This window comes from Protomyctophum bolini (genome assembly GCF_963924005.1).
Source record: "Protomyctophum bolini genome assembly, chromosome: 22".
In the NCBI taxonomy this organism is placed as follows: Eukaryota; Metazoa; Chordata; class Actinopteri; order Myctophiformes; family Myctophidae; genus Protomyctophum; species Protomyctophum bolini.
The window spans coordinates 28,591,652-28,735,830 of NC_137883.1; the positions used below are offsets into that span (position 1 = coordinate 28,591,652).

Here is a 144,179-nt window from a genome sequence, read left to right on the forward strand (position 1 = left end):
ATATTAATATTATCCTCCTCAAGTTCACAAAAAAGTATGCTTAATATGTCCTCACACGAGAATGTGTATACAGATAATTACTTCTGCAGAAAAACATACAGTAACAGTAATGTTTAAGAACCAGCAGGTGGCGATCTCTGCTGTGCAATATTCTGGACATGGTGGGGAGTGATGCAATTACACCAAAACCTGACTACCATACTCTGTTAGACTAATGAATTCTTATAATCCTATTATAACGTCATATCCTTTGAGCAATACAGAGAGAATATGGTGCAGCATTAAATGGTAACTTTGATTTATTTTATTTGCTCCCATTTATTTTAGTTTTATACTTAAATAAGCAATAAGCAATGTCCATTTTGAGAGATGCTCATTGAGATCAATATACTGTAAAAGGGCTGAAAGATATACAAACTTCCCTGATGCTTCCAAACATTGGGTTAAATTAGGGATGTGGCGAATTACTGTACTGCCACATGTATATTGCACATGCCTTACCAGGAATATTCGCACATTTTCCCATTCAGGCACACTTGAAGACTGTAAACAAACATGGATAGGAATCTCTCTAGGGTACTCCAGTGGAGGTGACCATCTGTCCTCAACGTGCCCATAACGTGTCGGCATGCAACGCGTTGTGAGCTTGAAGATCTGCCTGCTGAGCTTGTAGATCTGTCATTTCGGCAATGTTTTTAAAACATTTAGGCTACAAATAAATAAATAAATATCCCAATTCAAAAATAGAGACGCCAGATTGAAAGTGGTTCAAGCATGGGCAACAAATGTAATGGTAAATGTTATGTTAATGACAACATCATTGTATAGATTCAAGGCATTAATGCCTTTGATGCTTGGCTAAATTGAGCTATGAGGGTTTCTCCAGCCTGGCAAATGCGTGCGTACATCACATTCTGTCTGCACTGTCTGCATGGACAAGAGCGCAATGTCAATAATTTAGATAAACCAAGAAAGCAGGGGAATACCAGGGGTATAGTCAGTCACAGACTCTCTCCAGATGGCCCTGCACTTCTCAGTATGTGATACATGAACATGCTAAAAGGATTTCAATAACAACCCATAACGGAAAAGCTATTTTGTGTAAACCAGTGTTTTCACAAGTAAAGAAAGTAAAATATCCAGAAGTCAGAAGTCTAACGCTGGAGGAGCATTACATAATACCATCATTAATTGTCTCCTGAAGTCTCAGGAATTACATGTGGGGCAGCAGGGGGGGGGCAAGAGAAATAAAGGGAGTTACAGTGACAGAGAGATGGTGACAGCGCAATTCTGAAAAGACCACAATGAACAGTGGAATAAATAACTGAAGCCGACTTCAGAGAGGTGAGAAAGATAGCAGCCTATGGGTTTACGCTGATAGAATGATTAGTTGTTACGCTGAAAAGTGACAAGACGCCGTGAACAGCCCACGGGGAGAGGGGGAAAGAAATAAGATGGGAGCTTTAAATATAGTTGTAGACAGGGTAGGATGCATTAGAATTCATGTATTCAGTAACACAGGGGATTGAAAGCCCTTCTTCTCTACTGTGGCTCTACCCGCCCCTCCGTCTTCAATTCCCATTTTCCGTTTGCTAGCACACAGTGTTGTTTTCGTTGACTAAAACTAAGATGAAAAATGTTCGTCGACTACCATTTTCCACTGACAAAAACTAAATGGAAAGTACATGAAAACTAAGCTATGATGACTAAAACTAAGACTAAATATATTGACAATTCCGTCAACAAATAAAAACTAGACTAAAATGTTAGGAAGGGACTAGTGGACAAGAGATCCAGTATAAGTCCTTTTACAATTAGTTGCATGCTGCGACGCCTTGCTTGTGAGCTTGTAGATCAGCTATTTTCAGCAAGTGAAAAAAACTGTCATTACGACGGCATCAAGGCCTGCCAATATACATTTTGTTTGACTAAATCAACTGTAGATTTAGTCGACTAAAATGTTATGATATTTAGTCGACTAAAACTAGACTAACACTAAAACATTCCAGGTGACTAAAATGTAACTAAAACTAAATGAAAACAATTCAAGAGACTATGACTAAAACTAAAAATCCAAATTTGCTGCCAAAAACAACACTGCTAGCACACCAAGACACAGAAAGCTCACTTGCAGTCATACAGATTCTGTGAATAATACCACACAGTAGTGAGTCAATGTGCTCTGGTTAATGTACAGTACGGTATGTCCCTAGTTACTCCTTAGTACCTTCCCCCTGTGGAGTGGTGCTGCTGATGATCCACTTGACAAGGCAACAGTTCATCAGAGATTTGCGGGTAATCCGTGGCCTTTGCCACTTGGTCTCTTCTTCTTCTTCTTCACTCTTACCCCCCGGGTTTGGATCCTTGCCGTTGGCATCGGGCATCAGGCCACCATCAACCGCTTTCCCACCAGCCTGGGGAACAGATGAAGAATCATATAGGGTTGGTAATAAGGTCACCACAGATAAGAGGGTAGCACTTCTTTTTTTTAAAGCGACCTGCAAAAAGAGTATGTCCCAGGCTCTCAAAAACGTATTCTTGAAGCTTGTGCTATGGCTTTAACATTCACAACATCTCAGCCCATTTGAACACCTATGGGAGAATGTAGAACGATGTGTTTGAGAGGCCTCCGAGTCCGCCCCACCATCATCAAAACACCCAATGATCGAATAGAAGAGGTGAAGAGTTCTTGCACCAGATTTTTACAACTATGCCAAGGTGCACTGAATGTTGCTCCTTCCTAATACCTTACAAGACACGCTTATTTTTGTTTTGTCTTTTTATTTGTCAGCTGTATGTACACAAATAAATTACCTAAATTCTGAAAATATCACAACGACCTTGGAAAATATATTTACAGTACATGGATTTTTGTGAGTGGGATACGAAGTAGAATATATAACTTCCTTCTCATACTGCTACCTATTAAGCCCTCACAAGGTCAAAGATATGTATGGCGAGTGGCGACACATGAGGGTCGTGTGTGTGTGTGTGTGTGTGTGTGTGTGTGTGTGTGTGTGTGTGTGTGTGTGTGTGGGGGGGGGGGGGGGGTGTATGTGTATGCGTGTCTGCGTGTTTCTGTCTGCTGATGTGTATAGGGGAGTCCCCAGCTTCCTCATTGCAAATATGAAAGGATGCTACGGCTTACAGAGCATTGAGAAACTCAATCAATAATTCACACTCCTTAAAACACCATCAATAAAATATCAGAGGCCGCCACTATGGTGAAGATGACTTTTGGCCAACGTAAAAAAAATAACCCGTGTGAACCGAGTGGTGCAACTCCCCTCTCCCCCTGCCCCCCCCCCCCCCCCCCCTCTCTCTCTCTCATTAGCAGGCAACAGTGCAGCACTATCTCTCTCTCTCCGTTTCTGGCACAACAGCGCCACTTTTGCCCCTACTGGTACTCATAGTAACAGTCACATACATGGTCACATACGTAGGTTAACACGGACATTGCTGTTCCTTGGAGTGGTTGCACCACTCAAAAAGTGTAGCCCCTTGCATTTAGGCACACACGCACGCACACACACACACACACACACACACACACACACACACACACACACACACACACACACACACACACACACACACACACACACACACACACACACACACACACACACACACACACACACACAAGAGATGCTTACTGAGCATCTCAAGAGCAGATGATCTGCATGACCTGACATCCACAGTGTTGCATTATTAAAAAGCAAGGCAGTCATGTGTACAATGTGGTTCGTACCACCCTATAATATATGTCCTCAGAAGCGCAGTCAGCGACCTCCATCCACTGATCGGCGCATGTGTCACACTTAAATGCACATCACGTGCGTGTGCGACTGTGCACACATGCATGCACGCAAACACATACTAGTGTACACAGTACACGCACGCGCACACACACACGCGCCAAGATGACCAGTTGTACCAGCTCAGTTACATAAATAGGGTTACATTAGAGATACTGTAAACACCTGCTGTGGTGCACAGGGGACGTAAAGTACCTGCTCACCACTGCAGAGTCTAGGGGTTTGAATATATACCCGCTTGGCCGAGCGTCCACATATGAACACAATATTGGCCTGTGTTCAGGGGGGGGGAAGCCAAATACGGGGAGGGTGATATGTATGTGTCACTCCAGGTAATCCTGTACCTGAGTGTGGGAGGCCTGTCAAGCCCACCACACACCGGCTGCGTGCGCCGCGCGGCGCGGCGGACACAGCCGCCTCCATTATTTTCAATGAACCTATCGCACACGGCACACCGGCTCCGTCCGTCGCGTCGCCTGGCGCGCCGATAGAACACAGTTCTATTTTCCAGGCGGCGCAACGCGTCGCGCCGCAGACGGTCGCAGACGGTGTGTGATGGGCTTTAGTGGGAATGTTGAGCTGGTCTGGTGGAGTAGGACAGAGACGCTATACGTCCTCCCGGTTATGGGTCCTCACTCGCAGGTGAGCCCATTACGGACGGTTCAACAACAGTGGCAACTGGCAAGCAGTGGGAGGAATTAATTGGCATAATTAATGACTAAATTGGGATAAAAAGGGCAAACAAATACTTGGGTACTCATTGGGAAAAAGAAGCACCTGCTGCACCTTTGTCTGTTCTGTTTTAACAAACTACTAGCCTGGTAACCAGACAAATCTTCTATTAAGCTGTCATTCATTACTCTAATGACAATATAGTGTGCTATACATCACATCATCATTTTTCGACCGCGGTCGAGATCATGGATTTCACAATGCCACGCCAGACTTCCCGGTCCTTCATTGCCATCCCCAGTTCCTGCTTACTGATGCACGTGTCCCTAGCAATGACATCAGAGAACAGTACAGAGGTCCAATGATGCTTGTGGGATGATTTGGGTAAAAACTAAATAGCAACTAACCCCTAACCCTACCCTAAGAAGGGAGGGGGAAATTAATATAATGCATACTGAAGTGGGCAAACGATAAGCACATATAAAGACAGAATGGAAACTCAGTTCCAACAATGTGAGACAACGTTGTCTTTAGGCTACTGTTTAATGACTTCAGATCAACTTTTAAGACACCCTTTTAAGTGCCAGGTGGCGCCGCAGTCCCACCCACCAAACCTCACCCTCAATGCCGGAGCCTCTCAGGGTTGCGTGCTGAGCCTTCTATTGTACACACACTCCAGTGACCATCATAAACTTTTCAAAAGAAAAGACGGTGGTGGAGAAATGTGCTCCACAGAGAGCCCCTTGTTAGTGGATGCACTGAAAGCTTAGCGCAGTTAGTGTGAGTCATACAGAGTTCTATCATGCCGTCATGGCTCTGAGGGCTGTCTTTCATATCCAGTCCCAGTGTCGGGAACTCTACACTGCACAACTTAATAATGAAAAGAAAGAAACTGCGGACCAGGCCGCCAGCGTGGTGGTCCGGGTACCCTAGCTGGTTACAATGCCAGCCTGTCAGCATGTTGCGGGTTCGAATCCCGATCCCGACGACCTTTGCAGCGTATCACTCCCCATCTCACTCTCTCCCCGATCCCCCCCCCCTCAAAAAACTATCTAATATTATATAATTATACAGTCATCATACTATAATTCACTCAATGTCTGAATGAATGTCTGTCTGAATGTCTGTAACACTGTCGTAGCTCCTCACTGCCTGCACCAATCGCTCCGACTTTTCACACAGGCATTGACCATAATAGAAGCCCTTTTTTTTCAATTTAACAAATTGATTAATAATTAATTTATTAGTGCATTAAAATTACCCATCCACTTACATGGGAAAATGCGAAAACTCACATCAAGTATTTCTCTTTCAGAAACCATCGGAGCTACAGTTACAACACTTGGAGGGGAGGTTCATAATAATTATTAAAATTTATGTAATAAATAATTACATCAGTCGGCCTCATGGTGGCGCTATAACAGCCCACTTTACATTTCGCCTTATAACTCTTGAACGGTAGCAATTCCATTTTCATCCATGGGGGCACCGCAAACGAGGAATTTTAATTGCAAAAACATGCTTTTTGGGGGATAAATCCTATGTTTGCGATAGCGGAGCCTACGTGCGCTATAGTGAGACAGGTAGTGATAGTGATTCCTTCCCAATCAGTAATATGAACTATTACATCGTACAATTATGTACACACTGTACATCATTTGGTGTTCATATATTCAGAACGGGTAAGGTCTAGTTATAGTAATGTACGGCCGAAATGAGTACCAATGTCAAATGCATTTATGTAACCTTGGTTTGGCGCTGTTGTTTATATAAGCGTCAAGTTATTGATCCAAATGGCAAATGGTTTTTGTCAGTGAAATATCCATTGTCTGTGTCTATTCTGATAATGGTTTATTTCTGAAATCACACAGATACTGATGCTGTACTCACTGCATGGTGAAATAAATCTGTCAAACGCATGCCTGTGTGTGTGTGTTTTATCATTGGGGCTGCCTGACACACAGCGAACAGTACAGCATTAGATTAACAGCGCGTCAGCCAGGTCCAGCTACGGGATCAATTCCTCGAGAGATCCGTATAAGACGGAGGCTCTAATAAGTATGGTTCGGGCATCTGGTTAGGATGCCTCTCAAGCATCTCCCTAGGGAGGTCCTCGATGCATGTGACGCTGGAAGAAGACCCTGTCGCAGACCAAGGCTGAGTTGGAGGGTTTATTATATCTCCAATATCTGCCGGGACCGCCTAGAGAATTAAGTTATCAATGTTGCTCTGGAGAAAGAAGTCTGCTCTCTGGTGGAGCTGTTGCCCCCCGTGACCCGACTACGGATAAGTGGTTGAAGATGGATGGATAGAAGACAATGGTTGACTAGACAGAACACAGCTCTGTGATTAATCTGTGATGTGAAGTGCTACAGTATTGCCTGTCAACAAAACTTCTTTGATTGATAGATTCCTATATTGTAGTGGTTCCCAAACTTTTGTCAAGGACCCCCAAATTGATACCATCAGCCCGCAGACCCCCATTTGAAAACGTATGCCAAGGACCGACCATAAGAAAAGATTTTTACAGCTCTAGCAGTGATTTACAAGCATTTTCATTTAAAGGGGCCCCGTTTGACCTGAATTAGGCTACTGTCCCCTATTTAATGGCATTTCTATCTCTGGGACCCCAATGTATATTGTAAAATCAAAGTTAATTTAACTCTGGTCCATTTGGTTCCAAACTATCATTTAGCTGGGGACCGCCTGGAGATGGGAACCACTGCTATATTGAGAGCCAAAGGAACATTCATGCACAATGATTTGATAATTAGTGAAATAAAACGACTAATTTCTTGCCTCCAATGACTTTCTGAAAGACACATGTAAATCATCAAAAGCTTTCCAGTAGGCTAATAGATGTGGCGTCACGAATGTCACCAAAACAGACATCAATTAGGATAATATGATGCAGCCACGGAGGAAATTTGTGGGCAAAATATGACATGTCCTGCGTCTTAAATTGGACCAGTAGGCTACAGCTGGCAGCAAACACACCACAACAAAGTGGCTATTGGGTGGATAACGATACTGAATAAACTGAAGGACGATTTATAATGATGTTTTACTATTACTGCATGGTCGCGCACCCTCACAGTCGCACTTGCTCAACTGTTTAATAGGAAGTTTTTTCTTGTCGTCAGCGCAAGGTTATTATTGTGAATTAAATTACGCTGAAAAACATAAACAGAACTCGTTAATTGATTAATTTTATTTACCTGCATGATGTCAAACCTGTCTTGCTGTCTTGCAGGAAATTGCTGCAGAGTGACTCCAGACGGCAGACGGTCTTCTCCCGCACGCGCTGTTCAAAGATTATTTTCAGCTAGGATACATCATGCGAGAGAGAGAGAGAGAGGGGGGGGGGGGGGGGGGGGGGGGCACATAATAAATTAATTAGCCTAAAGTATCATCAAATAATGTGACAGACAGAAAGAATAAACCGTAGAGTGTAGCCTATATTTAAAATATATCAGCCTACTACCTAGCTACTAGAAAAAAGGTAGCAATGGAATATATACACAATTCTTGTTCAAATTAACATATAAAATGTGTTTACTGCATGTCCAGCTTGCTAAATTAAGTATTACAATTAATTCCTTTATGGATCAATTGAATGAATCCCAATAAAATTCCCTTAATTTAATTTGAATGATTTGATACATGCATCTATATAGCCTAACCATTAAAAAAATTGAAAGACATGAAAACGGATATGTGCTGCAGGCTAGCTGTGAAATTTTCTTTTTTCTTTTAGTCACTCACATATTTCATGCATTGATCATAATTATTTAAACTAACATTGATTTCCTTATTATCACTGATTCCAGGTCCATTCTGTACGACTTTAGTCTATATTAGAAGAAACTCTATATTTTCATGGAGTCAGTTCTTGTGCCTCTGGGAGCATGTCTTCCTGTAGGTATACTGCACTCCCGCAGACACAAGAGTTATTTTTAACCTAACAACTTCCAGAGAGCTCTTAAAGTGTAGCTGCCCTGGTGCCTTCCAATGTAGGGTATAATTGAGGATGTGTGTTGTGTGTCCTCTGGCTGTGTGTGTGTGTGTGTGTGTGTGTGTGTGTGTGTGCAGTGTTTCTCCATTTTACAGAATACAAACATTTATGCGATGCACGTCGCCCACACACACATTCTATCTTTATAGTTTGTCATATGCTGGTGTCACACAAAATAGCAGATCTATCTGTATGTCTGTATGTTTCTCCTCTCTACGTAAAATGTACCTGACCTATGAAATACAAGGGATTTATACTGTCAAGGCATTTAACCTTTTTTAATTAATTCAACTATCCTAATCTGTCTTGTGTGTTAATTATACAGTGCAGGCACCTTTTTTAATTAGGTACTGCCCAATCTCTAATAAGCTTAATTAGTCTAAGCACAAACTCTATGCCTGCATGTGGCCCTCTGTCACCTTTACCACTATATATTGTCAGTGCCAATATAGAGGAAAACAGAGGAAGATAGTATTGAATAAAATGTCATACTTTGCTTGTTCATGTTTGCCACCTAGAGTATAGTCATGTTGCCATGTAGTACTGTATCTGTTCAGTACACATTTGTATGACAGATACTGTACAGTATGTGCAAACGTTTCTCTGGGTGTGTGTCACAGTGCATTTAATGCAATATTAACACCAGTAAGAGGGGTCTGAAACAACAGGTCTGGGAATGTCTGTAATATGGACCTTATTTTATTTGTGTACGTTTTCGGGCCGGGTATGGCATAAAATGTGTGCTAATTAGTAAGGCCAGGCGGGGCTTTGGGCCAGCCCAGTTAAGGCCCAGGTAGGGCCAGGCCTTAATTGTCGGGCCTGTTGAGAACTCTAGTTTTCGCCGGCTGCCGGGCGCGGCTGCACTAATAACTTTGGGGCAGGCCCGTCTTGAGTTTGAAGTCAAAAGGGAGACATCGAAGAGGAATGACGGGTGGAGAAGGTCAGAAGGATCAACATATGGAATGTCAGAACAGGTCAGCTCCATACAGTATATGGAGATCTAAGGGTTTGAGGTCAGATGTAGAGTTGCTGGCTGGCTCCATACTGTATATGCAGATCTAGGTGATGATCCAGTCTTCTCCATGTATTGCTATCCAGGGTTTGATGAGGTCAGTGTCGTGATCTTCATATATGGAGACAGCCATATGTGGAGCGTGTCACGTGGCGTGACGGACTGACGGCCATATATGGTGGCATGACGGATGGACGAACAGGTTTTCATAGTAATCTGCGACCTATGGTTGCAATAACTATAGGTTCGGGCTGCTACGTGACCCTCACACCTGCCTATTTACTGTATGGGCATATCAGGCTGGTTTATGATTATGTCTGAGTCAGAGTGACGTGGCTGCGGTCTCTCTCTTTCCTCTCGTTAACAACACGTTTTCTATTGAGTATACATTTTGATTAGCCTTGTTACAAGAAATATGTGTCGGGCCCAGCCTTATTCACATACTGTAACACTACAGTATAAAGTATTTTATAATCTAAATCTTTATGTGATGTATTCACCCTTTAACCACAATGATTAGTTAGTGGGTAGAGGGTGACCTAAAAAAGAAACGAGACATCTGTTATTATAGTTTTCAGCTTTCACACAGCTCTCTCTTCTCTCATTCTCCCTCCTCCCAAATATGCACGCAAACACGCACACACACACACACACACACAAAATGGATTTACATATTTCTGAAGCTTAACAGCCCACATGCTCTTACTGAGAAGCAGGGGCCGCCTTGCAGTAACTGTGCAGACTTCTCTAAACAAACAATCCAAGGATAGAATATCCATGGCCCGCCTTTCCTGACCAGATGTGATGTGACGTCAAGCAGGAGGTAAGAGGGGGGCCTGCTGTAAGAGATCCCCACATTATAGCAGAGAGCAAGAGGCAGAGGCCGCCTCCTCCACCACCCCCTTCCTTTCCCACAGTCAACAGGAAGACCAGGCAAAGATTAAGATAGACTGCAGCCCACAGAGAGAAGCTAAACACGCATACTGCAGAGAGGAGGACAAAGAGGTCCCAACAGCTGCACACACCAGACAAAGGGAAGAATAATCACAGAGAAGGAATGAACAACAATCAGAAAGAAGTGAAGAAAATCCAGTCGGTTTATCTGCAAAAGATAGAAAAGTTAAACCAGGGATTAAAACCAGACAAGAACATTTGGAAACCAAAAGAGGGAGACTTTTTAAAGCAAGCTGGCATGGAGAAGCTGCGGCAGCCTGCCATGGCTGGGCAAGTATCTAAAACGTCGTCACAGAGACTTAGTAGAGACCTGACTTGCTCCATCTGCTTGGATCTATTCAAGCAACCGGTCTCACTGCCCTGTGACCACACTTTCTGCCAGGGATGCATCGCTGGCTACTGGGCTGGCCCCCGGGGAGGAACCGGCTCCTGCCCCCAGTGCCGGAAGGTGTACCCTGGACAAAGTTACAGGCCCAACCGCATTGTCGCCAACATTGTGGAGAGCTACTGCCAGGGCCTGGAGGAGAGCGATGCTGCAGGCCGACTAGGAGATCCAGCTGTTGTGGAGAGAGAGCCTGCCCCAGTCCCACACTGTAACAGGCACAGGGAGGAGCTGAAGTTGTATTGTGAAGAAGATCAGGAGCTTGTATGTCTGGTGTGCGGTCTCTCCCAGGAGCACAGGAACCACACCATGGTGTGTGTCCAAGAGGCTGAGCAGAGATACAGAGTAAGCATATCTGTCAGTGGACTTAAAATGTCCTCTATAGACAGAATAAAAATATATGACAACTCTTTTAATAATTGTGGTTCAGCATCTTACTTTGTGATGTAACAGATAATAATACTCAAAAATAAAAGTCCTGAACAAATTAATCTTCCATCTCTGAATATTAATTGGGGTAAAATACAATTAAATTATAATTGGACTATATTTTGTTTGGTCTATAGGCATCTCTCAACAGCTCCATAGACTCACTAAAGGCTGAGCTCAACACAGCATCGCAATGTGAGAGGGAGACTGAAGAAGAGGTCCGAAAACTCAAGGTGAGTGGAAAGTGCCTCACATGCCAGTACATTCACACTTTTTAAAATGCAAATTTATTTTCAGTCAATCACTATTAACCATTGGAATTGACTCTTGTGTCACGCAAAATATAGAATAGCAAATGGCAGTCTACTTCGTCATACGATAGGCTATACAGCAAAATAGCCCATCTATAAGCTGAGAATCTTTCTTTTTATTTCCCCCAAATAGAGACACCGGGTTAATGTGGTTAAAGCAATATAAAAACAACATATTTGCAAGTGATTGATTGCACCATTATGTCAGAAAGCTGCAAGCTGGTAATGGTTTACAAAGTGGAATCAACATGACTCAACTCTTAAACTATGTGCAATCTCTGCAATCCTGGGTAAACAGCAATGATCAGCCCTGCTAAAACTGACCACTCCTTACTACACCCACTCAGGAGCACACAGCGGATCTAAAGCAGCGCATTGAGGCCCAGTTCAGCGACCTGCACCAGTTCCTGTACCAAGAAGAAAAACTACTACAGGTGAAGCTGAAAACTGAGGAGAGAAGAGAACTGATACGCCTGGATGAGCACAAGGCCTTACTGTGTGTGGAAATATCCCGTCTGCAGAGAGCTCAGCATGAGATAGAGGACAAGCTGAAGGAACTGGACCCGTTCTCTTTGCTCCGGGTGAGAGATCAAAATGTCACGCTCTTCATCTCAAACATTTTATATTACGAGGTATACATTTAATCTGGCAGTGAAGAGAAGGAGGCCGGTGCCAAATATAGCACTAAGATAGTTGGTTTCATATTAGGCATGCTCCATGGAGTCACCAAAATTATGTAACAAAGAAATAAGCAGGCATTAAGGACGTTTCCCATCCATAATTTGTCTGTCTTCACGACATGAGATTAATAATTTTATCTTTTATCTGGCATTTATTAACAACTCAAGTTATATAGAAGAAACAAAAATCTTTTGATTTGAAACATACGTTTTTGATTGTCTACTTGCTCTCATTCAAGATGTTTTCATTTCAAGGACCACCATTCACTGTGGAACCACAAGGCTCCATTTGGTTCCATGAGAAAAACAGACAATGTGACGTAATGAGGCACAATGTGACGTAATGAGGCACAATGTGACGTAATGAGGCACAATATGACGTAAATTGTCCCTTCATCGTCAATGCCATGGCGTTTACAAAACAAACATTGAACTGAAGACAAACATTAAACCTGTATATAGACACACACTTTTGTGAAGTGAGCGGCGCTCTTATCATCATACATCACATTCGATCTGTGCTCAGCCAATCAGCTGTGCACATTCCGTGCTCATACAGAAACAGTGAAACACATGTATACACACAAAGCTGTGCATACTAAGCAACTTGGCACCCAACAAGTTTCAAAGGGTCATATCCTTTTCAAATATTTTCCAATTTCAATGAACAATACATCATATGAAAGCTTACATTCTGTAGTTTCACAATGTGTAGAAAGCAGAAAAATGACCATGGCCCCATTGCCCCCCCCCCTAACTGCCGCCCTAACTGCAGTAAGATTTTTAGATTAGATTCAATTTATTGTCACTGTACAGTACAGAGTATACAAATACTTAGACAATGAAATGAAGGGTGTACATTACAAAGAAAGAGTGCACTGAGCCGCTGCAACTAAGGATATGCAATCTGCCGCCCTAGGCCATGGCCTAGGGCGGCCATGGCCTATATATACGAGCCAGCCCTGTGTGCATACATTTGTTTAAAGGTATATACCTAGTCTGTAGCATTTGTTGCTAATGTAATTAATGCCCCCTGCCCCCCTTTCCCAAAAGTAAGGAAAAATACAGAGATATTTTGTTTTTGTCTGTTTTGTATTGTTGCTCCCCATCCTCTTTCCCCAAGAGGACCACAACGGAAACAAGCCAAGGCTTTCTTGTGACTATCCTTTTGAATGCATTTTCATTAAGTAATCAATCAATCGATACTATAATAAGTACTAAGTATAATAATTACTTGAGGTTTGGGTTCCTACTTCATAGGAACAGAACTAGCTGTTGATAACAATGGACTTTGGAGGAAGCAAGAGGCCGAGGCCAAGGGTGGAGCGCAGGCAGGAATTTTGCCAGTGATTTCACTCCTCGATCCAAAGGATAAGAAACTTAGTGCAGATGTAGGCTCCGGCTGGGATGTGGGACTTTCCCCTGGCCAAGAGGAGATCCCACAGGGAGGGAGAGCATGAGCCCAGACACTGATGTAATGTGGAAATTCCCTCCTTTTAGACACTAACTAATAGACAGTCTTTCTCCTCTGTTTGTTCTGTATCTTTGTCCAGAGTATAAAAACCCTGCTCCAGAGGTAAGGCATGGTTTTGATTTCACCACACACAGCAGAGCACATTATCCCCGTTACCTTCCTGATCCGTTTTTGATTGAAAACCATGTTGTTTTTCGCAGGCCATCACTTAAGTTTGAGAAACCTACACTTACACCTCCTAGTCTGTGTGAAGGTCGCTTTGCAGGGCCTCTGCAGTACAGAGTATGGAAATCCCTGAAAGGAAGTATCTACCCAGGTACAGTATACAAGAAACTACACACACAGAAGTAACCACTTTAACCTCTTGCGTTCCTTTTCTGTCAACATTGGGCAAAAATAGCTAATTTACAAGTTCACACTGCACTGCAATGTGACATATTGTGAACTTGTAGACAATTGTTGATTTGGTGTAGACTAGGGGAAAAGGAGGATGGAAAATATAGAGCCCCAGAGGACAATAGCCAACTAAGGTTTAAGAGGTTAAACATACAAGTTGACAGATTCTTAGCATTGAGTATTTATATATGTAGAATCTGACAGTGAAACAATCAGCCTAAACAATTGCTTCTTTTTTTTGTGCCCTCAGTACCAGCAGCCATCACATTTAATTCCAGCACAGCCAACCCTTGGCTCAGTTTGACCTCCTCCCTCACTTGCGTTCGCTACCAGACCTTCAACCATGCGGTGCAGGACAACCCCCACAGGTTCAACGCTGCCCTATCTCTTCTAGGCAGCCAGGGATTCACCCACGGGCGACATTATTGGGAGATTGAGGTTTACAGCAGCACAGTGTGGACTGTGGGGGTAGCTCGGGAGTCAGTGTCCAGGAAGGGAGTGATCAAAGCCTTGCCTGCAAATGGCTTTTGGACTCTCTCCCTCTCCTACGGAGTACAGTACATGGCTGGCACCTCTCCCCCTACTGTTCTCTCCCTGGAGCAACCTTTGGCTAGGATTGGGGTGTATCTGGACTACAAGAGAGGGCTGGTGTCGTTTTATGATGCAGGCAGCATGACTCACCTCTACACCTTTCGGGAAACCTTTTCAGAGACACTGTATCCATACTTCAATCTGGGCTTCCTGGACAAAGTGCATGAAAATGAGCCTCTCAAAGTGTTTCTGCCAAAAATCTGAAATTTGTGCCTCAAATTGGCTTCAGGCAAGCAACAAGTTGCAAAATGGAAGTAATTATGCAATGTAAAATATAAAGATTTGTATCCGACAAATAGCAAACTATTCATCTCATCAATAGATTTGAACCAAAGTTTTATCAAATGGATCTACTGGCACTTAACTTTGTGGTTTTAATTAAACAATTAAATGTAATTAAACAGAAAACCTGTTTAGTTGAATATTTGATATTTTGAGGCAGATATGAAGTGCTATGCTCATTTTTATAGCCTTAATTAACCTCCATATATGTAGAATATGATGTATTCCATATAATAAATATTTTTCATTAAACACTGTGACTGTTGTATTTTTTAGTATAAATACATGTTTTATTCCTTTATGTATTCACTCGCCTAAAGATCAGAAATAGTTATAATAGTGAAGCCTCATCTGTAATTAACATAAAAATTTATGTGTGTGATAGCATCCAAAATACTTTGAAAATGTGTTTAGAGGCCTGTTTATGGGATTAATTACCCATTATTTGAGGGCTAATAAGGCTGACAAAACAGGAATTGTTTCTTTTCCAGATTGACATGATGAAAAGCAAGCAAGAGAGATTCTGTTGAAAATTCAGTGAGATTTGATTTATGTGCATACACATTAAGGCTCTATTCATATATGGACATAAATTAAATGCATACACAATTACAATTGGTCAATCAGTTCTAAAGCTTAACTTATACTTGCCAAAACATCATCAATGTCACTGCATGCTTTATTCCTTACAGTAGTGATTGCAGAATATGTAGGCTGGAGTTTGGAACGTTCACTCATCGGGATGTAGATGTGTCCAACCATTAAGAGTGAAGTCTCATTGTACTACAAGTAGTACAGTCACTTGCTTGCATGTAATGTGTCCTGGAACTTTGTGCTCGTGTAGCGCACATGAAAGCCCTTTTTATTGATAGAGTCATCGGAATGAAATTTTATAACGATTGCATCCCCTGCTGAGTAGATCTCCTCAGGGGGCTGAAATAAAGAGAGAGGGGAGGGAGAGAGAGAGAGAGAGAGAGAGAGAAGAGTTATCACATTAAATTATTGTCATACCATAACAAGCAAATCGATCTGGAGCATGCAAACGTCGACCTTACCCCAGACCCACAATATCGTCCCAGCCTCGGAGCCTTAACGTCAGCCCCGTCATACAGCTCCACGTAGTCATAACCACAGTCTGCCTCTTCCTCGATCTCAAACACTTGAAAGATGATCTCCACTCCGTAGCCTTTTTCTGCAAAGACCACCCACTGGCAGGCAGAGCCACCAGGGTAGTTGTTATCTCCAAACTGGGCATGGGAGTACAGGTCCTTAGACTTGACCTCAGCTTTAAGGCTTCCACCACACTCTGGGAATGTACAACCACGAAATTAGAGACGTATTCCAAAAGAGGAGCTGGTAAAAGACTGAGGAATGCAGCATTTTAAAAAGAAAACTCCCATTTCACTTCTACACTGTTCATGTCCTCTGAGAAATGTACATTTTTACACAGTCTGGCCTTTTTTTTGTAATGCTGAGAGTTGCTTTCTGCTACTATGCCCACCTGCACTATGTGAAGCCTCAAACCCTCTCTTCTGTACTGAATTATCAGAGACAAAGCGCAGGAACAAATTGTTGAAACTAGACATGACTGGAGAGGGCTTCTTGGTTCCACAGAAGCGTCCCAGGCTGGGAGCTAGTTCATCACGCCCATCAAAGATCTGTAGGTGGTCGTAGGCACACTCTAGGTGAGCCTCCATGTCAATTTCATTGAAAGTCTGAGAATCAAGAATGGTGAGATTCACATACAGTATGGTGAGATGCAAATACAGTATGAGAATACAAGATTTAAGGAGAATAATGTGCAGTAGCAGATTTCGAGACACCTCTTTAAAATGTACACAACATTGCACCCCTACTCAACATATCTTCAAATTATTAGTCATCACTAATGCTCATGATAATATGATACTACCATTTTTGTTTACTCTGCCTGTGTCTCAGAGGAGGTCTGTGGACAGTTCAAAAACCTGCCTACCAGTGACATCATCATGGGGAATCTCTTCTTGGAATAGCCTGCTATAATGGAAGCCAATCTTGTAAAAAAACAACTTCGTAACGATGATGTCACTGGTTTCTGAACTGTCCACAGCCCTCCTATGACTATGAGACACAGACTGAGTAGACAAAAATGGTACCATATTATCATGAGCATTCGTGAGGACCAATTATATGAAGATAGGTTGAAAATGGTACAAACAAAATAAAAAATATATCTTGGTATATATATAACCCATGCACTGTAATTAAACATACTATTTTGATTCGATGTCCTGGGGTTGTGGACAGAGACCAGGTACATGTTTTCTTGGTGGGGTATGTACCAGGCCAGTTTGGACTGCTGATTGTGCCGATTACACTGTTCACCGCAAGGTCGCAGCCCGCTGGGAATTTGGGATTAGAGCAAACATAAAACAACACACATGAAAGAAAAGAAGAAAAAAAAACACCACCAGTCAAAACATTTTATGCTATTTAAGAGACCTGAAATTGAAATATTCAGGGCATATTACAGGCAACGGAAATATTTACATGCACGCAATCTTTACTTTTGAAGAAGAATACTCTGGAGGCATAGTGGCACGTTTCTCCCGTCTCCCCATGTTTCTTTCTGTGTGTGTGTGTGTGTGTGTGTGTGTGTGTGTGTGTTTTGGGGACTCACTGTGTGGAATGAGAGGTTGAGTAGTGGGTGTGTCATTTGCAAATCAGAAGTACTCTGCAATTTTGGCATCATCCAGGACCACAAACACGATTTGTGCCTAAGTGGACCAGGTCTACTGGTGTATAGAAAGCTGCGTTACTGTTGAACTGTCGCCCATTGCTATTTTTGGCAGCATTTATTTGGTCGGAGGCACAGCCAGATAGACGTCTCCAAAGCCATACAATCTTTCCTTATGATTCTGCCTGGCTGTTTCACTTTGGTATGAATCCCTCAAGATGGAAAAATATTTTTTATACTTTTTATGAAAAAATAAGTACAACAAAAGTATGAAAAGAAAAAAAAATCTGCCTGTCTGTTTCACTTTGGTGTGAATCTCTGGAGGAAAAATATATAAAAGACTCTTTTTATGCTTTCTAATGCCGTCATGATGATAATATTGGAGTTTGGAGGCAGACTGTGGCTGCAGGAACTCGCCGTGCCGAGGAGAGGCACATCTCCTTGCTGCAGGCGAAGAGACAGAAGAGGAGACTGCGTGAAGCAGCCCCCACTCCTGTGCCAGTCCCCTCTCGTTTTGTCTGCGCCAACTGCAATAAAGACTGCCACTCCGGAGCGGGGCTGTCCGGCCACAGCCGCCGCTGCAAGAAAACCTGACCACTTGGGTGTAATCCATCGTCATCACTGACGGACGGATGCCTACGATCTCTCTCACTAGATAAATCACATTACACATCCTACCAGTCGAAGGTTATACCAGACCCATTCGAATACAGACAACATTTCTTACAGCACCTGTGCATGGACAATAAATGAAAGCTGCGCAGACCACCTAGGTGGATGTACAGTATATCTGCACGGAGTGGACCCTGAGCAGAGTTAGTCGTTTATTTGAGTGTGGCTTATGAATGGGGCTTTACACTGAGAAACTATTTTCTTTGAACCAGGGCCAGATGTTTTAGCTGCATTTGTTCATTCCTCCCAAGATCATTTGACATCATCTTCTATTTGCACTCTATTTGAGGTACCATTTATCTGTAGCTCCCACGGGAATTTTATTTAGAAGGATGACGTAGGCCCGGCTTAATGCACAGGCTTGAGGGGCTGCAAACCAGGCCACCACGGGAACCAAACGCCTGGTAAGAAAAGAGAGAAAGACCGGACTGTTGCAGTAAAACTACTGTCCAGGAGCTGCCAAAATTGCAGTACATTGGTGCCAACAAATCACCGAACGTGGTTATAGCCAGAGTACCACAAAGGGTTAATCCGGCCCTGAAGTGCCTCTATTGAACTGACAGTGACAGTGACTCGGGAGGTAAAGCAGACGCCTATGAATCGTAAGATAGATACTAATTGTTTGGATGCAGAGCTCCCTCCCACTAGTAGGGTGGGCGAAGAAGAACTGTATAGGGGTTTCATTACCCTATAGCCTATACGGTACGTAAAGAAAGAGTAAAAACAACACTGGTTCAATGGAGTCCTGGTTCAATTTAGTTGACTCTAGGGTTGGGTGATAACATTTATTTACCAATAGGATAGACTGAACATGTTTAACACGTTTTAATCTCAAAACCAAGATAACTAAAACAATCGTAATTTCATTTTTCACCAAAGTCATGCCAATGCTATCACTCCCACTTTAACTTGTGGTTCACTGAATCTTGATTTCAATAAATGAATGGACATGGAAAACATTGTTGAATTGTGTAAATATGGCTTTGAAAACCAAAAGGAGTCTTATCGAGGCATGCTTGCTCCATAAATACCAGAGATAACGTGTCATTCGGCTCTACTCTGTTTTCAGTGTGAGGTGAAGTTAACCTTGGATGGCACAGCCAACGGACTTGCATTTGAAACAACAGGAGACGAAATGAGTGTGTAGAGGAGAATGGACATGTGATAATGATGTGACCGGGGGTAAGAAAATAGGTTTTGAGGAGTAATATGTAAATCAATCAAAAATTTAGTTAAAAAACGACTATTCTCAAACATGAACATGAATGGATCGCAATGGAAACAATCTGTAAGCTTTTTTGCGTTATCCTATCCCGATTATGGTGGGTCAGATGTTTGTTACATTGTGTATGTATGTACCTGTATGTGACATATGATTTCATTTCAATAAAGACGTCAATCGATCAATCAAAAAAAAAAAAAAAATAGAAGGATGACGTTTCGCCCCCCCTATGGGTCTATGTAGGTATATTTTTGTTCAGTACTTACGGTAGTTTAGACTTGACTATTCTAAACTAAGTATGCACCCCCTGGAAAATGCCAAACATATGTCGCTATGCCCCAGCCACCACACCTTTGTCTTCATGATGGTTCACCGTTTTCCTAAAATAGGGCCCTTTAAATGTCTAAAATTTAAATTTAAATCCTTTGATCCATTAGTCAATAATATATGAAATATGAAAACACATGAAGGCAAATATGGCCATGCTAGAGAAAAGATAAATACTGTACCTTCTTTGCAGTCATGCTTATTATCGTGCAATATGAAACCGCTACGGCACTGACAAGTGTAGCTCCCAAATGTATTCACACATTCATGCTGGCAGCCACCATTCTCTTTGGAGCACTCATCTTTATCTGGTGGGGGAGGGGTATGAATGAAGTTTACAAAATAAGTGAATTGTTATTTACAGTGTATAACAGAACACAGCCTCAATAATTTAAATGTCATGGCTCACCAGAGAAGAACTGTGCTTTGAACCCCTTCTTGGAGACAGTGTTGTCTGACTTGAACTCAATCCGCATATTGTTGTGCTGGGAGGTGATGATCTCAGGTTTCTCTGCTCCGCAGAACTTACCATGAAGCTTTGAGTCTGAACTCAACCCGCTACGGACCTCCACATAATCATATTTACACACCTGAAGCAAACACCAGAAAGGCTTACTTAGTACCCAGGGTAGCCTTGCGTAGACAGACGAGCATAGACAGAACAGCGGAGAAAACTAGAGCTAACAAACCTATGCCCACTACTTTGAAAACCATCTACTGTAGGTAGATACGTACCATCCTGTTATGAAGGACAGCCGTAAATTAGTTATTTTTAAAATTTCTGAATTGTTTCCGCACAGTTTCTAGACGATTCACTGAATTTTGATTTGCCCAGACAAACACACTTTGTATAGCCTCGGAGACCACATGCATTTTCCTTTCAAATGAACCTACCAAATAAAATCAAGAACTTATGACTAGCACAACTGTTGCTGAATAGAAAGGTATAAAGGTTTAATGTTGCATGCAAAATTGGTCTTTTGATATATAAATATTTTCTAAGCAAAATGTTGTAAAGGGGTTACTTGGATTCATAAAACGGGGAAAGACGGTTTGAGAAACAATGATCTAAAGGAGGAACCACTAGCTAAGAGAGAGATGAAGCAGGGACATATTGTAATATTGTGTTGCAGATTAAACATTTTCATAGATAGAATGGATAGCTCCATAGACTTGTTTGACAGCACGGTCATGTTGGATTCATGTTAATGTGTATTTTCAGACATTTAACCACTTAAACCCTCAATACCTTTCACTCTGTACTTCGTCTACTCTCGCAAGCTTGTAGATCTGCTATTTTTGGCTAACATTCTCCTCAGAATAGGGATGCTATGGTTCAAGTGGTTAATGGCCCCCTTAGTTACTCTGAGGACCTCCTAGGGGTCCTGGACCCCTTGTTGAAGACCCCTGATCGAATGAATACAGACAGAGCACAGAAGTCTGACGTCAATATCGGTAGAGGGGGTTCATGTCCGGGTTCGTGTATTTGCATTGTAATCCCCATAGGAGGATTTTAGATCGCCTCATAATAAGAACTGTGCTTGAAAAATAAAAATGCCATTCTGTCCACTCATATGGATATGAAGAATCAACTACCTGAGAGAAAACGCTAATGTTACTGCTGCTGAATTTGTTAAATTTTCGCTAGAAACAGATGGTATCAAATATGAGTGACTGATGGTCGTAAACGACACAGAGGCACCTCCCCGACAATTTCGCCGAGACACTTTGTTTATTTTTTAACCACAATGCTTATATGAGATGATTTTAAGATGACCCCATGTTATTCTCCATAGAGAAAATACTTCTGTGAACCAGGGGATGAGCGAGTGACATCAGGACTTCGGCGCTCTATAAAGACAGCAAAAACAAACCGATATGATGATGGTACCTTACATCATTGCCTTCAGTCTCAAATGCATCGAACAGAAGAGTGATGCGATACTGAATGGGTGCCACAATCTGCCAGACACAGTTCTTGTTGGGGGGATATTCTGCGGGCCATCCAGGGGAGGTAAAAGAACCATTCAGCTTGGTGATAAAGCCACCACAGGCAGCTGCTGGTGAGAGACACGGTTGACTTTAATGTCGGAATTGTGACAGAAGCAGAGCTACCAACCTGCACACATTTTGTGTACCAACCACGCAATTCTAGGTTTCTATACGCCTAGAATTGCGTGGTTGGTACACAAAATGTGTGCAGGTTGGTAGCTCTGCAGAAATGTGGCTTAAAAAAATCCACAATCTGAACTGAGGGAACCATACGGTTGCAAAATCTTTGGTTTGATTACAGACAGTAGTCTGTTGTAAAAATTAAGTATTTCCTTGGGTAGAGAATATAGAATTACCACTATATTTATTGAATACAACAGACGACAATAAGAAGAAACAAGAAAAATGATATGTAACTTCTACTAGCTTGCGGAGTTAGTTCAGTCAGATATACTCTAGGTCTAGGGGCTCATTCAATGTTATGCAGGACCCACATGTCACTCGCTGACGTGGCAATCAGCTGAACAATTGGGCAGGGTATTTAAGCTCACCTAAGACTTCCTTCCTCTGCATATGCGTTCCTGGTGGTGTTATGCACAGTTTGCTCCCACCGCCACGCTCAAATCAACTACTTCTCTTCTTCCCAGCTAAGTCCTGCCCTATGCGGGAGTTAACTATTTCCGTAGACAACGCCCTGGTAACGTCTGTCCCAACAGCCAGGAATCTTGGTGTTGTCCTGGACAGTCAGCTCTCGTTCAAAGCTCACATCACAGCTGTCACTCGAACCTGTAGGTTCACACTCTATAACATACGACGAATTAGACCGTTCCTCACCCAGGAATCAGCCCAGCTCCTAATCCAGACAACAGTCTTGTCAAAACTTGACTATTGTAACTCCCTCCTTACTGGCCTACCAGCATGTGCACTTAAGCCTCTCCAGCTGATCCAAAATGCCGCAGCTCGCTTGGTCTTCAACCAGCCAAAATTCTCACATGTCTCCCCCCTGCTCCGCTCCCTCCACTGGCTCCCGGTCGCTGCCCGCACAGAATACAAAACTCTGATGCTGGCATTCAAAGCAACCAAAGGTATGGCTCCCCCATATCTTGCAAGTATGATTGAACCCTACAAACCCTCCCGCGCACTCAGATCAGCTAACGCAGGGAAGCTGGAAGTACCCTCACTAAAAACGCCGGGACAACGCTCCACACGTCCCAAACTCTTCTCCCTTCTGGCTCCAAAACTGTGGAATGCACTTCCCATGGCAGTCAGAACTGCAGCATCACTCCCAATCTTCCGCCGTAGTCTGAAAACCCACCTTTTCAGACTCCATCATGGCCCATAGCACTTACTCTACCCTAGATAGCACTTCTGTAGACTTAGATAGCATTTGAAACAGACTTATAGCATGTTATGTAGACAGCACTAGAATTGCATTGTATATAGTCATAGCACGCCATAGTACATATGTATAGCATAGTAGTATATATGTAAAGTTTATACGTATAAATTTCATTATATAGATATTCCACTGTTACTTTCTTAGCTTACGCATGTTTCATGATGAATGTTTTTATGTGATGTATTCCCATGCTTTTGTTCTTGCTTAATGTAAGTCGCTCTGGATTAAGAGCGTCTGCTAAATGCCTAAATTGTAAATTGTAAATTGTAAATTGTAACTAAATAACAAATGAACAGCAATTGTGTTGCACGCGTTCCCCTCTATCTCTCTAGCCTCAACTTCCCGTCTCTCTATGTAAATAATTGTCTATATAAAAATAACTTAAACCAAAGAAAGGGGAAAAAAGGGTGCAGGTCAGGGTTAGTTGGGCCACTTTATACTCACTCTCACAGCTGCGTTTGTCCGGAGCCAGCTCATAGCCAGGGTCACATGCACACCTGTAGCTTCCCAGGGTATTCAAACAGCGCTGCTCGCAGTGACCATTATCAGGCTTAGAACACTCATCCATCTCTAGCAAAAGAAGCAAAATCAAAACCCTATGAAAATTAAAAACATCCAGAATTGCTGACTAATGTAGTTGATTTGTGTATGGCTCCATCTAGTGGACAATTGGTGTACTAGCAAACAAATACTGCTGCCATTGAGTTTACTAAAAAGCCTGGTCAGAGAAAATGTAATAAAATATAATTAAAAAAAAATCACACTTGTGTGAAGTGAGGGATACTCTTATCATCATACATCACATTCCGTGCTCAGCCAATCAAATCATCACAAATGTCATTCCGGCCAATCACTGTTGGCATCTTCACTTTTTTTGCCCACACTTTTATCCTCAATATGTACTTTGCTCAGTCAATCAAATCATCGCTATGGGGTGATCAGCCAATCATCAGCCAATGTTTATGTTCACACAAACCCTCAAAGCTGGGCATAGGAGGGGCCCCTCAAAAAATGGTAAGAATAAATAAATGAAGTGAAGAGAAAATGAGTGCGCTCACTCCGGCAAGCAAGCCCACTAATTCGGAGTAGAGATGTCTCGATACTGTATCGGTATCGGGAAAAGTATCGGATCGGCCCTTATTTGTCATATTGGTTCATATGGGTATCGGTGAATATGCCAGTCTAACCACAGATCCAACACAGGGGGTAAGGGGTTGACACTATGGCAGGTAAATAAAATGTTGGTACATGTGGAGTTTGCCCAAACTCCAAAAGGAGTCTGCTATAAACACAACACGAGATATATAGCTAGATAGCTATAAACACAACATGAGATCACGACACTAGTATCGGTATTCTGTATCGGCCAACACAGAAATTGAGGTATTGGGATCGGATCGGAAGCAGGGACATCCCTAATTCGGAGATTAAGCATATCTTCTGACCTTTGAAAAAGTTGGCAGCAAAGCCTGCTTTGTTGACTGATCCATCGGAAACGAACTTCATCCAGAGCTGATTGGAGCTGCTTTTGATGTCATCTGGTCTGTCGTAGCCGCAGAAACGGCCCAGCAGGGGGCCGCTCTCAGAACTGCCATCCCTCACTTCCAAGTAGTCATAAGCACAGCTGTCATGTCTCTCGATCTACGTTGGAGAGACAGTGAGATTGTTGCAGTACAGATCTACATTGGAGACAGTGAGGTTGTTGCAGTACAGATCTACATTGGAGACAGTGAGGTTGTTGCAGTACAGATCTACATTGGAGACAGTGAGGTTGTTGCAGTAAGCAGTGGTTTGGAGACAGTGAGGTTGTTGCAGTACAGCAGTGGTTTGGAGACAGTGAGATTGTTGCAGTACAGCAGTGAGATTGTTGCAGTACAGCAGTGGTTTTCAACAAATTTCACATCAAGGCCCATTATTATTATTCAGCATTTTAGCCACGGACAACGATATGATGAGATTTAGCCTTTCAGACCCAAGACTAAAAAATATTTTGTCTACAATTCCATACTTTTGGCAAACGTTGACCAAAATAACAATTCTTCTACATTCTCTAATTGTGTAGACTTCTTATAAATTAAGTAATGCACATTACTTGAGAGCGTAAAATGGAAACAAATAGACCGGGTCCATTTGGAATCCCCTCAAGGACCACTGGTGGTCCCCGGACCACCACTGCAGTACAGGATCATTACACATACACACAAGATAAAAGCGTAGTGGCCTATTCATGTGCTGTGAGGGTCATGTAACAGACTCGTCTTCTGGTCTAAAATGACTAAAACATTAAAGATAGAGTGCTGTGTTTCTTTTGCCACCCTAAAACATGATCATAAGAGTGGTGTCAACTGTCATTTCAGCAAAAGCTACGGTATGGCAAGTTCACGAAAAGACCAGAACATTTTGCCTCAATTTTTTTAGTTACATGACGTTATTTGCCTCTTTTTATGTCCCGATTTCCTAATTTTTTTCTGTGTGGATATTTGCTTATTTTTTGGGCATATTTTCGTATTTTCCCTCTGGAGCCAAGGTATGGCAGCTGTCATAGCTTGCCATACCCAATTGATTCCACGCCGCCACTGGGATGTGATTTTCACATTTTGCTCTTCACAAAAGCATTAACATACAATGAATACCTAATGCAAATGCAACAAAAACAAATCACATCAAATACATACTATAATATTCTAAAACTAATAATGTATTGTGAATGAAATGATGCCAGGATACATTCATGTTTGAAATTATTGAAAATGACAGTAACACCTCAATATCACACCTCAAATGATTGGAAGGAGAGGCCAACATGGAAACCCTGTGCTACCGTGATTGTCCACATGCACACTTTGTTCGGCCGGTAATCATCAGGATAGTTGGGGGACTGGATCTGGCCAATGTCTCGTTTCACTTCTCCGCCACAGATGGCTGCACAGGGAGAGAGTAAAGCCTAATTTATACAGCACCGTGTTGCACAATGGTGTTAGTCGACGGAATAATTTGAGGGACGCTAGCCCCTCCTACATCCAGTTTTTGGTTACCGTCAGCGAACATCTTAAACAAAATTCCCATTGACAATGAATGGAGAAGTTTATGTCATAGTGTCTGAGCAAATAGGTAGTGTCTATTTTACGTCATGATTGATGTACGATAAGAGCGCCCCTCACTTCACACTTCAAAAATCACACCCGTCAGCCAAGCTTATGTGTGTGCATGCGTGCGTGCGTGTGTGTGTCTCCGTTTTGAATGTTGCACCTTCATAAACCGCTGAGAAGCCTTTTCCCATCCAATTGCTGCTGCTTCTGAATTCAATCCACAGTCGACTGTCTGTTGATATGATCGGTTCTGGAAGCTTATCTCCACAGAAACGGCCTGTTGTGATAAATGAAATGAAAGAAATGATCGTGCCTGTATTATGGGAAGAGAGGTAGTTCGCACACAGCGAGAAGGAGTTTGAACTATTTTTTATTTTATTTTCTACATCACAAGTAGACCAATAGTCAGAGCGTAGTGGTCACAAGAAAGGTCACGCTTGTACCATCTAAATGCACTATGTAACTTTCCTCTTCTATCCCGGTGTGCTGACATTTTTACAATGAAGCTAACAGAGACTGCCTACTTTCTCAGGGTATAAATTGTGTCAAAAGGGAAAAATAAACCTAACAGCTTCACAAAATGTGTGGTATTTCTTGCCACATGTCATCATGAAGCAAACATCCAATCATCCCCAAATTGGTGTCGCATGTTGAGGGGCCCATATACCACAAATGCAAATGGTTGCACCGCCTGTCACGCAAACCCTATTCTCCATGACAGCTGCACCCTGTGACTGACAACCCGGCCTGGCAAACCTTTCTAGTATATTCATCAAATAGGAAATTAAACAAAGCTGTGCATTATTATTGTTATTACTTTTTGACCTGGATTGTTCTCTTTCTTGGGCAGTGAGGAAGTCTACTTTAAATCGGCTGACATGTAAAGACCTTTCAGAGGAGCATTTCTCCCGAACCCATCTCGAACCTCCACATGGTCATACCAGCACAAGTGGCTCCTGAAGAGATCCATGGAAGTAAAGTTCAGAATTATCTGTGAGAAATACACAGTGATACACAGGCAAAGAGACAAGGGATTCAAGAGGTTCCTAAGACAGTGTCAAATCTCAGCCAAATGAAATCAGAATTTGCCAGATGCTGAGATGCCATCAACCCACCTTTTCTCCTGGTGTAACAGAAATTCTCCATATACAGTGAGCATAGGATTCATAGCCATTGGGGAAACCAGGTGAAGAGAAGTTTCCAACACTGTCCTGTAGGCTGTCCCCACATTCTTTCATGTGGCATATAATATTATCATAAACAAGAGACAAAAACGTGATTATATTCACACACCATAACAATAATATGAGACAAAGACATGAAAACAACAACAACTAACTATACTGTATCTATAAATACACCATAGACCTTACATGTAATACATTTACAGTATGGTCAGAATTAGCAATCCTCAATTGGCTTTTAAAATGCAAACAGGGTGAATTTTTATCCTATCAATTGGTCTCACTTGAACATTTGTAGAGTTTGCGGGCTTGTGCAATATCCCCTTTGCTAAGTCTGGTCCTCTGTCCAATAGGAGGCCTGACTCCATTGACATCATAACGTGGCATGATTGTGTCTAAGAAGATGCCCCTGTTTGAGAGAAAAAGAAGAAAATAAATCATACTCGTGTGAAGTGAGTATGTGTGCACTCTTGTCATCATACATCATCTCATTCCGGCCAATCATAATTTGCCTCCTCACTTTTGTCTTCAATGTATTACTGGTCCAAAGAAGAGTTTCTCAGTGTAAAGCCCAATTCATAAGCCCCACTCAAATAAATGACTAACTCTGCTCAGGGTCCACTCCGTGCAGATATACCGTACTCTACTGTATATGCCTACACATCTCTGCGATGCTTTCATTTCTTGTGTCCATATTCATGAGAAATGTTGTCTGTATAAAATCGGTCTGGTATACTCTGAGTAACTAGAAGGGAGTTCCAACCGCGCCTCTAGCTTATGGCAGGCCAGTCTGGTGCATCACTGCATCTCAGAGGCAGGACAGGTTACATTAGAAAAGGAGGCACTGGAGCAACTCAGACAGTTTAAGCCCTAATTTTATTATCAGGGTGCAAGTAAAAAACGTTTGTGTGTTTCAGTTACATCTTGAGGAAGATGTGTCAAGAGTTACATCTTGAGGAAGATGTAACTTTGTGCATAGTGTCAGCCAGCTATATTACCCAACCCACTAGAGTGTGTGATTCTACTCAAACTGTCATTGATCTCATTCTGACCTCGGACAAATCCAGAATCTCCAAGAAAGGTGTTATTGTATGCAGGCTTAGCGATCATTTTATGATATTCAAAAAACAAAACCTAAGACCGGCTGTCACAAAACAGTCATATCTAGGGACCTCAAATCCTTATTCAAATGTTTGCATTTACACTATGACGTAAAATTGTCCATTCATTGTCACTGGGAATTTAATGTTTGTGTAGGTCAAAGTTTGTGGACACACTAAAAGCTGGACATAGGAGGGGCTAGCGCCCCTCAAACATCATACTTGAGTGAAGTGAGGGGCACTCTTATCATCATAAATGATACATCATCATAACTCACATTCCGTGCTCAACCAATCAAATGATCACTATGGGGTACACACAGACGCACAAAGCTGGGCATAGGAGGGGCAAATCAGGGAAAAGTGATAACTGTAGTAATAGAAAGACATATAGACATTGATGTTGTCAAACATCAGGCTTATATCTCACAATGACACATTGTTCAATAGCTAGAAAGAAACAAGTTACTAATCTGTTATTAAAAATTACTAGACCATATCTTTTCATATCCTATTGATACTCAACACCTTGATGTTTTTATTTTCAATCCTAAATTCGTGGCTCACTCTTGTACAGTTCCCATGGTGATGCACCCATGAACGACAAGCATGTGCAAACAGAGTGGTTGAATGAGGGCTTTAGTCAGTGCCAGCCGGCTCAGTGGAGCCCAATCCTGAATGCCAGAGAACAAGGCCACTCTAGCCCAAAATTGTCCCACACAAAGCCCAAACGGGCCCCGCTTTATTTAGCTTGGCTTTCCTCCATGACCCTCAGACCCAGACCAGTAAAGTAGTGGAGGTTAAAAAGAAGCAAAACACAGAAAAAGGCAAACATGGGTAGCATCATGCATGACTCATGAGACATAAATGAAAAAGAGCTACTGTGAAACCACTATGGATCTTAATACTCCGATCCTTCCCCTCCTTGTTTAGCGGTAAGTATAGTTGGACTGGTCAAAGGAACAACTCCTGAAGGAATATTTTCATTAAATCATCACCATTTCATAAATGGTGTTATAATGCAGCAAGAAGGGTTAGGCTAATGTTCCTCTCCCACAAGAAATACAAATTTTAACGCGGTGGTTCATGAGCAAGAAAATGAACCACCAGTCCAGGTCTAGTGAAACCGTTTAGTAATTTATGCGAAATATGAACATAATAAAGACATGATTAGAGAAACATAATGTGCCAACCTGGAAAATGTGTTCCTTGCATAGTGCATGATGCTGTCAAAGTCATATACTTCTTCAAGTGAGTCAACCTCTCCTGGCTCCATTTTCAAGAAGTTGTACTCCTGCCCTGTTGGTAAATGCAGAATTGGGAATTCAATAAGAGGCAAGAAAAGTCAATAATAATAATTGTATTTTCCACAAATAAAACTGGCATGTCCAGTGGCTGTACAGACACAGGGCAGATCAGAACAGTAAGTAAACAGGTTTTCGATTGATTGATTGAAATAGTTATTAACAGTTTGCAGAATTACAGTACATTTCAAGCACAACTCAATACAAAAACGTGGGTCGTCCACTCACTGTTAACTGTGAGTGGACGACCCAATAATAAAGTATTACACTTTTTTACAAGAGGGTCCACCTTGTTCAATTCATCAAAACATTTAGAGACGTACAAATATACACTTCTATTTAGCCAAAGAACAGAACAGGAATTCATCATAAAGGAGGTAAAAAGGGAAAAGAAACATATACAGTTAGGGGGAAAAGGGGTGGGTGGGGGATTCAGATTTTACGGGGGCCAGTTTGGTGATGACAGAAAGGTCTGGACATGTTGTCCTGGTACTGTACACTGTAACGCGAACATAAACAAGAACTCTACACAGACAATGAACTCACCCCCACCCAAGTTTCCGTGCCTAAGCAATGCAACTGTAATGTGATGTCTCCATCGCCCCCGCCCCCCCCCCGCCCCCCCCCCTGTATAGGATAAGGTATCCTATACAGAGGAGGACGGTGTGTGTATGATAACCTATACATGGGAAGACACTAAGACAGTGTGTGTATTAAATTAGCCTATAATAAGTGCTTTGGCATTCCTATCCTATAGGCAGTAGGCACCTTTCACCAACATAAGACTACAGTTCTTAAGGTTTGCAAATAATATTTCTGCTTTTGTTTTTCAATTATTTATAATTGATTTTCACATTTTGTTAACAAACAAACATGCACTTTAAAGTTAGCATCTAGCGAAATGTTCACATAAGTGCTGCATTTATGTGAAATCACAACCATAGCCACTCAAGCATTTTATGTAGTATGCTATAGTAAAACACACATCCATGCATAAACATTACCTGGCTGGATGTTGTCCCTGATGATGCCGACATGCTCATCACGGTCTGGACGTGTATGTTCATGCCAGAAGCCAATCACATGGCCTAGCTCATGTACCACTATGCCAAATTTATCACAGTTCTTCCCAATAGAGATAGCCTGAGGGCCACCACCTCTCCTTCCAACATAAGAGCAACACCTGTAGAAACAAATCGGCCTTATTTTACGAAATATGTACCGTATGCTGTTTCCCAAAAACAAATGATGCGTAGCCTGCAGAGTTAGTTCATTCAGACATACTCGAGGGGGTTCATGCCATGCTCAAAGGCGCATACTATACTCAAGGGGTTAACATGCTGTATTACTATGTGGGTGTATAAGTGTGTGCAAGTCCCACACGTCATTGGCTGATGTTGCACAGTTGCAGTCAGCTGACCAATTGGGCGGGCTACTTAAGCTCACTATGCTCTTCCTGCCTTCCTCTGGTTCATGGTTGTTATGTGATGTTTGCTCCCAGCACCACCGGTGGGCTCTGTTATTTATGCTCCCCATGGGGGTTTTATTGTATATCTATCTCCCTGCTCTTAATGTTTTACGATGGTGTTTAATCATGCCGAGCAGGGAGAAAATGCAGCAGAGCCGAACGCCAAGTCTAATATCATATTCTCATTCTATAATAAATATTGTTTGAATCTATTCGTGAGTTGTCTGACTGAACATGAATTAAGATGGGGTCTAATAACAGTATGGCTTCCCTGTGCATCTCTGACATCATGTTGATGTCTTGTCTAAATATGGAGGGATGACAGAACAAGCGGACGGACAGACAGACAGACAAAAACGTGAATTCAAGCATCATAATGTGACGTCATGATAAAAACTCTGCACTGGTCTTTGGAGATCTCTTTGGTCAATGTCAACCACATGATGTCATTGATCCACACAGACCTTGAGGTTAATAGCTCTAATGAATACAATTAAAATCGGAATCATCTGCTCCCTCATTTGTAGCTTTCGTGGGAAGATAAAGGATATTGAAGGTAGAGCAGGAGAGGTAGAAAGAAAGAAAGAAAGAAAGAAATTATTTAATTACTCTATTATGTAAAGCAAGTACAACAATGGCTACTTCAAGTGGCATGTGTTTGAAGTGACAATAAATTATTGTAACATTTCTTAATGAAAATTAATCGAATTATCTTGAAGTCAGTGGGATTTCATGAAATAATTCCCCATCAATATAATTTCCTTAACTCTGCTAAATGGTGCATTTACTCTTCTTCTTAATTTGTCCTAATAATAACTGAGCTGATCTCACACCCTTGAAGATCATATAAATTTAAAACAAAAGTCTATATGCATGAACTCTTGATTTAATAGATGTCAGCATGTGTGTTTATCTCAATAAAAACTGTGTTCCGTCAAAAAACAAACCGATGACTGCTAGGCAGAGAGCGGTACCTAGTGCGGTACAAACGGGACGAACCGAGGCGATTACCACCGCTGAAGTGCCCTTGGACAAGGCATTGAACCTCTACCATGAAATGTTCTATGAGCAGGGCCTGGCTGTAAACAAGTTATTGAGCTTAGTCCAGTTACCCTGGGTAAACATAGTACCTTTCCTTTCCTTACCTAAAGGCATGGAGATTAATATTTACAAATAACCCTTCTGTTAAACTAACCCGTTTGGCATTTAGAGCACTCTCTGGTGGATAGATTTTCTGAAATGCATACACACAGACAAAAGTGGCATTAGATAGGTAGCCTACTTGCACTTGTTAGGCTCAATAAAAATAAAAAAAGAATCCAAATGCACAACAAAATCTTCCGGGATAATTTAACTCACAATTGGTTAGTTAAATTAAGTTGAGTATTTTGTTGTGTGGCCCCTAACCAATAGCAGATGTTGTGAGCTTGTTGATCTGCTATTTTCTATAGCAGTTTGTGTGTGTGTGTGTGTGTGTGTGTGTGTGTGTGTGTGTGTGTGTGTGTGTGTGTGTGTGTGTGTGTGTGTGTGTGTGTACTGTATATGCACCAACTCACCCACATGGTCGGTATGTGAAAACTATGTAGCTCTCCTCAGTTGTCCTCTCCATGAAAGTCACACAAGTGTGCTTCTCCCAGTGGCGCATCGCCTGACGGAATATGGCCCGTTGGTTACCTGGATGGCATGAGGACATTTTGTCACTGTGATAAAGACCTGAGGCCGATTCTAAGAAAATTGTTTTCAAAAACAATTTTCTGAAAAACCTTTTGATGTAAAGGACCCCCAGAATTATTTGTATTTGGTAGGTGTGCACAATTATGAAATTATGACATATCCGATCAATATCCGATCTCCGATTATTTGCAGGGTCATATCTGCAGATACCGATTCTGACCGATTCCGATATTATACAGGGGACCGCAATGGAAACAAGCCTATAGGCCTTGGCTTGGCCCAAAGCCTGTTAATAAAGCAATCAATCAATAAATAACATACACTCTTTTCTCGTATGTCTGTTTTCACAACTGAATGACTACTGAATGAGATGAGTATACACAAATTAAATGTAGAATGTTTTTTAATTTTTAAATTATTTTGCTGGTGAAAACCGATTAAATAATCTGTATTATTTTGAGAACGATCCGATACCGATATGGCCAATTTGGCCAATACTTTTAATGTATTAATCTTAGTATATTGTCTATGAAAAAGATTTACAAGAAATGATTTTACTATCTCTGATGATGAGTGCTTTTAGTAAGTTTCCCCGAAAAGGAATATGTTATAGCATAGATATAGTTATACAATAGTCATACTATTGCTGTTAGAAAAAAGAAAAGAAACATATTCTTTAGTACTCACCACTGAAATTGCCACTAATCACATATGGAATGACGCCATCTGGCCAGATACGCTCAGGTCTGGAGGTAGCTGCCCTCCTCCATCGAGGGAGACTCTTATATGTAGCTTTGTCATTTTGACTGCTCTCAGTGGAAGTGGAACTGTTGACTGCCACCAATGCAATAAAGCAAAAACAAGTTACCACCCTCACGTGTTGAACTCACTGTGTCCGTTTTATTTAATGACACAAAACATAAATCACTCATGTTTATAGGTTCTCAACCTCTTTGATTACGAGGACACCCCAATTTCATAGGCATTACGCCACCTCTCACCTTGACAAGATTTTGATCTCTGTAAATCACTGACTCACTGTATGGGTCCATTTGTACACTCGCTGAGTTACAAAGCCATATGGGTCCATTTGTACACTCTCTGAGTTACAAAGCCATATGGGTCCATTTGGTTTCTATTAACTAAACATCCTTTAGCTGGGTGCCCCCTGGAACCCCCCAAAGAACCCCTGGGGGTCCATAGAAGCAGCAGTTTTGTACTGGATACCTGTATGGTTGGTGGTGGTCCGTGTAGCATCCAGGATGTGGCCCACTTTAAGCATTCGGAGGTCCTCCTCGTCCAAGGCTATGTCTCCCCAAAAGGCAGCTAGGTCAGACACAAAAATACTGTATTGACCACATATCACAGTTAAATAAAAAAACAAAGCTATTTAAATAGCCTAATAATAACAATGGAAATATCCGATTCAAATTCAACTTGAATAATACACAAATTAGGTGGATAAAGTCATACCAAATTAATCTCAAATATATTATTATTATTATTGAGCACACACACACACACACACACACACACGCTAAGAAAACACCCACGATAAGCAGACCAGAGCTCATTATATCGGCTGTTTGAACAGTGAGTTAAATGAACTGTAGGTCATGATGGACATACAGTATGGACTTAACAAACTCCAGAGCGCACCCATAACTGCTTGTTTGACAACAACACAACACATCAACATTATATTCACATTCAGCAATTATTATGCCGTGGCTCTGCAGGAGTCTAGCTGTCTATAAGAGGTGCTATCTGACTGTGTGTCTCAGTGTCTGTCTTTCTGTCTCTCTGTCTGTGTGTGAGTCTGGAGTTAAACTTGCAAACCCACTGGATCAATTGGCACCACATTGCCGGTAGAAAGTACATAAGTCATGATGACTGAGGTCACATGAAGTCCAATATCCACATTTGAGCCATGTTGTTCCTATATTCATCTCCAGCGAGCCAACACAGGTCAACTTTGTTGTGTCCATATGCCGTCACATGATTAGTATACAGGAGGCTCTATCTCTGCCCTCGTAAGAAAAAGCACAATCTAGTGTTTGAAGAACACACGTACATGACATGTCCTAAATGCAGTGTGCACAGCAATTCAGCACACAGAAACATGCATACATCGGTGGCGTACAGCAGCTACTGTATGTGATTTCAAATGTTGAACTTGAACAAGAGGGTTGTCTGCATAACCAGGGCTGAACTGCATACAACTGTTGAATAGCCATTGATAAAAAACAACATTCATTATTATGAAACGGGAATTATGGATTTTCCTGTACTGTGAAAATACTTTCACAGAGCTAAAAAAATATTCACACTGCTGTGAAGAGAGAGAGAACCATCATACTCTTCTTCGAGCTCTGCCGTCCTCTCGGCTGGTCTCTCCTGAGACAAGAAGGAGCTACGTCGTCATCTTCTCTGTCAGACATTCAATGTACAAAATACATAATTGTCAAACGATTGCAGCTGGTCAGCAGCATCCACCTTAATAGCTGTAACCTCAGGTCTGAGATCTGCGTGCTCCAACAGTGCACAGGCATAAAAACTCCCCGCCTACAATATATAATGTCACACTATATGAATGTTTCACAATTGCAAAGGCGTGGAGTGATACTAGCCTGACAACACAGAAGTATGTTTAGTTTAATACAGTGCAATATTTGGCTTTTTATGCCCATTATAATGTAGGCCTATTGTTTGGTATCTATTTTAGTTATCCATGGTTAGACAAAAACTAAAAAACAACTTTAAGTCCCTAAATTTCCTCAGGTGATGTACTATAGTAACACCCACCCAGCAAGTCCTGATTGTCCAACTATATAGCAGGCCCTAGCTGTGTCTGCCTTTGAAGTGAATTCACTCATGCAAATGGTGACTGTAAATGACTGAAGCTAGAGGGATTTCACCAGTGTCCAACCGAGGACTGCTCTGACATGGCCTCAATGACCTATGTGGTCTCCAGGCAACAGCCTCAGGGAAGACTGCTTTGTTTTCAAGCGGTTTCAAATTAAATGTGCAAGAACAATTCATAATAGATATTGTCAAAACGTTTAACCGAGTGTAATACAAATCTATATTCTCAATCATGCAGGTGAAATAAGACAATGTTGTTTCTTTGTGTGTGCACAGATTTGGCACCGATACTGTAGGTCCAGCAGTTTGCAAGATTATTCCCAGACAGTCACTTATAGATGCATCGCTCAACCTCCTTCTGAACCACGCTAACATACAGTAGCCTACAATAAAACATACATTGCGAGACTTCAAATAAAGTTACAGATGTATATTGGAATTGGTTTTTTTTTGGGAAATGTTTTACTATTTTTTAGGCTTCCTCTTCCTGCTTATTTGGCAGAATTATGCTTCTGTGGCTAAATAAAAATAAAAACGCATAAAGTTACAATTTAGAAACAATCCTGAAGTCACTGTGCTTTATAGGATTGACTACATGGAGTAGTAATTCATTGATTTGAAATTATTTCGCTCATACACAAAATCCTCAGTATTCCTCTCAATGTTCATTCCATTTGTAATTATGACTGCGTGTTACGTTACTATCTATAGATATATACATCCATCCATCCATATGAATGTGTGTCATTCAATTTATTAAATACAGTAGCTGCTCTGGATATATCAAAAGTTCTTAAAGGTTATGAGCAACAGCTAGGGTAGCTGTCTCCACTGCTGCAGTAGTCTATAGGCCACAAGTGACCATACCTGCACCTGCAGTTACAAAACAACTAGCCCTGAAACATGACTGCCATGATGATTATCATGACTCTCGTATGAATACGAAATGTAGGACCTAGGCCTACAGCAAATTTAAGTTACCACTTCATACCGGTATTAATTATTTTAATTAAGAATTAGTTTCCCTTTCTTCAGCTACTGACATGCTACAAGAATATATCACAACGTTTTTAGATTTAAGTTGAAGGCTTTAAAATGTAGGCTATAGAATAGGCTAATTAAGACTGCAAATCAAAAAACACAACTTTGATATAGAATAGACAAAACCAAGAATAACAGACCACCCTAATAAATCATATATTAATAAAAAACAACACTCTACCAGCTTTACAAGGATCCTTGTAGTCGATTACATCTGGAGCATCCAGATCTAGATTTCCTGTGTCCACCAATTCCAAATGAACCGCCAGTAAAACGCGTAGACCAGAAAGCAAAAACAAAAACTTAGCAACGACAGCCATTAGGTTACTCATCCTCGCCTACTGTAGGCTAGCCTATGTAACAGAAGCACTTGGAACGGCCGAGAGCGCAAATAAGTTTATGTAGAACGACGAACGCTTTTATGAACACAGAGCTCAGCTTCTCCACATGTCTTCATCCTAGTGCAGTGATTCGCTGACTTACAGTAGGACCGGGCGCACAGCCAGTGTTCGATAGAAATGCCCAGCTCACATAAGCTTCAGCATTGCCGAGGTCGAGGAATTTGCACCCGGAGGCCGATGTGTAAAGATCCACCTCATTGGTAAGTAGACTGACTGATGGGTAGGCTATGGGGTTACTGTGTGTATAGTAGGCTATTTGATTGTGACACTTCTTGAAGCCTACTAAAGTGCATGGGTCAGTGATGGCATGCCATCATCATGATCACAAACGTTAATTCGAGCATACACAGCCTATTATGCATTATATTACAAATAGATTGGAAATTTGTGCCCCGAGCCCATTTGTAAGGAACAACAATGTATTTGTGGGATGAGCAGCCCAGCTGAGTTGTAGCCTATGCCCTGAAAAATGAATTTATTTTATTTTATTCTGCTTTAAGCTTAACCCATGTACTGTATGCGAATATTGATGCACATTGCACATGGGTCTTGTGTGTCCTGCCTTAACCACTTTAACCCTATAATTAGACCTGCCCCCAGGTGTACATTTAGGCTACTGGTCCCCTTTCTTACACTACACACAAAATCTATTTGCATAAAATAGCAGGTTTACAAGCTCACAGCAATTTTCCTGATATGACATGCCCAGAATAGGGATGCTGGGGTTCATGTGGTTAATAATAACACATACATAGGTGGATTATGAGACAATGCGGGCCCCTTTGCACTGATGCGTAAAAGCCCCCTTAGACAGAGTTTCTAATACTGTTGTTTTGCACTTTTGGATGCCCATATTTCATGGAGTACTCACACCTTCTCACTATTGTGCAGTGTGCACTGCATGTAGGCTGCTGTAGTATTATATGCCATTTTGTAATGGTGTTCATGATTGATTTTGTTTATAACGGACCACTCCTGTAAACTTTGGGCAATCTTAGCCAATCAGGATGGAATATGAAAAATGTGACAGATCTGTCATGATCACATGGCTAGAGTTAATGTGTACCGATTTGCGTGATGTTTGGACAAAATCTGTGGGAGTACAGACATGAGTACAGACATGCAAGTGGCAATGTACTGAAATAGTAAAAAGAAAATTATAAAACATATGCACTGTATTATATCCTGTCCAGGAGAAGGAAGATCTTTTCTTCATTAAGGCTCAACACATTCCAAAGGGATATACTGTAATAGGCCTATACTGTACATGAGACTATGCTGACCTCCAAGACTGATAGCAACGTACTGCACTCTATATTTCTATGTGGATGGCCTGTTTGTTGTTTGTTTGTTTCACATTACTTTTCATACACTTTATTCTTTATATATAACTTTATAACAATCAGAACCATACAATTGTATCTCTGAGTTATATTAAAGAACTAAAATAAATAAAGGTCATGTACCTGCGTCACTAATTATTTATACTGTAACCAGACCAAAAGGAAAACACAAAACTGTGAAGTTAAATTGCGATATTTTTTATCTGGCTTAAACTTGATCAACCAAGTAATCCAGTAAGTCATCAAATAAAAAGTCAATGCATTGCTCAAAAAAGGAGAAAAGTATTCCTCACCCAACCTTCAAATCAGGAGGCCGCAGCAGATTCCCCCTTGTTCAAAAGCTCTGAAATGATTCAGAGCTAAACCCTCAGAAATGTTCCTTGTACGTTCCTTTGACTGATTCAAAACTTTTCTTCTTCAGATCTCCAAGTTCTCCAGCCCCACTCTGTGGTTTATCAATTTCTGATTATGGTTTAGTATTGGCCTTAAAAGAGTCCCTTTGACAGTTTGACACCACCTGCACCAAACACTCTTTTTGATACGTAAAATTGAATCCCTGACCACCTCACTTTATGTACATCTTATTCACCTTTTTCCTGGGCTGTGTGTGCTCCAGTTCCTGTCGATTTGATCCAATGAAAGCCAATGAAACTGGTCAGATGACCAATGATATCCAATTAAATCAACAGGAACTGGAGCACACACAGCCCAGGAAAAAGGTGAATAGATGTTGACTGGTGCCTCACTTCCTGGAACTATTGCTAACACTTTTTCCCCACAGCTCCCCCCTATGATGAAACCTTGTCAACAGAAATGAATGACCATGGACCACTACACAAAACAAAACATCTTTTCCGAACACTACATTTTGGGGTTAAATATTCAACCACATTTTAACCATTTATCCCTTGTTATTTATCATGTTATTTTCTTTCAATAATCATAATGTCACAACTTTTAATTCTAGGAGCCTAGGATGCTGTTCTAAGAGAATATATCATTCGAAAGTATTATGATTTTTCAAAAGTGCTGATGCCTAAATTGTCCTCAAATTCTGTAATGACCCACCACCATAATATAAGTGAAGGGGTGTAGCTATAGGACCAAAATGAATAGCCTAATATGATCACATCCTTTTACCGATTGATTTAGCAAGGCCCGTTTAACAAATTGTAATATCTTGTTGCCATTTAACCCTTATCTAGGCAAAGTGAAATATAGTACCACTGTTTACCACTGAGTGGCACTGATGCTTAGTAAAACAAGAAATACAGTAAGTAAAAAAAATAAAAAAGGAGAAACAAAACAGAACAAAGGAAAAGTATTAGCAAGAATAGTGGCACCTATATGAATACTGTAAGTTGTTGCATGTTTAAGTAAACAAATGGAAGAACATATTTTAAAAAAGGGTATATTGTGAATTTACTGTGCTGTGTTTTGTTTGGGTTTGTGTTTGTGAACTCATGAAACATTATGCTACAAAGAGAGAGGGCAGAGAGGAAGAGAGAGAGAGAGAAAGCAGACCACTGTCTGTCCCATCAACTTCACTCCTCCTCTCCCGTACCACAACTTCTGTTGTGGTAATGGAACACTGATTCAGGAGTGAACTTTCTTTATGCTTGGAGATCTGCTGTGTGAGCATGGCAGGCTGCAGCATATAGTGCCTTGAGGTCTACAGAGAAAGAGATTAATTAAGATTCTTCCTAGAGAGCATTTTTTTTATGTTTTACTTTTCTTCGGATTGTTTACTGCTTTCTCCTTGAAGTTGGGGTGATGTCCCGGCAGCGCTGGTGCAGGCAGGTGTCGTCGGTTGCTGCGGAGCTGGGTATCCTTCTGATTGTCCTTGTTGTGGCTGGCAGCCTAGGACAGAGCCATGGAAGGAGGGAGGCAGGGTCATCCTGCTACGGAGGATTTGACCTCTACTTTGTATTGGACAAGTGAGTTTCCCCACTTCTAAGCCTGCTTGACTTTTTACTAGATGCTGTAGATGTATGCATGCACCAGTTTCTAGGGAATCCAAAGCCACAGGAAACATTAAATTACTCACAGTATTTTTGGCTGAGCCACATGATCTTATCTGACTTAGTGTGTACAGTAGTGTACAATAGTGTATAATAGTACCCGTGCTATGGATGTAACAAGATACCTAGCTTTAGGCTAATCTAGTTAATTATAATTACCTGCTGTAGCACTGTGAGTGACTTAATTGTAAATAAAGAAGAAAAGAAAAAGAAAAACATTAATTGTAGGCTTTAAATATAAACTATAAGTGGATAAGGAATTTAAGGAACCTGATTAATTAGGCTACATTAATTAGCTTATTCATAAAACATCTTAATCAGGTGTTGTGGATGTGTTATAGTCTCATTTCACCCCCCCCCCCAGTGATCCAATATCCAATATTTCATTTCATATTGTTGCTCCCTTTTGGTGGTCGGGTTAGGGTAGTGTCAATACGCTTGTTTTCATTGGCCATGACTGTGATCTGACAGTACTGGGGTTGGCCAAACATGCTAAATTCCCTAAATGTGTTTTCTTGCCATATATATTCAGTGTAGGCATGTCTGGAATTTCTTGTATAAATATGTCTTTACATTGTTTAAACAAAATGTGGTTAATAAATATTGGTTAATGCCAGACATAAAGTGATCTTGCATCCATCTAAATATTGCATAACAGCAGTCGCTGCTGTCATAGTCCAGATGAAAGAAAATGACAGAAGCAAAAACCACTGAGTTCCTCTCAGTGCCTGCCTGCAGAACCATTTCTCCATTAGAGCCAGATGTTCCAAAGCTCCAGAGTTTTTGGCTGTCTGTGTCTGGCCTGGGACGACACAGGCATCACAGCATAAATGGAAACACAAGGGGGGGAGAAGAGAGGCAGTGTAGAGGGAAACATATTGTAGAGGTTCTGCATAATATTTACCCCACAAAAAGTTCTTAATTACCATCTTTCCCCTTGCACCGGTTTTTGTTGATTATTTTGTTGAGTCTGCACCTGCGCAGTGTTGGGTTCATCCAAGGTGATAGCATTTAGAGCCTGACCATTTTGCAGCCACGACACATATGTGAGCTTTGTAGATCGGCTGTTTCGGAACTTTTTGGAATAGGGCTCAAATGGTACAAAAGCATATTCAAGTTTTATTTGTACTTGTTTGCTTGTTCATTGCATAATTAAAGTTAGATGTTCTTTTCATATATTGAAGTTTAATACTTAATGTACAAGAGACAATAGATCATAGTAGATAGATCAAGTAAATGGAGTGGTTAGTCGATGAATGCACGTTGCATGTTTAAAGAAATTAATTTATTCTTACCCACAACCACCCTCCTCTCATTTTAACAAGCGGTGTCTGCTACTGTAATATTGTAGGTCAGCTTTTGGGAGATAAAGCATTGCTTAAAACATTATATTAACCGCCCACTTTTTAATTTTCATCAGACAGCAACAGCGTACAGTATGTATAATCATTGAAATGAAGGTTTCCTTAAAGTCCGTTGGCGAACAAGTTCACGCATACAACTGGAGTAAGCACCTCACTGAGTCCAGTGATGCGCCAGGTGTCCATGATACGTAGTTATATGGCAATCAGTTAACCACTTTCAACCTGGCTTACATATTCTGGGCATGTCATTAAAATTCACAAATTATGATGATTGCCATTTTACAGCATTGTTGTGAGTTTATGGGGATTATCGAAAGTGTAAAACAGGGTTTAGAGGTTAATTGCTAAACTCACATTCACTCTAGCTGCTGCTGCTGCTGTTAACTGTGCCTGTTTGCCCTACAAACAACCCCCTAGTTTCCACCTGTTGGATCCATTTCTTTAGTTCCCCTGGCTGTTATCATGTTGTCTGTTCAAGTGTCTGACTGAAATAGTATACTCTTATTCTTTGCAGTTGCATGCAGTAGTTGAATCTCATATACACACAGATACTGTTGTGATTTAGGTTGACTATATGGCCTCTAGAGTCTCCATCTACCAAAGGGTGATGGGTGAGGATCGGCTGAGTCGCAGGCGCGAAGAACATTATGTCATCACCAGGCCACGTATTACACATACATTCTAAAGTTTATTACAGACACAGAGAAGTGTATACAGTGGATCTATGACGTCCCTAGCAGATTATGGAAACATAAGATAAGAAGAAAATGAGCAGGAACAAGTACTGGTATGCATCTCATATCATTTCGCACATAATAGTCAGTTTTTATCCCTCCATCACGGACCTCTCTATGCTCGAGAGGCATCCTAACCAGATGCCCGAACCACCTAAGCTGGCTCCGTTCCAAGCGAAGAAGCAGCGACTCTACTCCAAGTCTCTCTCGCGTGACTGAACTTCTCACCCTATCTCTAAGGGAAATGCCAGCCACCCATCGGAGAAAACTCATTTTGGCCGCTTGTATCCGCGACCTTATTCTTTATTATTCTTTCGTTCATTTAATGACCATAGGTGAGAGTAGGAACGAAGATATCTCGGTAGACAGAGAGCTTTGCCTTCAGCCTCAACTCTTTTCATCACAACAGACTATACTGCCGCTCCGATTCTCTGGCTGATATCCATGCTTATGCAAATAAGTGGTCATATATCATGACAGATAATACTTTTTTGTATCTAATCTACAGTATAAGTGGACCTCATCAAGATAGCAATATTGGAATAAAAATCTATATGGCCATGAAACGCAGAGCTGTGAATTCATGGCAACACAGGACGCTGATGTGTGCAGAGTCTGCAGACTGCTTTGGTCAGTTTGGTGACACTGAGTCAAGCGATCATGGCCATGGTCGTCTCACTACATTTCCTGTGTGACGTGAGGGGCACTATTATCATCATACATCATCTCATTCTGGCCAATCACAATTTGCAGCTTCACTTTTGTCTTCAATGTTTGTGTTTACACACTTTTGTCTTCAATGTTTGTGTTTACACAAATCCTCAAAGTACAAGCTCACAGTGCACTATTATGTAACGTGTTGTGAGCTTGTACATCTGCTTTTTTAGAAATAGGGCTTAAGTACAGTGCAATTAAACCTGAATTACCTTGTTTCTTCCTAGATCTGGCAGTGTGCAGCATCACTGGAATGAGATCTATTACTTTGTTGAGCATCTTGCTCACAAGTTCATCAGGTATGTGCACACAGTGAAGGCCGGTTTAAATCATAGAAAACAATGCGTACGTGGAAATACAATACAATATTCTGAATATGATACCTCTTCTTTGAAGTCCCCAGCTACGGATGTCCTTCATTGTATTTTCAACAGAAGGAAGAATTCTGATGAAGCTTACTGAAGACAGGCAAGGCACACATGGACCGTTATTCAATGCCTCAATATGTTTTGTTTTGCTTCTATATTGTGACAATATATTGGGCATTTGTATTCCATTTGTATTGTGGAATAAATTGTGAAAATTTGTGTATTTTATGATCAGAGAGCTAATTCGGGCTGGGCTTGCGGAGTTACGCATGGTGCAGCCTGGTGGAGATACTTTCATGAACAAAGGGTTTGAAAGAGTAAGTCAAATCTTGTTTTAAATATTTTACAGAATAGCAAAAATAGCCGGACTACCATCACAACGGGTCGCATTGTGGTGCATTGTGAGCATGTGGATTGGTGGTTATTTTCCAACTAAAATATAGTGCTTAAGTGGTTAATTTCATTTACATGTAGCCGTTGAACCATACTGGCAAACAATATATTCAACCATTATTATTCGACTCCAAAAGGTGAGAAAAGTTTCTCATGGTTTTATTTTACTGTCCCTGAAAAGTGCAAAAGTGTGAAACTTAATTTAGGAACCCACATAGAAATTTGTGATGATAACCAGTAGTTTGCTCAAAATTGCAATCAATTTCATGAATTACATATAAAGCCCAAACCGCCCCAATGATTTGCCATGCAACTCCTTGCAATATGCAACTCCTTGCAACTACCGCCAATGATGTTGCAGTTGCATTGGTGCAGTTGACCTTTAACCCATTCTGACCTGAGATCAGATTCATACGAGGTTTCCACGGGACACACACTGGTCTGATTAACCCATTCTGACCTGAGATCAGATTCTAAAAATGTCAGTCGTTCTTCGAATTTTTCAAAAATAGCAGACCTACAAGCTCGTATCGCGCCACTCGGTGGCGCGATATGAGCTTGTAGATCTGCTATTTTTCAATAGGTAAAGCATAACATGATGCTAACACCAAAATGGGTGCCCGGTCAGAATGGGTTAAACAACATTAAACAATGTTAAACTCACTTTGCCTCTCACTTTGACACTCAATTTCCCATTCACTTTATGCATGCGCGTACCCTCTATAAGTACTAATTTATTTTGTCCATTCCCTGAAAAGTAAATCTAAATGTTCTCCCACAGGCCAGTGAGCAAATTTACTATGCGACTGGAGATGGTGAGTAGAATATTTCCCCATCTTGCTACATTGATCGATTACGTTTCAATCATGCTTTCTGCAGACAGCGGCACCTCTATTCATGTGTCAGGAAGCAGACCAGTATAAAATCAGGTACCTATTCTGTAACATACTGTATAAAAAAGTACAGCAACAACAACATCTGCACAATTAATGTTATGTTTTAATTCACAGCATAATCTTAACCTACGTAATACCTGCAACGTACAGTTAAAGTAATTTGCCTGCTAATGGCTAATGGCTCATTATGACTTTGTCATAATGACCATGTTAAAATAACTGAACACTGAAAATAACTCACTGAAAAACATGACATGACATTTGTTGGTTGAAAATCATTGAGCAGGCCCCAGCGTTTGCGGGAGGACAGTCGCGGATGGGGAGGGAGATCTTTGTCACTGCACTAGTGACTCCTACAGGTTGGTCAGGGCAAGGGCACCTAGCTGTCAGCAGGGGGTGTTGAACTAGGAGGAATAGGCTGTTCCTTCACATCCGCTATGCACTTCTACTTTGAAGCTCTTCACTGGCAGGTAAAACGAAGCAGCAGGCGACATTCCATGTGTAGTCAGCAGTGACAAGATCACACAGATTAGGGAATTGGCATAAAGATTGGGAGAAAAGGGGAAATAGTTGTCAAGAAAGAAAGAAAGAAAGAATGAAAGAAAGAACGACAGACAGACAAATATTTAAGCAACTTATGGTGATGATTGTTTTCATTTGCTTTTATGTATCAGGTTTCCGTATAGCCAGTGTTATCATTGCCTTGACGGATGGTGAACTGAGAGAGAATCAGTTTGATTTGGCAGAAAGAGAGGTAAAATAATCAGATAAAAATTGGAGAAATATTGTCTGCAATCTCCTATTCACCTACTCACCATCACAGTACACACGCACACAATGGCATTAGAACTTAACTGAATGGTCATCATTGTCCTTGTTTTATAGTGCAACAGACATTTTGTCATACGACAAAGGATGAATGGTTTAAGTGGATAATATGGCTGACCATGATACAGGAAATATATTTTTTTTGTCACAATATCTTTTGTCTCATTTCAATTGAATTAAGGCCAGCAGAGCACGTCAGCTGGGTGCCTCGGTGTACTGTGTAGGAGTAAAGGATTTCAATGAAACCCAGGTAACGTCCATGGCTCACCTGACTGCATATTCAGAGCATGTTTATTTTTACTGATGAGTCAATCATTCGTGGCTTGGATCAAATACTCTTAAGTATAGACGAATCCATGGAGCAGTGCCCTGTAGGCCAGGTGTAGCTAATCAGTGTTGAGATGTAAAGCTGCGCTTAATTGTACACCTCAGTAATGGCTGCGCCCAGATTCGTCTATAGACAAATTCAGAAACAGGTCTCATGGTCGCAGCTTACGTATTTCCTGTAGGCGGACTCTACATAGCTGCGGGCCGGGGTTTAAACCATCACCAGGCGCACCTCTTCTACTATAGTGAACGGTAGAGTGAGGTAGAGTGTTAGTCTGCCTCAAACGTTACTCTTTTACCTGCTTTTTACTAACACTAACATTACAAAGATGCCCAGAACATCGAGATGAACCTGTGTAGTTTATGGCTGCTCTAACAGTAGTGGCAACATAAACAAATAAAAAAAAACGGAATGTCAAAATATCCAAAACGGTGGCTGAGACCAGAGCCATTGAGTAATGGTTGAGACGAAGCAGTGAAAGGTCCTGAAAGATACATAACGTCAGTCTTACCCAATACCCAATCTTTCTGTTTTATGAACACAAGGCTGCTGTACTTTATACCTCATACTAAGCATTTAAAGTATGAGACCCGTTTCTGAATTCCAAGTTTCTATCTACTGTATTGGTATTACAATATCAGTATCATTAAATGTAGTGTTTAGTCAATTAGTTGGAGGACTGCTTGCAATCACATGTTGGGAATCACTGTTCTATCTATAAAATAATGAAATACTAAAAGGAATGTTCCTTTACTTTACTCCTGACAGCTTTGGACTATTGCTGACAGCAAAGATCATGTCTTCCCTGTGAATGATGGCTTCCAAGCACTGCAAGGGGTCATTGGCTCGGTATGAAAGAGGGACTTATCTGCTTCATGTTACCAAAAGTTCATTTGAGAACGAATGCTTGATTATGTAGCTCACTGCAATACAATAGATTATCTGACACTAGTTAAGCTTTGCATTTAATTATTTCCCATCTCAGATCCTGAAGAGATCCTGCATTGAGATCCTGGCTGTAGAACCCTCTAGCATCTGTGAAGGAGGTATTGTAATAGTTCAGTTGTGCAATTCCAAATTAGCCAGTGCTTGTTTTTAATCAGGGTTCTGTTTGCTGGAGGAATTTTGGGGAAATTGAGGCCTCTAGATCTGCTTTTGATATCCCCCCTCTGGCCCCTCTGATCGATCATTGTCATCGGCCGTGGGGATATGTTTTATCTCTCTGCTTCTGGTCGGACTGAATGTTTGTCAAATTTGTGCTTAATGGAAAATATGACATTCCTGTGTTATTTGAATTCCTTCCTTTGTTTCATCCCACCATAGAAACATTCCAGGTCGTTGTCAGAGGAAATGGCTTCCTCCATGCCCGAGATGTGCAAAAAGTTCTCTGCAGCTTCCGTATCAATGACACAGTAACGTTGAGTAAGTATCATCACATGATGTCACACAGTGTTACTTTATTGACAACTGCTGTACTGACTAAGTTTAAGGATTACGTTGTTTTAAGAGATGATCTGTTAACGCACATTTGCAATCAGAACTATAAACAAAACCACCATTATAACCAAAACAATGTGTATTTGTAGTGTACTTAATTAATTTGAATTCATATGACAAGACTAGTAGTGCAACCCAAATAAGAAGTTTGTATTCAAATAAATATGTACAAATATTTTCTATAAATGATAGGATTTGTTTGTTATAATAATGTAACTTTTAAGTTACCCAGCTTCACATTTATAATGTTGGACATATACTGTACAGTATTCTGGGAACTGCCACATTTTTTGACCATTGAACAGCTCCATTTGAGGAAGGCAACACATTGTTTAAAAATAATCCTGTATTTTCACTCTAATTTCAATTAATTCAATTGCATAAAGAAACAATATATTAAAGGGTGTTTACGGTAAATCCTATCATTCCATGGTACATTGAAAATGAGTAAATGACAACGACTTCCAAATGTGTTCAGTGTGCTGACAGCTTGCTCTCGCTGCATTGGAAAATCTACATCTTTTGTCTTTAAGGTTGTCTTTCATCGTCCATCTGCAGTAAATTACGTAGCTTTACAACAGAACACTGAATGTCAGTGGGAGATTATATGGCATTGATCAAACTCACCATGAAACTGACCCTCAGCGCTTTTGAAGAGTGACAGTTTTAACGCAGCGCAGGCTACTGAACTCAGAAACATGTTACATTATCAGGGCCTGGGTTTGTTTTGGCCACAGAAATGTCATTTTGATTATTAATTTACAGTATATATCCTGCCCAAACTATCGTCGCAGTCCTCCTTTGCTTTGCATCAGCTGGTGTATTACTTAAGGCTTCTCAGATGTCTAAAGGGAATGAAACTCCCATCAATGACACTCAGCACACTCTAGACACACACTCAGCCAGGGTAAATAAACCACAAAGGTTATTCGTTTGCTTCTTTTTCCATAAGGATGGGAAGTTCTTTCAGGAATATAATATCAGATTTTGAGACTTTCTGAAGTTTTCTGGCCAGTAGAGATTCAAACAGCATTATTAATGTATTGAATGACTCTTTCATGTGGCCCAATAGGACCCCAATGGAAAAACTTTTGCAAACTGTTAATAAAGTATTCAATCAATCAAAAACCAACCATACAGTATAATAGGTCTACAGTACTGTATATGTATTATAACACAAAAACGTCAGTGTTCTCTCTCTTAATTTAATTCCTGCAGTGAAAAGACCACTGGTAGTGAAAGACACCTTTCTGTTGTGTCCAGCTCCTGTTCTGGAGAAGGAGGGAACGTAAGTGATTCAATTAAATTCAATAGGGCATAGCAGTGGTGGACATTTTCTGGTTCCACCAATCCAAAGCCCATTCATTTTTCCCATAGAGATTAAAAAAATAAATAAAAATATGACTTTCTATTTTTATATTATTAATTTTAGCCAATTTTAGTCAAAAACAAGCCAATTTACAAATGCATGTAATTATTTGTCTTAGTTACAGCTGAGTTAACAAGTTTGATGAACCAGCTGTCACCTTATCATTTCTTACACTCTTTTAAGGTCTGCCACCCTCCATGTCAGCATGAACAATGGCCTGAGCTTCATCTCCAGCTCTGTCACAATAACTACAGTCAGCTGTGTAAGTAAGCTCCTAAGCAGAGGGACTAACAAATTATATTTGAAAAACTTCATAAATCCATTGATCATTGATTGAATCAATCCATAACGGCAAACTTCATTCTCAGGAAAGGAAGTACCGTAATCAATTTCAACCCATCCATCTGTATGGTAGAGCAGTGGTTCTTAAACTTTTTTAATTTGAAGGACCCCCCCATTTTGGTTTGCATTAGGCCACAGACCTATTATATCTCAATTTCTATTATTTAAGAAGTCACAAACTCTTCCAGTATCTAACTCAAAGAGATGTGATACACTACTAGAAGCTTGCACACCTGTTCATGTCTAACGCCACATGTCTATGTGGTAGTGTGATCACACACAGACAGCGATTTAACTGTTGCTGCACTCACTGTGTTTTTTCCGTGCTGGGCAGGTTGTGTTGTTCTGTGTTGTTGTTGTTTCTCTGTGAATATCGTGTGTCCGCTGTCCGTGTATATTGTTTCAAGGGCAGGGTGCTGCGTTATTATGGATCTCAACGCAGTTCTAGGAAAAGCCCCACTGTGATTGGCCTGTAGTCGAAGACCCACAAAGCTGGATTGAAAACGCAGAGGTAAAGTCAGTGACGTATCACGGCCACAAAGCACTTGGCATACGTCACGGTCTAGGACTTGGCCAACCGAACTGCGGCGTGCACAAAGCTGTGCTCCATGGCACATTTGTTTTTGCATTGTGCTCAATGCGCACGGAAAAATGTGGGCGTGCAATTTAGAGAATTGTAATAATAGATACAGTAATACAGAGGCTGAACATGACAAGTCAGTTTCACTTGTATGAACTAAACTATAAATACTCCTACTTCTTCAACTACTGCGACTACGAGGAAGAAGAAGAAGAACCTTTAAAAGATGTTACACTTACAAAGTGCTTCATAGCTGCCAGAAACAAACAATGGCAGCAGAACATGCTGCATACTGTAGTCAACTTAAAAAGAAAATAAATAAAGAAAAACAAGTCTATAAAATTGTGCTTAAAGGAGAGGTTTAAAAGATGTTCTGGCTTCTCCTCGGGCAAGTTGTTCCAAAGTCTCTGGGCCCTAACGGTAAAAGCATGGCCTTTACTGGCAAGCTTGCCTGAACTGCCAGACTGAGACTCATACCGGGTTAGCTACTGTATAAAGAAATATATTGAGGGGCCAATTAAGCCCTTCAAACTCTGTCCATTTCTCTTAAGTAGTATGTAAAATATGTAAAGTATATCACACTATCAGACCACAATACCATTACCACAATTTTCAGTTTATTGTCTGATGGATATATTGTCTACCTTCCTTTCCAGTCTGATGGAACTTTTGTGGCCATAGCTCTTCTCATCCTTCTGCTTCTGCTGACAATAGTTCTGCTCTGGTGGTTTTGGCCTCTCTGCTGCACTGTGGTATGTCTGTCAACCATATTGGAATATTAGGACTCCACATGGTCTTCATGTAAACAGCAACTTGTGTCAGCCCTGGTAGAAATGGGCCTTCCTTCCTCATGCATTTAAAATGAAAAGTGTACTAATATTAAATAATGGGTGTTTATTCTGGGGGGAGAAGGTACCGATTTAGTTATCAGTCAGTCATCCATTCTGCTTCTTCTTATAGAGAAATAAACAACCCACTGGTAGTGACGTCTCCCCCCCGAGGCTTATCAAAGCCGAGGAGGAGAGGAGGACTATCTTGACCGCTGTTCTGTTACTGTAGGCGGTGACAGATTGAGGGCTGGCTGGAGGCGCCACGCTTCGCTGATCCACGCATTTTGGCCCATTTTTAAGATTGCTATGAGACAGACAATCATACACAGCTCTCTCTCTTTCTCTCTCTCTCTCTCTCTCTCTCTCAATTTGCATAATTATATTTGTGTACTTAAACAGCCCATTAGTGATCTGGACCTATACTCTAGTCATGTTGCATTTGTGAAGTTGTGGACATAAAGAAGCAATGAAGTCTGTGGTGAAGCTGGGTCACCAGGGACAGCCAGTACCAGAACAGATCCCACAGTGTTAGTGTGCAGGGCTAAACGTGTCCGGGACATCCCTAGTATCAAAGATAATCTTGATTATCTTTCTCACAGGTTATCCATGAACCCCCACCTCCAGTGATTGAGGACAGCTCTGTAAGTTTGTTCCTCACATCGATACTGCACTGTACTGTACTTAAACCCTCTATAACAGTAGTTCTTAAAGTGTGTAGCCTATAGCCTCCTACAGATCCATGTCGTAAAACCCACGGCTGCCCGGCTGCCTCCCCCCCCCCCCACACACACACACACACACACACACACACACACACACAACCCAATTCTTTTCACACAAATTCATAAGATTCATTCATTCATTTGTAGTTAAAAAAGAATCTGTTCATTTTCATCCTTCAACATTTTAGGATGATGAAGATGAGGATGTGTACCCACAGAATGGATGGCCCACCGTGGATGCGTCATATTATGGAGGCCGTGGAGTGGGGGGGATCAAAAGGATGGAGGTAGGGAAACTTTAATATTAACTGAAGAAGCTTTTGTGTTTTATATTAAGAGATCAATGTAATGTGGAGCAACACCATCCTAACAGCTCATTTATGTTTCAATGAACAATGACGCTTGACAAAAAAGACAACAGATTCTAATAGAATGTGCTTCAAGTCAAGTCATTTTCAGTTTTACATGAAAGTACAGATTATGTTTCCAATTATGGAATGGCATACATTGAAATTTGAAAATAGTTGAAGAAAATGTTATCTCACATTTCTTATAGCTGTCACGGTTCGAGTCAAGACAGTGTAGGAGGACCCAAGTGCAAGATGAGAGGCAGAGGCAGCTCAGTTCAAATAAAAAAAGATATTTATTATATCAAGCCCGATGAGTAGGCAGTCAAAACATAGAACAAGGAGTACAAAGGGAAACACTAAACTGGGAAAACTAGGGGATCTGAAACACAGGGCAAACGAGGAGTCAAGGAACAAGGTACTAACACGAATACTCACAGTGACAAATAATAACGAACCAACGGAGAACTGAAAACACAAGGGCATATAAATAGACATGGACTGACTAGACACAGGTGAAATACAACAGACAAATCAACACAGGGATTGGCTGGGAGAGTAACAGGACACAGGTGGGGAACACTACACTAATCACAGGGTTAGACAAGGCAGGTAAACATGGGCAACACAGGAAACCAAGAGACACTAGATACTACAAAATAAAAGGTAAAAGTACACAAAAGTAAAACCCAAAACAAGGAACATAGGGAAACACATCAGGGTGACAGACCAGGTCACGGATCATGACAATAGCAGTAACTAGTACTTTAAGGCCAAATTAAATAATGTGTGATCCCAAGGGACCCCCTGGAACCCCCTCAAGGACTCCTGGGCATCCCCAGACCGTAGATTTATTGGTTTTCAACCGCAGGTCTAATTTATATTTGTTCGTGTCGTGTTGCTGTTACTATTTTCAAATGAAAAATGTTTTTCAGTTGAAACATATGGCTTCTGGGAAACATTTAGAGGGATGCTAGAATGGAGTGATGTGGACAAATATAGTGTGGTTGAAGATAAAACGGGATGCGGGAACTGTTTTGGAAGAGTTATCGACAGACAATGGAGTACTTAGGTAACCGAGCCAGGAGGGAGTGACAGTCGTCTGGATAGGACATAGGGGGGAAAATCTTTTCTGTGGAGAAACAAACTTCCAGGACTGGGCTGTGATGATGGTGATGTAAATCAATAGTGAAGTGGGAAGAACGCAGGAGAAATGTTCCTTTAATGTGGACATCCAAGTAAAAGCAGAGATTGGCTGGTGGCAGTGATTTGAAGGAGACTGATTTGGAATTAGAGTTTGTTTCGCCCCTCAGTTGAATTCTCGTATTATAACTTCCAATCTACAGACTCACAACGTGTCGCAAGTCACAATGTGACGTGACCTTCAGCCGTATGTCTATTTGTTTACTTGTGGCTGGATGCTGAGGGTGTGGAAAGTGGAGAGGCCTCTGTGTGTAGACAGAGGTGTTTTTGGAACTTTTCATTATTTCAGTAACTAGAACGGTGGCCTTGGGGCCTCTACAGCAGTGCCCAACCGGCACTGGCCTACTTGGAACGATGCAAGTTGGAAATGAATGCCCTACCCAGATATTGTGTCCGTGTCCCTTTTATGCCCATATATGAGTTCTTTGTCAGGCATGCCCAAATATGGAGTATATGCAGACATCAGAATGATGTCAGAATAGGCCAGCCCCATATATGGACCCTGGGTGTGCAGGGGCCCTCTCCAGAAAGAAAGAAAGAAAATAAAAGAAAGAAAGAAAGAAAGAAATCCATGTTGAAAATATAATGTGGAAAGGATTCAGTATAGAATTGTCAACTGCTGTCTCTTTTCAGGTCCACTGGGGTGATAAAGGCTCTACTGAGGAGGGGGCTAAACTGGAGATGGCCAAAAATGGCCGTGTGGTGAAGCCCGCTCAGGAGTATGACCCACTTCCACTTCGTACATACAACAATGGCATGCATAAACCTACGCAATCCCGAAAGTGGTATTCCCCAATCAAGGTACGGCAATTCACACACCATTACACAAGTAAACTCATACAGACCACAACTCTTTCTCTGTAACTATCATTTAAATGCCGCCGAAATTCCGGAAATTGCGGAAATTGAAAATTGCGGAAATTGAAAATTGCGGAAATTGCGGAAATTGCGAAATTGCGGAAATTGCGAAATTGCGGAAATTGCGGCAATTAGAAATTGCGGAAATTGAAAATTGCGGAAATTGAAAATTGCGGAAATTGAAAATTAAACCAGAAGTCGGACACCAGTGTCTTAGTTTTTGTGTTGTTCATTTACAGGTCCAGGTGTGCATACGCATGTGCGCCTGTGTGTGTGTAGGTGCACGCTTCAATATAACCCATCGTTTTTTTCATTTTTTCCAAATCCTCAAAAATGTAGAAAAACGGCGTGCTATAGTATGCCGTACGATATGGGCTATAGCCCATGGTCCAAAATGATGAGAAACGAGGATAACTTTTTTTTCCAAAATTTCAAAAAACATGGGCTATAACCCATCGTTTTTTTCATTTTTTCATTTTTTTCAAATCCTCAAAAATGATGAAAAACGGCGTGCTATTGTATATATTTTTTCATGTATCCCCTATCCCTTACATGGGCTACTGGCCACATGTGGCCCCCACCTAGCTTCTTAATTTTGATCTCAAAGTGCACCAGATTGAAGCATTTTCATGGCAAATTTACAAATTCTTCTGGACCCCGGTTAGGCTTGCGCCCCCCCGGACCCCCCCCGGCGTGGCAAAGCAGGAGGGGGGGGCCTCAGAAAAATATGTTGCCTAGGGCCTCAAAAGGCCTAGAACCGGCACTGCCGACAAGATTATTTTAAATGCATCTTTATAGACATGATTCTTCGTGCATGCATTCAGGAGGCAAAACCGCTTTGATTGAGTCAGCTGGAGAAATGTTTTTCAAAGTGTGGTCCGGTGACCCAGCAAAATGTTTTAACAATTAGCATAGCATCACAATCAAGCTCACAACACATCACAATTATAATAGATATTAATTTAAGGTCCTTGACATGAAAACGTTTGAGAACCACTGAGCTAAAGTAAGGAGCTACAGCTGTCAAGAGCGCTGCTTTCTGCCCCCGAGTTGCGCAGAAACCAACTATGCTCCTAATGTTATTCCTATTCCAGATGGATTTAAATACACTAAATACATGCCCTTTTATTATGATGAAACCCTAGAAGCTGAAACACTGTTCATTTTCAATAGAAGCTGTGAGCCCTGTGTGTTACCAAGAAACGGTTAATGTCATTTGTTTCATAATGTATTATTAGTCAGCTGGATCAACAGTAATAAGAACCAGACATAGAATGAACTAAAGCTCTGGATATGCGATCTGTTGAGCTGGTGTTATTCCCGAGAAAATATGCTCTTGTCTGTTTGACTGTCCCTTTTTGCATGCAATATATCATGTGAGAGACTTACAGTATAGGCGAGCAATTCTTTTACAGAGTGTCAGGCAAGGCAAACATATGAATTAAATGTCAGACAGATGGGCTACAAATTCGGAAATTACAGATAATAAAGATGTTTTGGAAAACATTTGCTTGCTTGAATTAAATTAAACAATTAATATTTTTTACAATTATTATTTGCTTACAATGTGAGGCGATGTGTCGTGAACTTGTAGATGCAGATTGTTGTATGATGAAGTATATAGTAGTGGTTAATGGCCAATCTTTCTTTTGAGATTGTGGTTGGATATTGTTGCAACTATTTAATAAATGATCATCTCAAACCATCTTGGTGTAGGGAAAGTTGGATGCCCTCTGTGTGTTCATGAGGAGAGGCTATGATCGGGTGTCTGTGATGCGACCTCATCCTGGGGACAAGGTGAGCAACAAACCACACAACCATTTGAAGGCAACTAAACTGATAGAAATGTTGTGACACTGCAAATTTAATCAGATTATTATTGTTGCAAAAGAACCATGTGTCTTATCTTATTGTTGTAGGCAGACCAAATCTTTTAATGAATGCAGTTAATGTCTTGTCTTGACAGGCATACTTTTTGCCACATGTACACTAAATGATCTTGGCTTAATGAAGGATGGAACCATGAAGGCTTGACAGTTGACACAGGATCAAAGCTAACCAAAAACAAAATGTAGAAACTATTGACTGACAAAATCTCTCTCCTCATTGTTTGAAAAATTCAAACAATGTCACATCTGTACCTAATTATATGAATAAACAGAAATAGTAACCATGAAGGCCCTGTAAAAAAAATGTCATACCGGTAAAGGCAATTTACCATAATAAACAAGATTTAGCAAGCATTACTATTCTCCTGAGGCAGCCTGTAGGAATGCTTTTGCCTGCAAAAGCCATTAAGAGCAGATGATACTGTACCTACCTCCCCCTACTCCTCCTAACTTCAGCATGGCTGCCTTGGCAGACAAGCTGTTTTCTTCCATGACCATGGACTAGCATAGGCATTTCCTCTTTCCATTTACTGAAAGTTCTACCCTACTAAATCTGCCATACACAATTGCTTTGCCACAGTATCTAGCCACAGAATCTTCATAGCAAGCCGATTCAGTGCAGGATTTTGTTCCTAACTGTAGCTTAACATTTCACATATTTTGTTGCATACTGTATATGAAACCTGGAGTTTACTGTGTATGACAAATGAGAACATAAACTGATGAGCTATGGTTTATGATTAATCAGGCAATTAATCATGCTTTCTACTGATATTTTTTCCCCTTTCTTAATTGCAGGGCAAGTGCATTAACTTCACCCGTACCAAATCCTACCCCGCTCCTCGCTATCCAATCTACAACCACCCCACCACACCCATCTACACTTTGCCTCACAGCTACAACCGTGGCCCCTCGCCGCATCCCCTCACTCATGTGCCCCCATCGCCAACGTCTACTCTCCCCCCACTGCCCTCCACTCCTCCCCCCTCCTCTATCACTCCTCCCCCTTACACTCCACCCCCAAACAGAGCTCTACCCCCGACCACCATGTTGCATGCTCCCCCTACACCCCCCTCCCCAACTGGCTCTCTGCCCCCGCTGCCTCAAGACCCTCCCCCTTGTAGAGCCCCTCCTCCGTCTCGTCCTCCTCCACGCCCCTCTCATTAGAACTCTGCAGAACTTTTTGTATTTAAATGGCTAATATATGACAAAGGGTGTCAATGTTATAATGTTCCCATGTACTCTCCTTTACATTATAGCAGTTGTGCATTTAGTGTAGCAAGCTCAGCTTTGTCTATCAATAAATACTGGTATAGCTAGGCAATCAATTCTTACTTAAAGCTGCAATATGGAATTTATTTTAATGAAAGATACGTGATTCAACCCATTGCCTGGGGCTGAATCTGGGAACAGCCTTCTATGGCCTGCCCTAAGGTTTCTGAAAACCTTCAAATTCTGATTCATTATTATTATTTTAAATAGTTATCTGATTAGAGCTGATGAGACACAGAGAGCATATAGTATTATTAATAGTATATTAATATAAGTATATTAATAGAAAAAGACTGCCAAAGCAGACAACCTGCAAAACTCCAAGTTAGAATATCCTTATATGTAGGTGCAAGGCTCAGAAATACAGTGGAAAACAGAAGTGCCAGCACTCAATAAATGTCCCTTTCACATGCTTTACCTCTGACCAACAAACAGTGGATGCGTTTCGGCCAAAGTGCTGGGGCTTTCTTCTGTTTACCACATATTAATACTACACTATATAACTAGTACATTTGCAGCAGTTGGACCCAACTCTTCCATTGAGAAATGGAGACCTGTGTCGGGAAGGACACCTACTGGATGACGAGTATTACTATCTGAAGCTCATAAGCACAATATATTTCCTGGCTAAGCAATGATTCTGTCTCGTAAGAGTTTGATTGAAGTTTGTTGAAATCCTGGGTAGGACATACAAGATAAACGTGTCATGTTTCTGGTATCAACTCAGGAGTTCTGTTATGTCTATAGTTTATATTTGCATTCTATTCTTTGCCTGATTTGAATTAGATCTTGTGATCTGATGCAATCTTCTCACTGCTTTGCAAAAGCACAATGATCATTGACTATTTGAACAGCAGGGGAAGACAAACTAAAGGGCTCAGCATTTGACTCATGTGTTTTATACATGTATCTCTGGTTGCCATTTCTTATACATTTCATGTGCTTTTTTTCCTTTTTTTTTTGACAAATATATGATCTGTGAATAAATACTGCAAATTATGTCTATGAATAAATATAGTACAATTAATTATGGTAATTAAACTATATGAAACAGAGCAACTATAGTAAGATGAAGTTTTCTAAACTAGTTTTGCAGTGTTTTACCTCATTGCTAAAACACAAGTGAATATCAGCAATATTGTGGCTAGTAAGATGCCTAAGTAATGTTCCTCCAAAATAGAGAGCACCAAAGAACTATTGGATGAACTGATTGAGAAATCCTTATGAAACTATATAGAAACACAAACATTGCAGCTGACTGTATGTACTTAGTATAATCATTTCGGTTTAAAAAATTTCAATTTCTTTGCAAGGTAATTGAAATACATATTCTCATTATCACAGTCCATGTGGTTGATATCTGGTGAGAAATTGGTATGTTTTGCACCAATGGCCACTGAAATATAGTTTAAAGTTAGTATAATTAAAATAATCGCTGCTCATATTTTACAAGACTGAACAGTGACTCTCATCATCAAGGTTCTAATAACCACCCCACGGAACAAAGGTTATGATTAACTTAATATAAAAACATATTACACCTGGAAGCAGATGCAACACAGATATCCAAATATTATTTTGACATTGCTCTTACTTTGAGTTTCAGTCTCTTTATTTAATAGAAATTCTTTTAACAATTTAATAGTGTCATTATGTGACAGATGGAGACCAAATCAAAATCCTGTGGGCAGTGAGCTCATAGAGGCGTGTGTGAAAAATGCCAGAAGCAGGATTGGTGGCAGACAACTAAAGCAATAAAAATAAAACCCAGCCGTGATGCCATGGTTTAGCGAAATGCAGTTCTACTGAGCAAGGAGTGATGGGAGTCAAGAAGACCACAGCGTTCTATGCAAGTGGTCTTGCAACTGATTCTGAGTACTACCCATATACTGTAGACAATTTCTAAACAAAAAACTGCCCCTAGTCTAGTGATAATAGATCAATCACAAAAAACGCACGGAAAAGAGGAAGGCATCCCTAGAGCCACCTGGAGAAGAACGATAGAGCAGGAGATGAAGTCACAATTAAGGGCTGTCGTGGCAACAACTGGGGAACCGGGAATTTACGGGCCTAAGTAAGTACAGTCTGCCCCACTGGACCAGCCAGCTCCTAGACTTTCCCATGGTTACGATATGACAATATACAATCATGATTCATGATACCAGAGACAGGAAAATATCTAACTTAACGGTTTTATAATATGTTTTTGCACTTTAAAATGATATTCCTTACAGGAAGCATTTTCTACTTGTTCTGTAGGGCAGTGATACTCAACCTCAGGCCCGCGGGACCATTGTGACTGGCCCACCAATGAAAATCTAAAAAAAAGAAGAAAAAAAAATCTGGAAAATGAAATAAAAATAAATAAATCTGAATGAAGTTATCTTTAATTACATTATTATAAGTAATACTATTAGAGTTGTACTATTACTCGAACGAAAATAAAAGCATGCAAATGAAAGACATATACTGTGTATCCCTATTCCCTGACATAATTTTATAGCTAAACGGACAGAATTCTATTTTATTTGAATGATGAAACCCAGCTGCCATTAATAGTTGGAAATGGAAATTGCGGAAATTGTAATTGCGGAAATTGCGGAAATGGTGGAAATGGAAATTGCGGAAATTGCGGAAATGCGGAAATGGAAATTGCGGAAATGGTAATTGTGGAAATTGCGGAAATGGTGGAAATGGAAATTGCGAAAATTGCGGAAATGGAAATTGAGGAAATTGCGGAAATTGCGGAAATTGCTCTTCACTTATAGCTATCTATTTTCAGGTAGATTGTTTTATTTTACTCAGTCAGCCATATCACTACTCATTTTTTTCATGAAAAAGGTCATAGCTGGGTAATCTATTTTCAGGCAAATTGTGTTTATTGTATTTTATTTTACTCAGCCATAACAATTTATTTTCTGTTAACCAACTTGCTGGCTGGCAGGCAGGCAGACAGCTACTCATAGACAGGCAGACAGACAGACAGCTACTCATGGAGAATTGGACAGGCAGGCAGTCAGACAGCTACTCATAGACAGGCAGACAGACAGCTACTCATGGAGAATTGGACAGGCAGGCAGACAGCTACTCATGGACAATTGGACAGGCAGGAAGGCAGACAGCTACTCATAGACAGACAGACAGCTACTCATGGACAATTGGACAGGCAGGAAGGCAGACAGCTACTCATAGACAGGCAGACAGACAGCTACTCATGGACAATTAGGCAGGCAGGCAGACAGCTACTCATAGACAGGCAGACAGACAGCTACTCATGGACAATTAGGCAGGCAGGCAGGCAGGCAGACAGACAGCTACTCATAGACAGGCAGGCAGACAGCTACTCATAGACAGGCAGACAGTAAGACAGCTACTCATTGACAGACAGACAGACAGACAGACAGACAGACAGACAGACAGGCAGGCAGGCAGGCAGGCAGGCAGGCAAAGAGCTACTCATGTTATGTTATTATGTTATTATAACAGCTACTCATGTTATGTGCAATAATTTGTGCAGTTATGGAAACAGCTCTTTGTGTTTATGCAAGAAAATGTAACACATTTATTTATTTACATATTGTGTGCATGCACATTGTACTTTGATACATTTTGCGAAAATAAAGCAATTGAAAGAGAGAAGTTATCAAGTATCATTAATGTCGTAATTTTATCTACTGGCCCCTTGCCATTTTTGTAATGTGGCCCACAGGTAAATCTATTTGAGTATCCCTGCTGTAGGGTGTAAACAAACATGGGGCAAATATACTGATTGAGTGACAATACACAGGTTGTTTAAAACTAAATGTTCACTTTTGTTTTATTTGAATTACAGTATATTTGAGTTTAAACTGAACTGTGTGTTCCAAAACAGATCTTTGTTCTTAGCATTGTGATCTCATGAGGATTGACAATCAGTCTGACATCAGGCAAAAATATTGTAAACACAAAATATTGAGTTTAGAAAAAGCTGTGGAAGGAATTATCTTCCAGCATTCAATAAACTGCTGAACACTATTTGTAACGACGGCATGACAGCTAGCATTCTAAAATGATGAACCATCAAGACCATCTTAAATGCCGTTCCATGATCATGAATAGCATGACTCCTTATAAAGTGCTGTAATGGTGCACTAATGTGTTCAGTCTGAAGCTAGACAATTCAGACAGCTGAGGTAGAACAAGTTCATTACATGAGTTAATTACTGTATATGCTTAAAGAGAACAAGACGACTATAATACTGGACTCCTCAGAAGTAAACCTGTAAAATAATAATTGAAGGGTGTCTATGGTAACTCTCGAGTTGGGTGTCATACCTCTCTTGTAAGCACTTTTCAAGTGAAAATTGGGACGCGATGCATAACAGTTACGTAATTATCCAGCATGTTCACCCTGCAGGTCCATTTGGTTACATTTGCACACTCACAGAATTAAATGAACACACTGATTTGGGGGCACGTTGGGGGTGTTAAGGCTTGCCTTGAGAGCATCTTGGTTGAAAGGGTGCTCCAGTGAAGGGGTCTACCACCACCAGCGCTCCTCCCCCTATGGTCCAGGAGTGCAGAGGACCCACTGCTACTGAGCCGATGGCTGCCTGCCGTCCAATACTGGAGACCACACGGTGTGCCGCCACTGGCTGCTGGAGCAGAGGCGTCTCTGGGTATTGCAAATACGCGGGAGGGGCCCGACTGGCGGTGCAACGCTGAGAAGTAGCAAGAGCCAACGTGGAGCGCGGGAGGCCTCTTTCACCGGGATGATTCTGGCACGGTGGCCATGCGTCGTGCACAGACTGTGACGGCTGAATGTCTGCAACACTGGCTATGGCAGATGCCAGTCTCCTCCCAAAAGGTGCCTGAAGGAAAACATCTACTGGCTCGTTGGGTTCACGGGAGACTGCAGGGGAGCTGGTGAAAGTGGTGACCACTTTCCCGTTGTTGCCTTTTCCTGGCACTTTGAAAGGAGCCAGTTGGAAGACATCAGAGATGGCTTGGTTGTTTGCAGGGGGGTGTTGGGGTAGCTGCTCGGCCTTGAATGGCATTGCATGAGACCGTTGAGACGTGCTCTCATCTGATGATATTCCACATTGGGCCTCGGCCCTTTGCTCACTCTTCTGCCCATAGTTCTCCGTAGCGGTCTGCATAGAAGCCATAGCCCCGGCTGCAGGAATGATGCTACAACTATTAGGCTCCATCTGCAGTTCTGTAGGGAAAAAGAGACATATCATTTTTATTATCATTAGGGCTTTGATGATCTAAACATGATGGCCGCAGTTGTGGTGCTTATGCATGCACGCACAGACACAGACACAGACACACACACACACACACACACACACACACACACACACACACACACACACACACACTATTGTAGGCTGCTTCATGTGGACCAACAGATGCTGATAGAAAAGATATGCACATAAAAATGTTAAATATACAGATAAAAGGAATTTCAAGCAACATCAACACTGGTGTGCCCTAACAGATGTGTGGAAATGTATTTCCAGGGGGAAAAAACTAACTTTACAGCATACAGGCTTTATCCCACACAGCTCAACATGTCTGACACCCAAGCGCCCTCTTGAGGTGATCACATGTTGCAACATGTGCATTTATCAGACAACAAACATGTCAGACACCTTATCCACATCATCCCTCTATTAGGCATGTCATCATAGGTCAAAGTTTTCGAAACCTTTAAAAAAAATAGCAAAATTTGCGAATCATAATGTAGACTGACAACGTCATACAGCTAAGTATAAAATAGAGCTCATTTAAGAGTCCTTTCATACTTTAGATTAAGATTGCAGACACATGCTGGGATGGAACATAACATTGGAAGTAGCCTCCTTAGATCAGTGGTTCCCAAGCAGTGTGCCCTGACACTGGTGTGCCGTGATTATTGTCATGATGTTTACTCCTATCCGCGTGTGTCTGTGATTCTGGAGCTAATCACACAAACCACTGGACTGATCAGCACCAAATGTTTTGTGCATTAAGTAGCCTGGCATGGCCAGTCTAATATCACTGCATAGATATTAGTCAGGCATCTTTGTGTTGAAGCTGCATTTCCAAGTGGCGGATTAAAATAAATGCCTCTGGTGATAAACCCGTCCCAATTATGCATACTGGTTACCGATTGGTGCCCCACAACTTCAGGGGGAGCTAAATCCAATCACAACCAACCAGACTTATCTGCTCAGGGCTATTTATATATATATTGCATAGGCAGATTTGCCTTTGTTTCCAGGCTACCATGGAAGACACTCAAACCATTTTTTTTAAAATAGGCCTAATGGTTCTATACCAGCCTGTAACTCTTGAACCGTAAGTCATGCTTCAAATGCTAAAAGTATGCCGTATCACTCATTCCCCAATACGGAGGCATTCGTGAGTCGTGACCAGTCTGGTTTGATGTAATCTTCCAAAGATTCAATAGATTCCTGAATTATTTTGTTAATGTCGTTTGTCAACTTTCATTTGACATAACAAATAATAAAAGTTTACAGAGGTATAATAGAGCAATACTAGAGGCTATACTTTGCAAGGATATGAATACATGTGTCCCTTGAGATTTTGTCTTGCCCTTTGGGCATAGAAGTTTGAAAACCACTGGCCTAGATGACAGGCAAAGAGGAATGATGGGGCCAATGTCTGCTCCTACCTGGTACGTACATTACTGTTATCTGCTGTCCACGTGGCCCCATCGCTGTACTGTAGCTCTGGGACACGGTCACATACAGCGGTAACATCCAGAATAGGTGGGGGTGATAATGGTATGTTTACAGCATATGGCTACTCAGAGGCCAGCCGAGAAGAGGGTCAAGTCTGTATGTCTGTCTGTGTGTGTCTGTCTCTCTGTCTGTGCAAAACACTGGACTGATCATTTTGCTGCTTAGATTTTATTATGGAATTAAAGGAGGTCAGACTGAAACCTTGCCCAGATTTCATACATAGTCATAGACTGATGTCACCGGCTGGCCATTAAGTTCGAGATCGACACTGAATTACATAATATTTAATCTGAAGGTTCCTATCCTATTTGTCTGTTGCAAAACAGTAAAACAGTGTGGCAAAATTATATTCTGCTATGAAACAACTGTTTTGTTTTTGGACAGCTTGTACAGAATTTAACACAGAAAAAGCAGATTAGGAATGCGGGGCGAGCGTGCATGTGTGTACACTACAGTATGTTTGTGTGTGATCATCCGTGATATGATGACAATGTTTACCTTTAGCTTTAACACAAGGGGAAAAAAAAGTATGACAATTAATACTCACAGTACGTTAACATTCACATTTGTATTTTATTTGCCATCCCTTTTTAATTTCTTTTTTTATTCATCTCACAAAAATAGAAGGAGCACACAATATCACAGCTTGGACGCAGGTTTGGGTGCCATACAGATTTTTTTTTTTCTCGAAACACTCATAAGTATCAGGTAATTGACAGCTTTTTACTTTTGGCAAAACAACGGGGAAACATAAGGGGCTTCTTTTATACATAAGGACTATTCTTCCTGCTTGGCATAACCTCCAGAACAGCACATTTGTGCCTACAGGGTTTAAGCTTAAAGCCCAATTTAGACTTCTTTGTGCGATGGTATCACATGCCTGAAAATAGCAAATCTACAACCTAATAATGCGTTGACGCGATGCATTGCCAAAGCTTGTAGATCGGCTATTTCCAGGCGAGCGTCACCAACATACGGCGGAGTACTAAGGGTTTGCATAGGTTCAAACAGTAACTGCAAATGACTGGGCTGTACAGTGGAAGGGATTGGGAGGCAGAATAATGAGAACAGCCTTCCGTTGCACACACATCTTTTTATCTACATAAGCCTGAGAAACAGTTGCTTTTGAAAATAACAATTATAGCTTTTGGCATGCAGTTTAGATGTGTTATACATTTATTTTGGATTGTTTTTGGGTGAGATCTACCCCAAATACTCCCTCCTCTCCTCCTATAGTGGTTATTGCCATCCATAAAATTACAGTTTTCATTCCACGTACACCACGTCAGAATGTAATACGGGACGATGTAGTAAAACGGTGAATAACTCTTGTTAGAGTTTAAAAACAACATTAAGGGTATTTCACTTTAGACCCCAGACAGTTTTTAAGATACTTGATTCAGTAATTAGATATTTGATATAGGAAGGGGGCGGGGCAGCTAAAATGAATATCAAATATCTAATTACTGAATCAAGCAACTTACAAAACTGTCTGGGGTGTTCACATACGCCTGAGTAGACGATACATTTTTTAAGTGAAATATCCCTTTAACCATAGACCCTGTGGCAATTAATCCTTATGGAAACAAATAGTAATTATTTAGTATGATTTATATTTTAATTCCTTCTCGAATTCTGAAATAGAGAACTTCACACACATCTGACACAAAAACAATCACAATTTAAATTGTTATTTAACACATCAAAATGTGCAAACAGTTCAAATTGCTTGGAGATTTACACTTCCCAAAGCAACTGCAGATGGGGGGGAAACATTTTTTACCAAAAAAAGAAAATAATAATAATAAAATGCAACGACATTGGATTTGATGCCTTGCAATCCTTGCTTTTAACTTTACTGCAGATGAGGCAGATTTTTATTTAATTTCTTGCAGTTCAACTTAAGGCTGCAGTCCTATACTATACTATACGATATTATAGTAGAATTGTTATTTCCTTACTCTCTGCTTCAGTGAGGGACCATTGTGAATGACTCCCCCGCTCTCGTAAGCAACGTTTTCAAAGGCAATGCTGCCCTTGAAGACTGTACCATGCTTAGCATGAGAGCCTCACAAGTTGTATCAGTAACACAAGTTGTCTGGGTCAGTCAACTTTAGTACACAGTCAAATCCAATATATCTCTGCAAGTGTACAGATGGGACCCAAATGGGCCCATAAGGGTACACATACTTCCAAACAACATTAAGACTGGAGCTCTATAAAGCCAATATGTCAAATTCTCAGAGATTGTGATGCAACTTACTACCTGAGAGAATTTCGAGGGCCTGTGCTTTCAAAGAATGATTTAAATGTCAATGTCACATTGTTGCCGTATTTGCAGCAAAGGACAACACAAGTAGGATACTGTAAAACACATCCGACAACTGGCAACTACTCCATACATACTTATCATATTCATAACACTGTACACAAACACTCATTAACATAACATTCAACAACACTGTCATGCTTTTTGATATGGGTTCTGTGATTGCTAAAAACCAGTAAAGGAAAGCATAGGCTTACAAAGCACAATTTCAGCAAACTTGTAGTTTTTGCCACTGTAGAACAATGACAACGAAATTAATCTAGCTACCAGGCTGAGCTCCCGTTGCGCAGTAAACAATCAAATGTTTCTTTACAAATAAAAACTTCCAGCTGTCTACATAATAGTAGCTGTAAACCAACATGACAGGGGCTCGTTTATTTCCACAAAATAATTAGAGATAAAACACAAAACCTAATCTCCAAATTTAGGCAAAGACTAGGATTGTCAACTGTATACTTTGCTGTTCTGAGTTGGTATGATATGGGGGAAGAAAAAACTAATCTTAAACACACAATTTCACAAGGAGGAATAAGATATAGAATTCTTCAATAAGTCTTCAATGATAATATTATCATAATTTTTATTATAGACTAATATGTATTTCATACATTCATTCTCTAACACTCTATTTATATTAACATTTATTAACAGGAAACTATGAATTTATTTATATTATATATAGATTTTTTTCATTTTCATCACTTTGCCCACAAGTAAACCTTTATGACAGACAAAACAGACAATGACTTTATACTGTATGTACACGAGAATAACCAATCATATGGTCAATGGATCAGAGCCTGCAGGGACTGCAGATAGATATTTACATTATCTCAGAGTAAACAAATGACAGGAATGTAGGATGCACACTGTGGAATGGCTGTGCAAGAAGGTGCAGTCTAAAAGGGGGATGATATAATGGTACTAGATGAAATTAACCCATTTAGGCCCGACGTCGAAATTAAAAGAATGTCTTCTAAATTCTGACAGTTTTCTGAAACACCTATGTTTCTAGGCCTATATCACTCAATATTTCATGTCAAGGACCGCCGACCCATCTCAAAATATGTTGTTCCGGGAGAACCCCAGAAGCAAAGATTTGAGTTAAAATCGCTCGCTCTGAAAGAATATTCCAAGGTTTGTGCCACATTTTCACGATTTTTCAAAAATAGCAGACCTACAAGCTCGTAGCGCTGCACTCAGTGTGGCGCTATGAGTTTGTAGATCTGCTATTTTTCAATAGTTGAAGTTTTAAATAATGCTTAAATGCCCAGAATGGGTTAAGACGCTTCTATTATATTTTGTCTACCGACTTAGTGCCAAAGGATGCCGACCTGATGGTCTAGTGTTGGGCAGTAACTTATTAGTAATATATTAGGGTAATATTACTACTTTCCCCAGTAACAAGTAGTGTAATGAATTACAATACAATTTGACAAAACAGTGATTACTGTATATTAAATAAGGTACTAATCTGCATAAATTACTCTCTATATATATTATAGTAACATAACAAGTAACTAATTACTTTTGAAACCAAGTAATAAGTAATGTTATATTATTACCAAATAAGTAAAAGAGTAACTTATTACACTTCCTGAGTAACTTGCCCAACACCGTCATATGACAGATAATTAATTGTAACATGTTCCTATCAGGCTGTTGGCTATTCATAGCATTTCCATGACACTGCATGCATTTCCAACCAATATGCAGTGTTGGGGAAGTTACTTTGAAAGCGTAGCTTGTAAAGCTACAAGTAGCTCACCATGGCAGTAGCTTGATCAAGCTACATAGCTACCCCTGGAGAAATGTAGCTTGTAAAGCTACAGCTACATAGGAAAAGTAGCTCAGCTACTTTTTATTTTTCAGCGTTAAATTGAGAATGTACATGCGGGAGACCCCTCCTCCCCTCTGGGAGACCCCTCCTCCCCTCTGGGAGACCCCTGCTCCCCTCTGGGAGACCCCTCCCACCCTGCTCCCCTCTGGGAGACCCCTCCTCCCCCTACTCCCCTCTGGGAGACCCCTCCTCACCCTGCTCCCCTCTGGGAGACCCCTCCTCCCCCTGCTCCCCTCTGGGAGACCCCTCCTCCCACCCTACTCCCATCTGGGAGACCCCTCCTCCCCCTGCTCCCCTCTGGGAGACCCCTCCCACCCTGCTCCCCTCTGGGAGACCCCTCCTCACCCTGCTCTCCTCTGGGAGACCCCTCCCACCCTGCTCCCCTCTGGGAGACCCCTCCCACCACCCTGCTCCCCTCTGGGAGACCCCTCCCACCCTGCTCCCCTCTGGGAGACCCCTCCTCACCCTGCTCTCCTCTGGGAGACCCCCCCACCCTGCTCCCCTCTGGGAGACCCCTCCTCCCCTCTGGGAGACCCCTGCTCCCCTCTGGGAGACCCCTGCTCCCCTCTGGGAGACCCACAATTGTAGCTTGTAACTTGAGTAGCTAAGCTACAAAAAATGACCCAAAAAGTAGCTGAGCTACTTGACGAGGTACACGAATATGAATGTAGCTAAAATACCACAAGCTACAGCAAAATGTAGCTAAGCTACATAGCTCAGCTACATGTAGCTTAATACTCCCCAACACTGCCAATATGGTGCATTGTTATAAACTCTACTAAATGACTGGTTGTCATTTAATAACAAAATTAGACAGTAGTGCTCGTCTAACAATATTGGCTGTGTGCTGACATAATAGAAATTCAATTCAAGCTCTAAGTCGCAGCGGCTAAATGTAATTGTAATGTACAGGTCCAAAAGGATTAGGATTTGATGAGTATTTGTTACGCTTTTTTTTTTAACATTTTTATTGCCAAACCCTCCCCTCTTAAAGGGCAGGTGGTAATTCACTTGATTAATTCTGCATTCCCTCAAACTATTTATATGCAGCTTATCCCTACAACCTTTCAAGCAGAGGATGGTCTTGTCCTCTGTGTTAATCACTCATTTCTACTAGTCTGGTGGGAGTAGAGCATGATTTATACTCAGTGGTGTGATGGCGTCCTGTGTCAAAAATAGCCGATCTACAAGATGGCAATGCACTGCGCATCGTAACCCATTGTGAGCTTGTAGATCAGCAATAGTCGGCACGGGACGCCTTTGTACGACGCGAGGCAGGTGGTGTTCCGTTTTTAGGTTATCAATATTTAACTGAACGACGGCATACTATTATTCTTTTCAGTCTTACTTATGGTATGTTTAAGTTGTCTACGATATTTGATCCATCTTATTAAGTAAAGTCAATAACAATATAGAGTAAGATACAAACAGCAGCCCTGACAGACACAACATGTACACTGCCGTGCAAATTAAGCCAGTTGAAAAACATTTGCTACAGCTGGAGACCAACAGATATCTTTACTTTTCTATGGTTGAATGGTTCCAAGTTTTACCTAATTAATTGATGATGTGCAAATTATTCATTGGAAAACCAAATTTCTTTTTTAAAGCAAAAAGGTGTCAAATCTATGTACATGACAATAATTACAACCACATCTAACTATGCCTAGCCTAGTACATCGCAACAGTGATATTCTTCTAGTTTGCGGTTAGCCACTACGCAATGACGATGAGACGGCTGGATCCCAGCCTTGATTTAGAGAAGGTAATGAAATGGTTAGTCTTAGTAAAAGGATGATATTAGTGCATTGGCCACACTTTTGCCATAGGAGCGAATACTTTACGTACAGAGGTTTTAAAGAGAGGATGTGAGCACGAAGGGGTGGGATAGGTGGGTGATGAAGAGAAGCCAGATGCAAGATTTGTAGAAAGGGTAGGAATGGAAAAAAAGCACTCAAAGAGGATTGTGACAATTCTACTGCAGGAATTGTTATGAGGGTATTAGCCAGGGGTTGCAAGTAGGCCTGTCACAATTATTACATAATCGCCAGATCGCAATTATTTTTGAATCATCAGAATCGTTTCCATTAATCTGTAGAAATTATTATTATTAACTTTTCACAAAAGTGCGATTTGTTGGATCGCCATTTCCACTATTTCACATTTTAATTTTCATAACATAATATACATTATTAAATATATGGCTTGGTTTTGGCTATTCTTTGTATATTTAACTTATTTGTCATATCTGCCCTGTACAATCTTTCTTTACAAAGACTAAAAGTCAAAACGTAGAAATGTAATTTCTAGTATTTATATGATCCAAAGTTTCAATGCCAAAAACGGAAATTAAAATTATTGTCATTTGTGTGTGTGATGGTATGATGGTGACAGCCCTAGTTGCAACAAGGTAGTTATGAGAACAGTGTTGATTGCTGTTATGCTAATGCCAGTCTATAGATCCAAAGTTACAGCTTCTATAGCGCCATCTACAGGTCGATGAGCTGGTCCACCAGCAGCAGGGAACGGGCCAAGCTGGGGAGGCTGGACTCAGAGCCACCACTGTTACTGCGCGAGTGGCCTCCTGAAACTGGCCGGAGGACAGAAGGGAAGGCAGGAAATATTCAGGCAAACAGAGGACGGAAAGCAGACGAGCGAGAGGCACAACAACAAGCAACAAAGGGTTGGAAGGAGGGAGAGAGAGAGAGAGAAAGACAGAGAAAGGAAAAGGCAAGAAATGTCTATTTACATCTAATGGCCTCAAACCACCGTTAACCCATTTTGACCAGTGAGATCAGATTAGAAAAATGTCTTCTACATCCTGACAGTTTTCAGAAAAAGCTATGTTTCTATGTCAGTCGTTCTCCGATTTTTCAAAAATAGCAGACCTACAAGCTCGTAGTGCGCCACTCGGTGGCGCGCTATGAGCTTGTAGATCTGCTATTTTTCAATAGCTAAATCATAACATAATGCTAACACCAAAAAGGGGTTCCCGCCCAAAAATGGGTTAATTAAATCTCAGGGGAAGAAAAGATTTTTAATAATGTACAGTGGAATTATAATTAACGATTGTGCAACTACCTGAAATCCAACGTGTCCCTAACAGATAAATTGGTTTATAGTTCCGTCTATTCACAACACACACACACACAATCGGAAATTTAAATATTGATGCAAATCTAAGATTGGAAAAGAAAAACGAAATCTAAACAGCCTACCTGTAGTTCTGTGAGGCTGTCAAGACTTACCTTGGGAAGCAGAGTTCTTTCGCCCTGTGACTGGGATGGGATCGAATTCATCCTCTGTGCTTGCCTCTACACTGGTCTGCTGGGGCTCCAATTCTGAGATCAGGAGAGAGGCGTCTGCAGTGGATTTAACCAGAAAATAAGACTTAGAACCACGGTAAGGTGATGACAGACATTAGATGACTTTAGATGGCACAAGTGAGGCAATGATTTCATTGCCTGAAGTACATGTTTTCAAAGTGGGGGCACAGGGGGGCTGCCAGGGGAGCTACTGTAGTTGTAAAGTAGAGGAAGGAAGAAAGAAAGAAATATATATATATACTGAATACTTTTACATTTTTTATATATAATTTGTCTCAATTCAAATTCACTGCATAAGATTAATGTACAGTTTAACCTGGCGTCCCTATTTTTGGGCATGTCATTGTTAATATATATTTTTAAAAGAACATACAAGCTCACAAGACGTTGCAATGCGATGCACTGAGATGCATAGTGAAGTGTTGTGAGCTTGTAGATTGCTATATTAGCTCATTTCTTTAAGCCATTTCACAATAGGGGAGCCACAGCTAGAGGCAAGGGATATTTGGGAACCCATGCAGGCGCTAAAGCTTTACAGATGGTTCCGCTGTGGTAAATTCCTTATAAGTGGAAGCAACTGCTCCCCGACTGCTGTTAAATTAATGGCAGCCATCCTAATAGTTAGGATCGGAAATGCAGAGGAGAAATTCTACGTACCGTACGCCAGCCAAGTGGCGTACATTATGTCTCGAGGCCAGGATGAGATGTCAAAGAATGTGTTTTTAAAAAACGCAGAAATCTATCTAGTATGATGAATTCCTGTTCTGTTCTTTAACTACATAGAAGTGTCTATTTGTATGTCTCTAAATGTTTTGATGAATTGAACAATGTGGACCCTGTTGTAAACAAGTGTAATGCTTAATTGGGTCGTCCACTCACAGTTAACAGTCTTTGTAGTGAGTTTGTGCTTGAAATGTACTGTAATTCTACAAACTGTTAATAAATATTTCAATCAATCAATCAAAAAGCCAATGGCCATGGCTCATTTGAATAAAGGCCAAAACATATATTTCGTTGTTATACAGTAGCAACCGCATCAGGCCTAAGGCCTGACTCACACCTTCGCATCTAGCATACAACATTGATGCATGTTACATGTATGAAAGGGTTTGTTTACATCTTGCCCCAATGCATTTCCAATGGAAGTCACATGGTTTGACACGACATTTTTGTTGTACGGTTTTTGGCTGCGTTTCGACTGCCCCCCTCCCCCTCATACAACGCAAATGTTGTGTCAAACCATGTGACTTCCATTGGAAATGCATTGCGAGCTTGCATCAGTCAATAAGTCTCATGCCTCAGCTATACATCAATCTGTTGTGCACGTGTGAGTCAGGCCTAAGGGTGCACGTGGTTAAGGAATTACCTGCTAGTGGCGGGGCGGGGTCTCCGGACAACAGGCTGAAATCATCCAAAGCGCAGGCAGCAGAGGAGGTGACGTTGCTCCCTGCTGGCAGGGCCGGCTGGCAGGAGATCAGAGAGCCGTCTAGAAGAGAGTCCTCTGCATTCAGTTGATCTGAGACGGAAAAGACAAGAAGCACAAAGAGGACACGTGTAGATCTGTGATTCTCAACCGTTTTCATTTCAAGAACCCTGGGTTTGATATGCATTCTGCAACGGACCCCCATTTGAAACATTTGTTTTAATCTCTGGGACCACAATTTACACTGCAAAATCCTCAGTGTTTATATAACTCGGAAAGTATCCAAATGGACCCTTATGGGTCCACTTAATTCCCTTTTGAACCCTCTCAGAGTTACCCCTGGTGGTCCCTGGACCCTATGTCGAGAAATGGTGTTTTAAATTCATCTTTCTGTTTTTGTTAGATGTGTTCATGTAGGTGGAACATCACAAAATATGAAATATTTTAATATAAATAGTACAAGTGCAAATTACATTGATCTGACAGAAATCTGTCAGACCTACATCTGAAAATCAATAACTTACTGCCATCTAGAGGTAACTGTCAGCATTGCAAGATCACAGGCCAACCACCCCTAGCACCTTTGGTTACACACGACATATTGTACCAATACCACTTTAATAGTAAAGCTTCTTCTAATAATTACTTAAATTATGACACAGAGGAAGAAAACAAAGTCTAGTAAAGTTCTATAAGAGGGGAAGATTAATTATTGTGGGGTCAGACAAACATTGCAAGCACATTGCAAAGCACATTGCAAGTCAATGTGTGAGGCCATAACATTTGCATTTGTCCAACATCCAATGTATATTATGGCATGAGTAACCAAATATTCACACATAATCTGTTATATAATATGTGACGGCCAATAAAAACGACACTGCACATTGTCAGTCTGTCTCTAGTATTTTATTTTCCATAAACGTGCCTGTCTGCATGAGCTATGGTGCAATAATACACTTTCTCCTGTAAAGTGTGAAGCTGGAGGATGACCAGCTAGTTATCAGAAGCTGCAAAATATGATTTTTCCACACCATCATCATACCCGACTTCCGCAACGTGCCAAGCTCTGCACACCAATACGCCTGTTACTTAGCTCAAGTTGTACAAATTCCACAGCTCTGTCATACTTCCAAACCCACCATGTGACATGTCTGTTGGCAATAAGCATTACTGCCCTCAGACTAGAGGTCATTGAGTAAAACCATGGGAATTGGGAAATCTTAACTTGAACAAGGACCTTACAATTTTAACAATACCTGGCTTTGTGTGTGGCGCCATTCACCACTAAAACAGCATAGGTTCATTTTATCACACTTTTAGCATTTTAAAGTAGTGTTTTAGGTATGTTGAATAGCCAACTTCTGCGCCAGATATTCACTGACATAAAAATTATATATTTAATTACATTTTAAGCCTCTGCCTACATGAAATGTGCTGCTTAGTGTGTGCATGTGTGTCAGCTGTTTCCATAATGTTCTATGGAGTGACTCAGTGGCACACTGTAGGCCGGGCCATATGCTTTTTTAGTCAACCCGTCAGCATCCAATTATGGCCGGAGGATTAATCAGCGAAGCCCTATATACTTCCCCCGAACGACAGATTTGTTGTGCTATTTTCATAAACTATGGACATTTTTACGTGGATATTCCGCATATAAATGACATAATCAAAATAGTGACGCTAGGTTGACTGTGGTTAAATACAGAAACAACATTACCTTTTGTAGGCTCTTCCACAGCACCAGCAAAGGGGTCAGCCAGTGACAAAAGGTCAGCGAGCAAAAGTGAAGACGTGTCTGGAGATTTGAGTCCTTCAATCAGCTTCCCTAAGGGCCAGGATGGAAAAAATATAGGGAAACAAAATAATTAAATCCTGTCCATTGAAAATCGTGTTTTCCAATCCGTCTCTGTTGTGAGAACCTGGGAACATATAAGACGGGCGCTCTGTAAACACAGAACACTTCTAACAAAGGTATATTAGAATCTGAAAGAAACAACTATATTTTCTACAAACGTAACAATGTTATTTGGGCTGTTCTTGGCCACAGCGTCTTGGGTATACAATGAGTACAATAGGGGGGCGCTCAGTACGCAGCCCTGGGAGGCTCCAGTGTTTAGGGTGAGGGCAGCAGAGGTGTGCTTGCTCACCCTGACCACCCTGAAGTCCAGTACACAGTCCCAGGTCTGCCAGCTTGCTGGCCAACCTGGTGGGGACTATGGTGTTAAAGCCAGAGCTGAAATCAATGAATAGCGAACTGTCAATTCCCCTCATTGTTGTTGTCAAGGTGGGATCATGTACAACCTGGGAGATGGCGTTGTCAGTGCTTCTATTCGAGCGGAAAGCAAACTATAGTGGGTCTAAAATGATAGGGAGAAAGGAGCAGATTTACTAGCCTCTCAAAGCACTTTATGACCACTGAGGTCAGCGCTACTGGGTGGTAGTCATTTAGGCCAGCTTGGGAGGAATTCTTGTGTAACAATACACCGGAATAATGGTGGACCTCTTGAAGCACGTAGGGCTGGGAGTGGGGACCACAGACTGAATATGTCATGTACTGAATAAGTCATATACTTTACATGCATTTTCTTTACATGCAATGCATGAATTGCTTTCCATCAAAGACAGTGATTTGTACCTGGTGTGTCTGAGAGTTCACTGAAGGGATCCGGAACAACCAACAGTGAGGCTCCTGTGTCCACATCGATGAGGGAGGGTCCTGTGTCCACATCGATGAGGGAGGGTCCTGTGTTCACGTCGATGAGGGAGGGTCCTGTGTCCACATCGATGAGGGAGGGTCCTGTGTCCACGTCGATGAGGGAGGGTCCTGTGTCCACATCGATGAGGGAGGGTCCTGTGTCCACATCGATGAGGGAGGGTCCTGTGTCCACATCGATGAGGGAGGGTCCTGTGTCCACATCGATGAGGGAGGGTCCTGTGTCCACATCGATGAGGGAGCCTCCCATGTCCATGTCAATAAGGGCAGATGGCCGTTCAACTGGAAAGCAGTGATTAATATCATACTTAGTTGAGTGCGGGTGTGGCACATCGGAAATAGCTGATCTACAAGCACACGTGTGCACGTGGCACAACATTCTGTGAGCTTGTAGATGTGCTATTTTCTGTGTGCAACACTGGCATGCAAGTACATATCAGGCTTAAGTATAAATGAAACGATTTTCTGTCTGAACAAGAACGTTAATATTGTGGCCATAAAGCGGGATTTCAGTCAATAAATTAAATGCTTTGCAATCCTCTAGTGATGCCTGAAATTTTTACTGGCAATGTTGTATCACAATTTGCTGCATAAATATAATCCAACATTGTCATTGCATGTACACAAAAGTGTGATTTCTGGTCTAGGGGGGGGGGTGGGGGGGTGGGCGGGTGCCGGCTGAAAACAGGCGGTGGATCCTATTGGTTCTCCAATCTGAGCACCCGCCCCCCTATCTATCCCACTGTGAGGCAAGTTGTGCAATATTAAAGGGACTGTTATGTTAAACTCACCAGTTTGCTGGACAGTTTCTCCAGGAGGAAACGACTGCAGGCCCGGTATCAACTCCTCAGAGGATGTTTTGTCAGTTTCGGAAGGCTTGTCTGTTCAATAAAAAAAAGTCTAAGTTGAATACTGTTCATCAAATGGACTAAATAAATAAATTTAAATCTTTCATTTTAATCTCGTACCGTCAGCCTTTTTGTCAGAATCACTGACAAGCAGTTGGCCTGCAGCGAGGCCAGAGAAGTTGTCGTCACCAAAGGGATCCCAGGCAGGCTGTGTTGGGGTGTCGGTAGCAGGTGCAGGTACAGGTGCAGGTACAGTGCTGCTCACAGCTGTGCCGTCATCCTGCTCGACATCACACACAGCAGGCTGAGCAGGCTGGATTATATTTGGAGGAACTCCACTGAGTGGCCTAGAGAAAGAAAAACCCAGGAAATGACAACTGGGCAGTGTACAAATATATAATATATACTTTACTACCGGAATATACTTTTTTACATGACTGTGTAAAAATATATGAATACATTTTAAAGGTATTATGACATTATTTTTAACATAATTTTAACAACATTAAAAGTCTTGGCCATGGTCCTTCAAACGTGTCTAAAAAGTTTGAACTTTTTTTGAACACTCCAGTATTTCTTGCCAGGAGTTTTTGTGTGTATGTAATATGCATCCTGAGAAGGCATAGAAAAACACATTATTTTAGCCTGTAGATGTCGGTAATTCCCCCTTTCCTGTCAATCACTACCCAGCTCCGCCCCCCCCACCCCTCAAGCCCTCCATACCTCTCCGCCCCCCTCAGAGAAAGGGACTGTTCTTTTATTCCTTTACAACAGGGGTAACCAACCCGGGGTTCGCGATCTACCAGTCGATCGCGGGAACGTTTCCAGTCGATCGCGAAGTGTTAGACCCATTGGAATAATGTCAGTGCCGCTCGTCACATGCAAATTAATTTTGAGCAGAGCGCTGTGGCTCTGAGTTTGAGAATAGACCCCATCGTCCAAGGGTGTGTGTGCGTGTGTGGTGGGAGGGGTGGTATCTTAGCAACACTGAATGACCTGTCCCATTGGTCGTGTGCTCGTATCATGAGCCAATGGCTGCAGCTCTGAGCTTCCCAGACCCAGGTTCACATACTTCACTACACAAGCCGTAAAGCGAACTGACAGGTACCATATTAGCAGCTGTGAGCGCTCTTCTCTTCTCGTGAAGAAAGCAGGACAGAGTTGTCAAATAAATCCCGCCGTCATTCATACTGTATTTATTCTCCGACCCGACATTAAAATACGGAACAACGTGCGTTCATTACGGGGCTCGTGACAGGCTGCAGACACAGATAGATAGATAGCGCCGCTGCTCCTTCAGTTTTCGTTGTTCGTTGTTATAATATTTTTTATTATTGGGATTTGATCATTGATGCAAATTCTAAACATATGGATGCAGCTGCAGAAGTTGTGTTGCTTAAAGGAATGCATAGTTGCGTTCTCCTCAACTGCTGCGCACTGTGCGTAGCAACAACAAAAATATAAAAATGAGAAAAATATACTGAATATACCAGTCTGCAATGCAAACTAATAGGCGAGTGCACTCCAGGGCATATGCAAAGGGAAAGAATGACTTCCGTCCGTGACAATAATCAATGCTACAGTTTGAATTCTGTACACATGCACACATAGAGCAAAAAATATGATAAATATGAAATATGAAAACTTGTTGAAGTACAATGCATGAGTCAAGTAGCTGCTTTTGTATCAAACCCTTTCCTCTTTACTGAGCCTACTGTCATTGAACTGCTGTCCGATAAAATGCAGGATGTGTTTGCATTAACTTCAGATATTTAAATGGAGATTATTGGATTAGTAAGTGACTGTCACCTGCAGGTCAGAGCTAAAGAGAAGGAATTTTGGTCTCTTGTGTGCAGAGAAGTATCCCCTGATTGTGTCGTGTGCACTGAAGCTGCATGCCTACTTTGGTTGCACGTACTTATGTGAAATGGCCTTTTCACAAATGAAAATAATAAAATCCAAGTTTAGAACTCGTATGACTGACTCACATCTTAATGACACCCTCAGACTGGCAATCACTAAATATGAACCAGATTTCAAAACGCTTGCAGATAAAGTGCAGTCACAGCAGTCTCATTAAAGGTGGGCTGACCCTGAGAGTATGTCACCATATCTGTGCAAATATATATGGTCATGTTATGCCTATGTCATTTGAACATCTGCCAATGTGAATATTCATTGAAATGAGAAACAAAATATTTCTAATACTAATTATTTCTAATTTGTCTTAATATTATTTGACATTGATAATATAACTTACTATAAGTATTTATTCTAATTTAAGCTTTAGTCTTTGTGTGGATGTGTGCACATGCATTGAGCCTGTCAGAAATAGCAAAAAAACAAGTGTTTTTTCTAACACGTTTTAGTGGTAGATCTTGGCTTACAATTGGGAATAAAAAGGGCTCTTGGGCTTGAAAAGGTTGGTTACCACTGCTTTACAAGTTCACAGCATCTCAGCCATAGCAACGCTGCCAGTGCCAACGCACGCAGCTTCTTCTCCTTTTATAACTATTTGTTTATAGTTTATATAAAATGTTATTTATAATAAGACTATCACTGCATGTATGTACTGAGGGGATGGACAACAACATGTATTCTCTGCTGCAAAAGGAGAGGAGACTGGAGCAACACGGACATTTAGAGCCTTTTATTAAGGTGCTGAGTATACAAAACGACTAACGTTTCGACCTTGCGGTCTTCATCAGAGTCCACTCTGATGAACGCGCCTATGAAACTCCTGCAATATCTCACCCCACGACCACGTCGACATAAACTTGTGTAATGTCATCGATATCATACTCAATGACTATAGCCTATCATTATTCGCCATACTTTTAACGTGGATTATATCACACGAGCGTTGGCTGCGTTGCTATTCCACTGTATCGCATTACAAGAACAATAATGAGCACATGCAATCTACAACAGCTGGTGCACGCCACGAATCAAAGATTAATAATAGTCAAACACACAGCTAATGCGGGTAGTGGCAGTGATTGACTATAAATTAAAAGTAGGCTACCATGAAGCACTTCGGAGTGCTGCAGGCGATTGATTTTTTATTGTGAGTCCACTCAAATAGTACTGCACAACAATTTAACACAAATCATTGCAGTATAAATACTTATAGTTGGGATTGGGACACGAATGCTTGGTATTGCTCCTGGGTTCATAAAAAGTTTGGTTGCAAATCCACTCTGAACTGAGTCCGAGATTTGAAAAACGTTCTGGGGTGAAATGATGTGCGCACACCAAGAGTCGCTTCTTTGACAACTTGGTTGGAATATCACCATCAAAAATAAAATTCATCCACCTAGAGCGTGAATCTTCATCTAGGCCAGTTGGTGGAAAGTGCAAGGACTTGTGTTGATTGACACAGCCAACAACGGAGCAGATTGCTTTTTCTCTAGAAGCCATTATTATTATTATTATACTGAAACAAAGTCGCGGTCAGAATGAGGAAGAAGAGAGTAGAGACCTCAGGTGAGGGGAGGAGAGGGGCGGGTAGTAGAATTGGTAGGTAGGGAGCAGAGGAGAGGGGGCGGAGGTTTAGCGGTACATTACGTAGGCCTCCGTCGTCCAACCCACGAGTCATATTTGCATAATTATTCACAAAAGTCCAGACAGCAGAGAATACACGGAATGTTCAAATTTAGTTTTTTTTTTGGTGAAATTGATGTCAAGAAAAGCCAAAAAACACAAAATATCTACAAAAATGTGTTTTAAATGTCACAATCCCTTTAACCCATTCTGAACGGGAACCCATTTTGGTGTTTAGCATCATGTTATGCTTTAGCTATTGAAAAATAGCAGATCTACAAGCTCATAGCGCGCCACCGAGTGGCGCGCTATGAGCTTGTAGGTCTGCTATTTTTTGAAAAATTCTAAGAACGACTGACATTTTTAGAATCTGATCTCAGGTCAGAATGGGTTCATCAGACCAGTGTGTGTCCAGTGGAAACCTCGTATGAATCTGATCTCAGGTCAGAATGGGTTAACCACTTTGGATGGATATCACAAATTTAGACTTTGATAACCAAAATGACAGTGATCTAAAATAACTTGTGGTGATCTTGCACCACCGACTGTGTTACTCACTGACTGAGGGAAGCATCTCCAGCGGCTCCCTGCGTTTGTTGCGCAGCGGACTCATTCCCTGGAGCTGCAAACACAGCACTCTGCGTGTCATCACTAGGCGTGCGCCTGTGGCCACCGACTTCAGCGGTCTTTGGGGAAGCAGGTGGACTCTGGCTCTGATTGAGGAGGAGCAGCATTGTGTTAACAAAGAACAAATCATTAGTGAATATGCCATGCACTTTGAATAAGTGATTCTCACACCGGAGTGCCTGGGGATCGGTCTCTAGCTGAGCGATGGGTTTTTAGAGACCGACGTGTGAGTCTAACACTGGAGTGCCTGGGGATCCGTCTCTAGCTGAGCGAAGGGTTTTTAGAGACTGATGATGTGTGAGTCTAGGATGGCTGGTGCTTGCACATCAATGTGTTATTTTCCTCCACCTTTCTCACAGTGAGTGTTTTCAGATAAAAAGGCGTATGCCATGACTAAAACCTCACAGTCATGACAAACAATCAACTGTTTTGGAGGAAGGAAAACACGTGCACAGAAGCAAGAAGAACCATAAAGGAACAACCATAAAGATGTCAGGTGTACTACTGTAATTAGATTACTGATTGGAACTGTTCTCAATAATTAGGTAATTGGCTAATAAAAAACAAGGCAGTGCACTTACAATAATGACAACGTGATAATGAAAGTATTGATAAAGACAAGCAATTTAGTCAATGCTTTCAATAAAAGGATGTAAATGCTATAATAATGGGTGGAAATGCGGAGGGTAATTTTAGGCAGTGTTTGACGCTGCAGGTTCAGACATGAGCAGGTCAAGTTACCGTCTTCTCCGTCTGAGCTGTTTTTTGGCTTATCTCGGTGGAGCAGGACTGGACGCGGGCATGTGATGGCTGGTCAACCTGCTGCTGGGGAGCAGGTTGCTGCTGGACCGCAGAGGTCTGACCAGAGGCATGTTTGATGGGAGAAGGCTGGGCAGTTGGCTGCTGAGCGTTGCCAGCCCCCTTACGACGAGCTGGGCGTTGGGGTGGCGCTGGGCTTGATGGAGTCTGGATGGGCACAGCGCTGGCCACAGAGGGCGAGGTAACCACCTGCTGGGCAGTGGGCTGTGCTTGTGGCGGGGCATCAGACTTGGCAACGGACGACACTCCTCCGCCGGGGGTCGCGTTCTCTGCTCCTGTCGTTGCTACTGGCTGCCCTGCCTATCAAACCGGGACGGACAACGGAATCTGTAGTCACTAAACCATGATCATACCGGATCTATCACAAGCTGTTTTTACACACCAAAACTCAAGATGGTAACAATGGTGCAGTTTTCCCTTTATCGTTTTCCCTTTATCGAAATTTCTTGCAGATATAAAAGCACTCCGGTTTTTGTTTTTATGGTCTACTACTGCAGCCAGTATTTTAATTTACAAAAATTTATAATAATAACATATCGATCATTATCCAGAAATTCCCCTAATTGTCATGGCATGATGGAAGGGACTTCTTGACCTTCATCAGTTATTTATTGCACTTTACTGTGATTGTGATACTATAAACTGTGAATACTCTAGCACTTTTTTATATTATATACCTTCTCTTATTGCAATTTGCACTTCTCTTGTGATACTCTTGTGACTTGTACTTTGCTGCTACTGTGTATTGTCTTTGTGTATTGTCTGTCTGTTTTTAAAAGCGTTGATGTATGTACAAATGCACTTTTGCCCAAGACAAATTTCCCCTCATAAATTGTCACATTTCTACCTACAGCTTCAATTAAATCTGTTCTCCCATAATATACAGTCAATTTAAATCTTTGATTGCAGACTTACCCCCAAGTGTCTGCAACTGTTTTTTAAACATACGTGCTACATCACGCGATGAGGAAATGTTGCTGTTCTCGTTTATTGTTTTGAAATGTGCAATCTTGTATTATGTGTATCTCGACGACACTGCAAATGAGGGTGACCTCAATGTCTTTCGAGAATAAATAAAGGTTTGAATGGGGAAAAAAAAGAAAACATATACAATTACATGCACATGCAAACTGACGTACTGTGACATTTCCTTTTGTCTGCCTGTGAAGTGCTCTGATTTTTAACCCATTTTGGGCGGGAACCCCTTTTGGTGTTAGCAATATGTTATGCTTTAGCTATTGAAAAATAGCAGATCTACAAGCCCATAGCGCCCCACTCGGTGGCACACTATGAGCTTGTAGATCTGCTATTTTTGAAAAATTGAAGAACGACTGACATAGAAACATAGCTTTTTCAGAAAACTGTCAGGATGTAGAAGACATTTTTAGAATCTGATCTCAGGTCAAAATGACATTCTAAGCAATGAATTTAGCTTAGTCCTTATGTAGATTATGTGGGCATAGAGTATACCTGCTTCTGTTGTGCCACCATTTGACTGGGAGGGGTTTGTGACTGAATGACTTTGGCTTGAGGCAAAGCTGGGGCCTGTGTCTTCTGTGTTTGGACAGCTGCAGCTGGCTGAAACAGGTCCAAACTAACTCCTATGGAGGAGATAAAAAAAAAGAAAGACAATGAATGTATTTTTTTCATGCAAAATAAGAGTATCAATGCAAGGAAGCTGCATTCAGCAGAGCACAAATAAAAATGCCCTAAAAAATTTAAATTACATTTCAACCTCTTACACCATGGTGTAAGAGGTTGAGGTATGGTGTTGCACGTGCTCAGTTGCCCTCTAGGCCGCACATGAAGCCTGTGTGCGGCCTAATTGGCTGCATGGCCAATTAATTAAACACTATGTCCTTTTTTGGGAAACACTGTCAAACACAACAACATAGAAATGCACAACCTAGACTAGAGCACAGCAATACCTGTCCTCATTGCGCACGTAAGGCCTCCTGCATGAATACACAAACCTGTTTCCCTAAAGCCTCTTTAGCCTACACACACCTGTCGACATGTGGCAGTACTAAAAACTAGGGATGCACCGAAAGGGAAATTCTTGGCCGAAACCGAATACCGAATATAGGAAACAGTTGGCCGAAAACCGAATACCGAATAGCCGAATACATCTTTGTTGTAAAGCTACCTGATTATGGCAAAAGACATGATTATGGATTTTTATAATCGATTCATCGGGCGATTATTTAAACGATGAATCAGATTATGGCACCTTTTTGCAATTACCTTTAAAAAAATGCTTCACGTTATTGTAGGCATGTTGTAACTAACAATAAAGACAATACAAATGAATACTCCTTCAAAATTAATATTTTACCCAGTTTTTTATACAATTTGATTTGCCATTCCTTGTACTTGTAATGATACTGTTATCTGTAATGTTGACCGTGTATAGCTGACTGTCTTTTTTTCCATTTATATCTCTGGGACCCCAATTTATTTTTTATTTCTATTGTAAAATCAATGTAAATTTTGAGAGTCTTATTTGGTTCCATTTTTGCACTCTGTTACAGAACCTTAGGGTCCACTTGGTTTACTTTCTAACTATCTAGCTCTAGCTGGAACTCCCACTATGAGAACCACTGTCCTACACACAGTCTGTGTGGGCACGCACACACGCGCGCGCGCACACACACACACACACACACACACACACACACACACACACACACAATGGCACGCTAGCTGATGGGGGGGAAAACGTTCTTATTTAGCAGCCATATTAGCATGTTCTCTAGGCTCTAGTATCACATATTGCCAAAGTTAAACAGCACTGAACAACTGTTCATTGTTAAGCAAAACGTTCACGGACGTTCTGCTTCTGCTTTAGCCCTATGTCCACTTCAATGCGCTGCTGAGATTACAGTACACAGGTCAGGTGGAACATATTTGAGGAGCTAACGAGCTAGTGCTACACTGCTAGTGTTCGTCCGTCGTAGCCTGCCCTGCCTGCAAGCTCACAGATTCAGACATTGGGGAGCATTTTTGGTCATACGACAAAAGAATAGACAGTGGCGGTGCTCACAAATACCATGTTTTGGGACCTGTTTTGGGCATTTTGCAACCTGTTGATGAGCTCGCAGTTTTCGCGGAGCGCATCGCAGCCACAGAGACGCTCCGTGTGTGTGTGTGTGTGTGTGTGTGTGTGTGTGTGGGAGACTGAAGTTGGGGAGAGAGAGAGGGGTAGATGCGGGGCGCTCTGGTTACGTTCAAGACAATCGCGTGTTGTGTTTATAGCGACCCAGTGTTTTGACTATTCGGTGATATATTTTCGGCCTATTTGAGCCGAAACCGAATAGGCCGAAAATACATTTTTAGCCATTTTCGGCCGAATATTTTCGGTGGCCGAATTTTCGGTGCATCCCTACTAAAAACCATTTGCAGAGAAATGTGTGGTGCGAGTGGTGACTTTCTTCATCTCATTTAAATATAAAAACTTTGAAATTAAGGCCTACTTCAGCATCAAAGACATTCTTTGATATCGGATACATACCTACAGGTTGAGCTGATCCAGCAGGGAGGTTTGCTCGTTTACGAGGCGTGAGGGCAGCCGGCTGGAGGATGCCAGTGGCGGTGGTATGGGCTGCCTTTGGCCTCTGTCGAGGGGTGATTGAAGTCTCTGTGGTGGGGACGGGGTCTGTCAGCCTGAGGACAAAAAATAGGATATCAGCACACCGGTTATAGCAATTATTTCTCCAATGAAAGAATCTTGACTACAGCATCAGGAAAAGTAAGGAAAGTTATGTGGGGAAGCAGAATATGGACCGTCTTCCGAAGAGAATGAACCCAAGGATGTGCAAAATCACATTTTCAAAGCTGACTAGTCATGGGTTATCCGAGTGGTTAGTCAACTAGTTGGTCTCAAAGCTCTATATAATTAGGCTGTATTTGGCCAGTGTATGACAGATATAGTTCTGATTTGGTTCTCTGTCCTATATGTATGCATATATACATACATACCGGTAGTTTAATTTGCTAAATAATTTTACAGTATATGGACATACTGTAGCCTATGGCTAATCTATGTAATTAACCTGATAACCTGAATTAGGTAAAGAAAACACACACTGAAACACACAGGATAAACCCATTAAACAAAGTACAAAGTTAAAAAAAAAAAAAAAAAAGAAAAAAAAATATCTAGCTTTTCATTCAGGTAGCCTTCAATACATAAACTTGGCCCCAAGCTGTTCCCTAGCAACTCAATTCCACTGAAAAGGTAGACAGTGGGAGGGGACAGATGCCCTCTTTGCTCGGCTGATACAGACAATCAGCCACTTTGATCTACATACATGAATACAAACATTTTTTAATCCAGGCAAAATGTCATGCAAGCCTGTGCATTCTGAAATGCTGACATGTTTTAATGTGTCATATAATATAAATGCATTTAGTTGCATCTCTTCTTGATTAACCCATTTTGGGCGGGAACCCCTTTTGGTGTTTTAAGCAAAATGTATAATTTAGCTATTAAAAAATAGCATTTCTACAAGCTCACCACAAGCTTGTAGGTCTGCTATCGTCAAAATGTAGCCCAAATCAGAGCGAACGTTTTCAACTCAAAACTTTGCTTCTGGGGGGTCCCTGGCACAGCATATTTTCAGATGTGGGTCCGCAGCCAAATACAGATAATTCTGGGGGTCCTTGACATGAAAAAGGTCGAGCACCACTGACATAGAAACATAGGTTTTTAGAAAACTAGAAGACATTTTTTTTAGAATCGGCATCAGTCCTAAATCGGTGAACAGTGTTTTTCCTGCACAAGGTAAGCCGATGGTACTGAGAGGAGATAAAGTAGCAGCCCATTTAGAGCTTCACCACATCACCTCTTTGAACTCAAAGACTCACCTGGCCTTTGCCTGACTTTGACTCTGACTTTTCTTTGCTGCTGCTGCCTCGCTGGCTTTGACTGGCTCGGGAAGTTTAGCAGGAATTGCAGAATTCTTTAAAAAAAAGTGAAAGAAAAAAGTAGAGTGCAATACATTTAGGTAAAAGTTTCAATACTGTTGTAATGCCTCTTGTCCAGTCAAATTGCTACACCAGAACTAACTGTTGAATGCAAATTTATATTATTATATACTTTGCTTGCATCTGTCAATTTCGCTGTGTGCTTATTATTTCACCACGAGTTTGAGTCAAATGGTTACGCCCCTCACAACTTGGGAGCTTGCCAACGATGCTTACACTGTGGTAATCTTTCAGACTTACAGGTCAGTCGTGTAAAAAGGTATGACGAAACATTAATTATTTTGTGTTGCTTGAGATGACATCATAACATAGCTGTTGTTTCGATTAATTGTGTACAAAGGATCCCGATGGAAAAGCCATAGGCTTTCTTGGGGTTTAAATCCTCTTAGTAGACCTTTACTTGAACTGTACTTTCCTGTGCTTTTTTCGGCAAACTGCTAATAAAATATTCAATCAATAGTTTATGTTTATAAGTGAGCTTCCATTTCATAATCCATCGGACTGGCTTCCACCTGGGTGTGACTACTATGCCGTTGCCTTTACAGAAATGGACCACAGTGCATTTTGTGCTATTTTATTTGTCTCATGGCGAAATCAGCACTAAAGTAAATTTCCATTTACTTTAACAATGAATGGCAACATAATGCTAACAAGCCATTTTATGTAACTGATGTACCTCCCCCCCACGCACACACAATGTGACAGAAAGGACATGCTTTTATACTAGATGGGCACAGATCCTATGTTACACTGAAAAGAAAAGGAAGAACAATCCCCAATAAAGGCCTGGATATTTCCTGCTGACTATAAACATAAGAGACTGACCTTTACATTTTGAACAGGGCATGTCCGCTGAGCCAGTTTAAAAGCAAAGTGGGACACCTGGTAGATATCTGGTCTTTTATCTGGGTCTGGTTCCAACATGTACCCTGACAAAAAACACGCAGAAAGAAAGCCGTAAGACTAAAGAGTTTAAACAGTGAGGTTGTTGATTAAGACAAAACCTTGCAACTATATCATTTAAATGTAATCACAGTAGTACGCAGCAAAATCCTCCGTATTGATTTAATCTCTTAAACCCTACTGCATAATGTGTATTGTATACTTTGTTGACCCGGGGGGTCTCTACTTGGAAACCACCTTCTTTCCCAATATAGCCAAACTACACAAGATCTATACCTGAATTTAATTCTCAGTTAAATATTTACACTAAAGGGAGCTAAATTAACCATGAAGATTTAGCTGTGCACCTAATAATAATCACAATATTTAGCAAAATAAGGGTGGTTTGAATTATAGCCGAGATCATGCATCCCGAACAACAGCAGCAATTAATGTTAAAAGATGACTAACTAATGAGGCAGTGCAGATCGTAGGAATAGCGAGAGTTGTCTGGAATTGTGAAACTGCCGTCACAGATGGCAACCTGGCTCTCGCCGAATGGCAGAGTGAAGAAGCAGATCTTGTAGAGCAAACAGCCCAAAGCCTGAGGAGAGACACACACACACACACACACACACACACACACACACACACACACACACACACACACAGTTGTAGTCTTGTTAGTTAGGTCGTGTTTACATTTGCACTGTGGCAGCGCTTCAATACTTCATCAGTATCGTGTCGATCCCGCCTCTAGCGGCCGCATATCTCTCCGGTCAGAAATGGCTCGGAGTACATCGTCTCTGCCCCGAAAGGGACCAGATGGGAGCAGGAGGAGGAACTCACTGCTGCCACCAGCAGGAGGAGTCAGGTTAGGACAGATGTCCTGTGTTAGCTGATCCAAGTGTGCAGGAAGGGGTGGATCATATTCTGAGCATCACCGGAGGTCATCACCAGTGTTTTGAATTACATGCGGTGAAGGGAATGTAGAAAGTGGAAGAATGTGACAACTTAGGGCGCCTGAAGACCAAGGACGCTGCGCCATTCTGGATATAGTTGCAGATGGAATATAATGTAATGGATCTCTGAGTAACTCAGGGAAAGGGGCACTCAAAACTTTACTCACCCAGACGTCTGCTTTAGTAGTGATAATCTTGTTGTTATAAAGGTTCACCATCTCTGGAGCACGATATGACAGAGTGGTGTATCTGAGAGAAGGTGGGGAAAGGGAATTTCTTGGCAGTTAATTCATTTCAAACAAGATTTCATGGCACAGCATGTACTGTGAACAACAAAACCGTTATATGTAGGTGAAGGCGTGCACTACTCAATGAGTCAAGTTAAACTAGGTGGACTGCTGCTGTGACCGCATGCACTGTGCTCAGTGTGTTGTAATGGAGATATTACTTGAGAACACATTTTCTTACAATCCTAAAGTTAAATTGGCAGTGTATTGTACAGTACAATACAGGTCAATATAGTGATGATCTATTATTTTTGAGGGGGGAGAGTTAAAAAGTGTTATTAAGACAGGTTACATGAAAGAGCGATGGGAAAAAGAGTTGGGAATTGATATAAGTGATGAAGCATGGATGAATATATGGGAAACACAATCAACGACCACTAATTCCTTGACTTGGAGAGACTTTTGTTGGAAAAACCAGATTCGCTTCTTTATTACTCCAAAACAGAAGTCCAAACAGACTGGCAACCATATGGACTGTTGGAGAGAATGTGGAGATACAGTGGTTGATCATGCACATGTCTTTTGGTCTTGTCCTGTAATTCAGCCATTTTGGAAAGAAGTGACAACACTTATCTCAAACATTATGGGTTTTAGAATAGATGATTCATTCATATCTTTGTACCTGGGACAACTCCCAGACGGGTTAAATCAGGATGACTCATACTTACTTAAGATCCTACTTGTAGCAAGCAAAAAAGCTATTACAAGAAATTGGTTACAAAAGAATTGTCCTACTGCCGATCTATTTCTCAACATTGTGAAACAACTTCATCACCTAGAACAGATGACCTATTCTTTAAGACTGCAAAAAGAGCTGGGTGAAAGAAGATGGGAGAAATGGACAGAGTACTTAGCTGGGGGGGTGGATGTGGCGTGAATATGGGCGGTGTCTTTCCAGTTGTCATTTAATGTAAAAAATAAAAAAAGAAGAAAAAAATAATAATCTGTAATATGTATTGTTGTTGTACATCCCATGACCTCTTGTTTTATTTTGTTTTGTTTTTTGTCTTTTGTTTTCTTTTACTGCCGATGTTTTTGTCATATTGTATGTCTTGTTTGTCTTTGGTGTCTATTTTGGCTATTCAAAAATTCAAAAATAAAGAGTTAAAAAAAAAAAAAAAAAGACAGGTTACATGAAAACTAAAAGGCCTATTCATACCTGTTTTAGGTGATAAGGTGACCACAGAAAACTACAACATCACATCACACCACTCACCTGAACACATTTCTGTTACCTTATCACCTAAAACTGGAGCATGAATAGGCCTTAAAAAGTGCAATAAACAACAATGAAAATGCCATACATTAATCATCTAGTATGGAGTTAGATGTAACTGAGGCTTACACATATTCACACAATAACTCTGCTAATTTAGATTTAGGTAAAACTTTAAAATAATAGGACAAGAGGAAAATACACACTTTTTGATTTCTTCTTCCACTGTAGCTACACCCTCTGTCTGTGGACTCTGGAACTTGTTGGTGGCACTTCCAAAGTCACACAACACGTAGTGACCCTTGTCATGCAAGAGGATGTTCTCCACCTGCAGGGACAAAAATCACACTCACTAAAGCCCTAGCATCCGCATTGTGTGCATGTCACAATAGTTGAAAATAGGAGATCTACAAATTCACAACATGCCCTCATAGATCGGCTATTTTGGGCAAAATGTGTAGATGATGATGTGTAGAGGGGGGAAAAGAAGGAGGTCGATTAAAGACCCTGGTCAACAACCAAGTGATGGATGTCTTATAGAGAACACAAGGTGGCTAAAAGGTGGCTCACCTTGAGGTCTCTGTGAACGATGGGTGTCTTGCCCTGGTGCAGGCGAGACACAGCGTCACATGTATCACAGAAGATCTGTAGGGCCTCTGGCTCAGTGAAGCCAGTCTGCAGCCTTTGGTTCATCAAATTGACAACTTGGCCACCTGTAAAGACATTTTCATTAATATATCACATTCAATATATTGCATCACAAAGAACAATAGCAGGAGTAACTATTATGTGACTTTAGGCAGCTTTAATTCACCACCATGGCCTATAACGATACACAAAGGGGATTTACCCCATTGTGTTTCTAAACAAGCCTGCCCCCCCACCGTTCACATGCTCTCGCAATAGCAGACAAGTCAGAACTCAGCTGCTACGGGTCATGTTGAATAATCAATCAGACATAGTGGGAAGCTTGGGTATCTAGGGGGAAAGTTATGTTCGGGAATTCAATATTAAGTAAATGTAAAGTCTGGTCTGGTGTAGCCAGGGGGCTATTTTCTTTCTCCTGCACTGGCAGATTCAATCATCACAAATGTCATTGCGGCCAATCACTTTTGGCATCTTCACTTTTCTGCCCTCACATTTATCCTCAATATGTACTTTGCTCAGGCAATCATATCATCACTATGGGGGTGATCATCCAATGCTTGTGTTCACACAAACCCACAAAGCTGGGCATAGGAGGGGCTAGTGCCTAGCGCCCCTCAAAAACAAACAGTGGACAATGATTTGTGACTCACAAACTTTTAAGTTTATTAAGTTGTGTTTAGATAGGTCCCCTCAGCCCCCAGTTGGAGGGCCAGCTGTAGGTCAGGGAGGGTGATGGTTGGTTGTAGTTGTACAGTAATACGTAGGTGTTTGACTACAGCAGAGGGCTGTACTGATGATGGCGTTAGAAGAATGGTATGGCAGAGTTGGCACAGGGAGGATTTACTTTCACGTAGTGAAAGTTGAAAGTGAATAGCTTACTGATCCATTAACTATTTATAAAGCACACTTTTAAATCATTAACCTCTATTAACGCACATTAAACATTCATAAGTCATTAACTAACAGTTTGTGAATGATCAATTAAGTATTTATAAGGGATAGTTATTCTAAACTGTACCTAGTCTGGCTAAGCAACAAACATGATCATTGTATTACAAAAGAGTAACATACTGTACACATACAGTTATACTTAAAGCATTGGAAGGCAGTGCAAACCCTAGCCTAGTACCATCATCTCTCATTGTATGTCCTCCATTCCCAAGATATGACAGTTGTGCAATTTAGTCCTTGACCATTTTGACCCAAGAGTTCATCTCTTCAGGCCAGCCTACCAATTATTCACACCAAATTCCCTTAAACTGACCCATCTGTTCTCCATTTCTAGACCTTGATTGTGACCTTTCCAGTCCAAAACTCAGCCATCTGTTATCAAGTTATGCAGACAGACATAATATGATACTCAGCCGCAGCAGGACCATTATTAGACTTATTGTCATAATTATAATTTGAAGATCAGCTGTGAGACAACGCTGCATGCAAAAGAAAAATGTTTAGATCTGCTGTACATTCTTGGGCGGATGTTCTCACAGATTGTACACATAACCGGCACATTCTTCAAACATGCATATTGAGTATGCCTTCCTCTGCTGGTCCCCAATGAGAAGACTGAAAACTATTTGTTCTGACTAAGAGATGTCACTAACTTCCGTCAAGCCAATGGTGTTAAAATAAGAGTAATAATATTATTCCTGGCTAAATCTGAGGCCTTAGCCTTATGACATATACAGAGTTTCCAACTCTTGACAATTGACAAAGAAATGTCTTGATGCTGCAATAGATCACTTGCAACAAAGTAAATTCCAAAGGATTGTGACCAAATCAAGTAGTAGCTTCAAAATATCGGTCTCATATTTCCACTCTTACTGCTCCTAAAATAATGAATACAGCAAGGGTCAAAATAATTAAATTGTAAATGGAAACAACAAAGTTTGACAACTCTTAACAATCATAAACTCACCCTTGCAATAGTCCATAAGAATGAGAACTTCCCATACTTCCCTGGCACCCGGAGCTTGGATACTGGAGTCCAGATAGCCGACAATATTCTTGTGACCAACTAGGTCTTTCTGTTAAACAAAAATACCACATAAACATTTGATATTATAGCTGTATTGTGTGCTATGTTTATCTTTCCACTAAATGGATGTACAAAACGTGAGAGAAAAGTAGATCTTTGCCCATCAGCAACGATGTATATCGTATGTATATAATGTATATCAGCATATACATTTATAACATAATTAATATATCTGAAGTTTTCATGCAGCTGTAGCCTGTAAGCATAAAATGCTGTTTACTTTTGAGAACAGCACTATTCTAATGTCCACCTGCTGAAAATGTAACCCATATTGTTTATCTTATGTTTTGCTGGGTACAGAACGCTTCACCATGCAGAATGGTGCATTGCTTGGCAAGCTTAATGCAGGCATTGTACCTATTGAGTCAGCTGAGAACTCACCCAATCTGATGACTTCATTGGTGAGCAATGTGCTGTTCATTGCAGTAAATTCATACCTTGGTGAATTTTGGATGCCAGCCAATACAGGATGTTGATGCACAGTCCTCGTGAAAGGCATAGAGACTAATGTCGATCTCTACATGCTCAGCAATTGGCTCAGGATTAAGCTCTACATTACATTTTGATTTGATGAGAACCTTATCAGTCCTGTGGGGGGGAATTACATAATTTTTCCCCACTTCATCCAGCTGATGGCTGCACAGATGGTTATGATTGATGAGTTTATTAGGGGAGCAGTTATGGATTATGTGTCTGGCTCAGGGAATTTGACACATAGCCTGGGGCTGGGAGGTGAACGGTGACCCTTCTGATTGAGATTGGGCCTCTCAACCAACTAAGCTAAAAAACAAATACTGTATATGGATTTTAATACAGAACAAAACAGCAAGCCACAGGCTAAATGAGGAATGGAGAGGTATCCTTTCTCACCCTTTATGCTGTAGCAATATCTAGCTGTGCTGTAGATTGTAGATTGTTTAACTAGAGTAGACATCATTCACTGTATATGCAGCAATATTTTGTGCTGCAGCAGTCATGGTCGGCATCACTGTTCAGTGACAGGTGTAGCACCACACCTGTCATAAACTCTGATAAAGGAAAGTTTGAAATCCGATTTATGCAGCCAGAGCAGTCAGGCAGTCAGTCTCCAGAAACTGGATTTGATATCAAACCACCTGCTCTGTGACTCAAGCGTAAACATGGAACAATCCGTTAAACTAAATTTATATAAGATCCATCTACAGCACTATGTGGTGCCCTTTGATACTGGGGGAAATTATAGCACTTGTATGTATCAGGTGCATGACCCATTGGTGAAATAGGTACGTATATTCCAGAATGGCTAAATATAAAACTGAAAAGAGAATGGGGGTTCCTGGCACAAAAATGACAAAATATTTTCAGATTAGGGACCTTGACATGAAAACATCTGAGAACCACTGGTTTACACCAAACCAAACCTCATGTGAATCTAACACGATACACAGCGTGTTCCACAAACACCAGCCACCAGCTGGATATCCGCGCACTGAAACCTTTCCAGCCTTCTACTGTCTTTTATGTGTCATTCTGCAATAAGACTACTATAGGTACAGTATGTCATCATAAAATACATAAAATATAACAATATTGAAGGTGCTGTATGACTATGCCGTTATAGGGCATACACTGTACGTACAGTATGGCATCATATTCATAAAATATGACTGTAGGTAGGTACAGTAACAGTATGCCATAATAAAATACATAACATATAATCTTAGATTAGAGACATTATTTCCATGTGAAAACTCCACATCTGCTTGTGTGCGCTTTCCAGTTGATTCAAAAGCTGTCTTTTCTGGCCTCACATATGTAAATGCCAGCTCAAGGCACTTTCCAGCTTCACCTGTGTGCTTCAAGCCCTAAAAACAGAATACAAGATCATATAATGTATGATCTTATATTCTGTATGAATACAAAAACACAATGGTTGATATGATATCAGATCATAATGTGCTGTTGCTGACCTGGTAGCACTCTAACTTCTATAGTACAGTATGTTGAGACTGGCAACCCAAATTAAAAAAAAGTCCAATCCAGGTTGGTCTTTATCAAGTCTGAATAGCACACGAGTGGACAAAACCTTAAATTTTGACGGTTCTGCACAGAGTGACAAAGCAGAGAGTGCCATTTTGAAGTAGTGAGCAAAGGCACTGCAGAGGAATCGAACTCTAGTGTACGCAGTGGTGGCAGGGTACTCGGTGGCATTTACGACGCATTGTGAGCTTGTAGGTTGGCTATTTTCAGTGCGACACACCGAAAGAGGTATAAATCGGGCTTATCAGGAATCTTTGGTCTGAACTAGGCTTAAATGAGCACTGCAATATTCTCACCAATCAACTTACCATTATCTGAATCTCTTGCTTGCACACCTGCAGGTCATGCTCATCGTTGACATACATCCTCTTGAGGGCACAGCGTACCCCTTGACTTGTTCGAACCAGGAACACTATGGCAAAACCCCCTGTGAAAAAAATATATATAATGAAATTGTTGTAAGTGAACATGTTAGATTAACATCGAGAGGGAAGAATCATCTATCTAACAAAAAATGCATCAAGTCTCTGTCTGTCCGTCTGTCTGTCTGTGTGTGTACCGTTGTAATCCAACTTTATTTACATTGTGATATCGTTTAGAATTTCGGATATCGTGGTTATGATATGGTTCTCTTTTCATAGTTTTCAATTGAACATTTTCAAGATTACTTTAAGATCCAGCCGTACTTGAAATGTTTATTATCTTGTAATGTATTTGTGTTTAAATTGTACGTTATGTTTACCGTAATCAGGGCGTAATTGGAAAAGAGAGCTTGCTCTCAATGGACTTCCCTGAATAAATAAAAGGTGAAAGAAGGGCTGGACAATACAACTTTATTTAGATTGTGATAATATAGTTTAGAATTGCGGATATCATGATACGATATGGTACTCTTTACATAGTTTTCATTTTCTAAACTTACCCAACTGTTATAGCTGTTCGATTATTTTCTTTACCCACTGAGTTATTATATTGGCATTACTAAAACTATTTATCAAAAATGTCATTGTGTAAATATTTTGTGAAAGCACAAATAGCCACAATATAGTTTTAGTCACATATTGTAATAAAAAAGAAAAGAAAAACACATTAATAAATAATATTTGATATATTCATTTTCGACCCGTCCTAGCCAGCTATACTGTATATGACAGAGATAATTTAACAGAGGGTGGATGCACATTACAAAGTTATGCATCTGAAGATGAAAAATTCATAATCTTACTTTCTCATAAAATGTCCCTTGAATCTTGATCTTGAAATATACACTCACTGAACTATAATATATACATCAATTAGTTAAAGAAATATGGCAGCGTATGCTGTGCTGCCTGCAACCTGGCATCCATATGGACCATCAGCACCATCTCAACCCATTTTCAAAACGCTCTAGCCGTTACATTATGTATTAGTCATATCATCTGTCCAGGGCATAAGCTGCAGTCCACATTTAGCCTAGGTCTAACCATCTGGTACATGGCCACAGATTCAATTCAGAGAGTTCATTTGTTGTGACACAATTATCACATCGTATTTATGTAAACATTGTGGGCTTACAGTACGGTACATACATGTCTATAATGTGGCATTTGTATGCCACTGAATGCCTTTCATAGTAGGGGCCTCAACCAAACTACTGCAGTCATGATGTCCTGAGTTTGAATTTGACTCTGGAGGACAAATGTACTGTACATGAACCCTATATAGTAGTCCGGAGTTCTTCTACACAAGGGACACTCCTGTTTTGATCTACACTAAATAGCTTAGACAAAGATAGACATACAAGCTCAAAGTGCATCATACAACGTGTGAGCTTGTAGATCTGCTATTTATTTTGTCAAATGTTTGCCCCTAGAATAGAGACGCTAGGGTTCAAGTGCTTAAAAAGGACAAAGCAGGCACTGCAATATGCAGTTTTGTAGATTAGCATTCATGTAGGGTTAGAGTTTCCAATCCACACATGAATAGACACCAATGGTTTTTACATGTGTAGCAGCAGGTCATACTCATAGCTTTGACCAGCCGACATGTTAGCACTTACAGTATCTAGTCTCATGCTGTTCATCATATAAAAATCACTTCTCTGGGGCTAGCGTCCCTCAAAAAGCTGATTGTGCACTGCATGGTGACTGGCCACTGTTAACGGTTAACACCTGGGAAGTTGACAACAAGGCTGCTATAGTATCTAGTGACAGCGAGTCAGAGACTGTTATATTAGGTCTCCAATCTCCATTTCCCAGCGCTAAAGAGAGATATCGATTTACATTAAACATTTGCAGATGGGTGGAGACTGGAGGGTATGTGTGGGTACAGAGAAAGGGGAAATGAGATCGCATTCCTAGTCTCTAGTCAATGGACACTGGTTAAGTCAATCTGACAAGTCAATGATTGACTGGTTAAGTCAATCATCATCTGATTGCTTGCCTTGTGTGTGCATGACACATAGGCCAGGCCTACATTACTCTACAACACTGGTTCTCAACGTGGGGTCCAGGGAACCTCTCAGCCAGGGGTCCTTGGGGGTTCCAGTGGGACCCCAGCTAAATGACGATAGTTAGGAAACAGATGGAGGCCCTGAAACACCGAAAGCATCATTGACATTGAGTGTCTGACACTTTCAGTGCATTTACAGGGCTGTAACTCCCGAGCGTACCTACCAACTGGACCCTTGTGGGTCCACTCCATTTCGTTCCATTTTGTACATCCAGGGACAATTTAACACTGATGATTTTACAGTGGTAGCCTAGGCTATATATATTCAAAACATTTGACGAGATAAAAGTCATATCAAATGGGGGTCCTATTAAAGGCATATAGGGTCTTAATTTTTTAATGTTGAGAATCACTGCCCTAGTACAAAGCACAAATCAAATGCACCACACAAAAGTGACATCAACCCTGCTGCATGTATCCTGGAGTCAGTCAGTGGAGCTCGTCTTTCTCACCTTCAGCAATGATCTCTTCGACGGTGACTTGGTGTCGTCCGATTGTAAATGTGCGACCAATGAAATTGCCACCCCCATGGCCGGACCCACTGCTCCCACCACCCCCTCCAGAACCAGGCCCGGAGTTAACTAGTTCCCGACGAGAATGAGAATCGAAGAACTTCCTCATCTTGTCAATTGACACGGGATGTCGTGAATGGTCAAAAATGTTCTTGTTACCACCACCAGTCCAGGTTATATTTCACTTGTTAACCCAGGGCATAAAGCAAGATGCTGAGTCCGTGTAAAGGCTGAAAACGTGTCTATCATTTAATGTTGTTGTTGATGATGATGATGTAAACAGATTCCTGGGTCGCAATGAACCCATTTGCTTGGTAGAGTAAATAGTTTAGTCACAGAACAATAATGAGTACGCGTTAAACTATTATTATTATTCCTTCATCTGCTCGGTATAAAGGCTTCTTCATCCAATCCAGCTGTTCATGGATGCTGCTCTGTCTCCATCTCTTCTGACCACACGGAGCTAGCACAGCGCTAGCTACTTGCGCTCTATGACATTTCGTGTAAGGTTATCCAGGTTATCCTCTGAAGATAATGTCTGCGATGTATGCGTTGCACAACTTGGCAGACGCGAGATCATACGTTTCCATGCTCGGTTATGTAAAGAAAAACTGCCGATTCGCTGCTTTGCTGCTGACTACAAATAACGGTCCATTTACAATAAAACTATGATTTTTAGCGACCTAGCTAAACGCATTAGCGCAAGCTCGCTTTTTTTGCAGCAGAAAACGCCTGCCCAAATGGACGACAAAAAGAGGCAAATTGTGTTTTATTTGAACCTGCAACTGTAAGGGCTAATATATTTGTGTCCTACAGTACAATACGAGAAAGAGGTTTATATAGCCAGGCTAACCTATCCAACCACAGCAAATCTTTGGCTGCCAGCAGCAATATCGCAACATCCTAGCTGTTGCTACTAGCGACCGAATGGAACTATGGGTGTTGTAGTTCACGGAGCTGCTGCCCTCTCGCACACGCAAATAATAATTATGTGCACGCGCGTGCATACTTTATGGGCGTGTGTTGTGAAAGGAGGCAGGCCGAATATTTTCTTCCATCAAAGGGGTGGGAGTGGACGTCATACAGCAGTTATAAAGTAGTTTCCTGGATTCAACGACGTCTCACTCATTCATCACACCTTCAAATTCGTCAAGTTTTCGGCAAGAAAGGTAAGTTTTAAGTTTATTTTGTGATTAACAGAATGCGATGCGTTTCCGTTTATTGGAAAGATTGTTGTATGTCAGACAGACGAGACAGATACCGGTATATAATTATTTCTATACACGTCTGGGACTGTCTGGGATTGGGTGGGCCAACACCCACACCAACTTATTGTAGCAATGTATCACTTCCTGAAACAAAATGATCAAGAAAACGAAGTTTATTTTCCAAATTTTCTAAATACTATCTGGGTTTGGTCTACAGAGAGTCATTTGCCTTTGGATTTATAATGTTGGCTACGTGGTTGGCAATTAAAGTTCATGGGCAAGATTTTCTAAGAAAATAAATAAATATAGTAGGTACTAGGCCCGCTATTTAGCGGCCCGCTATTTAGCATTCGAGGGAACACTTAAGTCCTAAATAAGGTAAGGTAAGGTAAGGTAACGATACTGTAATACTGACATGCTGCAGTGTTAGTGGAAAGCATTAGTGATATTGGTCCACTTTTACAACACATTCATCTGTAAAAGGTCACTTAATTATAATTTATATTTTTATTCTTTCACTATTTCTAGGTTTTATTATTTAACAGATACATTTTACACCACTTATCTTGTAGAACACACATTTACACATGGTTTTCTTGTGCATTCACTCCCTCTGTTTACATCACAAACCACAGGTGTGGACTGTGGGTGACTGCTATACACAAAGAATATGAGCCAGCCAGCTGTAGAATTAACTATGCCCGAGCCCTGAGGCCATTGGCCTATAGGTTATAGCCTACCCCATATAGCTTACAGTTATTTTATTTCATTATAAGAACTTTATTGAACTCTAAATCTTTCTACATTTGTACTAGGTGAATTTTGATATATCGTGACGATTTATGGAGTAATTACAGGTGTGTTGTCCCGTAATGGGATTAGCTGAGGAGACTTGTAATCAGGGATACCTGAGAGAACACACGAGCAAATGTGTGTGAGGAAAGCCCTTCCTAAGAAGATGAGTTGCATGCAATATTAATCAGAGCCAGAGGTTAATGAGGGGCCATATGTTAAACTGAGCTAATTTACTGCTCCTTCACCTGACGCTGTTGTTCAATCATCTGCTGTATGAAAGCAGGCAAGGGGTAGCTTAATTGATGAACACACTGCTAAAACAGCTGAGTAGTCTACTACACTTGTCACTTCTACATGTGCTGTTAAATTGCTAACCTGTCATTTGTTCTTATTCTTTTTAAGCTTCCCTCACACTCTCGTTACAATGGCAGCGGTAAGTTCCCTCCCAACACTTCTGCAATGTAAAACAACCCAAAAATACATAAATAAAATTTGAATAAATTGGGGGCGGCCGTATAGCTGAGTGGATAGAGAGGCTCTGACTAGTAATCAGAAAAAGGTGGTGTCCCTGTCCCTGTCCCTCCACTTAACAGCTCCCCTCAAGCGTTCATCATAACCATCTGAGCAGCCATCAACTGGGTGAAGCTGAATTTCACCACAGGTTTAATAATGGCCCGCAAAAATAAATACAAAATAAAATAAATAAACAGTGTGAATGCTCTCGGTTTTAAGGTGTCTTTGTCATTGGAATAACATAACATTGCTGGATAAAATAAATTACCAAATATCCATAGGCGATGGAGAGTCATTCCCCCATTGTCCTCCTTTATGGTTAAGTACTCAGTTATTTGACTGTTATCACGTTACATGAATGGTACAGACTCCGTTTGGGACTAGTAACCATGTTTTGAGACGGGTAAAGAAGTGTTTGGGTGACAAACAGTAGCTCAGAATTGGAGTTTACACAACCAGCAGCAGCATGCACAGTATCCCCATGGACAGGTATTATAAATGATATGATTTCTGTCTAATGCTGATATCCGGCAATGGATATTCAGTTGTTGGATACCAGCACTGATGGGTGCGTAGCGTTAGTCCGACGTCCCAATAATCCGACTGCCCAATATTCCAACATAGAGCCCCATACTAACCCTATCCCCAAACCTAGCCCTAACCGCACACGGAAGCCATGGCTCACGGGTGAGTCTTAACCGGCCATGTAGTCGGACCAACTACGGACTGATGTGCGTGCGTGCACGCACGTGTTTATCCTGACCTTTATTGAGCGCAGTTTTATTAACTGGGTAGGGTAATAAACCTATTATCTTAATGTATATTGTAAAGTTTGCATAAAGATGAAGGCTAGAGCAATAACGTTTCACAGCTCTCAATGTACCCTTTCTTCCGAACAGAATATCTCTTTATATTACATACCGTACAAATACATTGGATGTCTACTATGTTGCCTTAAAGTGCTTTCTGTTCTGGGGTCACTCACTATAGTCAGAAACGTTGTAATTTTGTCATTTCCTGTTTATGGTTCGTGTTTGATCAGATCGGTAAGCGTGGAACTGTAACCGAGGCGGGTGGTTTCAACGCAGAAGAAGATGCCACGAGGCTTAGAAACGCCATGAAGGGAGCTGGTGAGTGATTCACAGCTGCTCATCAATGTGATGTTTCAGGATTCTATTAGGCATCCATTGTGCTGATAATACTGTATAGTCTTATCACTTAACCACTTTTCTTTTATCCTACTATAAAAAAACAACAACATCCTCATCCATTTCTCCTCTCAGTGGGTTGAATGACTACTGTATTCAATCTGAAATTAGTGATTACATATGGGCATGCAGGGAGTCAGAAAGCCGATCCCGAATTTAAGCTGTTTACAGGTATTAGCATTTTTGCCACAGGCTGCTATGGGATCTGTTGTTGTGATCACGTTCCCCAAGGCTATGGCATCTGCTGTAGTCGCAGCCATGGTCCCATAGCCCGGACAGATGGTGGGTGGAAATGTGGGTATCGACTAGTTTTAACATATATATTAAAAAAGAGAGAGCAAAAATAGCTAACCTACAAGCATACTTGTCACTATGCAATGTGTTGTGAGCTTGTATATCAGATATTTTTGTATAAATAAGGGACAATTGATTACAACATTATTATTTTCTCCTATAGAGGGTATGCGTGTGACATCATAATCATATCCAGAAGGTATGCGGCAATGCCTACTGACTGAGTGGCAAAAAACTACTAGCCTTGACAGCCCATACATCCAAACAGAAAAGTCCCATCTGATTAAACGACATTAAACAATGTTAAACTCACTTTGCCTCTCGATTTGCCATTCACTTTATGCACCCTCTATTCTCTTTTATCTTACGCTTCTTCTGCAAAAACATACAGTACAAGCTGTCTTCTAACTTTTCTATTTCTAGGTGTAGTTTCCATGGTATTGGATATTTGCATGACTTCATCCAGTCTCCTGAGTGTATCATTTACTTTTCCTTGCACAGTGAAGTTGCTCATCATGCAGACGTATTAAACTTGGCCCATTGCTGCTGCAGCTGTGGAGTAACAAAGTGTGCAATGCCAGAAACTGGCAGTCAGTTACAGTATATACTGAAGAGTTACGTCAAAATTAAAGCTGTCCTACCTGGGTCTCAACCATAGAGTATAAAGAAGGATAGAGACTGAACTTGCGCCGCCAGCCCCCCCCCCCCCCCCCCCCCTCACTGACCCCTTGGTCTCAACCCCTGATAAGGGAGACCAAACTTCTACCTATTTCTGGAGGGAATCCCTGCTCATGAGTTTAAGGCAGTAACATGTGTCAACCAGTAGCCCCTTAGGTCACACCAGGGTCTAAATGTCCCATTGGAAGTGTAGCGAGACCATCTCCAACCAGTGCAGTGCATATGTGTTATATAATGTAAAATATATATATATGTTATTATAAAATACAATTATATTGGATTAACATACAGATTGTGCTTATGTGCTAGTAATATTGTGGTAACTTAATATACTTTTCATTCCTTCAAATATGTTTTGGACGATTGTGTGGATTGTGGAATTTTGACGCTATTAGTGTGGCGTGCCTGTCGTAATCATCTTCTCCTGACTCTGGTTTGAGCTATATTAGAAACAGATGGTACCTCTGCTGACATTTCTATCCCTTGCTATCTCAATCTCAGTCCATCTCTAGATCATTATAGGCAAACATTTTTTTAAAGCTCACATGTCATATTTCGCTATTTATCGTAGGACTAAGTATAGGCACGGCTTAAGTGGTTAACTTTCACTGAACTATTAGTCTTTGAAACGTTTGGCAACATTAAGAAGCATATGCTTCATATAAGGTTGTGTACATTGTTATTATTATTATTATTATTAATATTATTTTATTTTTTACTTATATACTTTAAGGTGGGTTGTGACTGGTATGTATTTGCAGGCACTGATGAGGGAGCTATCATTGAGGTCCTGCCACTCCGTACCATTGCGCAGAGGCAGCGCATTAAAGAGGCCTTTAAGCAAACTGTGGGAAAGGTGAGTTAGTCTTTCATTGGAATTGGGTCTCTGAAAGTTGCATTTTAATATAGGTGTAGGCAAAAATGGGTGACAAACATACCATCTGTCAATATAGTCTTTGTTGAATGCTTCTGCCAGCATGTGTCACTGTGGGTACGTTTTTGTTGTGTTTGAAACTCATGATAAAATCCAAGTAAAGTTAACCATTAACTGATATTAACATACATGTAAACTAGCAGAACAGGGTGTCATTGTAGTAAAGTCTACAAAGAAGCCACATGAGCTGTAAAAGTGACAGTGTCTTTGTCCCACCATAATCTGTTACTATATATTAACAGAAAAAAAGGAAGGCTAATGTTTATTTAACCACCGTAATTAGATAAGGACAAGTTCAGCGGGCATGTGCACAATGGTTCATCAATAAAGTTATCTGAAGGGTCCATTGAGTGAGGGGAAACGCTCTGGAGAGGGCAAAGATTGCAAGTGGAATCCTCAGAAAGAGTGAGTCATCACGCTGCACATGGAAACACCCTGCAGATGTGGTCCGAGGTTACACAGAACAGCTTCTCTGTTCACAACACTGTGTCTAGTTGTCATTCCGTCTAGAAAAGGCTATGTTATGTATCTGGAATGTGACTCACTTTGGAAACGCATGACCAAACACTGTGCCCAGAAAGGTGTTATGAATGATTCTAAAGCATGGGGTTTTCAAGACATAAAAATGTTATGAATTATTCTAGAGGTTTCTAGTTTTCAAAGTCTGAGACAACGTGGGCCTGCCTTGAGACAAGGATCAGACAATGACATTACTGTTAGGTAATCTTTGCTAGTATCAACAATGTGTTGTGTATTTAAATAATGATAATACATTTTATATATAAGGCGCCTTTCAGGGCACTCAAGGTCGCCGTACAGGTTAAAAACAGTACAAAAACAAAGTTAAAGGCAGAACAAAACTAGGGCACAGAACAAAACTAAATGGGAAACATTGCCCAAAAAGTTACACACAGTGTTATAAAACTACTCGTATGCAGCAGTCTATTATGAGAGAGAGTGCTATGCATTGGGAGGGTGGTATTATTGCCCTCATGCCCCCTAAAATTAGAGGTTCGGGCCATATAGTGAACACTCTCTCGACCATGAACACTTTATGAACGTATTCCTTTTGGCTGTTGTCTGCCTATAGGACCTTGCTTCTGAGCTCCAGGGGGAGCTGACCGGCAACTTTGAGACGGTGGTTCTTGGCCTCCTGATGCTTGCACCTGTGTATGATGCCTATGAGCTGAAGATGGCAATGAAGGTAGATTATTTCTGAATGAGTTTCAAATGCTTTTTGTTGCAACGTGCTGCTGGTGTTGGCAGTCAAATGCCTGAACTATATAATATGACATCTCAACAAAACATCCCGTATCACTTGATATCAGGGTGCTGGAACGGAAGAGGCTGCTCTCATTGATATTCTTGCTTCAAGGACAAATGAGGAAATAAGAACCATCAATGCATTCTATAAGAAAGGTAATTGTGTCCTTTCTTACCATAGTACAACATACTGTACACGTAGAACAGTCACTAGTCACTTACCATTTGTATGATATCTGATACAATACATAGGTTCCTAGACCTAATTTCTTTGTTTGGATACACAAAGACATACAATTACAAACAATACATTATTTTAATTATTCATATGAGGCAGAGTTGGTCTCTATAATGCAGGGTGTGCTTTGCTTATTGGATATTTTGTATCCTCTAAATTGGTAATACAAAACCAAGTAGTTGGAAGTGCTCTTTTGTTTTTATTTGTCCATTTTAAAATAGATTATTGTTGTGCCTACAGATCATACAGTATCATATTTGATATGTATTTACTGTGTTATAATTACTATACATCCATCAATAAGATTCAGATAATGTCGGCCTTGATTGTTAACCATAGTTAAAAGCTTTTTTCTTTAATTTATTATTTACCCAGGGCAGTAACTGAGCAGTAAGCAGTGGCACAAGCTCATTTCCAGCAACACCCTGCACATAATACACACACACATTTAAACCTGGGAGCTGACCAGTAGAGACACAGTCTTATTCTGGTGGCCATTGAGCTCCACTGGAGTAGTCCGGTCAGGTGTTTAGTGACTTGCTCAAGGGCAATTCAGCAGTGTTGGGGGAGGGGTGAGTGCCGTGGTGACCATTTGCCTTCCCACCCAAATGTTTCCTGCTGCTCCGGGGAATCGAACTGACAACCACACATTATTACTGAAATATACAGTATACAACTTAAACTTAAACTTTTTTTTTTCTTCATTTATACTTTACTATATGAGTACATTGTCCACGCTCACGCCTGGCTTCAGAGTTTGACTTGCCCATTGGTGTGAAATATATTTTATATATATATGTTTTTCTTTCATGACAGAGTATGGGAAAAACCTGGAAGATGCTGTATGCGGAGACACCTCTGGAATGTTCCAGAGAGTGCTTGTCTCTTTACTTACGGTGAGCAAACATCAACTAATGACTTCTCTTAACTTACCCTACTATACTACACAGCCAAAGATTATTTGCTTTTTTTATATTTGTATTACTGACAGCTTTGCTTTGGGTAAGCCTCATTTATAGTTTGTTGTTTGGTGTTGCTTGCTGGAAATTGCAGCTCTTCAAACTCACAACGCATGCCATCGCTATACGTTGTGAGCTTGTAGAAATGAGCATTTGCCCCTGTCGTAGACATGCGCAGAGCAAGTTCAGTCAGGGAACCTCAGTCAGCGCGCCGGCCGTTAATTGGGCCACCGCAGCATCAGGCTCTCATCCACATGATTCACTCAGCCAATCACACGCTCACATCTCATACCGGCTACTTGAACCAGAGGTTTGCATTCCTCTGCCTTCTTGCATTCCTCTGCCTTCTTGCTTGCCCACTGCTGCTGTATCAGCGTGCTGCTGTCATACAACCTGCGCTCAATTCTGCTGCTGACCCACCTCCACCCCAGCTACCACCTGTCGTTTTGGATCTACTGTTTAGGTACGGGGGATTCAGAGTCCCTATGGTCGGGACTGATGCGCTTGACCTGAGTACCTAAAAAGCAGATCCAATACATCGCCAAACCATAATAAATATATTGCATTGATTATCCTATATTCAATAAATATATATATTACATCCTCCTTGAGTTGTCTGACTGAATTGCTATTTTTGGCCCGCGACATCGTATAATGGAGAATTAATTACTGTAAGCAATGAAGCATGCATATTTTTTAACTGTTGTGTGGTCTACCTTTTAGGCTGGCCGTGACGAGAGCGACAAAGTGGATGAGGCCCAGGCTGTGCAGGATGCCAAGGTGAAAACACACATTTGTATAAAGCTTTACCGTATATGAGGGATATGCTTCACCATCTATTCTAGAATGGCTTTCTTTTCTGTGGTTTAGGACATCTTTGAAGCTGGCGAGGCTCGCTGGGGGACAGATGAAGTGAAGTTCCTCACTGTCCTCTGTGTACGGAACAGAAAACATCTGCTACGAGGTATTTATTAAAGTGAATTCCGCAAATAACGATAGCTGGCAAAAATACATCCCCTTTTACAGTATATGATTCTTTGTTTGCCTTTGTCTTTACTAATTGTTATGTCATATACTGTCAGTTATTGTGGAGAACTGTCCTGTTTTTACTGCCCTCTTGTGTAGACCTGAGGAAGTGGGTGGCGTTTACTGACCTACTCTGATGAATTAAGGAACTATCCAGTACTCCTTCATGTGTCCTAAAAATCATCTAGTCTAATCCAGTGATATAAATAGGTTTTCAATGTAATGGGTCCCGGGACCCAGGGGTGGTCTTTTAGATGGGTCCCAGGGACATTTTATGAGTACTACTTCAACGGCGTTAGAGTACAGTGCTGAGTACAGTATTGCATCCCAGGACCCCTGAGGGTGACATGATTGGGTCCTTTCTTAATTTAGTGAGTAATTTAGTTTCTCAATTTAATGAGCAAGATGCAGGCTATTTGCATCACTTACTAATTTGAGAATGTATTTAAATTTACGATGTTAACTAAGTTGGTGGCTCTAGATCACTGCTGGACCCCATTAACCTATTCAGTTTATTATCTTCTGATCACAGGCGAGGTTCAGCATGACGGTTGACAATGTGCAATAAATGGTATTAGTTTTGACAGAATTAGACTACAGGAAGACCATTGACAGATTTAGTCATTGTCAATTTTGTTTTCTCTCTAATTCCTTTAGTGTTCGATGAGTACCAGAAGGTATCTGGAAGGGACATTGAGGACAGTATCAAGAGGGAGATGTCTGGATGTCTGGAGGATGCCTTTTTGGCAATAGGTCTGTTTGTCTTTACAAATTAAATTGAACCCTGGGACTACCACTAACTCCTCCCCCGACTCCCCGCATCGCCCATCCTTACATGTACACACACACACACTCACACTCACACTCACACTCACACTCACACTCACACTCACACACACTGGTGTGTACAAAAACAATTCTGCTACTGCTTCTATCACCTCCGGTTTTGATACTATTACTTTATGTGTACATCATACACATCAAGTGCAATTATTCATATTTTTATATTTGCCAATAACTATATAGCCTTCTGTCTTGTATACGTACATTTACTGTGTGTGTATATATGGCTGGTGAATGTAATAGTTCTCAGAGAAGATTGTGTGCACATCTCAATGCCTATATTTAGGCCAGGTGCTGGATGTCAGGCATCAAGGCAAATATCAAAGAAGAGGAAAAAAACCCTGCACACTACTTTTTAGAGCTCAACGGGACTTACCATACTTTATTAAAGTTCTAAAATAATTCTAATCCAACGAGATTAGTTTTTGAGAGAACGACATGATACAATTGAATACCTGATATATATACCGTAGTCAAAATAGCAGTTCTACAAGCTCACAATGTGGCGCATTGTGCACTTGTAGATCAGCTGATTTATGTGCAGGACACTGTTGTACAACTATGTATAAATTATATAGTATAAATGATGATTATAATAATATAATTTATTATTATTATTTAAATTTCCCCACTGCCATCGTATTTGAGAAGCATTGTGGCTAACTTGCATGTTTTGTTTTGCTCTGCAGTGAAATGTTTGAGGAACAAGCCAGCATTCTTTGCAGAGCGGTTGTACAAGTCAATGAAGGTCAGTATATTGTTTCTCATAAAGCTACTATAATGTCATGTGTGTCCAGTAAATTATTGACTTTTACAATTTCTATGCTTAAAAGTACAAAGGTATTGGCTTCAAAATGTTCTTAAAGTACTCATTGTGCAGAATGTCCGAAGTTTTCAAAATCAATATGTGTTGTGACTTGTGAGCTTGTAGATCGATCGGCTATTTTCAAAAACCCAAAGTTTAAATAGGGCTGAAGAAGTGGTTAATGTATGTTTTTGTAATAATAACAATCAAATTCTACAAAGTAACTACCGGTAGTAACTAATGTTTTCAAATAAGTGTGGTGGAGTAAAAGTATAGAAAATCAGAAGTACTCCAGTAAAGTGAAAGTTTTACTCAAATACAGCACTTGATTACATGTACTTTCCACCACTGACCCCGACTACAATCTTGCTCGCCCTCAGGGAATGGGCACCACGGACAGTATTCTGATGAGAATCATGGTCGCCAGAGCAGAGATTGACATGCTGGACATTAAGGCAGAGTTCCTCAAGATGTATGGAAAGACCCTCTATTCCTTCATAAAGGTAAAGCACTGATTTCTGGGGCATGTGTCCGTCACCACCAAGCTCATTACAAAACATTATATACGACACTGCAATTATTAATGCTCTGCTGTGACAAACTTTAGAAACAACTGTGCATGCACTGTATGAATACAAAGGCAATTTTCAATCATTTCAATAATTAAAAATGACAGTAATGTTGGTCTTTATTTTAAATACCGTGGCATGTTTATAAAGATATATCACAACCTGGTGGTGTTGCTCACCATCAATGTATATATCGATATAGAACTGTGAGAGAGAATATCGTAGTATACTACTTGCTCCATATTACAATGCTTAGTTTTCTCCCATCCACATTGGCAGTACAACTCCAATTTACCATGTTCTCCTTCATTCTTTTTATAGGGGGACACATCTGGTGACTATCGCAAAGTTCTACTGGCGTTGTGTGGGGGAGAGTAGTATAAGCATCAAGACATGTAACATGGCTAGCACCTTTCTATTGATCTCAGCACTCTATGGTGTCTAATGTTCTTCCGTTCGCATCATTTCACTGATTGGCTGACTGACAGCTCCTTTCACAGTTTGGAATACTACCGTAATTAAAATCAAGACCAGTGACCTTTTACACCTGTCTGATCTTTTTCTATTGATCCTTTCACAAGGCTTAAATTGGTGTTGTTTAGTTAGAGGGAGAGATGCAGCTCACAACTTTAAGAACATGAAGGATGGATAGTATTGACCTCTAGCTCCCAATCATGTCACGGCTGGACATTTTCATCACTGGTTGGTGATTGAAGTCCATTTGTTTAATTGGTTGGAATTTCTTGTTCGTTGAGTCAGCTCCGAGTCGGTTGATTTAATTACTTTAACAGGATTTTAGCTTGATTTGGAAGGCAGTAAAATGTGCTCCAATTAATTTAAGGGGGATACTCCATCACTCATAGAAACTTACAACCCCATCTTGGAGTAGCCTAAATAATCTTCAGCGATTGTGTCCAATGTGACCACTGGGTGGAACCATAACCTCTGCTGTCTAATATTTAGACAGTCTTGACTAGACCAGACTTGGCACCGACTATAGTTACCTTGTGCCAAGGCTGTCCATTTTCAGTGTACGACATCATCGACATGTACTAGCATCGCGCCAGACGCCAATAAATGGCGACTAAAACATTTAAGGTTGTTATTGCTACAAAATAAGATGTTAAATGGACTGCATTTATTTAGAGTCTTTCTCAAAAGTGCTTTAAAAAACGTATTTCACATAACCATTCACCCATTCACATACCGACGGTGAAGGAAACCATGCAAGGTTCTCACCAGGAGCAGTTAAGGGTTCTGTGTCTTGCTCAAGGCAAATTCGACATCCACGAGGAGCTGGGGATTGAACCGGGATCCTCCCGATTCCAAATGAGCCACTGTCGCCCCACATTGAACATCACCCATCTCCTATCAATCAAAACAAAACATATTACTCTGCAGTTGATTGTGTGAATCCAGCAATTGCCACCACTCTACAAGACAAAGAAGACGTAGGCCTGTCTTAAGGAATACAGTTATGCACAGAAGAACACATGGCTGGAATACAGTACTTATGCACAGCTAGAATAGCCACTTAGTATCCCTATTTTGGGGGGAATATTAGCCAGAAATTGCAGATGTACAATCTCCGAGGTGGAAAGCCTGGTGACGCAAGGTTACAATCTCGTAGAGTTGATACATTTTTCTAGACTCTGGAGTAAATTGGTCTTTCCTTCATTGAAGCGCAAGATGATAATGAGTTCTGATTGCTCCATTATGTTGTTGGTTTGGATTCATGTGATTATAGGTTGTGACTGAAATCTTGGACTGTCTAGGGAAGCCTGATTTATACTTTATACAAGCTCACAACACATTGCATGATCATCACAGCATGTGAGATCGTAGATCAGTATGCAGCATTATTTGTTTAGGCCCCCAAAAAATGCACCTTTAACTTAATTGCTAATGCAAAGAGCACTTACTATGAGACCTAGCAGATCATGTCTGTCTGTGTGTGTGTCTGGCTGTCTGTCTGTCTGTCTGTCTGTGTGTGTCTGTCCCGCTATACGTCCAAATATGGAGTGTGTTGCATCAGCAATCACTCAGCTCCATATATGGGCACAAAAGGGGCCAGGTCCACATATACAGTAACAGCGGGACAGACACACAGAAAGACAGACATCCAGACATGATCTGCAGGGTCTCAGCTGCATTCGCTTCCTGCGTTTGCGCGTCTTACTGGTTTTCTTTATAATTTTTATATTGATGATATTGAGTGAAATAGTTAACTTCTGTCCATTTATTTTTGGTGAACAACTCACTCAGAACTGGTTTAGATTTATCTCTAGAGAACCATTGAACTGCTTTTGTTAATATAATTTAGCAACAACTGACTTAACCACTTAAATGTGGTCAAAGCCCAGAGGAATTTGCATATTTGTACAGGTGGAGTTAAAGTGGAGAGGTAAAAAGCCTGATTTCTGCAGCTGAATGCAATAGAATTGAAATCCTTGAGAACTGGACTGGAATACTTCAAAGAAGGAAAAAAGGAATATACTTCAAAGCTATTCAGACGAAGAAAGTGATAGATTGCATCATTGCATTGCTGAAGAGAGCCAATCTACTTTGACGACAGGTTGTCATTTCAAGTGAACGATAGGGGGATTTTGTGCACCCTCAAATAAATTGCCATGACCCTTCCTTCCTGTGACAGAAGTATATATTATTAGACCTCCAATTGAAAAAGAAGGAAAATAATAACAGAACTCTTTCAAATGGATAACTCGACCCATCCACACAGTTTGCAGCAACACTGTCTCTCACCTCCTCTCTCTCTCTCTCTCTCTCTCTCTCTCTCTCTCTCTCTCTCTCTCTCTTTCACCCCCTTCTCTGTTCTCTCTGGCTGCTGTCACAGCGAAGCAGTAGCTGGTGGAGATGCACAACAAACATGGACTTGACGATTAATTTGCTGTCGCAATAGGAGTGAAGGTATAGGTAGCATGTTTCATTATTTATCTATTGATAGATTATTGATTATTGTTATTATGATTATTATCCACAACAGGTCTGCTGGGAAGACGCTTTCATATAATATTTCCTTGACTGCTATATTTAATTTCAAATGTCACTTATCATTCTAAACTCTATGAACTCTAACACCCCTCACATTTAAAATATTAAATTGTGTTAGAATTCTGCAAGTCACTTTTTAATATTTCACTTTCTGTACATGTATCTCTTACTGTCCGTAAGTGATTTACCATGGAGGGACACCTTGTGTGAATGTTCTTATTTCAGGTTTATATACCAGTACAGTTTGACAATAGGATTCATATTAATCTGAGGATGTATTCATATAACCAGCACATTCCAAGATTAAAAATGTCTTTATCAAACACGTTTACCCAATTTTTGTAAAAAGTACAATATAACCTGCTATAATATAACCTAGCTGCTATAATATAACGTGCTATCATTGAATCTTAAGATTCCCAGGTAAGCAAAAAATAAATGTTTTAGTATTATAAATTAGAATTAGTCCAGAAATGAAAAGTTAAATTTGAAATGATGCTACATAAAACATCTCCAACCAGCATGAATACAAGTCAAAAATTTGAAATTTCACTAAGTAAAATATCTATAACCATTGGTGCATGAATACAAGTCATACTACATAAGAACAGTATTGCAACATACATTTCTAATTAAATAAGACTGAATTGACTGTCCTCACAACTGAACGGTGGGGGGGGGGGGGTCGTGCTTATTTTCCTCTGAAGTCCGAAGCGTTTTGTCTTTTGTTTATCATCCACCCCCCCACCACTACCACCCCCCCGAACCCCTGCACACTTTGACAAGCTGGAATGGCTTAGAGTTGACGACAGAGTACAGAATCTTGCAATGGGTCTGGTCCACAAGATTTGATACACCTCCAAGATACTCATGTACCTGTCTAGATACTTCCTTAATGTCAATGAAGTCCACACCCAAACCATATGCAACCCAGATTTTGCACAAACAAGGGACTAAATTATTTTCGCTCCTATGCCACCAAAATGTGGAACGCCCTACCAACAGTCATTAAGACATGCAAATCCCTTGACTCCTTAAAAACCACTCTATAAGGGCACCTACGGACGGCTGCAATTCGAAACTGGCCCCCATACATCGCCCCCACCCACCCCTTTTTCCCCTCACTGTATATGTTTCTTTTCGACTTTTTACCTCCTTTATGATGAATTCCTGTTCTGTTCTTTGGCTAATGTGTATATTTGTACGTCTCTAAATGTTTTGATGAATTGAACAAGGTGGACCCTCTTCTAAACAAGTGTAATGCTTTATTGGGTCGTCCACTCACAGTTAACAGTTTTTGTATTGAGTTGTGCTTGAAATGTACTGTAATTCTACAAACTGTTAATAAATACTTCAATCAATCAATCAATCAATCAGAACAGGCCAACTCCATATACGCTGGGCAGGGGCCCGGTCCAGAGCCCGGGCAGAGGCCTTTTTGGGGAGGTTCTGGACAACCGTGGGTCCGACCGACTCGACACCGGGCACTGCACCCCCTGTTGTGGTGTTTGCACACACGTGTGTGGTACAGACAGGTAGGGCTCTATTTTGGTCCATGCTAAACCCCTCATCCCTAAACTTATTTGCCCTTTACTATTTTGAAAAACATTTTTGAATAATTAAAATAGCCAATCTTCAAAAGGCAAAGTAGTTTAGGGATAAGGGATTTAGCATGGATGAAAATAGAGCCCTCAGTGTGTGTCAACAAGGTCAAGGCCGGTCAAGACCTAATAATAATAATAATAACTTGGATTTATATAGCGCCTTTCAAGAAACCCAAGGACGCTTAAGACCTGTCTCCCAAGAAAGGACAAGTGCACCCACTTGGCCTCTTCACACTAAATGAGGTGTGAAACTAACCACCTGCGGCCTGCCCACTGAGGCTGTCAGACTCAGAGACACATAGGCTACAGCCCATTACAACCTCCCAAAGAGAGTTTGAAAATTGTTAATGACGAAAACAACTTCTGGTACAAGTAAACCTTCTGTCTGATCACCTGTGTTTTGTATTTTGAACAGTGTAAGGACTAAGGAAGTAAGGAACATACTGAAAGACTGGACTGCTGGTATGGAGGGCAATGTCAGTGACTCAGCTGGAACTATGGCGCCCTCTGCAGGTGAAGAGCACACAGAAGAGCACATCTATGAGATTCCAGTGCAAAATACTTCAGCCAACCACAGCTCCCAGTTTGCAGATGTGGCTCTGCTGCAAACCTTCAAACCTCTCATCATCACTTGCTATGTGATTGTGGCAGTGGTCGGCGTTTTTGGGAACTACCTGCTCATCTATGTCATTTGCAGAACCCGCAAGATGCACAATGTCACCAATTTCTTCATTGGGAACCTGGCCTTCTCCGACATGCTCATGTGTGTGACCTGCATTCCCTTTACACTTGCCTATGCCTTCAACCCTCATGGCTGGGTTTTTGGTCGCTTCATGTGCTATCTGCTGTATCTGATCCAACCTGTCACGGTTTATGTGTCAGTATTCACTCTCACAGCTATTGCTGTTGACAGGTGGGTAATTTACCTTTATCATAATCCTATATTAACCATACTGTAAATCATTCCACCCAGATTATAAGACTATCTTTATATTCATGCATAATGCATCCATCTCTCGTTTGACATCAACAAGCTAATAGATAAGCCCCTGAAAATGAATAATTTTTAGGATAGCAAGCTTTTGGTCGTTTTGTCATTTGCAGAATAGATTCTTCAGGCATAAATCAGGCAGTGAATAGGACAGAATATATATAGGTTCATTACTTGAATAAAGTAAATGTGTCAACAAAAGTGTCAAACATTTCAGTGAGGAAAGAAAACAACAATACACAAAAAACATTTTGTGTATTTGTTAAAATGCCCAGGAGACAAAATGTATATTGGCAAAACCATCCATCCCCTCAAACAAAGGATTCGTGAACACAAAAGTTAAATAAGAAGATAATATTGGAAAATAAGCGATTAAAACTAGTAGCCTGTCATTTAAATAACCAGGGCTGTATTTTGCGTGAAGTACCAGGTCTTATTACTTAACTTAAGACCTGGATCAATGGCATTTGGCTATTCTGAGTGGCCAAAGAGCATTGACCACGCCTCCAGGTCTTAAGTTAAGTAATAAGACCTGGTACTTAAGACACACAAAATACAGCCCTCACTCTCATCCCATCTCCTCCCTTAGGGTCCAGGGCACAGAGCAGATTACTGTTACAGTAAGAGAGGGGGTGATGTTGACAGGAGGTTATGCCAGAGAGAGCTCTACTGGATCCATACCCCAGAACATTTACAACCTCTAGGTTTAAATTAGGGTTTTTACATGAGTACTATTTGCTCCTTGCTTCATGATGGCTATGCCTATGTGCCTGATGATGTCTGCAATGCATTGTACTGCATTTTCTACCAAATGATTTGAGGAATGCAAAAAAATACCTGGAACATGTCAGTCTTTCCTTTTCCATTCTCAGATATTATGCCACAGTGCATCCCCTAAAGAAGCGCACATCTGTTTCAACCTGTGGCTATGTTTTATGTGGAATCTGGCTGCTGTCCTGTGGGTTGGTGGCTCCTGCAGTGGCCCACACCTACCATGTGGAGTTCAAAGAGGAGGGCCTCACCATCTGTGAGGAGTTCTGGCTGGGCCAGGAGAAAGAAAGACAGACTTATGCCTATAGCACCCTACTGGTCACTTATGTCCTGCCATTGTCAGCTGTTTGTGTCTCGTACCTCTGCATCTCGGTTAAACTGAGGAATTGCGTTGCACCAGGCCGCAGGTCCGAGTATCATGCGGAAGCTTGGCGTGCTCGGAAGAGGAAGATCTTTCGGTTGGTTGCACTTGTAGTGGCTGCCTTTGCAGTGTGTTGGCTTCCTATTCATGTGTTTAATGTGCTGCGAGACATAGACATTCATCTCATAAACAAGCGCCACTTTTTGCTCATCCAACTGCTGTGTCACCTCTGTGCCATGAGCTCTTCCTGTTGTAACCCCTTCCTCTATGCATGGCTACATGACCGCTTCCGCACTGAACTGCGAAAGATGTTCACATGCCATCAGCACATTGTCATACCTGCCAATAACTGTGCTGCAAGCATGTAGTTCAAGAACATCATCATTATTAAATTCAAGAACCTGTCAGTCTGTCTGTCTGTCAGTCTGTCCTATTCCGGGTCACCAGTGAAATGCATGTTGGGGCGGCTTCCGGGTCAGGGTCACCAGTGAAATGCATGTTGGGACGGACACAGATTAATACTGGGACACACTTTTCCGCGTAACAGACCCACACAGGGGAAAACACGGGCCCTGTGGGCCATGAGCGTATTGCAAGTGGGTCCCACTTTTATTGATAATATAACATTCATAAAAGGTAAAACAACAACAACAAAAGTATACTATGTTAGTTTCATTGATCCAAGCCGGAACACAACCGATTGATTGATTGGTTGATTGATTGATTGATAATTAAAATGCATGGGGCCCCAATACCCTTCTGACCTGTTGACATGGCAGCACGTCTTGACATGCTGTGTCAAGAGAGCGTTTCCGGGAATCTGTCCGTTGCGGCAGTCAGCCGCGGAGGTGGAGCTTCTTTTCCATCCACCAGCTGTCTAAAAACTACATAAATTACGTAAAACGCAGCTTCTTCTGTCGGCTCATATGTGCCCAGACGGAGAGCTTTTCAAGTATGGGCCCTGATCCAGAAAAGATTGACTGCTTTAGTGCGACTGCCCTTTTGATTGGTTGGTTATTTATTTATTGTGCCATGCATGCACAAATAAGTATTATGTATGTATGTACAGTATACATATGTATGTATGTATTTTAATTTTTTGTGTTCGTTTTTGTGTTTGTGTTCTTCAGTTCCAGGTCGTAAAAATATGAATTAAATGTTAAATAGTTAAAAAATAGTTAAATGAAAGGAATTACAATATAATGTATTATTATTATTAAGTCTATTCTTCTGGAATTGTATGCATATGAATCTGTTCAACAACAGAAAAAAGAGTTGAGGGGCAAGAGGGGCACGGTGGCACAGTTGGTAGTGCTCACAGCTAGAAGGTCCTGGGTTCGACTCCCGCTCGGGACGCTGTGGGTGCTGGCGGCGTGTTTCTTCCTCCGCGTCATCAGTGCCCATACCCGAAGGTGGGGTTGGCGAAAGGGCCTTTCTTTGTGGAGTTTGCATGTTCTCCCCGTGTCCCCTAGGGTAGGTACCTTCACAATAAACATGCAGTAATCCTGGTCACTAAACTGCCTCCCCCTGGCCAGCCGGGGCGCCTGATGGAGGGGAAAGGAACTGGTTGGAATAACGTGTTCCTTCCATGCGCTACGTCCAACCAGGGAAACTCCCCCCTGTCGGGTGTAAAGGAGCAACTTGGACACTCAGGCATGAAGGAAGCATGAGTTCAAGTCCGTTGCTCTCCCCTTGTCCCCCATATATGGGGACTAGGTTGGTGGAGGGTGTGTAGAGCCCAGGATCACATTAGATGATTGACACAGGGGTGAAAACAGGGTTACAAAATCGTGGGATAAAAAAAATATATAAAAAAAAGAGTTGATCCAAATTAACGGCTGAATATGCCGGTGGTAGAAGAGTGTTGTGCTGTGCAGCATTTCCATATAGCCATTTCAATTTATATTAGCATCCTCCTCTGTCTTACAAAATACCTATAAATATTAGATTTTATGTACAATGTCGTGTCCTTTGTGCTGAGGTAAAAACACCTTCCCACGGACGGCACCACTGCAGGGAAGAGTTCAACTCCCAGCAGAGTGGAGCCGATCTGACCAACATATTGGCAGTGTTCACGACTGGGAAGCCCGTGAGGGTGCATGGGGTCATGTCCTTGTTGCTGGGGAGTGAATCATGAACCTGTGTGTGCATCACGGTCTCCCAGGGACACTGGGGAGTGAATCATGAACCTGTGTGTGCATCACGGTCTCCCAGGGATAGCCTACTCCTCCCGGAGTCTCTCTCATATGAAAAGAAGTGGCTGGTGTTCACCATGTGTATCTGAGGAGGTACTGTACTCTTCAACCCATTTCCTATTTATTCGGCATTTGAGCCACGGACCACCATTATTTTGTTGTTGTTGGAAATGGATAAGATTTTGTCCACAATTTCATGCGACAACAGGCATTGATGAAAATAACTATTATTCTGCATGATCTAATTGTGTAGACCGTAGACTTCTTGTAAATTAATGTAGCCGGCTGGAATTGAGCCTTTGGGGCCACCGTAGACTGGCTGCCCTGCCACTTCCTTGTCAATCAGTGGTGACTATTTAAAGGCCCTGCAGTCTAACAAACACAGGTTTCTTGGTGTTTGCTGTGGGTCCTGCAGAGATCATGTCTTAATTGTGTTTTTATCTGTCCCTGCCTTGGTGATCGAGTAACCTGATGGATAGATGTTATTTAGATGCCATCCTACAATATTTAATACAACAATTAAGTTTCGAAATCCGTTTTAAACCCATGTCCTGCTTTCCTTTTTAAATATGCTTTATTTAAATTATTCATGGCACTCATATTACATTGAGTTTTGCAGTACAGTAGTAAGGAATTGCAATACACACACAGAGTGTTGGTATCAGTTTTTCTGTCTTGAGTCCAGGGTTCTCTGTCTTTTCAGTTCAGTTACTATTTGTATGAAGACCACCTCTCCAGAGATGGCCCTCCTGATCGCTCCTGGTGTTCCAGATCTTATTGACCACAGTGCAAACCATAGCCCAATAGAAGTCTTGTTCCATAGCAGACATGTTTTTCATCAAAGACTCCATACAATACTGCATTATAAGTAACGTTAACCGATCTGTGGCATTTTCCCCCATACATCTCTAGACCTCTGACAGTCCACTAGCAGGTTCTCTATGGTTTCATCTGGGTTACAGTTTGCATCCAGGCATTTAACAGTTTTTACAGTTTTTACAAAACAACTCCATTTGACCTACTCCCTTAATGACATCCCTCTTTTTTATGGATATACTTTTACTACCAATGTTCTTTAAACATACCTGTTTTTGTTTTTCATCAAGATTTCTTTTTTTTCTAACTTGTATATATTGCCATTATAAGCTCATTTACAGGCAATTTGTTTAATTTGATAAGACATGTAATTTTTTCTCTCAGTTCATTTTGTTTTTCAGTGTTAAAGAGCAGAATAAGTGACATTACACTTTAACCCATTTTGTTATACGTTAGCTATTGAAAAATAGCAGATCTACAAGCTCATAGCTTGTAGAACTTGTAGGTCTGCTATTTTTGAAAAATCGTAAAAATGCGGCACAAATCTTTGAATAGGTATATCTTTCAGCAGAGCCGAAGAGTTATGATGATCGTCATGGGGGCTCCCCGGCAGCCCCGCCTCCCCGACTGATGTCCGACTAGCTCCCAGGCTATCTAGATTCCGTCTATCGCGATTCGCTGTAATGGCAGCTCTGCCAACAGAAAGAAAAGTACTTTATTATTTGTTTATTGAACCCTGCGCTCGTCTGTTTTTTGAGACCTTTATTTCGTTTATGTCTGGAGCCTGTTCTTGTTTTGTTTGCCCCGTTTATTTTGAAACCATTACACTCACACGACACAAACTCCTACCATAATATCAACCTGTTGCAGTGTGACAGTGTGACCCCACCCTGTCACTGTTTGCTGCTAGTGTACATGCCTTTCAGTAAGCGCGCACTGTTAGGACATGCAAAGACTACTAAGAAGCAGCAAACTGAACAAACACACACACACACACACACACACACACACACACACACACACACACACACACACACACACACACACACACACACACACACACACACACACACACACTGCTCTCTAGATTCCTGTCTCTTTAAGCAGCTGTACTCTATATTGGGCCAAACCAACTCCCCTTCCAGGGAGGGGGAGGATTGCCTGTCACAGAAGGACATCAAAGGATTAAAGGACTTTTGGGAAACCTAAAAAGACTTTAAAATAGAGCTACAAGCTCAACTGAAATGTGAATATGAATATAATGTATATGAATGTGTTTTGTGCCAAGCCAGGCAGAGTTGACATGTTGTGGATCATGTTGACCCCTATTCAGTTGGTCCAGTCTAGTGGGAGGGGCCATGGGGGGTATAAAGCTCAGAGACTGAATAGCCAAGTCAGTCTGTCTGCACACTCTGCTGCTGTTGGTCGGGGAAGGAGCTGTCTCTGAGGAGGTGATGTTATTTTGTTATTATTTAATACCATGGTTTACATAGATCTATTACTGTGATGTTTATTATGATATATATATATATATATATATATATATATATATATATATATATATATATATATATATATAGATTATAATTATTTAATGTACATTTGAAAAGGCTGGATTTATAAATACTTATGCTTATATCATATGATAATGATTTATTTGGAAATGAGTTTGATTTATGTGGTTATATATGATATGCAGTACTTTGTTTTGAATATATCTTTTTATTTCTATTTTGCAGACGTTTGGTCTCCTTTGTTATCACTTGTCTGTCACTTGGGGTTAATAAATCTTGCTTAAACTCTGCCCAACTGCGTAGCCGTGCCATCCGTTTGTTCATACTACCCTAGCCTCAGAGAGGGGTGTGACATGCAGTCATCATCAATCACCATCGACAAACGGCTACAAGTGAGTAAACTACAAGACGCCCAAGTCCCAAAGTGTGAGCACGTTGTTAAACCGTATATCTCTGGTGATAAAAGAAAGAAAGGCATATTGGCCCTACATTCAAGTTGAAATCTTTACTCTGATACGGACACAAGTATTGAAATTGGATCGATTGGAAGGATCTAACCATAATGGATGTGTCACGCTATTGAAGCTAATGAAATGAGCGATACCATACGGATGAATGAACGCGCAGAGCGCGACATTTAATGTGGATTGGAATTAATTGATGTCGCTATTAAGCAAGCTTTGTGCAACGCTAAGTTTGGATCTGGAAAATAAGCGCTGCTGTTGTATTTTAAATACGGACGTCATGTCACGTTTTACTGATGTCTGTAAATGAAGCGGATGAATTACTCCAGTATGAAAGAGGCCTGTCCGTGTGTTTGCTAATACAAAAACAGCTTAATTGATATAAGCATCAAAGCAATATTTTAAGTACTTTTTATTAGCAAGTGCATTCCATAGCGCTGGACCTGCGACGGGAACAGTTCCTATGTAGTAAAAGATTATATGAAAGAAATAAAATATTTAACTGGTTTATATTTTACAATTTTAGTTATAGATGGCAAGTATAATGTTAAGGAATATTTGTCTTATTAGCCAGAGATCCTTTTAAAATGTTTCTATTACTGTGAGTGATATGGTCAGCTTCTGATGTCTTTCTTTCTTTCTAGATGTAGATGACCGTAGATGCTGCTGGAACACTGAACCTGGTCTCCTGTGTGAACCACCCCATTATGGCTGCTATGTCCATGTGGACATTATGAGTGTTTGTATAGAGAGAAGCAAGTCGTTTCTTGCTGCTGCCAAAGTCAAATTGTGATATCTGTAGTGTTTAGTTCATGGCCACTTATGAGATGTAGATATAAGTACACCTGACTGGTGGGAATAGCCTTGTGATACATAGTGGTTGTGCTCTTTGGTTGTTAACAAAAGTAAACAAAATGCCACAAAATCACACAAATCAAGGGATGTCCGACAGTCCGTGTTGGATATTGTCCAACTCCTAATTGCCGATATCAACAGATACATATATATATATATATATATATATATATATATATTATATGCAGGCTTTTTCCAGTGGTGGAAACATAACTCAAACTTTTTACTTAAAAAAAGTAGGCAATACTGCAATATAGAAATACTCCGTTACAATTCAACATGTACTCGAGTAAAGGTACAAAGGTTTTGGTAGAAAATGTACTTAAAATACCAAAAGTAATTATTAATAATTACTCATTATGCAAAATGTCTCATCTAAAATGATCTAATCTCTCATCTCAAGATTTAAAATGTATAAAAATCATTTGAAAATGGCAGATCTACAAGCTCTCATGTGTCTTATTGTATTGTGAGCTTGTAGATGTTTTTAATGTAAAATAATAAATAAAGTAAAATTAAGTTATTAATTTTTAATGCCTTTATCGGCCGATAATATCGGACATCCCTAACAAAAACATATATCAAACGTGTCAATACATTTCAAAGAATGCCACAAGTGGCACTAAAACTTCACCAATAAATAAAGAAACATCCACATGTTCCATAAATTAAATGCCACAAAGGTTTGCCGAAAAAATGAAGAAATTACAAAAAAGTTTCTTAAACATCTTCTGCCGTATGTCCATAGAACTTCAGCTCTGTTGCAGCAAGCCAGTACAATGTGTCATTGTCTAGGTCACCTAAGCCACGATCACCATTCGGTGGCCGGTATTTGGGGCAAATGGTCATTACGTGTTCCACAGTCTGTAGTGGATCCTCGCATTCACAGTGGGCACTGTCCGAGATGTCCCACTTCTGCTTTGAGGGTTGTCCACTCCTTGCAGTGGAGGTGCTGGCAAAGAACATATTTGGGGTCCTCAATGTATTCCACTGGTCCCTCTGTCTTGCCTTCACCCAGGATGCCTTGGAGGTGTCAGCTGGTGTTGTGTGGAGCAGTTCCTGGGCCTGTGTGGCAAAGGGGCACAGTGACTTGAGGCACGTGTGCTGTGGCAAAGGTCGCCGTGACTTGGTGTGTGTGTGTGTGTTGTGGCAAACGGCACCGTGACTTGAGGCATGTGTGCTGTGGTGTCTCTGACGACCTTGTGGAGGAGATGGCTGGGATTCACTCAGCTGTGCCTTCTCAGTGAGGGCCAGCGTGGCTGCTTCTCGTCTGACCTCTGTTGGAGTGATTCCAGCGAGAACAGGCAGGCAGTTTGTTTGGGGTGGCCCATCCGGTGTTGAGGGCAGCATCCAGCTTCTTGACATGAGAGCTACGGCTCCAGACTGGGACACAGTAATCGGGTCGTCTGCATAGCCATACTTCACTGATGTTGTTGCAGGGAGGTCGTGGATGTAGCTGTTAGTGTTGAACAGCAGTTACTAGTTTATTTTCAAATAAATTTGTTTTTACTGTTTTGTGAAGCAACTTTGGGTACCTTGAAAAGTGCTATATAAATTGTATGTATTATAAAAAAACAGACAGACCCAGCAATTGTCGCCACACAGACATCACAAATTCCTATTGGCAGCAGCAACGATGTGCAAAGCCATTCATAGACTATAACCACCATGTATTCATTCCAGATGCTGCAAGGCTCAACCGGAGCCCCTACAGGTGGACATCTGCAGTTCTCGCTGTCCATGGATGAATCTGCATGGGGGGGCTGTGAAGGCGGCTCAAAGTAAGAAACCACTTAGACTTTTCCATTACTGTGAGTGGTATGGTCGGCTTCTGTTTTAAATGTTCTCTATACATTTTGTGTATGATGTGAAAGGACACAATGTACGTATATCTGGCTCTTGGTCACTTAAATTAATCTTTCGTTCTTTCTTTCTTAGGGTGGATGGGTCGTGGTAGACGTCGTGGAAGGACAGATCCGTTCCAAAGCTTCCCTCCTGGAGGACTTCTTCTGATCTGAGTAGGAATATTTCTTGTTGGGATGGATATCTGTTGTACTGTTATGGTACGAAGTATAGCATGGCAGTATGATTCCTCCTAGTGGCACTATTTACTACAGTCATCCAAATGTTTTAAATATTTTATGATAAATCTAAATGACACACAATAGTTTGAGAGTCAATATCTCATCTGCTTTTAGAAGCACTTGAATAAAAAATGACAAAAGATGTTGAGGACTGTACATGTGTTGATGCCTCCTAGTGGCACTGTGGTTGAATGTCTGTCAGCCTTCCAAGCTAATCAAAGTCTTAAAACCCCAGCATCCCTATTCTGGGGGGAGCGTTCAGCAAAAAATAGCAGATCTACAAGCTCACACCGCGTTGCAACGTGTTGTGAGCTTGTAGAGCTAATGCTTTCTTCTTTCTCTCTCAGGATGGAAATGGCAGACGCAGCTGAAGCCTCTAGAGATCTGCAGGTCTGTCCATGGATGGATGGGAGGACGGAGATCTGGGTAGACGTCGCTGGAACGCCACTGCTGGACAGGGTACACGCACACACACACATGCACACACAGAGCAAAGCTAATTTGGTGTGTTTTTTTTCTTTTCTTTCTTTGTTAGAATGGAGATATCGATAGACGAGCTGATGTTCCCGGACAGAGATCCGTTCCAAAGCTCCCCCCCCCCGGGGGCTTCCTCAGAGGACTCTGATGAGCTGTGAGTAGGAATAGTTATGGCTTGTTTCTGAGGATGGATAACTGCTTTTGTACTGTTATGGCACGAAGAATGGCATCATTTACTACAGTCATCCAAATGTTTTAAATATTTTATGATAAATCTAAATGACTCTGCACAATAGTTTGAGAGTCAATATCTCATCTGCTTTTAGAAGCACTTGAATAAAAAATGACAAAAGATGTTGAGGACTGTACATGTGTTGATGCCTCCTAGTGGCACTGTGGTTGAATGTCTGTCAGCCTTCCAAGCTAATCAAAGTCTTAATGACACTACCACTTCAACCCCAGCATCCCTATTCTGAGGGAGCGTTCAGCAAAAATAGCAGATCTACAAGCTCACACCGCGTTGCAACGTGTTGTGAGCTTGTAGAGCTAATGCTTTCTTCTTTCTCTCTCAGGATGGAAATGGCAGACGCAGCTGGAGCCTCTAGAGATCTGCAGGTCTGTCCATGGATGGATGGGAGGACGGAGATCTGGGTAGACGCTGGAGGACTTCGGACCTGGGCCTGGATGGATGGGAGGACAGAGGACGGAGATCTGGGTAGACGCTGGAGGACTTCGGACCTGGGCCTGGATGGATGGGAGGACAGAGGACGGAGATCTGGGTAGACGCTGGAGGACTTCCGACCTGGGCCTGGATGGATGGGAGGACAGAGGACGGAGATCTGTGTAGACGCTGGAGGACTTCGGACCTGGGCCTGGATGGATGGGAGGACAGAGGACGGAGATCTGGGTAGACGCTGGAGGACTTCGGAGAGGAACTCAACATATACGAACCGCTTCGGTGAGGAACTCGACAGTACGAACCGCTTTAGGGTTGGGGCTTTTTTATAGGCTTTATAGTAAAAAGCCAATAATCGTCCGTTGCCGATAATCGGTCAATCCCTATTCTTAAACGTTACTGTAAGTGCATGTGTATGTTGTGACAGGACACACACCCACACACACAGCAAAGCTAATTTGGGGTGCGTGTGTGTCTGTCTGTCTGTCTTTCGTTCTTTGTTAGAATGGAGATCTCAGCCGATGCCCGAGATCCGAAGCTTTCCTGTTTCCGCTGAGGACTTCTGGGAGGCTCGGATGGAGCTGGAAGGTTCGGTAGACATCACTGGAACCCGTTTAGGCCTGTCGGAATTTGAGGTTTTATAATGGCCGATTTAATTGTTTCTCAAATAAATTACTAGTAACAATTTAATTGCGTCATAACATAACATTCTAAATAAAACTTTGGCTTTTGTAGGCTTTGTAAACAAAAAGCTGCACATGGCATAATTCAACAACTTTATACACTAAAAGAGAAGAAAATTACAAAGTGACACGTTTAGAGCTTGTAGATCGGTTGCTTCCATTATTTCTTTAAAATGTTTGACAATATATGAACATTTTCAACATGGAGACGATTATGACTAATCTCTAAAAAGGTATCTCAAATACTTGGCGATTAGGTAATTGTGACAGGCCTAAATCCTTCTAGTTGTGTTTTTTTATATCATGTTCTGTAATCAGTTAGGGTTGACTATAGACTTTTTTTAGGAACAAGATCATCATGCCGGTGAAGAGCACGTTTCTAGCCGATGGAGCAACTATTTCTGATCACCTTTGGAGTTACATCACAGCAAGGTAACTATACAACACACGCACACACTATGATCATGACATGACATCAGCTTGTGACTGCAACTTGTTCCTGTTCGCAGATGACTCGGCACTGCTAGTCTCGGACAGGAACAAACTGCAGGTTGAAAAGGCCCTCAGCTCTGAACTCGGTAGAATCTGCACCTGGCTCGCTGATAACAAACTATCTTTACACCTGGGAAAAACTGAATCCATTCTCTTTGGATCTAATAGTAATCTCAGCAAGGCAAATGGCTTCTTGGTTAGAGTTGGTGACAATGTTATCACACGTAAAGATGAAATTACCTACCTAGGTTCCATCCTGGAGGCTAATCTTTCCGGTGATAAAATGGCCACCAACGTAATCAAAAAAGTCAACCAAAGAACAAGATTCCTTTACAGGATCTCCTCACTGGTCAACAAAAACACCTTGAAGACCTTAACAGGAGCCCTCGTACAAGGTTTCTTTGACTATGCATGTACCACAGCACCTCAAAGGCCCTTAAAACTAGGCTCCAGACCTCCCAAAACAAACTGGTCAGGCTCCTACTTGGCCTCACCCCCCGAACCTACCTCACTCCTGCCCACTTTGACAGGCTGGAATGGCTTAGGGTCGACGACAGAGTACAGCATCTTGCAATGGGTCTGGTCCACAAGATTCGATACACCACCAAGATACCCATGTACCTGTCTAGATACTTCCTTTATGTTAACGAAGTCCACACCCACAACACCAGAGGGAGTGCAACGAACCATGTACAACCCTGATTCGGCACAAACAAGGGACTAAATTATTTTCACTCCTATGCCACCAAAATGTGGAACGCCCTACCAACAGTCATTAAGACATGTGACTCCCTTTTTCCCCTCACTGTATACGTTTATTTTCCCTTTTTACCTCCTTTATGATGAATTCCTGTTCTGTTCTTTGACTATATAGAAGTGTCTTATTTGTACGTCTCTAAATGTTTTGAAGAATTGAACATGGTGGACCCTCTTGTAAACAAGTGTAATGCTTAATTGGGTCGTCCACTTGCAGTTAACAGTCTTTGTATTGAGTTTGTGCTTGACATGTACTGTAATTCTGCAAACTGTTAATAAATATTTCAATCAATATTGTTTTATGAACAAAGTAGTAATGAGCATTTCTTTCTTTTCTTTAGGACGTTGCTGGTCTCCTGTGTGGCTCCATCTGGAGGTCACCAGGGTTCTGAGTCACTCAGATCCTGACTGGTAGTGGTGATATGTAGATGTGATCAATCAGGGCTCTTTGAAAATAATAAACAATAAAATAATAAACCAATATAAATAACTAGATCATAATGTAAATAAATGGATAAAACGAACGATAAAAAAATAGATTATAGTAAATTAAAATGGTAATGTAAATTAAAATAGTAAATAAAATTAGTAATACATAAAATAAAATTAGTAATAGCATAGTAATGGATAAAATCAATATAATTAGTAATATAGACAATAATACATAAAATAAATTAAATTATCAATATAGTAATGCATAAAATTAGTAATAACAGTAATACATAAAATAAATAAATGCATAAAAAATAAAATTAGTAATAACAGTAATACATCAAATAAATACAATTAGTAATATAGTTATACATAAAATTAGTAATAACATAGTAATACATCAAATAAATACAATTAGTAATATAGTTATACATAAAATTAGTAATAACATAGTAATATATAAAATACAATTAATACATAAAATAAATTCAATTACTTTGTGTTATAGAATGACTTAAACAAACAAACACAAATATCAATCACATCTACATATCACAACCAGGCTATATTGCCAGCAGGCAGGTGGACTGTAGACTCACTACAGCTGTCACAATGTGATATACTTTGTTTTGACCCAACTGGCCTCCAAGGAGAGGCGAGCATGGAGCCGGACATCTGATGATACACGAGAGAAGACGCCATAGTCAAAAAAAATTGTAATAAAAGTAATATGTTTTATGTTGATTGTAATTTATGCATGATGCCATATATCTGTAAATATTCATTATTTTCTTGTTAATAAATTATTGCATTTATACCCGGGTGTCCGTTATGTGTCCATTACCCTTAGATCGCGCCGCTGTGGATTTATTTATTTCCCAAATGGTCTAAAAATTAGTTATTTAGCACTTTTACCAATGAATTGGCCTATACACAGACAACGACTGATTAGCCTATTTTGGACGATATGGGTCTTTTCTCTCGAGTCAGTCTCACTATAGTCTGTGTAGATTACCCGGCGGTGTTGCTGCCCCTCCCGGGAGTCGCGGCTCATGGCTCTTCACAGACGGCACAGAGACAGCAGTCACTCCGCTGAACGTGTCAGTGTTGCTGCAGTGGTGTGAACTGTGAACCGTGCGGGCACTGGTGGTGGTGCTGAGTTCTGACAGCCGAGTCACAGCTTCTTCTTCTGAATTACTTTATCTTTGTCTTGGAAAATACATTTTGCGTTTTGCTGTCTCCCAAAACAAACCAGCGCGCGCTACTGTTTGCTACAAAGCGACTGGAAGCGGACAAGCTTTACAGACATACCAATAGTAGCCAATCATATGCTGATTAGGCCAGTTGCTGTATAGCCTACCTACCCGATCACCAGGGACCAACAACACACACACACACACACACACACACACACACACACAATAGCCTTCTATATAATGCTGCGCACATATATATATTTAAAAAAAATACCCAGCATAATTTTTGGGAAGGCTAAGCCTTCCCTAGCCTTATACACACCCGCCGCCTATGGGCACTGTACTGTAGGCATATAATACCTGGCTAGGTGAAAACAAAAGAAACCTGATTAGCATTTGAGTACTTTTAACACCTCTGAACAGCCGGCGGAGAGGTTCACATTTTCGGAATTTTGCGACAGAGTCACAGAGGGTCAATAATTCCCAGAAAATCTGTAATGTTAATATAAAATGTCCACGAAAATCTTCATGGGGGCTAAAAGGGGCTATTTAATTCTTCATGGGGGCTACAGCCCCATAGCCCCCACAGACTCGACGTCGTTGTCTTTCAGAACGTTTTTTTTATTTCGCCGTCAGGCCTGAATGGGTTAATGAAAGTGGGTATTTGACATGAATGAATGTCAAATAAACATTTGAATTCAAAGTCAAATTTCATTGCTCATACTCATCATTGTAGAAAACCACCACTCGGCTGAGACTAGTGGGGTGGAACCGGAGCTGATCTAGCCTGGGCACCATTTCATTTCGGTATATGATACGAGAGGGAGCGGATGATATGGTTACGTCATGTTGTAGTATTGTTTTGTAGTCGCCAGACTACAAAAGCTACAGGCTACGAGAGCTTTTATTAAGAGGGAAAAGGAAGTTGTCCCCGCCTGTTGTTCCTGTCTGGCGACTACAAAACAATACTACAACATGACGTAACCATATCATCCGCTCAAGCCCGGATCATACAGACTTTTGAAACAGAGACCAGGCTTTTCTCCGAGGTGGTGGAAAGCCTGGTGTGGCGAGGTTAGAGCTGATCACCTCATTCCTCCTCTAGTGGTGGGTGGGGCTATACTGATTACTATAGTTAGGCACACCTGTGGCTGGCCTATATAGGCCCAGGTGGTGGTAACCTTAGAAACATTTGCCCTCTATCAGAGGTACTGTGAGAACCTGACCGTTGTTTCACAATTATTAAGTCACATTATGTAAGTTTGCTCTTTTCTTTCTGTTGTCCTTTTTGAGTATTGTTTGTTTATGTCCAAGTTTGTACCTTTAGTTTGCACTACTGACTGTTATACCGTTTTCTTTCTTGTGCAGTTAAAATCATCACTTCCATCTTAAACTATCATTCGTCATCATCCATGTTATATGGCTATGCCATAACCCTCTGCACCACCAAAGAACTGAATAAACATCTGTTACCCTCAAACTGCCTGGTCTGTAGCCCCACATGCTCTCATAGGCATGCATGGTGTAGGAGTGCACAAACTGCACATACCATACCTAGCCAGCCTCCCTTTAACAGTTACAATATCTTTCACTCATACTGGGCAAATTATAATTTTCAAATAATAATTATATGTAAAAGTATACGTGTCAGTTTGTGACTCATCGACATGACACAATTATTTTTCTTTTCTTCTCCTAATAACCAATTGTGATTATTCTTAATCAGGACACGAAATAAGTATCACAAAATAATGTTATATATTATGATATTTAGAACAAAACGTACACCACAGCTGCATATTCTTACCCACACATTAAACCAGGGGTCTGCAACCTTTTTGAAACAAAGTGCCATGTTTTTCGTTTCTGGATAGTCAGTGTGTCACTTTAATGCCACCACACCAACATGTTTTGATTGTCCACGAATATAACCTTTTCCCTTGTTAAATATTCTTTCACATTGTTAAAATGATAATGATAATTAGACTCTGAGCATAATTATCTCCCTCCCCAGTATTTTAATGTATGTAGAATTATGTGCAGGATGTAATTTACATACAAATGAGTGAATTCATTTATTTGACTACCGGTAATGACTACAATTTACTGGTAATTGTTTGTTTTTTTATGCCAGTGTGCCAGTGATCACCCTCCTTTGAGCCAAGGTTGGCACCAGTGCCAAAGGTTGCCTACCCCTGCATTAAACTAAACGCACAACATGAATGACAACTGAGGAGTGTTGTTGCTGTATTTTTGTGATACTGAATGGTTAGGAGCAAGGTTAGGAACAAGAGTGCAGGGTTCGTGTAGAGTAGACACAGCTCTATTACTATTGTTGTGTTTTGTTTAGAGACCCTGGGTCTAAACTAAACAAAACTAATGGTCTATTGAATAGACCATTTGTGGCCTCCATGTTTGTGCTCTTCATAAGAACACATTAATTATCCTATTTTATTTTCTTCCCAATACACAGAAGCACTGAGAAAATTGTTGCGCCTTTTCTTCGTCCTTTTTTTCTTCAAACTTGACTACGGTAGCGGTGGTCTCAAAAACATAAGGGAAACTTTGACAGGAAAAGAGTCCGTATAAAAAAAAGAGAAGTAAAACTCCTTAGACTGAGACTTAGAAAAATATATTTTCTTTTATTTTATAATGCTGTGCTCATGGTGCTCTGTGCTCATGGTGCAATTAAAAAGCCCAATACACATACATATTGAGCTAGTTTGAAAGATAGATGGTGAATATCTTATTACATACTTAATGAATGTAATAATACGCAAATACAAATTATAATAGATTAATGTGTAGTTTGGACCATTGAAATAATTGCATTTATTTTTTCCATAATCATAAATACAGTAATCACAGTATTGAATGATAATGCACTCAGGAAGTCAAATACTAAACATCATCATGGGCTGAATAAAGTGCCAATTTGAATTATCGAGCAAAACCTTGAATAAATTTGGCATTAAGAAAATATGGTTATATACAAAATTCGTACATCCTTATTACAGTAGAGGGTTTGTCTCTAAGCTGGGCACATGACAGCAAGTGTATAGTGCTGATCACATCAATCTAGACAAAATAATTTTCAAAAACAGACCGTATACTGTAAAATACATTTGATCTCAGACCTGATTAAGTAAAGCAAACAAACTATCACATCTAATATGTTGAATGGGAAAATAATTGTGATTGTGAATGGGAAAAAAGCACTTTCAGTATATTATGAAAGAAAATAGTAATAATATTTAGGAAAAAATGCACTATAATATGTGCATGTCAAGTCATGTTCCTGGTAGCAACCAAGTTGAAACTGGGCAGCTTATAGTGTGAATCCACCATTTCCACTTCATAATGTTCCACATCTGACAATTTACTGACAATGAACAAGAAACCACAATATTTATCATTTAAAAATGTAGTCAAAATTAAATAATTGACGAAATATCTATTGCCAAATCAGTTTGAGTCTGCCTTGGACAAAGTACAAGCTCTGCTATAAAAGGCCACTGTAAGAATAAGTCAAAGTGACGTGTTGTGAGCTTGTAGATCTGCTATTTTCACTAGTTTAGGTCCCGAGCAAACTTCTAATTTTGGGTCTTGAGCTAATTGTTTGGGAACCACTGTCCTAGAACACTGATTCTCAACGTATTTCAACCTTTTTAATTCAAACTACATTCTAACTCTGAGGGTGTACAAATCAAACCAAATCCATTTGTTAACTCTGAATTGCAGATCTGCAAGGGTCCATTCGGTTCCTAGATATACTTTGTCTACTGTGAAGCACTTCGGTTGTGTAAATGTGCTATATAAATAAAGATTGATTGATTGATAGATATCAATAATATAGCTGCGGGGACCCCCTGGAACATCCTCAAGGACACCTGGGCGTGCCTGGACTCCATGTTGAAGACAGGTGTCCTACAAAGAACTGGACGAGGGCATGGACATAAGGATACTGGGTTGCTCTTCCATGACTCGTACAAGCAGAGCGTCAATGTATTTCTCCAACTGGCTGATCTTGCCGTCTCTCTCAGAGAGTTGGCGCTGCTGTTTCACCACCAGAGAGATGAGCTCCTTCTGGGTCAGTTGGGAGTATGGCCCTGTGAGCCTTGGCTCCTCTTCCTTCTGTGGGCAAGGATTCAAGCACAGAACATTATCGTCGCTGTCGGGCGGAAACCAACTCCGACTCCAAAAGTTTCAGAAAAATGGAGGGAAAAAAATAACCATGTGTTCCAATGGATCCAATATGCCTATAGTTATTTGAAGTTGTTAATATTTTCCATTGATTAAATATTTATAAAACCCACAGACAGACTTGATCTTGACTTCCACTTTCAAAACATTTCTAAAATAGTCAAAATCTAAATGTACCGGTAAGCTTTTTGTTGGAAACAAACAAAACGTTCTTTGCGAGCAGGTTAGCACAGAACAATAACTCACTGGTACAACTACAGTATAGGGCACATACAGTATTACAAACCAAATTGTGTTAACAATGACGGTATATTGATTATATGAGTATACAGTAATTTAGACACGGGTATACATTTAAATATGAACATACAAAAAATGTCCATTCAAACCAAACTTAGTTACAAAGGGCAGTCTTCAAAACAACCATGCGTGCCAGCAAGGATAATCGTGGAAAATAAAATAAAATCTACCTTTATTCTGTCTTCCACATCACAGAGGATAGCTGTGGACTTATCTTTTGTCTCTTGTCTCACAGAGGCAGCAGGCTGGTGTTCCTGTGGACTCATAGGTTTCACAGGATGGGGCCTGCAATGACATGGCAATACGTTTGAGAGCGAACGTGATAGCATGGCGCTAGAGATATCAGACTGCTGGTGTGATACAGATAAAGTAGGTAAGAACAAGGTGGTTCATACATAGGAATCTTATCCGCTTCAACAGGATGACAATTTCCTTCCAATAACATTTTCATCCATGAAGCTGAAATGTCATTTTTATTATGTTGGAGGGGGACGGGGGTTGCTAGCAATAAATCCATAGTCAACATATATATTTATGTCATGTTGGATCTTTATGTATATGTACCTGTACCTATACGTACATACAGTAGGTGTGACATACAGTAGGGGTGTGTGTGTGTGTGTGTGTGTGTGTGTGTGTGTGTGTGTGTACGTGCTGGCAAGATTAGCCCCAGACAGATAGACCCATTTGCAGACGGCTAACATCCTACTGAGCCATGCCGTACACATTTTCAACTCACATTTCATACATTAAACACATTATTGACATTAGTTACACACAGCACTTCTAAACTAACATTCTAAAGCTCAGCAGCACACATACAGTACAGACTATAGAGACAGATCTATTATACAACACAAGTCAAATTACTGGGAGTTAGTGGTGTAAGACTATGAGACATCTAAAGCAGTGATGTGTTCTACCGTGTTACATAGTATACCAGTATAGTGTCCAAGAAAAATAAAATAAATCTATACCATCCAGTAACCATCCGAGGAAGCGTATCTGATACGCACGAGGAGGGACCTGGAGCAGCAAGAATGTAGACAGTTCAAATAGACTTTTTCATGTGATAATGTTAGTTCGGCAGCCGACAGGCTTCTTTTGTTTAAAGCGGGAAATTTGGTATATAGTCTTTTTTATTGGCCTAAAATATTGTCTATATACATACAGGCAGGCAAAAATGTCAAACTTTCCTTTTGCTTTAAGTAGCATGTGACATGTCAAACTAGGAGTTTTTCACGATTCTGAATCTATTCCAAGCATTAGTTTTGCACAAAATACACTCCTTGGGCTAAAAGCAGCCATAGCCACTTGCCCAAATGTGCCCAAAATGTGCTGACCTCATCACATTTGTCATGATGTCTATGGCCGTTTTTAGCCCAAGGAGTGTATTTTGTGCAAAACTAATGCTTGGAATGGATTCAGAATCATGAAACCCCCCTAGTTTGACATGTCACATGCTACTTAAAGCAAAAGGGTTTGACATTTTTGCCTGCCATAGGATGTTAATGGTAGGGTCACAAGAAACCTCTATAAAAAGATTGCCCAATACTTTCAGCCGGTCAGCAAGTGGATTCATGACTGTATGTTTATAGACAATATTTTAGGCCAATAAAAATGACCCTATATACCAAATTTCCCACCCGTCCACCTCGACTGCCGGACTATGTGGTGTCTGAGGTGATTGTCTTGAGGTGATAATGATCGCCGACTTTCAAATAATTCACACATTAACTTAAATTTCATTCGGTGACCATGTGCGCGTGCCGTGTGTGTGGGAGGGAATACTTATGGAATACCCTCCGACAAAAACAAACAACCTAGAACACACCACTGATCTAAAGGTTACGGGTTAAAAAAAAATACAGATGCTGCTCTACTTGAAACGTCTCTCTCACCTGCGTGAGGCTGAGGCAGGCACATCCCACTTCCCACCTGCCTGCTCCCCATTGCCCTTCGTTACAACCACCTGCGCCTGTGAGGGCAACGAATTGACTGACAGCAGAGTTATCTGATCAGAGGCAACTATATGAGAATGGTCATCTCCTCTGGTGTTTGATATCTCCAGGGGCATTGAGTGGGATGACGAGCAGAGGGCAGGACATGGAAGAATGACTTTCTTATCAGGTACAACCGCCCCCGTAACACTATCATGTCCGTTGGAAACACTTTCTGTTCCTGAGTTCATAACGAGTTGGTTGCTTAAAATAGCAGTTTTCTTGGCAGGAGGAAGAGGAGCATGTTCTGTCTTTGAAGATTTCTTTTTGGCGTTGCATATCATGTCTTGATCAATGGCAGAACTGCTCTGATGACTGGAAGAATCTAGCTTCTCTAGATTCAAAGAGGTTGTGATTTCATCTGGTCTTGTGAGTGGAATTTCATCATCGTCTTCCTCGAATGGATTCGATCCAAATACAACAGCTACCTGATGTGTCACTGGGCTGTGCTTGTTTGATCCACTGATATAAGCATCAGTGCTGGACGGGGCTATTTTGGGTTCAGCAAACGCCTCAGAAGATGATTGGGGTCTACATGGTGCAGGACCTTTATTGTGTGTGACTACTGTTGACCGTCCAGTGATAGATGCAATGTGTACTGGCTGCTTAAAGTTGTGAATTGAGTTCTGGCTTGTCCCCTCCCGGACACTCGTTGTGGTGGAGGTAGACCTACTCACAGGAGCAATCATTTGCACCAAACGCTGAGGGAAACCAATGAAGGTTTTGATCTTCTTTGTTCTCTGCACATCCATTTGACACACCATAGATGTAGATGCATCCTGCTCTCTCTGAAGTGGTTTCTGAGGATCATTCTTAATCTTTCCTGGCGGTCGTGGAGCTGGTCCTTTATCTCTAACAAAATCCTTCCCATCTGCACTGATGCTCTCCTCTCTGCTGTTTCCCACCAATGGCGTAGCAGGGTAAGCTCTAGATGTAGGGTGCAGACCAGCTGGTTTGGTTTCAACAAGGTATAATGTGTTATTAACAGCAGGCTGCTGTTTGTTGGGAGGCAAAGGAGCACGGCGTTTCTTCTCCAACAACTCGTCTGTGGCAATCTGCTGTGAGGGTTCAGTCTCTGACTCAAAGGGCTGTAAGAACGGGTTGGATGGCACACAATGCTGCAGTGGGTTGAGGCATGAGGAGGAACTGGAAAGAGGTGTTTTAAATAGAGTGAGATAATAGTATTAATAATTTCTAACTGACAAAACAAAACAATGTATAATGTAAAAAAAAACAAAAAACAAGGCTAATACATGGACAATGAAAAGTGGCAGTACGGAATGCGACCATGTTTTTGGCACTGGAAACTTGGAGACGCCCCCCTTCCAGTGGCGTGCACAGACATTTTGAGGGGCAGGTGCTCAAGTGAAAAAAGGGCACCTTGTGCGGCGTGTGGAACCACCGGCTGCCTTGATGTGAGATTTATAGATTCTGGGGCATAAATAATATATTAGCCGATTTTATTGGTCAATGTCACCATGTGCCACATACTGTATACTGTAAAAAAACTAAATTAAATTAACACACAAACTTTGAAAAGGGCACATTGCTGTCCAGAGGGCAAGTGCTCTAACATATCTCGTGTCTCTGTGCACGCACCTGCCCCCTTCTGTGACACACGTGGAACTGCTTCTCCCTCACTCTCATTCCATGAGGACACTAGCTAGATAAATAAGCCGCCAGGAGTGGCATTCAATCCTGTGGCACTTGGATCAGAAGTCGCTTCACACCATGAGGGCATCTGGAAATGCAGGTGGTTTGGAGAGTTATTTAAGGCGGTCCGCTCCTGTAAGAGCACGCGTGCGTCACAGAAGGGGGGGGGGGGGGTGTCGGCAAGCATACTGTACATGCGCACGTGCACACGCACACAGAAATATTTAGCAGAGAGCTTCAACTAAATCCAGACAGTGAGGTGATGTTGAAGAGGTGTTAAATTATGTATCATGAATAGAATTATAATTCACAAACACGATTTATTAGAAAGCAGTGAAATGGAACATTAGCCAACATAAACCTTTATTATTAAAATGTATGATGATGATTTTGAACAGAACGAAAAATATGATATATGACAATGTTTGGTTGGAAAAATGCAGTAGGATTCTCAACATACGGTTTGAGCAACAACGCAGAAATACAAATGATAAAACCAACTGTATTTGTGTCTACTCCAGCCACCAGAATTGGCATACAGTTCTACAGTTGAATGTGAGTAATCACCTGTCTTGGGTCATCCCCACTCAGTTTTAATATGACCCCTAATATAATTAAGTAAGACTTTGGACCGACCAATCTCAGCTGAGTAAAGGCTGGCATGAGACATTTGCATACACGCGCGTACACAAACCAAGTGCATGCAATTTTCATGATGGTGTCGGATAGATTTAGAGCATTATGTTTTAATGAGAAGTGCCTCACGACGTGGAGATGGAGTCATTGGCTGCAAGCAGATACCGTGACAATTCCACATTCAGCTCACACCACACAACTCACATGACCTTGACTTCACGCCATTAACGTGCAGCTGCACATTTTGTTCAACAAGCCTCCTTATTCGTTGAATTTTAACTTATGCAAATGTCTTGTGCATTAATTAAAGTGAGTCAAGTGGAATGCTCTCCACAATATGACGGATCCATAAATCAAGCTTTTGCTTATTAAACATAATCCTAACGGCATACTTATTGGTATAATATTAGCACTTATATAACACAGTGAAACTCCCCACTGGAATGCATCGATGTTCTCTGTTGTTTACCGTAATCAGGATAGCCTGCTGCTACACTAGGATTTGGCAACATATATATATATAATTAAAATTGTGGGTGAAAGTTTTATGAAAGTGATAATACTGTATACACTCAGGGCCGTGATATATCATTGTTAACATAATGGCCATGGCCCCAGGTGCAGAACAACACCTATAGTATAGTTATATATAATAGTAGTATAATCACTACTGTATATACCCCAACCTGTGTATTATTGTTCACATGTTCCACAGTAGAGAGGGGTAGGATGAAAGTGGCATCTGAGTTTAAGCATTAGTTGAGAATGAAAGAGGATGGGGCAGACGGTATAACTGTGAGTATGATTGGATAGCAGGTACACAGAGTGGACTAACCTTGGCTTAACAGCGGATACTTTTGCTGTCTTGCTGTGGGGATCGGCAGCCATGCTGGACGTCTCTTCAAAGGGATTACTTGAGGAGATGTCATCAAAGGGGTCAGTGGAGGCTAGCTCTGCAGAAGGAGCATTACTCTCCACAGCCACTTCAACATTTCGACCTATACTCGGATCTTCTCTCGATCCTTTTGTCTCTTCACGTTCTCTCATTTGATTCTCCCCACTGCTTTCACCTTCAAACCATTGACTTTGCTCTTCATCTTTTGCTAATACCTCTCCACTAATTTCCCAGAGCCTTTCTTTCTCCTCTGTTAGCATCCGGCCTTCTGCTTCTTCTGCCTCCTCATCCAAAGTGTTCATTTCCATATCTCTTCTAATCGTATCCTCCTCCCTCTCTCCTTCCTCTTTTTTTATTATTAGTATTTTCTCAACTTCTTTCTTTGTCACTCCATCCTCCTCTGCACAATTATTCTTTTCTTCAACTTCCATCCTCATTCTGTCTGCTCTTTCTTCCTCTTCACTCCTAATTTGTAGCTCTTCCTCTTTTCTTAAACTTTCTTGTTCTTCCCGTCTCCTCTCTTCCACTGCTTCTCTCTCCATTTCCTCCTCTTCCTCCCTAAATCTCTCCTCTTCTCTCTGCTTCCTCTCTTCCACTGCTTCTCTCTCCATTTCCTCCTCTTCCTCCCTAAATCTCTCCTCTTCTCTCTGCTTCCTCTCTTCCACTGCTTCTCTCTCCATTTCCTCCTCTTCCTCCCTAAATCTCTCCTCTTCTCTCTGTCTCCTCTCTTCCACTGCTTCCCTCTCCATTTCCTCCTCTTCCCTAAATCTCTCCTCTTCTCTCTGCTTCCTCTCTTCCACTGTTTCTCTCTCCATTTCCTCCTCTTCCTCCCTAAATCTCTCCTCTTCTCTCTGTTTCCTCTTTTCCTCAGCTCTCTCTTCATCCATTCTAATACGATCCTGTTCTTGCACTCTAAATCTCGCTTCCTCTTCACTCCTCATTTCTTTTTCCACTAGCCACTTTTCCTCTGATATTCTCTCCAGTTCTTCTTTCTCCTTCCTGACACTCTCCTCTTTTTCTTCCCTCTGTTTCCTCTCTACCGTAGCCCTCTCTTCCTCCATTCTGATGTTCTCCTCTTCCTCTACCATTCTCATTTCCTGTTCTTCCTGTCTCCTCTTTTCCTCTGCTAATCTCTCTCTTTCCTCCTCTTCCTTCCGTCCCTCCTGTTTCCTCTCTTCCTCCATCCTACCTCTTTCCAGTTCTGCCTTCCTAATTGTCTCTTCTTCCTCAATCATTTTCTTTTCTTCCGCTACTCTCTCTCTTTCCTGCCTAACTCTATGTTCTTCTTCGTCTCTCATTTTCCTCTCTTCCTCAATCCTAAATCTTTCCAGATCTGCCTTTCTAATTGTCTCTTCTTCCTCAATCCTCCTCCATTCTTTGGCAATTCTATCCGTTTCCTCCTCTTCCTCCCTAACCCTCTTCTCTTCTTCCATCCTCATTGTCTCTTCTTCCTCAATCCTCCTCCTTTCTTCGGCTGTTCTCTCAGTTTCCTCCTCTTCCTCCCTAACCCTCTTCTCTTCTTCTTCCCTCTGTTTCCTCTCTTCTTCCATCCTCATTGTCTCTTCTTCCTCAATCCTCCTCCTTTCTTCTGCTAGTCTCTCTCTTTCCTCCCTAACCCTCGTCTCTTGTCTGACTTTCCTCTCTTCCTCCATTCTAAGTCTTCGTCTTTCTAGTCCCTCTTCCACTTCCATCCTCCTCTTTTCTTCTTCAATGCGTTCTTCCTCTAACCTTCCCTCCTCCCACTGTTCCTGAATTGTATCTTTCTCAATTTGGCTAATTCTCTTTTTCTCTTCTTCGTCACGCACCCTCATCCCTTTCTCTTCTTCTACCTCTGTGCCTGAATTAGCCTCCTGCTCCTCCTCAATATGCTCTTCCTCATTCACAGCCCTGCTGCCGTCCTCCACCTCTGACCAGGGCGACTGTTGCTTCAGAGCCCTAAATGAATCAGCGGAGGCGACAGAGGGGTTGGAGCTCTCTGCCCTTTGAAGGTCCTCCATTGAGCCGAGGCCTGAGCTGGCCAGGCTGAAGGTTGAGCCTCCACGTGAGCGCCGCGGCTGGGGCTCCTCGTTGTAAACATGACTGCCGTTGATGCACACGTTGCTCTGTTGGTCTGAGGCTGAGCCCGCTTTTGCGCGACCCAAAAGTGATAGGGAGCCTTGAGATGTTTTGCTGTCCGAGCTGCCTGAGCGCTTATGTGTCATAAACTTGAACTTCTTTTTACCTAAAAGTAAAGGAGAAAACTATTAAATTAACCACTTTCAAGGTTTACAATCGCAAAGTGTTGTAAGCTTGTAAATGGTCTATTTTGCCATTTATCATACAATAAAGTGTATAGGGTTTAACGTTAGATAAAAAGTAAAAATGTTCGTTATGAAAACAGAATTTGGCTCAACACTGATGTAATACAGTTACAATTAGTTGTCTGACCTTCTGAAGAATCCACGTTCAAGCCAGAGGAGCGGCTGCCGCTCAGGGAAGAGCTCCTCTCGGGCAGAGGGCCGAGGACAGACATAGACTGTGACACGTTCCTCTGCAGGTTGGACTTGGGAGAAAACAATGATTTCAGCTTGTGTTTCTTTTTCTTGTCTTTGTCGCCTGCGCCACCCTCACCTTCTCCGTCCCGCACTCCTCCCTCCTCTTCGCTGTCCGTCAGAACCTGAGTGAAGGATGACGGCATGATGGCAGATGCGGTCTCTGAAAGCTGGTCCTTCTTTTTGCCGCGGACCTTGTCCTTGAATTTGCCCAGCCGGGATCTGGGCTTGTCCATGCCGGAGAGGTCAAACATGCTGGCTGTCATGTTGTTCCTCATGAACTGGATGTCCAGAAGCACCTCTCCTCTTTCTTTGTCAGACTTGCCGGCCTTGTTCAGCAGCTTACACCATCTATAGAACAACATGATGTTAGAACAGTGAGTGATTTTAAAATCTTTACATTTCAAGGCTCCCCTGTTTGATATGCAATAGGCCACGCCACGGATCCCCATTTTCTGTTTTGTATGTGCAATTGTGCATGTCTGCGTATTTTGGGAAGGCCCAATCGAAATACACCACTTTAGTGTCAAGATCATAACCCTAACCTCTGCAATCTGCTATACAGTAGCAAACTATTAGCAACAGCACAGTCCCCATCCCCCTAGACACCACTTTAATCCAAAGAAGACGGTGATGTATTTTACAATAAATGCAAGACTGCAACTTAAAGTATGTTGGAGCTCAGAAAATGCTCTATTCAGTTCCCTTGTGGAAATTCTGACCAGTACCAAGTAACAGCTTTCTCTGTAAGCAGTCATAAGGGTGGAGAAGCCACGGAGAATGACTCAGAGGGGACATGGCTGTTTGTGGAAAGAAAAACACACCAACTGCCACAAAGCAACACTGTTTAAAATAAATCACCAACATTGCAGCTCGAGGAAGCAGAGGAAGCGCTCGTTGAATATCACTCAACGGCCCATGCGTACCACCTGTTTTGAATGTGCACAGAGTGCAGCAGGCAGCAGGAGGTTGCTTTACTGATAACAAGCGCTTCCATACTTAGAAAATAACCATCTGCAAGGAATTTCTTGACAAGAAGTAGCTCATAACATGTCTACGGTGGATTTCTATTAAACAAAAACTTTACAGATTGGAAGAGGATAATTCAAGCTTTCCCTACAGCTGACATTGTTTAATATAATTAGAGAGGACTTTTCTGTTTGGATGAATGGGCTGTCTATGGGAAGTAGCACCTAGGTATCACCTTGCTGACAAGATGGCTGCGGTCTGATTATGGCCAATAGCCTGCCCTGGAAGGATGATTTCTCTGTGATTGCCTAGTCCAAAGTTAGAGACATTCGCAAATCTAAGGCTGGCTCATTTGAGTCAATACACGACTGCAAAATGTAACAATGTAATGAAACTGAATATGGTTATTATTGCCTTTAAACTTTAAAGATGTAATTGTAATAATATACTGACAAGTCTGTCACAATTCACAGCATGAGAAGTAGGAATATGAGCCCCTCATTAGGCTCAGTTCTTTATCCATGAACAGCCTGCTCTTTTTATTTCCACAGGAAGAGGAAAAACAGCATGGCAGCTGATATTGATAATGTAAAAATAGTACAGTGTACAGGCTCACACATGACACATCGATTCGTGGCATGTTGTGAGCTTGTAGATCAGCTATTTTCACTAGTCTGGGAGACAACATGACAACATGAAACTTAACATGAAAGGGGATTTCAAATTAGCGGTGCAACAGTTAACCGAACAAAATGATTGAATCAATTATAAGCAAAAATCGTTTTGAATTAAAATAAACAAATTGGGGGGAAATATTAAAAAATATTTTTTTGCTTTAAAGCTTGCTTCACATTTTTTGTGTGAGACTGTTGTACATCGAAGTAAAAGCCAAGGCTTTTGCACACCTACTTTTTCAGAAATAGACAAAATATATTAAGAGTAAGAACAATGGGGGAAAAAAACTAAAATAACAGTCAGCATACAAACTGTCATCGAAGCACAAACTGAGGTCATCCAGCAACAGCCATGTGGCTGAACAAACAAGATCAGCTGAAGTCTGGATTTATGGAAGGAAATGAATGAAGGGCAGTACCGCAGTAGGCAGGCATTAGACAAAGGAAGAGAGAGAGAGAGAGTGTGTGTGTGAGAGAGAGAGAGAGAGAGAGAGAGAGAGAGAGAGAGAGAGAGAGAGTGAGAGAGTGAGTGTGAGAAATGTCTGTATTAGAGATGATGACCAAGGTCATTAAATAAATACCAACCACTTCTACATACCATCTCAGAGCTGGGCTATACTGTAGGTGCAGACTATTTGCTTTTAATATTTGGCAGGCTAGGCCCTAGGGCATACCCACAGACTGGTTGCTAGAGGGTTCCAACAACTTGGGATGCCCAAAAAGGCTGGAGGAAATATTGTAGTGTCTCCTCTATAATTAGGAGCCGCCACATATGGCGGAGACGCTGTTACTTATACCCATAGAGTACTGAGTGACATGCATATTGTATTTACGACAAGTCACTCATATTGGATACAGTCTGTTTCTAGTGAAAATAACTAATTCAGCAGCAGTATAACATTAGCGTTTTCTCTCAGTCAGTTGATTCTTCATATCCATATGAGTGAAACGGCCAGGATGATTAGTTTATTTTTCAAAAACAGTTCTTATATGAGGCAATCTAAAATTCCCCTATGGGGATTACGATGGAAATAAAAAGTACATGAACCTGTGGACTTAGCGCCCTCTACCGATATTGACGTCAGACTTCGGTGCTCTATATAGAGCGTCGCAGTCCCTCCCCCTTTCAGAACGACGAGTGGCCCAGGAAATGAATCCCAATGCATTTTTCCAATAGGCATTTCAAAACGTATTTATTTAAAGACCTTTTAAGCGTCGTATGAAGCCAACTCTTGTCGTGACAAATCATGACAACACACACAATATTTTGGACCAAATAATTAATTACAAAGAAGAAAAACAACAATAAAAGTGTTGTAACCTGCCGTTTTTTTCTACTTTCTAATTCTTTGTTTGGCCCGAAAAATTTTGTTTGTTGTCATGTTTTGTCACAACAAGAGTTGGCTTTGTCCGCGGCGTAAACGTCTTTAAATAAATACTTTCTGGAAAGTCTATGAACGGGGATTTCTTTTCCGGGTCTCTCAAGGGGGCGGGCCTGCGACGCTCTATAGACATAAAAAGGTAGACACCTCCTTTGGCTCTGGGGGCGTACTGTATGTTCTCAAAGTGAGGACAAGCTTCTGCGTTGGTGCCAATTAATTAAGGCATATGAAAAAGAAGGTAAGGCAGCCGTTGATGTCATGATACGCCATGACACTTTGACGGACGCTTTCATGGGTGGCAAACCTCGCACCGGATGTTCCATGACATACATGGCAGATAAAATATATATATATATATATTAGAATGATATACATATTCTTTAGGGTCATGTCATGTGATCTACCTGCACAGGCGTTGAGATCTACTGGTAGATCACTGTCACGGGGCAGCCCGTGCCCTATAGACTATAAGGTCACATTCATACCAGAGAGCTTTGCTGCGATTAAAACGAATCCTGCTGCGCATTTTCAGAAAGTGCACTTCGTTTGGCAGGTGTGAAGGCTCATTCGAATCCTAATGCGTATCAAAGAACCGCATTTTACTCCGAGCA

The 144,179-nt window shown here is 41.1% G+C and overlaps 9 protein-coding genes across 20 annotated transcripts in view; 5 read left to right on the top strand and 4 right to left on the bottom strand.

Annotated features, from left to right (window-relative positions):
* Positions 1-7,808, bottom strand: part of LOC308309843 (calsenilin-like) — a 19,444-nt gene extending 11,636 nt beyond the window's left edge. The window contains exons 1-2 of the mRNA XM_080755775.1: positions 7,709-7,808; positions 2,228-2,414 (exon numbers count right to left, since the gene is read on the bottom strand). Of these exons, the coding sequence (XP_080611901.1) occupies positions 2,228-2,414; positions 7,709-7,714 (193 nt within the window). The 5' untranslated portion in view covers positions 7,715-7,808. The remainder of the gene's footprint in view (positions 1-2,227; positions 2,415-7,708) is intronic.
* A 2,557-nt stretch (positions 7,809-10,365) lies between these two features.
* Positions 10,366-15,268, top strand: trim69 (tripartite motif containing 69). Its single transcript, XM_080756002.1, has 6 exons — positions 10,366-11,198; positions 11,420-11,515; positions 11,941-12,174; positions 13,827-13,849; positions 13,948-14,063; positions 14,394-15,268. Exons 1-6 carry the CDS (start codon positions 10,575-10,577, stop codon positions 14,936-14,938), a joined length of 1,638 nt encoding a protein of 545 aa, XP_080612128.1. The 5' UTR covers positions 10,366-10,574; the 3' UTR covers positions 14,939-15,268.
* Positions 15,269-15,549: 281 nt separating this feature from the next.
* On the bottom strand, positions 15,550-37,472 carry LOC308310233 (bone morphogenetic protein 1-like). Of its 3 annotated transcripts, none has more exons than XM_080756459.1 (20): positions 37,251-37,472; positions 34,391-34,489; positions 33,851-33,997; positions 33,046-33,163; positions 31,026-31,204; positions 29,911-30,016; positions 27,902-28,026; positions 27,549-27,664; positions 27,322-27,424; positions 26,594-26,710; positions 26,121-26,266; positions 24,790-24,985; positions 23,789-23,914; positions 21,850-22,010; positions 20,363-20,543; positions 20,136-20,261; positions 17,270-17,397; positions 16,518-16,731; positions 16,072-16,322; positions 15,550-15,949 (listed from the first exon to the last, which is right to left on the bottom strand). In XM_080756459.1, the coding sequence occupies exons 1-20, from the start codon at positions 37,399-37,401 to the stop codon at positions 15,815-15,817; spliced, it is 2,925 nt and encodes a 974-aa protein (XP_080612585.1). In that variant the 5' UTR covers positions 37,402-37,472; the 3' UTR covers positions 15,550-15,814. The 3 variants fall into 3 exon arrangements, with proteins under 3 accessions (XP_080612585.1, XP_080612584.1, XP_080612586.1); XM_080756458.1 differs by having other exon boundaries at positions 21,850-22,013; XM_080756460.1 differs by lacking the exons at positions 27,322-27,424; positions 27,549-27,664 and having other exon boundaries at positions 21,850-22,013.
* A 179-nt stretch (positions 37,473-37,651) lies between these two features.
* LOC308310234 (anthrax toxin receptor 1-like) lies at positions 37,652-58,369 on the top strand. 3 transcript variants are annotated; one of them, XM_080756462.1, is made up of 19 exons: positions 37,652-37,670; positions 40,579-40,750; positions 43,874-43,945; positions 44,043-44,114; positions 44,250-44,331; positions 45,189-45,222; positions 45,978-46,057; positions 46,313-46,381; positions 47,228-47,308; positions 47,445-47,505; positions 47,783-47,881; positions 49,175-49,244; positions 49,509-49,587; positions 50,904-50,999; positions 51,677-51,718; positions 51,988-52,086; positions 53,983-54,150; positions 55,924-56,004; positions 56,895-58,369. In XM_080756462.1, the coding sequence occupies exons 2-19, from the start codon at positions 40,587-40,589 to the stop codon at positions 57,261-57,263; spliced, it is 1,818 nt and encodes a 605-aa protein (XP_080612588.1). In that variant the 5' UTR covers positions 37,652-37,670; positions 40,579-40,586; the 3' UTR covers positions 57,264-58,369. The 3 variants fall into 3 exon arrangements, with proteins under 3 accessions (XP_080612588.1, XP_080612587.1, XP_080612589.1); XM_080756461.1 differs by lacking the exon at positions 37,652-37,670 and adding an exon at positions 40,108-40,169; XM_080756463.1 differs by lacking the exon at positions 37,652-37,670 and adding an exon at positions 40,324-40,393.
* A 187-nt stretch (positions 58,370-58,556) lies between these two features.
* On the bottom strand, positions 58,557-98,558 carry LOC308310232 (AP2-associated protein kinase 1-like). Of its 4 annotated transcripts, none has more exons than XM_080756454.1 (20): positions 97,554-98,558; positions 94,917-95,035; positions 92,470-92,578; positions 90,474-90,616; positions 90,110-90,231; positions 88,568-88,649; positions 87,910-88,042; positions 87,382-87,485; positions 86,437-86,531; positions 85,082-85,233; positions 83,041-83,171; positions 81,493-81,870; positions 80,683-80,837; positions 76,702-76,928; positions 76,525-76,614; positions 75,656-76,015; positions 74,738-74,845; positions 72,961-73,110; positions 71,517-71,630; positions 58,557-62,565 (listed from the first exon to the last, which is right to left on the bottom strand). In XM_080756454.1, the coding sequence occupies exons 1-20, from the start codon at positions 97,720-97,722 to the stop codon at positions 61,835-61,837; spliced, it is 3,672 nt and encodes a 1,223-aa protein (XP_080612580.1). In that variant the 5' UTR covers positions 97,723-98,558; the 3' UTR covers positions 58,557-61,834. The 4 variants fall into 4 exon arrangements, with proteins under 4 accessions (XP_080612580.1, XP_080612582.1, XP_080612583.1 ...); XM_080756456.1 differs by lacking the exon at positions 58,557-62,565 and adding an exon at positions 64,047-64,603; XM_080756457.1 differs by lacking the exon at positions 58,557-62,565 and adding an exon at positions 64,047-67,327.
* A 98-nt stretch (positions 98,559-98,656) lies between these two features.
* Positions 98,657-109,490, top strand: anxa4 (annexin A4). The gene is made up of 13 exons (XM_080756465.1): positions 98,657-98,782; positions 100,019-100,049; positions 101,172-101,259; positions 103,071-103,165; positions 104,334-104,447; positions 104,572-104,662; positions 105,561-105,640; positions 106,427-106,483; positions 106,574-106,667; positions 107,387-107,482; positions 108,262-108,320; positions 108,758-108,880; positions 109,268-109,490. Exons 2-13 carry the CDS (start codon positions 100,041-100,043, stop codon positions 109,322-109,324), a joined length of 963 nt encoding a protein of 320 aa, XP_080612591.1. The 5' UTR covers positions 98,657-98,782; positions 100,019-100,040; the 3' UTR covers positions 109,325-109,490.
* A 2,320-nt stretch (positions 109,491-111,810) lies between these two features.
* Positions 111,811-116,137, top strand: LOC308310235 (prolactin-releasing peptide receptor-like). The gene is made up of 3 exons (XM_080756464.1): positions 111,811-111,874; positions 113,978-114,475; positions 115,426-116,137. Exons 2-3 carry the CDS (start codon positions 114,027-114,029, stop codon positions 116,051-116,053), a joined length of 1,077 nt encoding a protein of 358 aa, XP_080612590.1. The 5' UTR covers positions 111,811-111,874; positions 113,978-114,026; the 3' UTR covers positions 116,054-116,137.
* A 7,074-nt stretch (positions 116,138-123,211) lies between these two features.
* LOC308310237 (uncharacterized protein) lies at positions 123,212-127,524 on the top strand. 2 transcript variants are annotated; one of them, XR_013963476.1, is made up of 5 exons: positions 123,967-124,244; positions 124,663-125,048; positions 125,271-125,354; positions 125,784-125,881; positions 127,039-127,524. XR_013963476.1 is itself a non-coding variant. In XM_080756466.1 (4 exons), the coding sequence occupies exons 3-4, from the start codon at positions 124,150-124,152 to the stop codon at positions 124,871-124,873; spliced, it is 306 nt and encodes a 101-aa protein (XP_080612592.1). In that variant the 5' UTR covers positions 123,212-123,310; positions 123,468-123,547; positions 123,961-124,149; the 3' UTR covers positions 124,874-124,948. The 2 variants fall into 2 exon arrangements, 1 of the variants encoding a protein (XP_080612592.1); XM_080756466.1 differs by lacking the exons at positions 125,271-125,354; positions 125,784-125,881; positions 127,039-127,524 and adding exons at positions 123,212-123,310; positions 123,468-123,547 and having other exon boundaries at positions 123,961-124,244; positions 124,663-124,948.
* Positions 127,525-130,960: 3,436 nt separating this feature from the next.
* The window catches only part of LOC308310229 (uncharacterized protein), a 20,569-nt gene continuing 7,350 nt past the window's right edge, over positions 130,961-144,179 (bottom strand). For 3 of the 4 annotated variants that reach the window (XM_080756448.1, XM_080756447.1, XM_080756449.1), the window contains exons 2-6: positions 140,440-140,894; positions 137,953-140,233; positions 134,730-135,974; positions 132,999-133,113; positions 130,961-132,459 (exon numbers count right to left, since the gene is read on the bottom strand). In XM_080756448.1, the coding sequence (XP_080612574.1) occupies positions 132,253-132,459; positions 132,999-133,113; positions 134,730-135,974; positions 137,953-140,233; positions 140,440-140,894 (4,303 nt within the window). In that variant the 3' untranslated portion in view covers positions 130,961-132,252. The remainder of the gene's footprint in view (positions 132,460-132,998; positions 133,114-134,729; positions 135,975-137,952; positions 140,234-140,439; positions 140,895-144,179) is intronic. The other variant, XM_080756450.1, reaches the window with a different exon arrangement.

Excerpts from the sequence above, each read along its gene's own strand:
- trim69 (XM_080756002.1), top strand. The coding sequence starts at position 10,575 with ATGAACAACAATCAGAAAGAAGTGAAGAAAATCCAGTCGGTTTATCTG. Across the intron at positions 11,199-11,419 it reads AGGCTGAGCAGAGATACAGA|GCATCTCTCAACAGCTCCAT; the intron begins GTAAGCATATCT and ends TTTGGTCTATAG. Across the intron at positions 11,516-11,940 it reads AAGAGGTCCGAAAACTCAAG|GAGCACACAGCGGATCTAAA; the intron begins GTGAGTGGAAAG and ends ACACCCACTCAG.
- LOC308310233 (XM_080756458.1), bottom strand. The coding sequence starts at position 37,401 with ATGAGTAACCTAATGGCTGTCGTTGCTAAGTTTTTGTTTTTGCTTTCT. Across the intron at positions 26,711-27,321 it reads GAGAAATGCTCCTCTGAAAG|GCCGTTTCTGTGGAGATAAG; the intron begins GTCTTTACATGT and ends TTATCACAACAG. Across the intron at positions 16,732-17,269 it reads CAGGACATCGAATCAAAATA|ACTTTCAATGAAATTGACAT; the intron begins GTATGTTTAATT and ends CTTGATTCTCAG.
- LOC308310234 (XM_080756462.1), top strand. The coding sequence starts at position 40,587 with ATGTCCCGGCAGCGCTGGTGCAGGCAGGTGTCGTCGGTTGCTGCGGAG. Across the intron at positions 43,946-44,042 it reads CTTGCTCACAAGTTCATCAG|TCCCCAGCTACGGATGTCCT; the intron begins GTATGTGCACAC and ends TCTTCTTTGAAG. Across the intron at positions 45,223-45,977 it reads TTACTATGCGACTGGAGATG|GTTTCCGTATAGCCAGTGTT; the intron begins GTGAGTAGAATA and ends TTTATGTATCAG.
- LOC308310232 (XM_080756454.1), bottom strand. The coding sequence starts at position 97,722 with ATGAGGAAGTTCTTCGATTCTCATTCTCGTCGGGAACTAGTTAACTCC. Across the intron at positions 81,871-83,040 it reads TGGTGGCACAACAGAAGCAG|GCAGGGCAGCCAGTAGCAAC; the intron begins GTATACTCTATG and ends CCGGTTTGATAG. Across the intron at positions 76,929-80,682 it reads GGAGATGCTTCCCTCAGTCA|GCCACTCAGTGGAGTTCCTC; the intron begins GTGAGTAACACA and ends TTCTTTCTCTAG.
- anxa4 (XM_080756465.1), top strand. Across the intron at positions 103,166-104,333 it reads TTAAGCAAACTGTGGGAAAG|GACCTTGCTTCTGAGCTCCA; the intron begins GTGAGTTAGTCT and ends GTCTGCCTATAG. Across the intron at positions 106,668-107,386 it reads CAGAAAACATCTGCTACGAG|TGTTCGATGAGTACCAGAAG; the intron begins GTATTTATTAAA and ends TAATTCCTTTAG.
- LOC308310235 (XM_080756464.1), top strand. The coding sequence starts at position 114,027 with ATGGAGGGCAATGTCAGTGACTCAGCTGGAACTATGGCGCCCTCTGCA. Across the intron at positions 114,476-115,425 it reads ACAGCTATTGCTGTTGACAG|ATATTATGCCACAGTGCATC; the intron begins GTGGGTAATTTA and ends TTCCATTCTCAG.
- LOC308310237 (XM_080756466.1), top strand. The coding sequence starts at position 124,150 with ATGGAGATATCGATAGACGAGCTGATGTTCCCGGACAGAGATCCGTTC. Across the intron at positions 124,245-124,662 it reads TCAGAGGACTCTGATGAGCT|GATGGAAATGGCAGACGCAG; the intron begins GTGAGTAGGAAT and ends TTTCTCTCTCAG.